The sequence below is a fragment of the Rousettus aegyptiacus genome, unplaced genomic scaffold, assembly GCF_014176215.1.
Source record: "Rousettus aegyptiacus isolate mRouAeg1 unplaced genomic scaffold, mRouAeg1.p scaffold_m13_p_10, whole genome shotgun sequence".
NCBI lineage: Eukaryota > Metazoa > Chordata > Mammalia > Chiroptera > Pteropodidae > Rousettus > Rousettus aegyptiacus.
The window spans coordinates 97202723-97345871 of NW_023416285.1; the positions used below are offsets into that span (position 1 = coordinate 97202723).

The 143149-nt window shown below is 46.3% G+C and overlaps 4 protein-coding genes, 1 long non-coding RNA gene and 1 pseudogene across 20 annotated transcripts in view; 2 read left to right on the forward strand and 4 right to left on the reverse strand.

Annotated features, from left to right (window-relative positions):
* The first annotated feature begins 1828 nt into the window (after window positions 1-1828).
* GDI2 (GDP dissociation inhibitor 2) lies at window positions 1829-26732 on the forward strand. Its single transcript, XM_036228217.1, has 11 exons — window positions 1829-2055; window positions 10531-10638; window positions 12382-12481; window positions 14646-14780; window positions 18230-18428; window positions 18684-18815; window positions 22340-22439; window positions 23730-23901; window positions 25362-25506; window positions 25667-25721; window positions 25811-26732. Exons 1-11 carry the CDS (start codon window positions 2011-2013, stop codon window positions 25955-25957), a joined length of 1338 nt encoding a protein of 445 aa, XP_036084110.1. The 5' UTR covers window positions 1829-2010; the 3' UTR covers window positions 25958-26732.
* Window positions 26733-27951: 1219 nt separating this feature from the next.
* TASOR2 (transcription activation suppressor family member 2) lies at window positions 27952-93274 on the reverse strand. Of its 16 annotated transcripts, none has more exons than XM_016127967.2 (25): window positions 93208-93274; window positions 77531-77664; window positions 73619-73764; window positions 73008-73103; window positions 71905-71977; window positions 65029-65120; window positions 63151-63288; window positions 62881-63005; window positions 62774-62793; window positions 62580-62679; window positions 60670-60770; window positions 59761-59864; window positions 56583-56655; window positions 56422-56484; window positions 53045-53761; window positions 49941-50183; window positions 46182-47055; window positions 44167-44596; window positions 37541-41329; window positions 33712-33837; window positions 32808-32961; window positions 31803-31908; window positions 29716-29897; window positions 28999-29113; window positions 27952-28678 (listed from the first exon to the last, which is right to left on the reverse strand). In XM_016127967.2, the coding sequence occupies exons 8-25, from the start codon at window positions 62904-62906 to the stop codon at window positions 28675-28677; spliced, it is 7227 nt and encodes a 2408-aa protein (XP_015983453.2). In that variant the 5' UTR covers window positions 62907-63005; window positions 63151-63288; window positions 65029-65120; window positions 71905-71977; window positions 73008-73103; window positions 73619-73764; window positions 77531-77664; window positions 93208-93274; the 3' UTR covers window positions 27952-28674. The 16 variants fall into 16 exon arrangements, with proteins under 16 accessions (XP_015983453.2, XP_015983451.2, XP_015983445.2 ...); XM_016127965.2 differs by lacking the exon at window positions 93208-93274 and adding an exon at window positions 92777-93139; XM_016127959.2 differs by lacking the exons at window positions 77531-77664; window positions 93208-93274 and adding an exon at window positions 92777-92938.
* On the reverse strand, window positions 58106-58225 carry LOC118609283 (annotated as a pseudogene).
* Window positions 93275-99639: 6365 nt separating the features above from the next.
* Window positions 99640-125378, forward strand: ASB13 (ankyrin repeat and SOCS box containing 13). The gene is given in 8 exon segments (XM_016127996.2): window positions 99640-99651; window positions 99885-99941; window positions 99943-100153; window positions 110167-110354; window positions 111385-111535; window positions 112677-112811; window positions 120889-121080; window positions 122363-125378. Coding segments are annotated over 8 exon segments (1074 nt in total). The 3' UTR covers window positions 122491-125378.
* A 6631-nt stretch (window positions 125379-132009) lies between these two features.
* Window positions 132010-133671, reverse strand: LOC118608335. Its single transcript, XR_004952991.1, has 2 exons — window positions 133231-133671; window positions 132010-132525 (listed from the first exon to the last, which is right to left on the reverse strand). It is a non-coding gene; the product is annotated as an uncharacterized LOC118608335 (long non-coding RNA).
* A 2026-nt stretch (window positions 133672-135697) lies between these two features.
* The window catches only part of LOC107501641, a 9267-nt gene continuing 1815 nt past the window's right edge, over window positions 135698-143149 (reverse strand). The window contains 2 exon segments of the mRNA XM_016128007.2: window positions 135698-136090; window positions 136170-138904. Of these exon segments, the coding sequence (XP_015983493.2) occupies window positions 138625-138904 (280 nt within the window). The 3' untranslated portion in view covers window positions 135698-136090; window positions 136170-138624.

Consider the following 143149-nt stretch of genomic DNA (forward strand, 5'->3'; position numbering starts at 1 on the left):
GTCATGGTTTTGTCTGTTCTGGTCCTCCTGCAAGGCCATAGGACTTGTACTGCCAACAAAACTAAACTTCAGTGTAAGGGATCAGATTGAGGAGTCTTACTAGCCTTAAATTCAGTTCACTTATCCAGTGCTTAAGCTGATATGCTTAAAAGCCTCTTCAGCTTTCAGATGCTGATGGCAATATGTGAAAAAGGCTGTTATTATTGCTAGTTTTTAAAAAATGGGTCAATATTTTATGTCGGTTCAAAATGTAGGTTAGTAAAGCAGCCCAGAGAGAGATCCTTTGCCCCTTGTGCCATGTGAGGACACAGTGAAAAAAGGCACAAACCAGGAAGAAAATCTGCACCAGACACGCCTTGATCTTGTACTTCCCAGCCTCCTGAACTGTAAGAGAAATTTCTTACTTATAAGCGCACTGACTCCTGATTACTTGGAGAGCAACAGCAGAACCTTCTTAAGCCATCATGTTTGCCAACTGAAAAGCTATTTACATCCACTGCTATATAATCTGTCTAGCAGTCTAGTAAACTCTGCACTTGATTTGTCTACTTACAAAAATTGATTTGGTCACTAACTTACACAGATCCAATTAAGGTTGTAAGTAAAGGTTAAATGCTTTCCCTCCCTGCCCTAAAAAGTTCCATTATCCAATATAACATACCTCCTTAAACTCCCTGAAGAAACATTGTAAAAAGTGGTTACATTCTTTCCTGAATCTGAACAATTTAAATAAGAAGGAAGTTCTGTCTACCAGGATTCGCTCTGAATAGCTTCAAGGAAATAACTCTTCTGAGAATGCAGGCTAATCAGTCTGAAAACACTAGTTTGTCAACGCCTTTAAGAAAATCCCATGTCTAGGCCTCTACAGATCTTTTCTCTTGGATTGAGAACACAAGCCTCTGCTTACACTAGTCTCACCCAAAGCTGGAGATTCCAATGAGAATTCTAAAAAAACGGGTGGTTACTGGGGGTGGGGTGGGGCAGGGTAGAGGAGGTGGAAGGCAAACCGATTCCTTTCTTCTACGCTCATGGCCTAAACCCATTCATATACCGGACAGCTATTTTCATAGCTGGTTTAAATAGGCACAAACCTAACTCCTGATCACTTCTGGCCTTCCTCCTTTTTATGCTAAGAGTTATTTTTTTAAAAGATTGTTAATTTCTTAAGGCTACACCTGAGGCAACGCACGAAGCATGAACGACATAGGCGAAAAACAAGATGAAATACGTGATTTCCGAACTCCTAAAAACATGTGTTAGGTCCTCTATCCTTTAGAAAAGAAAGGCAGGCTAGGACGAAAAACAAAGGCTGCAAACGGCAGGACGGGGGCCCCGCCGCGGGAGCCGGCCCGGCCGCAGGCCGCAGGGGGGTCAGGCCACATTACGTAACCCTCCGGGGCGGCCGCCTGCGTTCCCCGCGCCCGCTCCCGCCCAGGCCCTGCGCGGCGGGTTCCGGCCCACGTGGCCGGCGCGGGCTCGAAGTCCAAGAGCGCCTCGGGGCCTCGGGCACGCCTCGGCTGCCGCTCCGCGGCGGGCGCAGCGGGCCGGGGGGCCGCTCTCCGGCCGCCAGCTCGCTTCTCCCCCGCCCTCGAGGGCCCCGCCCCTCGCCGCGTCCGTCGCGGACCAGACAGGGACCCGGAACCGTGGAGAGGGGCGTGCCGCCCTCTTCTCGCGAGAACTGGGAAAGGCGAGAGGTTGGGCGGGCGATGGAGACGTGGCCAATGAGCGGGCGGGAGGGCGTGATGGACGGCCCCCGAGCGCCGCCGCAGCCCCGCCCCGGCTGCGGAGGCCCGGGTCGCCGCCCGCCGCCTCGCCCCCGCCCCGCTCTTCGCTTCCCGTCTGAGGTGGCGGCCGCCCTCCGAGCTCGCCAGCGCCGCGTCGCCGCTCCTCCCGACTTCCCCTTCGCCGCGGGCCCCGAGGCCGGCCCGAGCGCTCCCCGCGTCGGCAGGGCGGCCGCTAGCAGCCTGCGCCTTCTCCTTCCTCAGGGCCGCCGCGCTCGCCTGCCCCGCCATGAATGAGGAGTACGACGTGATCGTGCTGGGCACCGGCCTGACGGTGAGCGGTGAGCGGCGAGCGCCGGGGCCGGCCCGCGGCCCCCTCCCCGGGCCGTGTGCGCAGGGGCGTCGGACCGGCGCGAGGGCCGCTGGGCCGTGATTGCTCGGGCCGTCCCCGACCGGGCGCCGAGGCCGGGACGTGCAAAACCCGGTCCCGTGGGGGACGTGGTGAGCGGGGGCGGCGGAGCACAGCCGGCGGCGAGGAGCGTGTCGCTCTGCTGCAGAAAAGACCCAGAGCCCGGTGGCGGGTTGCTGCTGGCCTCCCGAGTGGAAACGGAAAAGCGCCGGCCAGAGTGGGGGAGGGGCGCCACTCCCGGTTGCATTTCCTACTCAGCCTTCAGCCACTACCACTAATTCTCCTCGGGGTGTGTGTGCGCGTGTGTGTGTGTGTGTGCGCGCGTGCGTGCCAAAGCTAGGCACAAGGTTTGTGACTGGTCTTTGGGTAATTGCTGTTTTGTAATTGCCTGAGTTACGTTAACTTAGATTTTTGGAGAACATTAGTTTTCTATCCCCTCCCCCACTCCGAGATGAGTGGCATTATCCACTCTTTTAACTACCCTCCCTCCTACTTATGAAACGTCTGGAGACTTGAAAATGAGTTTTCTCAAAACTTGTCTATCGAACGCTTTTTCGCCTGACCTTTGCCATCCTCTCCTTTTGTTTGGTCAGCTCCTAGCCTCCATTGTCTCCTCTCCAGGCTTTCCTCTAAGAAATGATGGGTGATGGGTCGCTAGAGGCCAAGTTCTCTACTGTTTTGCTCTCTTCGGGGAGCTAAAAGATGAATCAGTAACAACAAAGAATACGGTTTAATGCGAATGCCAGGTGTTACTGATACCGTGGTTAATTTGCTTTTCTGGGCGTCTGCTTAGAGACCTTTAGATAACTAAATAATGCAGGCAGGTTTGTTGTGTCTTGTACTTTGTGTTTTAAGAAAATGGAGACTTCATCTTGCAAAAGAATTCCATTTGAAGATTTTTTTCTGGAAATTTGAAATTCTTACTTTAGGCTACTTCGTCTTAAGATGAACACTGGTTTATATTTTGTGTATCGTATATGATCTGACCATAGTCCTAAATCATTTAATGTAAACCACCTTTTCAGATTTGTTGAAATCTGTTGTTAATTCTCAGGATCAAATTAGTATTTTTTCCAGGTAACACCCCAAATTAACTATTTTAGGTTTCTCCGCACAAGAGAAAACCTTCAAACTTTCATTTTGTTAAATTTTTAGGAAGAGTGTCAGGAGCCAGAGTGGTACTTTTCTGGCCAGGCATTTTTCTGTTTCTAGTGGTTTGTGGTGATTGTTGAATACTCATTTCTGAATGCTTCATTTTGTTTGACCAGCCCAGAAATAGACTTGTGACGGGGCTAGGAAATAGTACCAAATAGATGAGATTATTTAAAGTGCCTACTTGGGATTTTGAACTGAGTTTAGTAGTTTGTGCCGGACATTACTCATCAGCAGCACGTTGTAAGCCAGTTTGTCCACTGTTTTTTCTGTGGTTATCGCTGGTCTTTCAGAATTGCTCTTGATTAAGGTCATTTGAACGTTGAACAGATGGGTGCAGATTCACCTCTTGCAGGCTCAGAAGCAACACTTTGTATCAAAGATACACCGTTTTATTGTGTAACAACCCAGTTAAGTTATGTACTTATTTCATTTGGATTATTTATGACCCGTTTGATGAATGGTAGATACAAACTTAACTAGAAATCAGACCGATTTTTCCTGTCACTTTATAGCTGTGCTGACTAATCCCTATGATCCTCCCAGTCGTTTTATATGATCTTTGAGGATTAAATCAACTCAGCAGTCACACTACTGACATGGACAGGAGTAGTGATGACAGGGTGATTTTGATAATGATGAATCTTCTACCCTCATTTTTCCTGATGCAAAGACTCGATTAAAGTTAAATGAAGAGACCACCAGAGTTTAAAACCCTCAAATTACAAATAACTTTGAGTAGTTGAAGTGAACATAGATTTAATTTTCTTAATTTTTGGTTTATAAACATTTAGTGCCTGAGTTTTAAGAACCTAAAAACAGACATACCCTCTCAGTTATGGGTACCAAACATTACATGCCAGTGTGTCCAGTACTTTTAGTGCAATTAACTTGTTACTTTTAAAATAAAGTGTAAGGAAGTGTTGGAGTTTTTCTTTGTTGCCTAGTGTTGTTATTGTTTTATATTGTTACATCGAAAATAAGGTCACATTAATTCACAAACACTGGTATATTAATTCACAAGTACTTGTAGTAACTTCAGTAAAGAAGGTGTAAAATAATTTGGTATGATTTAGCAAAATTTTTATTCTCTGAGAGAAAGGGAACATTTTGGATAGGAATTGAGGGTTATCCCTTTAAAGAACCCCAACTTTTGGATCAAATCCTTTCCAAACAACGTGACAGTCTTTCACAAACTAAATTTACCTGTTAGCTAAGATTTCACACCATGAGGATTAATGTGTCGTGCTAGGACTGAGTGAAGCCACTGAGACCTAATGAGGAACTTGGCGCTCCTGACCCAGTCGTCTCAGACTGCTTGGCCTTGTGAATTCTTGTTTACTTTTCATTTTCCTTTTTGCTTACTTTGCTGGCAACTTTTATATTTCTTTCATCTCAGAGTGTATAGACAGCCTCTGACCACCTGACTTGCAAGTTTGATTGACTTTGTGCTTGGCAATAAATTCATGAACCGTCTTAGAAATAGTATATAAAGTAACAGCAATTAGCTCACAGCTTCCAAAAAGTATTCTACATGGTAATTCTAGTAAGGAGTTACAAATAGTAACATATACTTTAGTGATATTTAGCCAGAACATTCTCAGCATTGTATATTTAAAAAGTTGTTCAACATCTCATAGTTTTTCTTCTTTATAAAAATTTTGTGATCTCAAAGAATTTTTGAAGTTGATTTTAAAATCTCAAATGGTAATTTAAATTGGTTCTTAGATTTGCTCCTTGAGAATCCTTGCTGTTGTTATGTTAACCTTCTGTAGACAGAGGGCTTTCTGTCAGCTCAGAGGTGGTCTTGGGTCTCACTATTGGAAGATATAAATATCTTGCAGGGTGTCTGTATTTTTAATCAGCCTAAAGCATACTGGCCCAAAAGAACAGAAGTAAAACCTGACATTTTGGCATATTGAAGTAATGGTGAGGCAGTTGGTTTGAAAGACCACTTGGTAAATGTTTTGGCCACCATGCCTGATAATCAGCACTGCAGGCAGACCTTGGAGATGGTGCCGGTGGAGGGTCTTCTTGCCTTCAATTTGTAAAAAACGCAGCATCTGTGAAGCACAATAAAACAAGATATACCTGTGTCTCACCTCTCATTGTACCTAATTAAAGACTTTTAGTGGAGTAATGCTCCCCAGTTTCAGTTGAACTACTTGTGGTCAGTTGTGGGCAATAAAAGTAAACCCTGGTCTATAAGTAACTTCTCGTGTAGGGATAATAATAGTAAGAGTTGACGTGAGAAGGTACTAAGTGACATAGGAGAGAGACTCGTGTGGGAATTTAGATGGAAATCAGGAAAATTCCATAAAGAACAAGGTGTGTAAGCTGACCTTTAAAAATATCGGTAAGCTTTGAATGTGATGAATGATTTTCTAGGCAGAGAGAGCACTGTAAGTCAGTACCAAGCAGAGATAGATATATAGAAAATAGGAATATGGGAGGAGTTCGTTTCGCCTGAGGCAGGAGGCATCAAGAGATGAAGTAGGGTGGGAAAGAAGGCTTATCACCAAGAATGTTGGAAGTACTAGGCTACGAAGTTTGAATTTTATCTTCTAGTGGGAGAGGACTTTGAGCAGGAAACGTGTAATTAGAGCCATGTTGCAAAAAGTATCTTTTGACAGTTTTTAATGAGCTGCATTAGAGGAACAGAGACATTTTAAGAAACAGATATTGTCCTTGAAACTGATGGTTGTTTTCATGGTGTTAGTGCTGTAAGACATACACCATTGAGATGAACTGATTTAAAATTTTTCTTGTTCATACATGCTATTTCTAAATAGGGAACTTTCACAAAGCACTTTAATGTTAGTTATCAGACGCTTTGCAATAACATTTTTGCGTGTGTTTGCTTTTCTTTCGTGTTAACAATTTTAAAATGCAGTAGACTAGAGTTGTAATGGGTGTTTAGTTTGGCACCCGGAGGGCGTATCGGAATATCCGAGTGGGCTGGCTCTGTCCTCCACGCCCCGGGTGCTCTCCGGGTGGGAAGGGGGGGGGCTGCTAATTTCCAGGATGCGAGGGCGCAGTTTCCTCCCCTGGCCTTGGAAAGCCCCGTTCAGTTCAGGCAGCCACAGTCCGGTTGCCTGAGGCGCTGTCCACTCAGGCTGACTGTGGCATGCTAGTTATTGCTCTGCGCAGGACACAGCCGGCAGTGAACTTGAGTCCCTGATCGCGGCCTTCCCTGTGCCCGCCCCGAACTAGAACTAGGCTGCCGCTGAACTTTAAACAGTTTTACCTGGTTACGTTTTATGTCGAAAACTTGAAGTGTCAGATGGGGGCAGATGCCATTATCATAAAGGATGTGGACTCGGAAGATGGTTTTATAGTCTTAGTTACTTTGGATGTGAGTCTGTATTCTATTTTGCTTGGGTCATTTGTGTATGACTTTGAAATTAATGTGGAATACTCTCAACTGTTAGATTTAAAACTACTGTGTTGGTTAATATTTATTCAGATATAAATTTCCTGGTAAAAGTTATCAGTATTCTTGACATAATGAATATACCAGATTTTCTGGTGCAAAAAAGGAAATTAATTTAGGGTATTTTCTCTGATTTTAATATGCTTTGTTATTCTGCATTCACCAGCTAAGTAGTAGTAATAGATTTTAATTTTGAGTTAATTTTGGAAGGTGTTAAAATTTTGGGATAGTTACATACCCTGTGTTCAGATATGCTTGGTAAAGTTTAACAGCAAATACTTTTTATCAGTGAAACTTCATCTCATTCATGTTTGAAGCAGAATTTTAAGGTATTATGCTTATGCTACTAGTTAATTCTTTTGGCGATGTAAAAGCAGGCTTTTGCAGGGGGGTTAGAAGAATCGGTGGCAAGTGGATTTTCAGTTAGCTTTTGGCAAATGGCATTCGCTCCAAGCAGCCCCAAAGGGCAGTGCGTGTGGGCCCTGCGTCGGCCGCATCTTTAAAGCTCGGGCTCCTGCCGGGCCCGCCCTTCAGTGCTCGGGGCTCGGAGAGCCCAGTGCACAGACCGCACAGAAGCCACACAGCACTCGGAGCTGGTGATTTTGCTTCCAGAGCTGAATCCTGAAGTCAGCTTTCGTCAGCTGGGTGTGTGACCAGTCAGTCTTCCTCTTTATGTCACAGCCTATTTTTGAGACAGTGAATGTTATTCTACTTCATCTAATGTTGAACTGTGCGTGTTAGTGCTTCGCTAGATTTTTTTTTTTTTAATTGAATGAATCGCTTTTAATGGTGTCAGGGTTGGTTTTCGTAAAATACTTTCAGGTGTTTCTCAAGACATCGTTAAGGAAGTGGAAAGGCAAGTTGCAGCGTGGAAGGCGTGTGCAAGACAGAACCAGCAGAGGACTTCCATATGTCCAGACTATATTAAGAAAGTCTATATAGCTAAGTTCACTAAGAAAAAGACAGAAAGCCCGTTTCAAAAATGAGCAAATAATTTGAATAGGCACTTACCAGACCAGAAGAAGATATAGTAATTATCCTAGCTTTTATGTGAACAAGTGCTCCACCTCAGTAGTTGTCAGGAAATGCAGATTAAACCACGTCCTAATAACAATGGCTAAAATTAAAGGCACACCAACACAAGTGTTGGGCAAGGGTTTGAGACAACAGGAATGTTCACACCCCACTGACGAGTGTAGGGCGGCACAGCCATTTTGGAAAGCTGTTTGACAGTACGTCCTGAAGTCGAAGGCATTTGTGTCATTGATAGACACCCAACAAATGCATACATAAAAGATGTGGTAAGAATGTTTATAGAGCATTATTTGCAATAGTCAAAAACTGGGAACTATCCACATGGCCACCAGTAGTAGAACAGATAGATCATGGTTTGTCCGGATAGATGCATTTTATCCATGTGGTATAGTCCGCTCTGCAGAAACCTCTTCAGCTTTGTTGGGCTGCGTGGTCCATGGATCGACCTTGTGCAGCACCTGATAATAACAGACATGCGGGAGGTGAGGCCTCACCCAGGACACTGTAACTCGAAGTTTGCATTTTAACACGGCACCCAGATGACTTAGGTTTGAGCAGCAGTGCTCTGGGCCTGCAGTGCTTGGAGTTGGTCCTGGAGCGGCAGCATTAGCAACACTTTGGAGGTGGCGAGAAATGCAAATTCTCAGGCCCCATCCCCAGACCTGCTGTCTTGGCTGGGGCCACCTGTTTTAGCAGCTCTCCAGGTGATGTGGATGCAAACCGGGAAGTTTGAGAATCTGCTTAGTTTACATTTCTGACAAGTTCACAAGTGGCAGCCACCCTGAAGGCACACTGCCTGCAGGGTTAGGGAGACTTCTGCCAGGTCTGGTTAGGGGATGTTGTAGGTTTTGCTGTCCCTGGGGTCTCAACTAGTCAATCTACAGTTATGAGGCACACTGAAAACAGTGTGGACATTGTGTAAATTAACAGGAGTGGGTATTTACCACTAAACCTAAGTTACACAAAGACTCCGAAGTCTGGACTTGCCTCATCTGCTTTGGGCACCTCTGTTCTATAGCTATGGTTATAAGGAAATGTCAGCTACAGACAAAACATGGATGAACCTTGTAAACATAATGTTGAAAAAAGGTACATACAAGAAATATATACTGTATGAGTCCATGGATTTTGAATTTAAAAACAAGCAGAACAAATTTCATTCTCAGAAGTCGCGGGAGTGGCTGGGGTTTGGGTTATGGCTGGAGTAGGGCACAGAGGGCCTTTTGGGCTGCTCCTGTTTTCTTTCCTGACCTTATTAAGAAGTAGTGCACCCTCCTGGAGTAAAATTTGAACCTGATAGTAAGTAATTTAAAACATGTAAGAATACTAAAATGAATAGATACATTATAGAGGGAAATTTGAAATATGTGTGAAGTTTTAAAATAAAGTTTTCAAAGTCAGACTTCTAGGGTGGAAATGAGGTTGTTCTCTGCTGCCTGGGGTCTGTGGATAAGTTTGAGAGAAGCACTGAGGATTTATAAAGATACGTGGAATTCTCTCCCTCTTCACAGCTAGAGCTCAGATCGCAGAAAGCCCCTGGCCAGTGGTCTGAGTGAAGGGGCCGCCCGTCTCCGCCCCCCCCCTCCCCCCCGCTAATTGTGCTCTTTCTCGATTCCCCCTCCCCGTTTGATTGGGTGCATCTTGCTATACTCATGCTTTGCTCACCCTTCTCCTAAGCATGGGCCTTTGTAGCCCTTTATTTACAGCCCTTTGGTTGTCAGTTGATTAGTGGTCAGTCACCCCGGTGCTTCCTGCGGCCTCCCAAACTCCCCTCTCAGGCTGTTTACACTCTTAAATATTGAGGGCCCTGAATGTGGCCCTTTCCTTGTTTCGAAGATGCTTGCGTTTTATTTATGAGAGTTATGTCAATATTTACCATGTTAGAAAACACTGAGAATTTTTAAAAACTTATTAATTCACTTGAAGAGAACGGTAAACCCGTTAAATGTTAACATGTATAACATATTTTATGAAGTATAACTATTTCTCAAAACAAATTTATGACAAAGCATATCGTTTTACATTTTCTGCACATCTCTTTAATGTCTGGCTTAACGGATAGTTGGATTCTCCTGTCTGCCTCGGGGTTTAGTCTTCTGTGATGTTTGGTCTTAGCTGAAATGTACGAAGGAAATCAGGCCTCGTGCAGCTGTGTGTGTGGAAAAGGGAGGGGTATTTTAGTACCTCTCAGATTGGCGTGCAAATTCTTTGATTTACGCCAGAACAGTGGCAACTCAAGTCTCAGTAATCATGTTGGTCCGTTCTTTCAAGTCACAGCAGTGGTCCGGGGAAAGAGGAGCTGTTTCAGCTTGTCAATCAGTCTCACACAGAAGGTTTTCTTTGAGCCAGAGTGGCTCTGCGTGCACATTTAACAGACATAACGTTCTTGCTGCATCGGGGACATTTTAAATGCACTTACCTGGTGGTGCAGAGTATGATGACTAGTACACTTAGTACTCAGAGCTGCCACCTTAATTCATTTTTTCCTCCGTTGACCTTGCACCTTTAGTACTAACATCAGCACAGTGAGAAATAGTGAATCATGTCTTAGCATGATTATGAAATAGTTAAATTTGGGGCCCACGGGAGCCCACAGACGACTACGCTTTGAGCCCTGCTTTAGGACTTTGTCCTTAAAGGACATCGTCTGTTGCACACACATGGCCCTTGCAGAAAGAATGTTTCATGACAGGCTTTTAAAAAAAAATATATGAAAGTATCTGTTTGAAATGTGCTGTGGCCCTTTCCTTGTTTTGAAGATGCTTGCGCTTTCCCCGTAGGAATGCATCCTGTCGGGCATAATGTCGGTGAACGGGAAGAAAGTCCTGCACATGGACAGAAACCCGTATTACGGAGGGGAAAGTGCATCCATCACACCTCTGGAAGACGTGAGTATCACCGGGTCAGCACGCCTTTTCCTCGTGAGTCTCAGTTTTGCTCCTTGTGGGCGGCTTTGGTTTTCCTCAGCGCACGCGGGCTGTGGGGGTGGGGGTGCGCCCTTCGCTGCCATCGGGAGCCGTCACCCCGCACAGCGGGCGACGTGGTGGCTTCGGACGAAGACCTGAGGCGCGCAGGCGCGATGCCACTGCTTTCCACGTGGCCTTACTTATTCTCCCAGCCGCTCAGATTTTTCATCCCACGTTTCAGACGACACAGTCACGTCTGCGGGGTTAAAATCGCAGACGTGGGTTTCGCACCTCGGTCCTGTGACTCCCGAGCGTAGCTCCTTTGGCTGCGCTGCCCCGTGTCCTGCCCATCTGAGGCGCGGGCGCACGAAGCCTGTCCTCCCAGACGTGTCACCTCTGCGCGAGCGTCGTTCAGCAGCCACCTGTGTGAGTAGGAGCTGCTCTGCACTGCGTGGTTTGAGAGGAGACACAGATATCAGTTACTTAAGTAATGACGTAAAATAAACTTAATATTCATCTCAGAGTGTTTTTCTGTGGTCAGGCTTACAGAAAAGTTAAAAGAATACTACCGGCGGACCAGAAACCTTCCGCCTGGATTTAGCAGTTAGTATCTTGCTGTCTTTGCTTCACGTGCCTTTCTGTGGCGTTGCTTTGAACCATTGAAAACAGCAGACACGATGCTCGGCCCGAGTATTTCCGCATCCCTCTGCCGAGAGGAACGTCCTCATGTATGATTATCAGACCGTTTTCACATTTAAGAAAAGTCACAGTATTCAGACCATATTCGAATTTTTCAGCAATCCCAGGCATGCTGTTGCTACATAGTAGTGTTTTTTTTTTTAAACCAGTTTAAACGTCGCTTTTGCATTGTTTCTCCCTATTTTCTTAATGTACTAAAGTCTCTTCACTTTCCCTTTCCTGTCGAGGAGTCCAGGCTAGTTGACAAGTGGGTGCTGTCGGGCACTTCCGGCTGCATCACAGTGGCAGGCACATGCTGTCTGGGCGCCTCGCCTGTCACAGTGCCGCGTGGGGCCCTGGTCAGGGCGGTGGCCGCCGGCGCTCTGCCTCGCGCCCGTCCGGAGCGACGCGTTGGCGCTGTCCCTTCCACGCGCGGCGCGGCTGTCAGCTGCTCTTCAATAAGAGCGAGCTGCTGTGTTTTCCTTTCGTGTGTGGGTGTGACTGTACCCAAGGACGTAGGGATTTTTGCTTGCTGTGTCACCTCGGCTCCGTGCGACTGTGGCACCCTCAAGTCTTAAACTGCAAGCTTTTTCCTAGAACTCCTGTTCATCTCATATATTAGAAATTAACTGGAACTAATTTTAACTGCCTTTCTGATTTATAGAACCTAAAATTTATTCTTATTTTTAACTCCTTAACATACTTGCAGAAGCAACATTAAGCTCGATAGTTTTTTATTTAGGAGAGAATGAGTTTAAGTGATTTTTAGGTTTTCTGGTATAATAAGGAATAGATCTGCAGAACTAGTGTCTTTAACAAATTGTTTTATATTCTTTTCTGCTACTGAAAAAACACCTCTGCGGTACTCATTTTAGCACTGATTAGTAATATGTTTAATTTGCATATGTGATTAAACACGAAATGTCCTCATTGTACTTTACCTCATGTAGTGGTGTTTTACCAAAACCATGTCATCTAAAAAGGTCGCATAGCATGATGAAAACTAAATTTTGTTACATCGTGGGTATTTTTTTGCTTTGTTTGTAGTTATACAAAAGATTTAAAATACCTGGAGCACCGCCAGCGTCGATGGGGCGAGGAAGGGACTGGAATGTTGACCTAATCCCCAAGTTCCTCATGGCCAACGGTAAAGGGTTCTGACCTATGTTTATGGCAGGGCGTTGAATCTGGTTTAAAAGTAGGAACTAACTCCAGGCAGAAAGTAGTATAGTACTCCAGGTGTGTGGAAGCAGGTTTGGTTGAATGGCTGCGGTCTGGTGAGTAACGCAATCTGTTAGGGGTGTCTGGAGGCAGTCAGGATGGGGCGAATGGGGTGACTCGTGGAGAAACAGAACTGTGATGTACTACAACACATGCCACATCGTAAGTGTTCAGAACACACTTTCTTCTTGACGCTTTGACGACAATCTTAGCTTACTGGGCCTTGAGAAACAATGCTTGTCTAGTTTGTAGGCTTTTAAATTATTTTTTCTCCCTTTTAATTAGAAGAGCTAAGTATTTTTTTAAATCGCTATGCTATTAGTATCTTCCTCAGATCACATTGAAAAACTAAATTGTCGTGAATCTGTCCCCTGAAACAAAGTACGTACCACCCTGCTTCCCTCCCCCCACACCCCCCGCTTTTGAATTTATGTTCTATAGTTCGTTTTAATGGCAAGGTCTTAGTTAGAATTGTCTCTGAAGTTTAAAGTTAACTACATTTTTGGAGATAAATTGTTAACAAATTTGTTTAAAGTAATTAAAATTTGCAAACATAGCTAACCAGAAAGGAAATAAAATTTACATGACCAGAATTTACCATCTGGAATTATGGCTAACATTTTGGTATATGACCTGCCAAGCTATGTATGTACATATACATTTTTCAAATATTTCTCCCCCAGTTAACATGTCTCAACTGATAAGACTGTAGGTGCGAGAGGTAGCAAGTGTGTGCGCGTGCACACGACGGTCTCACTGTGTCCTCAGTGTTTTCTGGGGGTAAAGGCAGCGGCGTAAGGCCGGCCCGAACATCGCTCAGCGCCAGCAGACTGAGGCCGCCCTCTGCTGGTAGCTCTGCCAAGCCCGGGCAGTGTTTAATTTTTGCCGTTTTGTCGCACTAACAAGCAAAACATGAATTTTAAAAATATACCTATTTATTAGCAGATGAAATGAGAAAGAGCTCTTTATAAAGGCTGTTAAATACCTTTAAAATATGCTGGAAATACCTTTTCCAGCTTGTCATTGGCCTTATATGTTACTCTGTGTGTGTGTGTGTGTGTGTGTGTGTGTGTATACGTACACGTACAAAAGCTTTTAATTTTATACGATCATTTAGGCTGATCTTCCTTTTATTTTATCTGATTTGGAAGTCTGTGCTTAAAATTTTTGTCTACTTCATGGTTATAAAAATACTAATATTTACTCTTATGGTTTTATATAGTTTGTTTTTCCCTACAAATTTACCTGTTTTATCACATAAATTATTTTATTATCCCGTAAGATGTAGAAATGAAATTTATTTTTTTGAAATGACCGATCCGTGTCCCGCAACACCATTTTATCTTTTCCGCTTAGATTTGACCTTTTATAATACATTAAATTCTTACGTATGAGTCTGTTTTTCGCTATTTTGTAGATAAATACAGTTGTACAGTGTATTTTAACATCTAGTTGCATAAAGCACTTCTCATTATTCTAAAAAAAGAAGCCCTTTACATTTTGAACTATTTTAGTGTATTTGTCCTTTCAAATGAGATTTAAAATAATTTGGTTTTTCAAAGAAGTTTGCTATTTTTAGTATACTAAAATTTCTTTTAGTTTATAGATAGGTAATATTTTTAATTGTATGCCTGGCTCTTTTTTTAATCTAATCATGAAATTAGTGTCTGTTTTAATTAATATAAATTGACCTAGAAACCAAAAGGCTTAAATTCCTAAAAAATTTTGCCTGAGTTGCCGCTCTCAAAATATAATAGGAATTTGAAAGACACTCAAACCTATTTGTAATAGTACTGTAATTCTAAACCTCCTACTTGTAATAATTGCATAGCTTTTATGAAAGCATGTTGAAGTTACTAACCTTGAAACTATAACATTAAAAAAATATTTCTAAATACATTTAAGCAATAGGTGTGCATTCTGATCATCCCATTTAAAATACAGCTTTGGAGACCTTTTTGTAGGAGTTATTATACAATGTTAAGAAAACATTGGGCAGCCGTTGGTATTTGTAAATGTACTTTTATTTCTGCTCGTTTTTTGAGGGTAACAGGATAAAAGTGACAGTATGAATCATGTGACTTTCATAGGTCAGCTGGTTAAGATGCTGCTTTATACCGAGGTCACTCGTTACCTGGACTTCAAAGTGACTGAAGGGAGCTTCGTCTATAAGGGAGGGAAAATCTACAAGGTCCCTTCCACCGAGGCAGAGGCCCTGGCATCTAGTGAGTACTTTCATTTTTTCAGAATGTTAAGATTTTATAGTGCAAAATGAATCTTATATTGAATTTAATGTCCTTTTTGTCAGCTATCTATCCAGTCTGCAAATACCGAAAGTCTGTTTTGTGCCAGACACCATTCTGGGCAGTTGAGAACAGAATGTCCGAAAGCTTAAAGGGAGTGCCCGGGCCCGTCGCTGTGTTGCGAGTCTGGGCACTGGCGAGTCTGAGCCCACCGAGGTCTGGTCGTGCTCGGTCTGTAGTAGTCCCTTACAGCCATCTCTCTTTTGAGTGTTTGTGTGCTAGACTCTGTGCTACACACCCCACATTCATTTTCTTACTTGGCATTGAAAACACTTTCATGAGGTGAGGCTCGGGCCCGAAATCACACAGGTGGTAGCTAGCAGGGTTGGAGCTGGGACCCTGGCCGGATGGCTGCACCACCCGTGGGCTCTGTCACCGGGCTGAGCGACCCCTGGCTGCATCACTCAACCCATGCGCGGAGCAGGGAAGGGCGCCCCCGGAGGCCTGGCCTCCTGACGGGTGCCTCTTCCTCCTCCAAACCCAGCTTTGGGGATCCCAGTGGGTCTGTCGGAAACTGCTCCCTCTGCTGGCTCAGCCAAGGGTTGCTGGTTGGCACTTCCTGTTCCAAGCTCCAGGCTCTCTCTGGAACAGCAAACGCCCCCGGGAGAGCCCTCTGTCCCCAGGCGCCTGGGTTGTGCAGTGCTCTGCGGAGGACGGTCTGTGTGAGCCCCGTGGAGGCCGCGCGGGGTGGGGCAGGAACGGGGCCCCTGACTTGTCCAGTGGTTATTTCGGTATAGTGTGGAAATGTTTTCGCAACTATTTTGGCAGTTTCTCTAACTCTGTTTATTTAGTTCTTGCTATTGGGGGAGAAAATGTTGGGCATAAAATGTTGAAAGACACTAGAGCCGGATAATAAGAAATAGCACTAAGAATTGTGGCCAGGTTAGAATTGCCACCTGGGGAAGGAAAGGAGTGGCCCTCAGTTAGGTTGAGGGGAGTTAGTGATGTAATCGTGTTAGAAATTACTTTCAATCTTGTGACAGTAAGTGTAACCCAGATAGCGTTTACATAGAAAAAGAGTGCAAGGGCTTGAACAGAATCCCTTTAAGCAAAGTTTGTGCTTTTTTATTTTTTTTCTCTTTACCTCTCATTTATTTTTTAAATTTAGTTTAGTTGTAGTTGACGTTAGTTTCAGGGGTACAACATAGTGCTTAGACATTTATGTAACTTGCAAACGGTCCCCTGATGAGTCTCGTCCCCCCCTGGCACCACACAGTCATTGCTACGGTGTTGACCGTGTTCCCTGCGCCGTACCCCACACCCCCATGACTCACCACCGGCAGCCTGCACTCCATCCCGTCGCCTTTTTCTCCCATCCCCCACTTCCTCCTGTCCGGCAGCCATCGGTTTATTCTCTGTACCTGTGTGCATGTGTTTAGATTCCACATATAAGTGAAATAATAGTATCTGTCTCTCTGTGGTATATTTCACCCAGCGTAATACTCTCTAGGTCTATCCATGGTGTCACAAATGGTAAGATTTCCTTCTTTTTGTGGCCGATATTCATTGTGTAGATATATGTTGCATCTTATCTGTCCACCTAGGTTGTTCGCATATCTTGGCTATTGTAAATTGGACACAGGGGTGTATGTGTCTTTTTGAATTAGCATTTTCAGTATCTTTGGATAAATCCAGAAGTGAGATTGCTGGGTCGTATGGTAAAAATAGCTTTCTTATCTATATTAATAAATTCAGCTACCTTCATTTAACAAAAATTGAAGAATTTACCTTTTAGCAGTTTTATTTTTTCAATTTTGATTTAATTTTTTCAAATATATGAAACATTTACTTGATCTGAAAGCCAAAATTATATCAAAGGATATATTTAGAAGTCTAGTTCTTATTTTCCACTCCCATCTTTCCACCCCGATAAGTAATTATTTTTACCTGTTTCTAGTATATCCTTATGTTTCTTTTTGCAAAAATAAACAGGTTAATGCATTTATTTTTAAGGTTAGGTTTATTAAGGTATAATTTACAGTAGAATTTACCTGTCAGTATCTGGTTTCATGAATTTTACACTAATTAGCTGTTTTTATATTAGTGGATAGGATTTTGAAGTCACAGTGACAAGCAAGAAGATTTTAGGCAGAATAAATAAGCAAAAGTGTAGAGGTAGAGAATTTCAAGAGAAAGAAAAGAACAAATTGTTTCATAGTAGTAGCTCGGGCTGAGCATTATGCGGGCATGTGGTACCAGGCGCTCCGCGAGTACCATCTGCCTTGCTCTCCTACACCCGCGGGATGAGGGCGCCGCTGTCCATCCTGCAGGTGTGGAAGGGCAGCCCAGAGCAGCCTGGCCCCTGACGCGTGGAAGTGTTTGAAGCCAGATCTGGCAGACGGAACCCACACCCCTAATACTGCACCGTGTAGTGTGCAAGCACAGGTTGGGGGTGTTTTAACCATCGCATACCTCTAATTCTCTTCCTCATGCTAAACATTCCCAGTTCCTGGGGTCGTTGCTCATGTAGTGTGCTGTCTTGACCACTTTTCTTTAGACGTTCTCTGGTTTGCCAAGGCCATCCTGGATGTACGGCACTGCGGCCAGACCAGACACGGCGGTCCACGCGCTGTCTGCTCAGTCACGTCAGCGGGCTGCTGCTTTCTCAGGACAGTATTTCTGTCACCGTAGCCTGGTGACCATTGGCTTTTTTAGGAGCTGTATACACTGTTGGTTCTTGTGACAGTTCACAAGGTTCCATTAAACATTTGTTGTTTGGTCAAGCATTATTTTTGTCAAATCAGTGAGAAATGTGTGTGATCTCTAGATTCACGCCAAACATAGGTAATAGTGACTGGTAGGAAGAGCCGAGGGTGTAGGGAGCAGGTGGTGACTTGCAGCTGTCGCCTCGTCTGCTTTTTAGCATGAGAAGCGGTGAGCTGGTTCTCGAGGCCTGCAGTAAAGTGACTAGCAGCGTAACCGACATGAGGGCACTTTGCTCTTGGTAGCTGAGCTTCTACCCCGTTAAATGCCGGGATGCGTCTTAGAATACAGAAAAAGAAAAGGAAGAGCATCCAAGGTTTCAGGCCATTGGCCAAGTACAGGCCAGAGTTTTTCAAAGAACATTCAGACGGATGCCTTCTTGAATAATAGTTTTCAAAGTCCTGTTTACCTCATATCTAATAAGAGAGTAGACATTACATTTAGTTAAGTACTGGTTCTAATTACTTGTAATTGCACTGTAAAATTAAAGACCTAACTGAGCTGTTGTAATTGTCAGTTTATTTAAAATATTGTCAGACACCCGTATTTTCAAACGCACATCGCCTTAAAAGCCCCAGACGATAACGTGGCATCTTTCACTCTTCTCAGACTTTCTTTTCCTCACTGTCCTGTTGTAAGTGTGTGCTCTTTGGAAAATTCTTTTTTAGGCTTAATGGGGCTGTTTGAAAAACGTCGCTTCAGAAAATTCCTAGTGTATGTTGCCAACTTCGATGAGAAAGATTCTAGAACTTTTGAGGGCGTTGACCCTAAGAAGACTCCAATGCGTGAGGTGTATAAGAAATTTGACTTGGGCCAAGATGTTATAGATTTTACCGGTCACGCCCTGGCGCTTTACAGAACTGATGAGTAAGTTTTTTGGTTTTTAGATTCATATATGTTTTTGGAACACTAATTGAATTTCCCAGTTCTTCAATGTGGAAATTTCAAGAAAATGAGTATCTAGCTGTGTTATACAGTGAAAGAAGAGGTTCTAGCTGCGAATTAACGTGAGAACCTTTCAAGTAAAATACAAAGGTATTTAATTGAAATCACTTCAGGAAAAGAAATGGGACACGAGTGAAATCCGAAGCCCTTTTCTAATATTCACTTCCTCTCCTCCAGCTATTTAGACGAGCCGTGCTGTGAGACCATTAACAGGATTAAACTTTACAGCGAGTCTTTGGCGAGATACGGAAAAAGCCCATACCTGTATCCACTCTACGGCCTTGGGGAGCTGCCACAGGGCTTTGCCAGGTAAGAGCACACGCTTACCCTGCTCGCTGAGAAGCCCGCGGGCCGCAAACCTCACCGTCCCCGGAGCCTGAGACGTGGCTGTGAGCAGCGAGGTGCTTTTTGTTTTTATTGAAGTAAAACCACAGCTCTACAGTGAAAAGGTTGAGTTTGATAAATGTGTGAACCTGTGTGGCCAGTGATTGCTTTTGCCTGGTTTTGAAATTCCCATAGAGGGAATAATGCAGTACGTCCTCACTCGTGTCGGGCCTTTGCTTCACGTTTTCGAGGTGCATCCGTGTCGACGCGTGAGCCGGAGCCCGTTTCTTAAATGTTGAGGAGGGGTCCACCATGTGGGTCCTGTGCTGGTCACCCGGGTTTTCAGTTTCGTGGTGTCAGGAATAGCGCTGCTGGGAGCTTTTGTGTAAAAGGCTGCGTGGGCGTAGGCGTCATTGCTTTGGAGTAGATACCCGGGGGCGGAATTGCTGGCTGTCGGGACAGTGCACGCTCAACCTCACAAGACGCTGCCGGGCAGCTTTCCAGGGTGGTCGTGCTCTCAGCGGAGTGAGTTTCGGTTGCTCCGCACCCTCGGCAACATCGTGTCACCTCGGTCTTTTTCATTTGGACCACCCAAGTGGGTGAGATGTCTCGTCGTTGAGGACTGATACTGATCACCTTTTCATGAGCTCGTACAATTTTGTGGTGTGTGATGGCTCATTTCTTCTGTATGTTTTTAAAGATTGGGCTTTTTGTGATTTGTGAGAGATCTCGAAGTTTCCTGGTGGCAAGTCTTTTGCCAGATATCTGCATTACAAATGTTTTCTGCCAGGCTGTGGGAAATACATCAAATGTTTTTTTGATATGGTCGCAGTGCTTTTGGTCTCTTAGCTAAGAAAGCTTTGCCTGTCTCAAAAAGAGATTATCTTTTTGATAATCTCCCTTGCCTTTACTAGGAGCTTGATAGTTTTCACTTTGTTTAAATCTGTGATTCATCTTGAAATACGTTGGCGTGGGGGGCGAGGTAAGACTCCGAGATCCTATTTTCCACATCGCTATTTATGTCTGACACTTCATTGAAGAGGCGCCCGTCTCCGGTGGTCCGCGTGCCTCGCGTGGGCCCAGGCGGCCGCGCGCGCGTGTCTGTCGTACCCCAGGGAGCCTTTTGTTTCTCTTAACACATCACCACACCGTCCCGAACGCTAATAGAATTTTAGGGCAAGTCCTGAGGTCAGGTAATGTAAGCCCCCAACTCTCTCCTTTTCGAGAGTCGTTTCCGTTCTGGGCCGTTCCACTTACATTTCGGAGCAGGTCCTCCGTTTCCGGGAAGAGCGCTTGCTGGCGCTGTGGCCGGGGCGCACGGCAGTCACCGGCTCCCGGCCCGCGCGGGAGCTTGCAGACCGGCCCCCGGTTTTGCTCGCCTCGGCGGTGCGCGGTCCGTCGGCTTTCGCTGCAGAGACCTAGCACTTTTCTTGGTCACACGTATTTGGAAGCAGTGTTTATTTCGATGCCGCTGTTACTGAAAATTTTAGTTACTTGTTGGCTAATGCACAGGAACACAGTTAACTTCTGTATACTGACCTTCTGAGCTGTGAGCTGCTGCTTACTCTGCAGGTTCTGAGTTTCGTAGATTTCTTAGCGTCGTCGCGTTCGCGGCACGGTCTCGTCTGTGGAGAGGGGCTGGCTTCTATTCGAGCCTTAGTTTCCCCGCCTTGGCGGTGTGCGGGGCCGGGGCTTCCGGGAGGCGGAAGCGGTGCGTGCGAACGGGCCGCCTCGTTTTGTTTTCAGTCTGGAGGTGAACGTTTCCAATCTGTTGCTGAAGGTTTTCTGTGCGCTTTCTGTAGATGGTTTTGTCAGATATATTTTTTTTTTTTAAGGGAGGCAACCCTTGGTTGACCTCACGGTTTACAGTCCCTTATTTTTTATTTTTTACGCCTACAGCTCCTGGTCTTCCTAGGTGGTCTCCCATCCAAGTACTAACCAGGCCTGACTCTGCTTAGCTTAAATTCCTTTTTATTCATAGTTTGCCGAGAGGTTTTGTTTTGAAGACGTGTTGGCAAAGAGTTAATAATGCAGATTTTCTTTTTTTGCGTGTGTGTGTGTGTGTGTGTACATTTGTGTTAGCTGTCACTAGTTGTCCGTGTGTGATTCCCCTGCACCTCACCTCGTGGCTGCTTTGAAGGTTTTCTTCGAGTTTTGGTCTCATAGGATTTGCCTAGGACCGTGTGGTTTCACTTTGAATTCGTGAACCGCTTGGATGTGTGACTTGATTTTTCGCATGGGGATTTGTTAGTGACTGTCCTCTCTCCGCTTGTACGTCAGGTGCTCGGTATTACTCCGTTGGTCACTGAGGCCCTGCGCATTTCTCTCTCCGTCTTTTTTTCTCTCCCTGCTTCACATTGGATAATATCTGTTCATTTGCCAAGTTCACTGACTCTTGTTTATTTCCAGTAGGCTGTTATCCCATTCTGAGAGTTTTTTTAATATTGCGTTTTGTAGATCTAGAATTTGTTTTTAAATATAGTTTAAATTTTTCTCGAGCTTCTGTATCTCATTGTGACTCCCGAATATAACATTCTTGAAGCAGGATGCTTGTCCTTGACCGCGGTTACGGTAGCCGCCTTCGAGCCCTCTGCCTTTCTTAGCATTAGTAACATGAGCGTGTTTGTGCCGGTCGCTGAGCCTCTTTACTTCAGCTCACGTTTCGCTTCTGTACGTGTAATTTTTAGCTGTATGCTGGACATACTGACTGGTGCACTGTAGGGGTGCTAGATCCTTTCTCTGAAGAGTATTGGTTTCTGTTTGAGCAGGCAGGTAAATTATCGACCATTTGCTTTCAAGGTTTGGAGGCTTGGCTTTACCTTTTTTCAGGGTGGGGAGTCTGAATTCTTTGTTTTAGGATAATCGGATTTCGGTGGAAAGCTCAGGGTGTGGAGGCTCCACCCGGCCTCGTCCTCGTGGCCCACACGCACTGCGGCTTCCGCGCGCCTCTGCCGCGGCCAGCCACTGCTCGGCCTGGCGCTCGGCCTGGCTCTCGGCATCTCTCGTGCGGCACCACTCCCAGAGCTAGGTGCGGGTCTGACGCCATTTCACAGATTAGGCTCCCCCTTGTGTAAGACCCCCCCGCCACCCCATCCTCATCCCTTTCACAGCCCGATTCTGTCCTCCGACGCCATAAGGCGGTGAGCCCGTGGGCTCTGCCTCTGGTGGGGCGCTGAGGCCCGGGGGGTTCGTCCACATAAACCACGGAAACGCCTCGTCGCTCCCCAGGGCTCCTGGCAGCTTTTTCCTTGTTTGGTTGGTGTCCAGTTCATTTACATGCGGGAGGATCAGACCCATATAAACCATCCCCCCCATCGCTTCGCTGGTCACTGTTTGCGAGACATCGTGGTTTGAACTTCTTAATCAAGGCTTTAATGACTTGTAAACTAACACCTTTTAGAAGGAAACTGAGCAAAAACATGTTGCCTAAAACCCGTTAAGATTTAAGAAAAAACACTAGCAGTCGAGACCGTTATAAATTACCAGTTGTCACGCTGAACGTTTTCTAGGCTAAGCGCCATCTACGGAGGCACCTACATGCTGAACAAACCAATCGGGGAAATCATCGTGGAGAACGGAAGAGTGGTCGGCGTGAAGTCTGAGGGAGAGGTACGTCGCTCTGCATTTTCAAAAATACTGCTCTTGCGAAGGACACTTCATGTGTCATAAGGACTCACCTGGTGTGGAGTTGCTGCTGGTTCGGACCGACGGTCTCTGGGAAGCCCAGCGCCAGAGGCCGCGCCGTAGTTGAGACAACGGGCCGATGCTCTGGGGTCGTTCCGTGTGGGTGACTTCTAGATAAGTCTTGTGTATAGAGCGAGGGCTGGTGCCCGTCTCTCAAATTTTCATTTAAACTTAGCTTTATTTGTTATATATATAATTTATTGCTTGAAATTGGGCTTGGTCAGTACTGACCCATTTTATTAATTATTAGGTAGTAATAAATTGTTAAATATTGTTGTTAATTATTAGCATTTATTTTTTTTAACTTGGTGTTTAGCTGTGGAGCTGGCTAGGTGGAGTTTTGAGCAGTGTTTCTCAAATTCGAATATAAATCATTGGTACTCTTGTTAAAGCGGACGTCCTGCATTTTCTTGCGAGCTCTCAAACCAGATCACTCTTTCATGGAGTGGCGACCCTTACAGGTACTTAGCACTGCTCAGAAACTCAGCTGAACGTAGCTGTGGTGTCCCTGATGGTGTCCAACCGGCGGGTGGAGACCGCGTCCCTGGCTGGCCACCCGAGCCTTTGCCGTTGCTCTTCTGTGGCTGCCTCAGGCTCTCAGCGTAGCAGGTGTCTAGAGAATGTGGACAAGTGTTTTAACCTGCTCTCTCAGTCTTCTGCAGTTTCATTTCATTCTTTGCTTCACAGAGCTGCTTCCTCTTTCTTAGTTCAAGGCTTTGATGTAAAGGGGAAGAAAGCGATATGATTTATCTTGCAGTTTAAGTTTTACTTAGGAAACACAGCATTAAGGGAAGAATGATTCCGGTAGGTTTGTAAGGCCAGTAGCATTTACAGAAGGTTTGCTCTTGACTCTTTATGGTCACATATAATGACAGGCCATAAACACTGTTTCCTTTAATCCTGACAACCCTCCGAGATTGGGTAGAGCCAGGATTTGAACCCTGGTCTGCCCAGGTCTAAAACTTATGCTTCTGATGACTGTGCAACAGTTTTCCTAATATTTGCATAGGATTTAGAATTACTGGCTCTTTTCCAGGAGAATCTGTAGGGGTTGTTGGCCAGGCTAGTTTTAATAGCTATCTATACCTTTTAGTAATTATCTGCAGTTACTTTATGAAGATAACAGATTATATTCAAGAGTCAGTGGCATCATTATACTACCTGAATTCCTCCTGAACTCTGAATACCATAAAGCCTGTCACCATCTTGTTCCAGATTGCCCGCTGTAAGCAGCTCATCTGTGACCCCAGCTACGTGAAAGACCGGGTAGAAAAGGTGGGCCAGGTGATCCGGGTCATCTGCATCCTGAGCCACCCCATCAAGAACACCAGTGATGCCAGCTCCTGCCAGATCATCATCCCACAGAATCAGGTCAATCGCAAGTCGGGTGAGTTTCAAAGATCGGCTATTTGTAGAATTTTGTTGGATATAATTGGCTTTGTTTTACCCCAAATTTCAATTTTATCTGCTGTTATAGTGAGGAAGCTTTAGATTACACATGGAAAACAAAGCAAGATGGAGCCCTTTTAGCTCAGACCTAAGTGGCCACGCGGAAGGAACACCTTAGACCAGGGGAGTCCTGCCTTGGGCTCCACGCGCGGCCCCGGGCCCCTCCTCAGGCCGAGCGGCGGGAGCGTCCCGGCCTCTGCGTGCTGGCTCGTGGGCTTGTGCTCACTAGTGACCTGACTCCACTATTTGAGCTGCTGCTGCTGCTGCTCAGTCATCATTAGCTTAATACTTGTATTTGACTTTAGCAGTGTGCTAGAACACAGCTCACGTTCTCTGATACGATCACGCTTCAACTCTAAAATCGTGATTCCTCATCTTTGCTTTAGCCAGTTGTTTTCATCCACCGGCTTTTCTCGTCTTCCCTCCAGTAGGAAGCCCTAAATCTTTTATCAAAAATTCAGTTTAAGGGGGATTAAGGCTTTAAAGCGGACAGTTAGGAGCTGTCTGTATTTCTTTTTTCCATATAGGAAACAAAATCTATCTAGAAGATCGCTACTAGAACACAGAGACTTAGGCAGAGTAACTTTTCAGGGGTTCCCAGGCGGAGCCTTGGGTCTGCAAAGGTATGAGGAGAGGAGAAGGGAACCCAGTAATTCCTTCTGAACTGGACATGATGTAGTTGCTTAGTGGTATACACACCAACGGGGCCTATGGAATTATGAGTTCCTTACGGCAACTCAGCTTAGGCCAATTTATAACTATAATCAGTACAGAACGTCCCCCCACTTCATGATGGTTCGATTTAGGATTTTTTGACCTTAAGATGGTACAAAAGTGATAACCGCCATTCTGGTTTTCACTTTTAGCACATTACTGAATAAATGAAGACAATCACCATTTTATTGCAAAACAGGCTTTGTGTTAAATGATGTTGCCATTTTGTGTATTAAATACATCTCTACCTAAGATATTGTCCCCCTACGATAGCTTGACAGGATGTACCCGTCCTAAGCGGAGGAGCATCTGTGCCCAATAAACCATTTCTTAGCCACTTAGAACCGTTCTAACCACGGGGCTTAGCGAGGCAGACGCTCCCAAGGTTACTGCAGTTTGCCAGGTTCTCAGTTAACCTGTGACGCAGCTGGGAGGGAGAGTCTCATTTCCATGTCCGGCGGGTCACTGTCACTTACATTCTTGATCTCTGGTAGGCTAAAAGTCGCTAAATATTCGCATGTTCCGTGTGTGACCCTGCTTGCCTCCACATACATAGCACTTAGCTTAGAAGGTACTGTCTATTTTGAGCAATTTTAATTCGCTTCGATGAAACACGGGTGAGCCTGAGCACACGCAGGCCCGGGGTTCGCAGACCTCAGCAGTGAGATGGTGACTCATTTCCAGACATCTACGTCTGCATGATCTCCTCTGCACACAACGTGGCAGCACAGGGCAAGTACATCGCCATCGTCAGCACCACCGTGGAGACCAAGGAGCCCGAGAAGGAGATCAGACCCGCTCTGGAGCTCTTGGAGCCAATCGAGCAGAAGTGAGTGACGCGTTCGTGAGCACCAGCGGAAACGGCCGGGGTCTGTGGACGGGCCCCGCGAGGCCCGTGCCACGGCCCTCGTCTCTGCTCTCCCGGTCCCGGCAGAGCAGCGCGTGGGCGTGGGGTCAGCTCACCTGCTCACTTAATTCTTTTTATCCAGATTCGTTAGCATCAGCGACCTGCTCGTACCAAAGGATTTGGGAACAGAGAGCCAGGTGAGCATGGTGACCTGAAGAGGGTGTCCCCAAGCTCCCCGGGGAGACCCCCCTGAGGGGGCTCATGAATTTCTCATTTTTACTTCCAGATCTTCATTTCCCGTGCCTACGATGCTACCACTCACTTTGAGACGACCTGCGACGACATTAAGGACATCTATAAGAGGATGACGGGGTCAGAGTTCGACTTTGAGGAGATGAAGCGCAAGAAAAATGACATCTATGGGGAAGACTAACAGCGATACAGTTACCATCTAATTAGGACAAACTTAAAATTTGGCAAATGATTCGTAACGTCTGAGATCCATCTCGTGAGGCCCGCTTTTGTAACCACAGCAGAGGGCTGCCGAGGGCTGCACCAGTCAGTACGCCTCCCTTTTCCGATATCATGTATTAACTTGTTTTCCTGGAGTGGCTACTCAGAATTGGCAGGTGACCACACTCTGTACAGTTTAAGCAATGCTGGCTTTTTTTCTAGTGAAGAATAAATTTTAAAAAGTTGTGATACTAATAGAGGGAATTCAATACAGTATTGTATCTTAATCAGCGTAGGCTTTGCAGTTATGCGCTTCTGCTCGGGCCCTGGGTCAGTACCTGGTGGTGACAGTAAATTTGAAACCGAATGTCCCGTAACAGGACAGAACCCTGTGGTTTTCTGTGTAGCTCACATTTTATCTCCTGTCAAGTATTAAGACAGTGCCATTTAGCACAGCCTCAAGTCTGGTTTATGTGGCCTGAAAATTCTAACCCAGCTCCAGACTTTGAGTCATTTTGGAGGAAGCCCGTGTGCAGTGTTTTAACCGAATAACTGAGGAGAGCAAAGGGGGACGAAACCGATCATAAAGCAGGTCGATTTGTAGAAGCTGCTTTTGTTTCCCAAGTGCGGCTTCTCCGGCGGACCAAGCTGCTACGCAGTATCGACTTGACAGAGCCCCTCCTTCAATGACGCCTGTCTCAGAATGGCTCCACGTGATTTCTGTACTGCAAAATAAAGCCAAACTCTGGAAACCAGTTCCCTCTCGATTGGTCTGTCTGTGTCCTGAGGTAAGAGCCCCGCGCGTGGTGCCAGCAGTGACCCGGCTGTCTGTTTCCTTCAGTGCAGCTGACACTGGTGCTCGCAGAGGTGCCACAGGGAGGAGTGCGTGCGCCACACCTGTGACAGTGCGAACTTGGATGGATAGAGTCCCCATCAGCCGGCTTCACTGTGAGTAGACCCCAAGTTACACTCAACACACCGGAACCATGCGACTTGGTCTTAGTAGTGGCTGAGAACAAGTATTTTCCACACAGCTGCAGGGTAGTGCCTTTGATAATTTTTCTTACAGCAGTGTTTATAAGTGAGTTGTCAGGTGGAATAGGTATTTTAATGTTTTCATGTAACTTATTTATTTAAAAATCGTCTTTAGTCACCCTGATAATTTTGAGCCTCCCTGGATAGGAATCATTTACCTAAGGTGACAACTGTGTGTATTCTCTTAACGGTGAATGTTGGTTCTCACAGAAGGCAGACGACCTATTAAAAGAACTAGGGTAATGAAGTGTCTCCAGATACTAGAACGCCTCGCGGGGCACAGATCACCCCAGTTGAGAACCCACTGCTCTGCGTGATGAGGTTATCTAAAGTTCCAGCAGGCATTGCCCTCACAACGTAAACTACTCGTGCAGGCAGATGCACACGCTGGATTAGTAGTATTTGCATGTTCTTCACTCAGCTGCTGCTTACCGCCGGTCTGATGGGGTACAAAGATGGAGGAGATCAGTCTAGACCCATTGTTCTATGGCTTGGTTACATGTTAAAACAGTCATAGAAAAGGTAGTGGGAACTGAAAGGTGGCCCTGTGGGTTGGGTGGTGGCAGGCGTTTCAGCCAGGGGAGATGAACATTTGAGGTACAACCTAAAAGATGAGTGTGTCAGGTGGATAGCGTCTGGCAGGTAGCAACAGGTACTCATGAAATGGCTCAGTACCAAATATCGCTTATGATCTAATTAGATTCTTATCCCTAAGGTACATTATAACATGGGTTTCTAAGCAAAAGCGCGTGTCAATAACACTTAGTCCTGCGGATGTCCTTTCTGGAGCTTGCTGCTCAGTGCGCCTGCCTTGGGGAGGGGAGAGCACTGGGCAGGCTTCTGGGGACCAGAGTTGACAGCTCAGGGCCAAAGTGACATGCGTGGTAGGGCCCCCCCTGCTGAGACATCCCTACAACTCCACTTATTTTTATCCAGTCATTGCAGAAACAGTTTTTAGTTGTCTTTATTTTAAAAAAAAATGAAACAAATTAGTTTTAAAAACCTTTGTTCCAAATAGATACTATGTATCTTACAAATGTTTTTGCTTGGTTTCACACTTTAAAGATTGTAGAAATTATTTCTAATATAAATATTTCTGCCTCAGAAGAGCTGATTTTGTAGTGTACTGTATATATACAAAACTGAGTAAGTGAAAAATGACAGTTTATAAATTTGTACCACTTAGAAAAAAGTTGAATTTTATGTAGTGTTGCTTGAATAATAGCAAATAAAACAGTTAAGATTATAGTTTTTATAAAGGTGGTAAAACCTTTAAGAACAGACTCTAACATGCATTACATCTAGGCCTTTTTTTGACATTAACATGCATAAACAAAGCTATTGATTAAAACAGACTCTTTGCTACAATTGAGTAAACACGTTTATACAATTACTTTTAACACTGAGTTCAATTAATAGCTTTCAAGGCATTGTTTAAAGTGAAAATAATTTAAAACAAAGTAACACTGCAACCCAAAGCTAACGGACAACTAAGGTTGCCACTGTGAATGAAGTCAGACATTTTAAGCAGAATATCAAAAAACAAGCAGGAAAACTTTCTCCCAAGTCGTAAAAGCCTCATGTGTACCTCAAAGTTTTCAAAGAAAAGGAAACATTCAATTTGTAGTTGACATCTTAACATCTAGGCAAGCTGCAGCTGAATCACCTGGAGAGACACAAAATTGATAGTTCTCGGTTATTTTGTTTTAAAGATGGAATTACTATTTTATAAACTGGGTGTTACCTGCTGCAGAAAACTACACACCGTGAGGTCACATCATCTCGTCTTGGTGATCAGGACTGAGGTACAGTGAGAATGCATGTCATTTCCAGAAAATGGGTAATTCAGAGTAGGCTGCCTATTGCATATTTCAGAACATCCCTCCACCCCTAAACATTTTCAGTGTACAGCAGGATCTATAAGGTAAAGAACAGGTTTTGGGCAACCACTTCCTCACAGACAGGAGTTAGAAAAAGTGTTCTTACCAATAGCTACTCCTAAATGGAGCTGCTACTTTTTGTATATTTTCAATAAAGCTGTTTACATCTGTAACAAGGATGCCACTGTTTTCAAAGACTTCTGTGGAGGCAGTAGGCTTTTCTGTAAAAGAAAAATAACTTCTGGTGAAAAATTCATCAATGTACTTTTTAAAAACTATAGGTGACACAATGTTATGTTAGTTTCAGGAGTATAAACCAGTTATTCAACATTAATGTACACTTTTTAAAGTAGCAGGAACCCCTCGCCCCTTCGTTAAAAAATATCTTTTGATGACCCCATAATACTGTAAATACTGTATGGGTAAAAAGGAACCCGGTTCAAGCACAGGAAAAGGTTTCAAGTTTTGAGAGCAGCCACCTCTGGAGGGAAAGCAGGAGACGCTGAAAACCACTAAGAAATGACAGCTATAGTCATTCCTTAAATAATTGTTAAAAGCTTGCTTAAGAATCACATTAAAAAATTAAAGTATAAAATTAAGGACTTGTAGGAGATGATGAAACTTAATAGAAAGAAACTATATTCGAGGATGATAAACTAGACAACCTGTGGTCCCCCTCCCTCGCCCAGCAAGCAGCCGGTCCCTGGCCACGTGCACATGGCTCAGGGTGCCCAGTGGTTCCACCTGCAAGGACATGTCTAGAGTTGGCCTATTTTTGCATGTGACTGATGAGAATGAGGCAGGACTGAGACTGTGACTTTACCTGTCAGGAGGACAGCGAACCTGGCTTGGATGTTTTGGATCTGCAGGTTCAGTAGACATTTCAGATGTTCTGCTTTGGTTGACGATCGAGAGTCACACGGATGATAATGAAGCAATTCGATGATGTTTGCGCTCTGATACAATTTCAATATTAAGTTCTTCTTATATGCAGTGGAATCCATTCTGGAAAATCCGTACAAATGTTAAATTTAGGTTCAGTGTAAGTTTACAGACTTCTTTTATTGCATCTTAATTTTCTGTTGTTTTATTCTTAGATCTTTTCTTGCATTCGCTATACTCACACTCCTGAGATCCTTGTTCCCTTTGTTCTTTTCCACGACACACTTGCCTTCCTGTCACGTTCCCTCAAAGCATCACAAGCAAACTTCTTTTGCAAATACGGATTCTAACAAAGGCACAGTCCTCACTGCAAGCAGGAGGGCCACCTACCTGTTCACCCACCCAGACTTCTGATACCTGCTGGGCAAGCCTCTTGGGAAGTCAGGGGACCTCTCACTGCATCCTCTGTTACACAGCAGCGGTTCCAAATCTTTTCTCTTCAAAACCTCTCATTAAAATCATGTAACAGCTATATTTTCTTTAATTTCTCACCATCCTTTAAATCTTGTTACTACCCATCTTTTTCTCTTCCTCTGCTCTTCAGTCCATCTGTCCTGCACTCATGTTCCTCCCTGATGGAGGTCACACAGGTCCCCGCCACTCCAGTGACAGGCAGTACCCACGTCGTGTGAATTCCCTTCCAGGCTTTACCTTGTGTATATATTAGTTTATGACTGGCATCACTGTACAGCTTTCAGATACCATTTCTTCTATGTTACTAAACAGAAACTATACTTCCTGTGTCAAGTTCTGTGGCATTATTTTACATATCTATTTCTTATATTTGCCTAGAAATGGAGTTGAGGCTGGTTTTGTAGTTACTGATAACCACCCACGGCTATAAAAACCTTTGTAGAAATAGCGGTTTTTAAAAGCTAGGGTTCGTTTTAGTTTCAGATAAATTCCCCAAAGGTCAGAGGATGCGATGAGCTCCCGTCAGGCCAGACCAGCATGGCCTGAAGAACACACTGCAAGTGCCACCAGTGGTGGGAGGACTTCCGTGTACCCAGAGTTGTACGAATGCGAAGTTCACTCACTAATTATGGGTGTGCTGCGGCATCTTGGCGCTTTAATTAGCTTGTCATTATTGCTGAAGTGCCAGCTAGCGAGGTCGCGGTTACAGCCCCGACCCTGGCAGCTACTAGCTGTCCTGCCCCAGTGGCCCTCCTGAGCACAGTCGTCCCTGAACTCGTAAGCCAGCTTTCCCTTCAACTCCTCATGCACTTGGACTACGCACACTTCGGTCTGCTCTCCTTGGGAGACGGCAGCGTGGGGAAAGAAAGAAAATGTCTGTCGTCTGAGACGCACCCTGGGGCACAGGCCCAGCTTCCAGACGGATTGACTCCGTGTCCCACCCGAGTCAGGCCTGTTCTCTGGGCGCCAGTCCCACACGTTGAGTGGGGCGGGCCGTGGACCTCTCCTGCACAGTCAGAGCAAGATGAGCGACACTAAATAACCACCTCAAGTGCCCGAGGCAGGCCTTTAGCCCGCCTGCCCAGCTCTCTACAGTCGAGGAATCCATCAAGACTGTTCTTCTAAAAACACTGTTGATTTTATTCTGCACATTTAAGGTGGTTTGCCTACTGACACTCTAAGGGTAAAATTCAGTTAAGGATATATTCTCATGTCAGTGTTTCCTTCTGTTTATGATGCCTAAAAAAACATTAATGTGGCCAGGGGCCAGTTCGTTTTATTTTTTAAAGGTCATAGCAGTGGGGCCTGAACTTAACCCTGGGACATCCCGGGGCCCCTGCATTAGACTTCTCTGCTTCTGTTAGTCTAGACGCAGCTACTCAAAGCCTGGGCCTCAAACTCTCGCTGATGCTCACAACACACTGAAAGCTCTGCCACGGACCTGAAACCCCAACCAACAGATCCAAACACTGTGTGTGACGCAAACGGCTTCCATCCCGCGCGCCCCGGCGCTGACAGTCCGGGACACGGCCACCGTTTCCGGGCGAGGCTCACCTGACATCTTCTCTTAGCTTCTTATTTTCCCTGTAGTGAAGCAGCCACTTCCACCTGCCATTTCCATTTAGTTTCTCCAGGACTTTCACAATTTCCTTCAGTTGAACTACAGAATAAAAAGTGTATTTTAAAGTTTGTGGCTTGTCTAGTCAAAGCTCAGAAATTATTCCTTGTAAAGAACAAGAGCCACCCAGGTGAATGCACACCACCGCTGTCCCATGTGTGGCTGGCAGGGTCCCCCTGCACTCATGTGGCTCCACTCAGCCCTAATGACCAGCACGGATGCTCTCAACGTGGTAGAGACATCACACGGCCAAAGTCTAGGTTTCTTAATACATATCTACACTTCGTAGTCCAGTGTCTGTGCAGAATCTGCGCTGTTCAGAAGTGGCGTCCAGGGAATTTACAGTGGTCAGGGCCAGGGTGGGCTTGACATACAGGAAAGTGTCTGCCCTGGGCTCTGACACGCGAGGGAACTACACAGGGCCCTCTGTACCGCCCGTCCCGGTGTAACGGAAGCAGCTCCCCCCCACACACACACACACAGGTCCCCAGCTTCCGGCTGACTGTGAACAACACCGCTGTGAACTGCTCAGGTCAAGTGAGCGCCAGAGTTCACACCCATGCTGTTCAAGCAGATAAATGTTTAGCAGCCGTTTTTGTAGATTTCCCTGCTATGGACACGAAGGTAGGTCTGATGGCAACAAATGGAGATGAGCTGATTCTAAACAAAAAACTAACACACAGTTGATTTGGCAAGTGAAGGGATCAAATACAAGTCTCAAATCTGTATGACCAGGAGTTGACAGGGAAGCATGGGCCCGGGGTGGTGGCGAAGACCACCTGTGAAATGAGGCGACAGCTTGGTGGGAGGTGCCTGGCCCAGCTGTCAAGAGGTGGGGGCCGATAATGGGTCAATAGCTTCTCTCTGGAAATACTATCTGGGCCACTGGGTGAGACAATGATCGGACTAGATTCCAAAGAAAACGAAGTTTAAAGACCAACCTAATGTTAAAGTTTCCAATACGCCGTCGTCTGACACCACAAAGCCGCCTGTCTGAAACAGCTCCTGGTAGGTGTGACTGAGGACGTCTTCAGGGCTGTCTACTCCAGCGAAGGTGACACTGGGGAAATGCTTCAGCTTCAGCAAAGAAGGAATCTGTTAACAATAAAAGGATCCCCCACTGAAGACAGGTTCACTGCGTCGTTTCTGTCGATTTTATCTGAGAGTTGCAAGATTCAGGAACAGCCAAAAATACCTTTAACCTTGATGACTGATGGGTAATTCTGCCACATGTAAGGAATATAACTCAGTTCATCAGTGCTGCCAACTCATTAGAAGTAGTTAGTTACAGAGGGGTCTCTACAACTCCAGTGGTTGGACACAGCGAGAGGAACAGCACGCCTCAGGCTTGGGGCCCCCAGAATCAGACAGCTGGCACACTCGCCCCACCGTGCCGTCCCAGCTTCCGCTGGTGCCGGAGCAAGAGGGCTGGGTTAGGGTGCGGCCTCCCGCCGCAGGGCTGTGCACCCGGCCTGCGCCCGCGAGGCAGGCAGATCTTGGGAGAAGCAACTACTTTTATTCAATATGTGAACAGTCACAACAACTTTTAAGGATTACTGTTAGATGAAAATTTACCAATATCTCCTCTTTTTTATAGCCTCCCTCAATTCCTATGAAAATTTTCTTAACTCTCTGAAACACATTTTGCCCTATCCATACCTTGGCTGTGACTATTACCGTCCTCCATCGCACACCTCAACCCCATTACCTTCCCAGTTAGTGTCAGTGGTGCTGGGTTTTAACTTCTTCCCGAAATAAAAGAGGCAGTGACAAGTCTGATAATTACTGAATAACATGACATGCCTGTTACACATGTCTCTGTAAGAAAGACATTTCCAAACCTACCTGATGCAGATGTGACGCGAGATCTTCGTTTCTGATGATGACCACTAGGGTGTCGTGCTCTCTGTGAAAAGCCTGACAGAAACGCAGAGGCTCCATTTCTGTGTGGCCTCCTTTCCTCAGGAGCGTCTGAAAGATTTACAAGGAGCCGTCACTGAGAAGGTGCCGGCACGGCGACCCTCATGGTTCACTGAGGACGTCGAGAAGCACGCCGTGTGTCTGACTGCTGGGTTCTCACCCGTGGAACACACGACTCCTCAATGTCAGACACCGCTGGGTGTCCAAGTTTATTTCAAAGGCAAAAAATCACTTTATAATAAATCTTTTACACCCATGAAGTGTCAAAGGCTGATTCTTTTTAAACATCAAACTAACAGGAGTCTCACCCTCTTCAAGGGAATTCCCTTGGGGATGCAGGGATGCACTCTAAAAATGCCACCTCCAGTTAAGATGTTTCTAGGACTCTTCAAATGTACCTGAACAGTTAAGCATTACTTCGCGTGTCATTGGGGGGGGGGGGGCAGGTTCGGGGAGCGCCACCAGTCGAGCGTGGTGTGCAGGGCTGCAGGCCCTGCTGTTTCGGGGAGGGGAAGCTCACACAGTTAAAGGCACTCCTGAACCTGGTCCTCCCTCTGTCTGAAGGATTCTGGAGGTTTCCACTGCACACTGTGAAGTTCCTACTAAAGCCAGTATCTCCTTTATAAATATAGTGTTACTTCGGTTAATCTCCCCTGGATTTCAAAACAACTCAAATTCTGACGTCCAGTTCGGCACTTGAAATGTGTGGCAGTGCATTTTCAAAGGCATTCCTACAGGCAAAACTTGAACAGAGCCCACTAAAGTAACAAAAACCGTTAGCCCTCACTTATTTTGCTAATAAGCTGCTTCAATGAATACATTTTGTAACGTGCAGTATTTTCATCCAGTGCTGCGGTGGTCTGGGCACTGTCAAGCGCTCCGCATTCTGACAGTAACAAAGGACCCCGCAGACCTTCATCTCGCCAGCACGCAGGGCCTGGCATCCTGCCGCCAGCGAGCGCATCAGGGATCTCCGGGATGGGAGTTACAGGGGCAGCTCTGAGCTTTAAAAATGTTTTGCCTGACAGCACTTTATTCCCATTTTAAGATGTGTCCACTTTCTCACTTGCAGATTAGTTTTACCTTCGCACAAAAGTTCTTTTCGGTTGTAAATAGTGGCCACGTGATGAAATATCATGAAACAATGCATTCACCATGGAAACAAACAGGATATCTACAATTACTGCTATTGTAGCAAACACAACAGCTATGCCCTCCTACGTGAAAACCAGGATCATCTCTGTGAAGGGTGTGAGAACAGAGATGCTGCACTGTTGCTTTTGAGAAGGTGGACGCAAATGAAATCACGTATTCTGTGGCAAAGGGGCGTGGCTGTGACGCTCGCCCGGTCTACCCTGCCTCACTGTAGCACACGTTGGGGTGCAGGATATATCTCTCTATCCTTAGCAAAAAAAAAAAAAAAGAACTTTAATTCAAGGTAAAAAGGAAACTCATTTCCATGTTACTTTGGGAGGCTGAAGACCATTTAATGCATTTCAACTGCACCGCTTACCAAATGGTGTGGAAACGAACAAAAACGGGCAGGGGGTGACAGGGACACATCTGGAGCCACTTACAAAGAACCTCAGAGAACCAGAGAGTCCTTGACAGGGAAAAATTGTTACACAAAAATCAGACTCCAAAAATTTGGAGAACTTTGAATATTTTAAAATGACATTTGAATAATGTAAAATGGGAGCCATCGCCATCTTAGCGTGCTGGGCAGCGACGAGGCAAAGCCTGTTACCCGTCATCCTTCCCGCCCACATCCCACACTAGCTTGCACCGAAATGCACACCTGCGATTCACCTTTTAGAAATTACTTTTCAGAACCTCACCAAGGAGCTCAGGACAGTGAACGCCTTAGCGCGACCTCTATAAGGCCCTCCCTCCCAGCTGCAGGGCCCTTCCCAAGGGCGCACGCAGCCCTCCTCACTGGGTCTGGGGTCCCCCTCTGACCATGCGGGAACCCCTCGGGCCCCTCGGGCTGGATCTGCACCTGTGCCGCGTCCAGCGCACCCTCCACGCCTAGACCCTCATGTTCCTCCTCCTCCAAGGTGCGCTCTGTGACAACTGTCACCCTCATCAGCAGCAGAGACGCGACGTGGAGGTGGGCTTCCTAGGGAGGCCAGGGCGAACGTGCCGGGGCACTCCGGGCCGGGGAGGGGGCCACACTCCCAAACACAAACACACAAACAGGTTTTGTATGTTTACCGCATGCACGTGTTGACTAGTTTTGTTTGCTGGGAGGACAAACACAGTGACACCTGGTGACACCGAGTTCACCCACAGCCCGGTCTAAATTCCAAGTGCTACTCTTCACTAAAAATAATCACAGCTCCTTGACTTCACGGCCGGGGCAGGGAACATGCAAGATAAGCCTGTACCATCACAGTGCGCCAGAGAAGAGGAACATGCCCAAAGAATTATGGGGACGTGTCAAAAGGACACAGAAGCCAGCTTGAAGGAACTCGCACGAGCTGGGTCTGAGCTTTAACATGAATAACGAAGGACCAGATGGTAATTTCAAGTAAATCGATACGGATCATGGGTCCACACTGATATAAAACATGCGAATGAACAAATGGAAGAGAAGGGAACATTCGACCCTACAGCAGAATGCCAACGAATAAACGTACAAGGAATGACGGAATCAGACCGCCGCCCCGTGGCAGCCATGACGGCAGCAAGTGGTTCAGCCTGGTGGGCGAGTCTCACAGGAAGTGGACGTCTACAAGTCCCACTGTGCCTCCACCTGCTAGTGACCACGCCGCGCTTTCTGACCGGACACTGGAGGGCCTGGCAGAAACCATGTGAGCCAAGTGAGAAATGCTCACAGACCGGGAACGTGACAGACAAGCAAAGTCAACGTGTGATGCTGGACCGATGGGGGTCTGTGCACCGGGCAGGCACAGGGCCCTGACGCTCACGTCCCGATTTTCAGGGCTGCGCTGTGACCCCATGTGAGGGTCCCTGCACACGGTGCCCCTCAACGCAGGGGGGCAGTGCCTCATCTCACCCAAAGGCGACGGGCAACTGGGTGTGATGGGTGAAGGGGCGTTGTGTCCACAACATATTTTAAAATGGTTCAGAAAAGTGAACCATCTGGGTAAAGGGTATCACTTCTGCAATCTTTAAACCTAAATTTTAACTTATAATTTAAATTTTATGTATGTGAAATTATATTTTAAAAATTAAGACAAAGGAGAGAATGCTTGTTCAAAAGTAGAAGAGAAAATCCCGAAAGGATAAAATGAGGAAGCTAATGCTGAATCAAGACAGATCTGGCTCCTACGGAGTTAGAATTTTACCGCAGTTACATCATTTCAAAGTAAGGACCATGTTCTCAGCAGAACATCAGTCATCCTAATAGTCAGTAATAAAAATACACATCCAAAACCAAAAGAGGTCCCTCTCAACTATCCACACTAATGAAGGAACACAGGTAATGATTTTTAAAAATCAGTTTTACCTTTGGAATGTTTGTATTTACATTTGACGTTGAGTACGTCTATACTGGTAACTTTTTGTGAGAATCAGTCACTGTGTTAATTCTGGATCGTGCAGATCTTCAAGGAGAAGGCCGATGGCAGACCCCTGTGAGCCTCATTTAGTGCGCAAAGACTGGGCTGGGAAACCCAAACACTGCTTCGTAGAGCCTTTCTTTCTGAAGCCAAGAATCCTCAATTCATTTTAAAATAAAAGTAGACAGCCATCAAAATAATAAAACTCTCAAGAAAATCTGGCAGCTTACCTTTGTTCTCATGAAGAAGGACTTGTCCTCCGTCTCAACGAGGTAGAACAGGAAGGGGCTTCTGCAAGCGTCTGTCACGACACTTTTCAGTTTGACGTGCAGGCTGGTACACAAGTCCGTGATCATGTCTTCGTAGGAGGCTGACCTCCTTGGGGAAGATGCGGCTTCTCCAGAAGCAGCATTCTCTTTATCTTGGAAGACGACTGGGCTGCGATTCATCATCACCTTGTTGAATTCTGCATACTCGCTGAGGATGAGCGCGATGTCACTCCGGGACTCTTTCAAAGTGCTGTTGTACTTCAGTTTGTTGAGGTGGCATGGAACAGCCTGACTTCTTTCAGAATCTGTCAGGTGATTTCTACCATGGCCGCCTCTCTCCTTCCAAAAGGAAGACGCGTCCGAGCTGCTGGGCATGTGGCCTCTCAGGTGCTGACTCTGCTGTCTGGCATCCAAGTGCACGACTGTTATCACAAGGGGACTTCTGCTCCGGGATGCAGGATACAGAACTGGGGCCTCAGATGCACGTGTCAAAGGGAAGGCTCCAGCAGCCATGTGCAGAGGTGACTCCTTCGGAAAGCCGCTGCTGGAGGAGGCGGAACGCTGAGAATCCCCATTCTTCACAATCTGTTTTAGTTTATGTTCAAAACGCAGATATTCCAGATCCAAAGTGTTCTGGGTAAGGTCATCTGCCACCCGCCAAGTGTCTGCCCGAGAGCTGAGCAAGCCGCCGTGTGCGGCGAGGCTGGGGTGCCACTGCGGGGCATGTAGCGTCGTCCTGGTCTCTCTGCGCTCCTTACTGACAGTGAAGTTCGCGTAAGTCCTGGGGATGCCGTGGCAATCTCTGATTTGGACGTAACGTGGCACACACTTACCTTCGTTCTTCAATCCGATGGACCGCTTTCTGGGAGGTGCGCTGGCCTCCAGCCCTGGGCCTCGGTTAGGGTAGCCCCAGCCTTCGTTACCACTGCTGTTTCGGTTCAGGAAAGAGTCACACCCATCTTCTGAAGCCCCCTTCTTCTTGGTGTGAGTACATCGCACAGTGCAGGAATCTTCCACGTCTACCTGGAGATTTCTGCACTCGTCGAGAGTGTCTTGATCGGAGTCTCCAGAAAGTGGTTCATAACGAATATGAGAATTTGCACTGACACCCACGTCCCCACCCGGCGCTGCAGGGTCCTCGGCCCTGAGCCCCTCACCAACGGTCTTGTCTTCCGCCTGCTCTTCCGACACGCCACAAACAAGAGGGGCACAAGGTCTGGACCCAAAAGTAGCAGGATGCTCTTCGTTGGCATTTTCACAGTTGACGACTGTATTTTGGAAAGGACCGACATGGAAACACATGGGGAAACGCCCGCCATTTGACACATCTTTTGCTCTGCACGTCGACACATCCTGCACGTGCACGGCCTCCTGCTTGCCTTCTGGAGAGGTGTTTGACTGAGAGCCGACGCCTCCGACATCCATGGCTTTTCCACGCAGCTCAGCTTCAGGCTCACTATTAAGCAAACTGGCCATTCTGACTGACAGTTCCTGTGTCTGAAACCCCGTCCCTGTGTTACTGGGTCTTGCACAATGGGTTACGGCAGCGCCCCCTGAGGAAGAGGCCAGTGTGGGGGTCTCTGAGTGCGCGGACGCCTGCGAAACACCAGCTCCCACGACCGCAGCACAGCTCAGGGGCTGAGCCTGCAGGCCGCTGTCTTCGTCCGTTGTCGCAGCACTGCTAAAGGGGCTTTTCTTAATGGTTTTAGGGCTCGTCTGCTGTTTTAGTGGCACATGCACTATACTCCTGGGAGTGGCTGTAGAAACAAACGTGTCGGCCAAAGACTTATTTTCCATAATCTTTCTAGAACTAAATGGAGGCTCACTGCTGTCCAAGGCGAGATGCTTTAAGTCTGAATGTCTGCTCTCTATACTAATTGGCTGCAATGGATTTCCTGATGTTACCAGTTTTTCTAATGAAGTCTTTAAGTCAGTTCCGAAACTGGCCACTGAGGTAGGCTGGGTTAACTCTGTACCACAGCGTGGCGCCTGTTCTGAGAAAGAGAAAGCCTCGTCACGCTCACTGGGGACAATTTCCTCCTCAGTTACTCTACCCAGGAGAGTCAAAGGTCTCGCTCTTCTTCCTGGGCGATCATTTAACACGTGAGGCATTTCGGCAGAAAGCTGCACTTGTTGAACCCAAGCTGAGTTATCTTGTCCCACTGGGTGGGCGGGACCACCAAAAGAATGTTCCTTGGCAATGAGGGCCAAATCCCCGGACTCGGCCTGGGGGAACGGGCCGCTCCTCTCACATTGCGGGTCGGGGCGCGTCAAACTGCGTGGAGACACAACCCGACACGGCAGTGCTGCTTCGACCGGCACCTGGGGGTCGGGACTAGACGCTGGTGACACTTCTTCAATTAGAGACCCAAAGGGAAAGTCCAAGGTGACGTTAACCTCCTCTGCAACCTCAACGGCACAAGCCCCTTTAGGGAGCACTAAGGTCAGCGCCCGTACGCGGTCGCCTTCTCTGTCCTCGCTCTCTGCCACTGTGGGAGGCAGTGGCGCGCAGTCAGCAGAATCCACCGCCCCCTCTGACTCGGTGACGTCTTCGACCACACCCTGGAGGCGTAGCTTCGGTAAGAAGGCCTCCTGGTGCTGCTCTACTTCGCCAGCTGGCATTTCTCCTCTGGGGCTTGTAGGTGGTGACATCGTGAGAGTTAGGTCGATGTCAGAATCGTCCTCTAACTCTAGGCTGACTTCCTCACCACTCACGGATAGGTTGGTTGGTTTGGTAAACACAGAATTAAATGATTCAAAATTCCCATTTTCACTGTTTAGACCACCCTTGTCACTCTTTACTTCTAAAGAGCCATCTGATGTATTACTTCTTGATGAAATGCAGTTAAAGGAGTAATTTTTTTCTAAGGCGACAGAGGCTGCTGATGAGGCTGCTTCAACCTGTGATGGCCCCATAATCCCTCCTGAAGATACGCTAAAAAGACGCTCAGGCTGCGGGAAAAGTTCCTGAGAGAGTCTTACTTCTTCTCTGGGCAATGAATGATGAGAACTCTTGACCAGTGGCAAGGCCTCCTCCACCACCACACCTGCGGACGGCAGGGGGGAGCCTGGAACAGGGACCTCTCCGCGTGACGAGCTCGCTTCCTCCACGAGCGTCGCTCCGCCCCCTGCGGAGGCACGGTGGCACTGAGCACCTTTCTGCCCCGAGGCTGCTAGAGAAGAAATGGACGCAAGACCTCGTGACTGTGCCCTTTCAAATGTGGGTCCGGGACGTTTAAGACTTGTAGCAGGCACCACTTGTCTCGTCGACTCCACGTTAAAGGATGCAGGTTTACCAGTTCTATTCACGACTTCTGTCTGTACTGGGGAAGAGGCATTCTTTTCAAAAGTGACAGTAACCGGTTCCAGATTAAGCACTACGTAACCCCCCATGTCGTCCTTCCTTTCCAGCGAAGGTTGACAGTCTGTGTTTATGGGGCCGCTGTGCTGGGTAAGGCCCTGTAAACCACTTGTTTTTGCTTGCACTGCTGCATGAAAAATGTCAGCTTTGCTTCCAAGGGTGCTATATGCAGACTTCTGACAAGTCATTGACTGACTGCTGATCCCATCACAAGTCTTGGTGGATGTGGTTTGCGTGACAGTATCATCATAAGAAGTCACTCCTGTGCTATCGAGTGGCTCAAACGTTTTACCTTCGCCAGGAATAGAAGGTCCGTTAGTTCGGATATTTCCAATAGTAGAAAGCATTAGTTTATCTGATGATTCTTGCTCAGCTTTTTCCTCAATTATCTGAAGTGACAAAAGTAAAAAAATAATAAAAATCAAGAGTCAAACATTATTTGTTTTAACATCTACATATATGAAGAACGGAACAGACGAGGATTCATTTTAGTCTGTTCTTCTGAATCGTCTCTTTTTAAACAGCCTTAAAATAACCCCCAAATAGGTATTTGTTTTCTTTAAATGTACGACACACAGATGAGAGCTTTAAAACTTTCTAACTGCACAGCCTATGGTTTTTGATGTACTTTTGGGAAGAAAAGTGGCTAGACCACTGACAATTTAAAGACTCGAAAATGCAGCCTGTTTGCTAAGTACCATCGCTTAATTCAGAAATGCAGCTCTAGAGAAAAAGTACTCAATTAATTTTGTTTTTAGTAAAAGGCAATTTTTAAAGCCAATAACAACATTTTAAATACCAGCTTTCAACTAAACTAAATATAATGCACTGTCATCTGGAATGTTCTCATAAGGAAACAGATTAATCACTATCTCCTGTACTCAGAATACAATGATTAGCAGTTTTCCCATGGTATCGATCTCCATTCTGGTAAATAAAAGTCCCTTATCTCTTAGATATATTATTTGCTTATCAACTGGAGATCATTTCTCTCACTGTGATGCGCGTGAGAGATGATCTCCAGTTGATAAGCAAATACTATATCAAATGATATTCGTGCAGTGTAGTTTGCACGAATAAACTAAACCAAGTGAACTGATGGGGAATGTGGATTTAGGTTAGAAACTAACAAATATCTCTGGATAGTTTTGATAACCTCATAAACAGGTTTTTGTATTGTTTTAAAAAAAGTCTGAAGCATGGTCTTGTCCAGAATGTGGTAAAATGGGTTGTTCATACAACTGGCTACGCACATCTTTAATTTTTGGAACATCACGGTCACAGATTTCCTTCCACATCTTGAGACAATCATGTTGGAAGTCAGGACCTATGTTTCAAATCTCATTAAAAACTCTATTGTCTTAACTGAAGACAGACAGGCAGCTGAGTAACAGGGTGGAGCTGAGACTCAGTGTTTTAAGAGGGCATGGCTGGCCAGGCACCAGGCACAGAAAGTCTTGAGGCTGAATCTTTCTGAGCGCTTTTGTGTGACCACCCCCTGCCCCCGTCACTCCATGGCTGTTAATGTTTGACCACAGTCCTGAATCTCACACCTATGGGCTTAATGAAATGCAAATTATGATAATCTTCATATGTTTAGACTGATATATATTTTTTTACTACAGGTGAAGTGTGATGTTTCTAAAATAATGCTAAATTCAACACTTAAAAGAATGCTAAATTAAACACATGCCTAAAAGGAACATGCTATTGGTTTCTAATACCTATTGTGCTGGAATTCTCTTCACATCTGGTTTGCCAGCTTGTGGAACGAGGGTGTGGCATAGCACGTGTGTGCAGCTTTGAAGTACAGGCACAGTAGCCAAGAAGGTGGGAAAAATTTTAAGTATATGCTATAGAAATTTTCAGGAATCATTTATTACTCTACCTCCCTACTTAATACTCTATTTTCACATGGTTCTTGAACAAGATCACTCCTAAAATTAATACTGATAATTATATATTACCACAACCAAAGACACTTTCTAAGAAACCAGTATATATGTAAGGAATAATCAAAATCGGCCTGACTATATTTTATTATTTTAAAGTAGTGATCCTTAACTGGATTTTATGTATCTCAAGAATCAGATGAAATTTATGAACCCCATGAGAAAAACCACATATATTCATGCATACGATATATGTATACACACATAAACACACATATGTATATATACGCCTACATGCACACAGAATATGACACTGGGAAACATCTGCATTTGAATCCTGGCTCAAGGATTACTAACTACGTGACTTCAGGCAATTTCCGTACTTCTCCATGCCTGTTTCCCTGTGAGAGGGGGAGGGATGGCCTCACTGCCCTGGGCCACGTGAGGATAGGCTGGGGTGAGTGGAGGGTTCATGCTGCTCCCTGGCCATGGCACCCCAACCGTCTTCATTACGATGAGACAGACACAGAGCCTGTGAGGCTCACCCTTGAACGGGCGAATCCCCAAGTGACCTGGGCGTGGCAAGTCTATACCCAATGTGAAGACAGGAACTAAAGGCGCCCAAACCCGTGCAAAATTATTCTGGGATAAATCTGAGCCAAAAGCTTAAAAAGGCAGCTATTTTGTCGATCCATTTACTTAAAATCTTGATACAACTTTTTTATTTGCTCCAGTTAAAATCTGACTGTCTGGCCTGGCTGAACATCATCCGAAAACAACAGAATGAAATAAAATGTATTTTCTGTAATTATAAATAGTTATCTATAGACCTGTGAGAGGTCCGGCATTTCATTTACTGTTCCAGTATTTGTTTAAAAAACAATTTTAATGTATTCTAGTTTACACTTTATCAAAGCGTAATAAATATTTTTCTAATATTTATTACCACATCCGATTCTTAAACACTATTCTAGGTGAGACATAATGAGTATTAACTGCCTCTTTTATAAGAAAAATAGACTCAGTGAGAACAGATAATTTGCCTCTTATTGTATAACAAATAAATGACACCAGCATGGCTGGCCCCCAGATCATCTGACCGCCATGATTTTTTCTTGCTTCTGTTTCTTCAGTCAGGACGGCAGATAAGCTCCACCTTCAGACAACCTGGAGGGACACTTATGAAAACTAAGTGTTTGGCATTATAAATATTTATAAAGCTACAGAATCCACTTTCCTAGAAGAAATCGATGTCTTGTTCTGAATGTGATTTTACAAAGAAAAAAGTTCTTCAAAAACAAATGTCACGACTTACAATATTCAGCTTTACTTACCTCATTATTATAAGAACAGATGAAATTCTGGCTTTCTGGTGTATCTGGACAACCCTCTCTTGCAAAAATTTCTTTCTGTTCATTCTGTCCCCAGAGTTCCAAGCCTTCTGCAGGCTGCGGTTTAATGAGAGGAAGCAAGGAGTCGGTGTCAGGGAAGGACACGTCGGCACTATGGCCTCTGGAGGCCCCCTTCGTCTCCGGCAGAGGGCCTACTGAACACCTGTCCACACCGGGGGGCTCTTCGATTTCACTAAATTCGAAAGAGTCTATTGTGCTATTTATAGACACAAATTTGGCAGGGTTACTGTGTTCTACCACTTTTCGGGATGATCGTATGACTTTGTTTTGATTGCTGTAAAACAGAGCTACCCACATATGAAGTAAAAGCTTCACTTCTTCCACATTATCAGGTATATCAGTGTTCCAGGGCCTGAGAACACACAAAAATCATTGAAATGGTTATTTCAGTTCATTCTCTTATCATAAGCAAGTGTCTTCAATATTAACCTTAGTTTTTATGTTCATCATCTTAAAAATTACACACACACGAAACAATGAGTAAGATGAAGCTGTTTTAACAAATAATTACAATGAATCCGACCTACTTATTTTACCGAGACAGGAACTGAAAAGCAAAGCTTTAAGCAACTACTTTCAAATCACAAAACCCGGTAAGTGACAGAACCATGAACGGAACACAGCTCTCACAAGGCCCAGTCAGGGATTTTTCTATAACGAGCAAACTCTCCTGAACACAACGCATGGATGAGGCGGCTAACGGTTTCAGCAACTGCCCCAACCCCCGTCTCCTTGCTTCTGCGAAGGCTGGCCCATTTCTACTCTCGTGTCTCTCTTTTAGCAGCTGGGAAAGTCTGAAGATTAAACATCTCTGTGGGCAATTCAGCAGAACTCTGTTCCTTTCAGAGCACAGTTCCTGAGAACTTCCTGAAGCCAAAAGGGGACGTAGAAAACATGTGTGGCCACCTGCGGGGAGCTGGAGCGGGATGCTGGGCTGCAGGTAAACAGGGTTGTGGCTAAGGGAATGACTCTCAGAGTCGATGGGGACCCAGTATGAGCTCTTATGAGTGTGAGCTCATAACTGGAGCGAGGAAAGAAGGCTGACACAATTTAGTCACTCGCAAGTGAAATACTCTTAGCAATAGGTAGCTCAGTGGCATTTCGCAGTTAATGCTTCCTGCTGATAGGAATGGTTACCAGTCATTAGTGTGTGCCAGTCACTGTGCAAAACCCTTATGTACAAAACCAACTCACACTGTAGCTACTACTAAACCCACACTTAAGTTTAATGCTCCCTGGCATCACCTGGAAATCTGTTAGCAGTGTAGACTCTCAGGCCCCACCCAAACAGACTGCATCAGAATCAGGTGAGTGAGATCCTCAGATGAGCTGTGCACACAGTCAAGACCAAGTGGCGCTGTCCTACAGCGCGGGAACCGCTGGGTCGCAGATGCTCGTGGTGGGAAAACCCAGATCAAAACCCGGGTTCGTACACACTTCAGAGCCCACGCTTTCTGTCGCTCTGCTGTTGCTGCTGTGACCCCTTATTAAGGAAGATTTATAGAACCGCCTCATGTAAAACCACCCACTCACAGCTATCCGATCAACTTCATAAGCCAGAAGGAACTCTTCAGATGTTTCTTTTGGAATTCGGTCCATGATGCAATCTTTCTATATCTCATTACTTTACATTAAGATCTCACTTAAAGATTATAATTCTGAGACTGCAAAAGCTTATGAAGGAGCACATCAAAATGGAAAGCTGTTCACGAGGCTAAAGTTATCTGGCCAAGTTCTGCACGTGGTCAGTAGTGAAAAAACCAGCCCCATATTCTCAACTGCCAGTAAGCACAGCGGCTGATGTTAACATCGAGTCATTGGGCTGACACTACACTGCCTTCTCCTTCCCCAAGCGTCACACAAGCCCCCCTGTGCTCACTGCGCGTACCTCGGCAGGAAGCCCGCCTCCACTTTCATCGAGTGTCCCTCCTACTCACCCATGCAATGCTCTCAGCACCGTTTTCTCCAGTGGGTTGTTGGTATATTTGCTGTCTAAGCTGAATACGTAGTTTGCTTCGCATTTGAAAGTGACCTTAAAGGAGCCATCGCAGCTGGACACGGTGTGAGAGCAGGAAAAGTCTCTCAGGCTGGGGGGCAGCAGTCTGCCCTTGCGCCTGAGCAGCAGGTCCGCGGGAGACTTCTGCAGAGGGGAGGTGCTCTGCTGGTGCCTAAAGGGCATGACCTTCCCCACCGGGGTTCCGGCATCAGGGCCCTTTGTGCCATTCTTGGCAAAGGAAGGGCCTGGGGCCCCTCTCTGCTGCAGCAGCAGCTTTGAATGCTCTGCGAGGAGCAGGGCGTAGGAATGTTCCACGGCAACGAAAGAGCTCCGGCTTGCATCAGAAGCTTCTGGTGTTTCTTCAGGAAGCGCTGCCTGGGCGTCGACAGGGCTCTGCCTGCCCGGGTCCACGCATGCTCCCTCCTGGCCAACGGTGGAGCCTGACGCTGGGTCGCTCTTCTCAGACGAGGGCTGAGGCAAGAGCCCATCACTCTGACTTTTAACTCCTCTGTGATACTCATGGTCAGACGCACTACTCAGACAAGGTTCTTTGGGAAGCACACCGTTCTGTGGCAATTCAGAGGAGGGGGGGAGGCCGCTGGGCTCAGATGCTGGTGTGGCAGAGGTGGCAGCGCTCAGTGCTAGGTCCGCCAGCAGGTTTAGGGCCTGGGAATCACAGCTGACCACGGAGTTCTCAGCTGGACCTTTCTGAGCCACTGTGATACTATCTTGTTGAGCTATATTTATGCTCTTAGCATCTCCTTGCCCATCTGATGACATTTCTGATTGAAGCTGTGAAGCAGTTTCTCCTTGAGCTTCAGTATAAAAGAAAAAAAGACATAGCATTGGATTTCTATGTAATTAATCCTCTGCCGTGTTACTGTGACTTAGTGAAAATCAATGGTTAATACATTTAAGAAAAACCTCTTGCTATGCTGCACAGACTGTCTATTAAAACTCTGTCAGACTGAGGTCCCCCGACTCTCAGAGCTACTGCATGGTATTTACCAGAACAACCAGTCCTAAGTGGTACTCATGTTAATTTAACAGGAAATCACCCTTCAAAAGTGCACATGCTAAACCACACACAAGGCATCCTGCTCAGCTAAAGACACGGAAGACACAAAGAGCAGAAAACAAAAACAGAAATTAAAAGACAAACAAGAATCCTGCCCTCAGAGAGCTTACAGTCTAGGGTGGATATAAAAATTCCTGAGTTTGAACTATATATTATAGAATCTTAACATAGTTTTCTAGAAATCATTTCCCTTAACAAGTGTTTTATTAGAGAAATCATCTAAGTTCAAAAAAGATGTTTTAAACCATATTGTTTAATTATAATGTAATAAATAAAAAATTGGAAAAGTCATACAAGTATTCAGAATTGCTGACTTCATCACCTTTTAAACTATAATTTCTGCACTGAAAACATTTCCTCTCTACTTTTCCTGCAAAATAGGAAATCTCCTTGTCTACTGATAATTCTCCTCTCCACAGATAATCTAGTCTACTCACTTGCCTCACATCCACAATACGGGGCAACACTCCATGGAGCAAGTGGGCAGATGGGCAAAAGTCAACTGTGCTCCCTTCCTAATTAACAGCAGCAGGTCTGAAGGAACCATGGACCTGTCTGCAAAGGCCAGTGACTGATATGCTCAAAGAGAAGGAAACATCAGACAGAACGAAAAACGTTGTGTGAATTCAGCAGGGAGTGTAAAATTAATCACTGTCCAGTTTTTGTCTAAAATAGCAAAATGCAAAGGGCGAGGTGGAAGAAAGTGACCCAAAGCAGAGGATCATCTGTTAGTGCCATGGCTGTGCTGGAAACATGAAATGCCTTTTGTGACCTGATGTATTTACTGATGCCACTTGCATTCTGTCTTTGTTAGTATTACGGCCCGCACACGGATCACCTACGAATAAAGTTGATACAAAGAAGACTATACTGAAGTTAAGAAAAAAGGTTCAGTGTAATAAATATGTGTAGTCTCAGGCGAATCATTTAACTACCACCTTGTTAGAGGTTCTCAATAAAAATACAACACTGATAACCCACGTCTTTTAGGAAATAGAGGTAAGATAATACCAAATGAATTATACAAAAAATACAGAGCTATGTAAATAAAAACTATACTAAAAACTTTAGAAAGGACAAAATCATTAGTTTCAATAACAAAATGATTGAGCCTTCTTAAAATCTGATATTTCAAGTATAAGAAACAAAACAGATTAGTATAGATGATTAAAAAATAAAAGAAAAATTAAGAGATTGTCTAAAAGGTGGTAATCTAAAATTTTAACCTGGAATGTAGCTGCACTGCATTGACAGACATTTGTAATACAAATCAGCCTATTTTTGAATATGCACTTTGAATAAACTTTTCATTTTCTGGACTCACTTTTCTGTCAATACGCAATTGCATACCTCCTTCCCATTAATCAATTAGTCTACAACTATCTAAGAGCCAACTCAGTACAAATAATTCAAATGACATGGCTAAGAATACAGGCATTACATATGTATGCATCCATGCTCATGTTTATAAACGAATTGGAAAGACAGGGCCAAGATACATCGAATGGCTGGAAAACCCCAAAAAGAAACGAGAGGAGAGAGATCAGTGACGATCAGAACAGGAGGAAGGGGACTGGCAGAGGCAAGCGGAGTGGAGAGAGGCGTGGCACAGGCGGGGAGGCACCGGGCTGGCGGGGAGGGGACGCACTAGGAAAGAGCAGGCGAGAACTCGGACCGCAGGGTAAGCCCGCACTGCCAGCTGCCTTGAGAGACAAGCAGGAGAGCTTCCACTGGGCGTGGGGGCCGAAGCTGCCACGCTTGGGTTTTAGAACTTGATGAAAAATTTTTTTTTTTAATCTAAAAATATATGAGGAAGAAAGGCAATCAGGGAGATTAGACAGAAACTGATAGAAATATAAAGGTATGAAGAAATGAAGCCTCTGTTAAAACAAAAAACATATATACAACACATTAGGACTCAATACCAAAGGTCGAGTAAAATGTGTGGATTTTTCAAACTGGAAAAAGTGCACTAAGCACACAGAAAGAGGGAGGTTAAGCCTGGACGTGGGCCTGGGGGGAAAGCTGGGGTGTGCTCCGCTTCAGAGGGCAAGCCTGCGGGGACAGTGAAACTGTCACTGTAGAGTGGAGAGGACCTCTCTAGCAGCTGGAGATTCAGAACTCAAGTAGTCAGTTGTTGTTCACATAACGTCATTATCCGCTTAAGCAAAATTGGAAAAGAAAAACTTTTTTAAATTAATACCTTTTAAAACCAAATGTAAGATTCTGGATTATTACCATCAACAATCTCTTTACAATTCCCTCTGGACAAATAAATGAACGGCTTACTTTTTGTAACCAATTATGTTCCAGAAAAATCCTGTCAGGTACTACTTACTTGTGCATTCAGTCATAAAAAAGGCCATTTATAACTTTTGTAGGTGGTTCATGTTCGGGCTTTATACAAACTAAAAAGCAGGTCTATTTTGTGATATTTGATTCTGTACCTTCCTTATTTATAATAGGAAACCAAGTTACTTAGTCCTGTCAGTGTCTGAACTACAGAATATAGCAAGGCTGCGGACAGACTTTAACCGTCCTTGTATTATTTCAATACACTGTTGTGCCGTCTTGATTGTTCCGTACTGTGGTGCTTAGATTTACAGGAAGAGTATTTCTTACCAGGTTGTGGCTGCTTTCTGATTCTGGGGTTCTGATTGCCTTTCACTACATTTACCCTCTGTTTTTGTGGAGATTTCTTCACGGGTAGCTTAGCCCTTGGAACAGTTTTGACTGGAGATTTCTCTTGTCTCCTTGCTCTTTTAGTATTCGTTGCAACTGGAACATCTTTAGAAACAGGAGCGTCTTGGGTTTTCCTATCCAATTTAGTTGTCTGTACAAACTGTGCAGTCAGCACTTCAGCACCTTATGTAGAAAAGACACCGTTTTTTAAGGGGTAAGGGGCTCAGATATTTATCAATATAGTTCTTTTTTTTTCTTTTTTAGGGACTAACTTTAGTAATAAGGAATAAAATATAAAATTTTGGGTATTTCATTAAAAGATTTTTTTTTTTTAACAAGACAAGAGCTGAAGTTCCCATATAAATACAAAAATATAAACTAGCTAAGTCTTGGTCTATATCTCTACCAGGTAGAGATGACAATAACTTTGTGAAAACGAGGCATGACTTAATTTTTTAAAAACACTCGCCATAAACTTTCCTGACTGACAAGGTGGGTGAAGGCGAACATGCTGCTGCGCAGCACTGGACGCAACGCACGCGGAAGCGGCACGGCCCCATCGGTCGGTGTGGTTAAACCGCCGTCCCCCCCAGGGGAGACGCTGGGTCTTCATAAAGTGCTGCCTTACACATCTCACCTCGCCACCCCGAAATATCAGTCTCAACACCACCCACGAAATCATCTTTTATGATAAGACTGAAAAAGGTTCACTGGACAAAGTCTCACCTGATTTAATTTCCTACAAATCTATAATAATTGCTTGTCTCTCTTACAAATGCTTAGCTTTGCTTCTCACACGGAAGGAAAGAAATAGCTAAATGATGGAGGTATATGATGAAAACGAAACTACTGACCATGTGCTTGCGGAACACGACCAAAGTGTTTCACTTTTCAGAGTTAAAAATATTAAGTGCTCCTTTTGAAACCTTGGACTTTATATAATTTCAGCTATTCCCGCCCAAAAATTTAGCCCCAAAGATGATATATAATCACCCATATGAATGCTGGCAAATACTGTTAAATTACATTATACAGAAAACGCTTTCCAAATGAGAACAGAAACATGATACAGAACAGTCTAAGAAACTGTAATGACTGTTAGTGAGATGCAGAACCAAGACCAATGTCATTTCGTTCTGTGGCGGTTACGGAAAGGAGTGGCTTTAGAAAAGTGTGAAGACTCTCAATGCTGTGTGTTTCCCTGGCACTAGCTGTTGTCCTTCCTACTGAGATATCACAGGCAATAAAGCGGCACATTGGTTTAAGAAATAAGACTTCTCATTCCAGTCAAGTTACATTTCCTAAAATTTGTAGCATAAAGAAAGGAAAATAAACAAATCAAGCAGAACACCAGTTAAAACTGAATTAAGAAGAGCAAGACAGTAAGATGACACGGCTGAGACCCGGGGAGTGCTGAGCGTCTGCGGAGGCGGGAAGGGGCGCTCTCCCGCAGCCCGGTCCTGGGAGAGCAGGCGTGAACACGGCACGTGCCCGCGGGCACCTTTCTGCCTAGCTCTGCCACTCAGCGCCATGTTTCCCAAACTGCATACAATAATACACTGGTGGACTGCAACATGAACTTACAGGCTCCCACCAGAAGTCTTTCTTAAATGAAACAGAACAGAATAGAGAATATCAGATTGTATTACACACAGGGTAAATGGTTTTTGAAATTTTTGTTTCAGTCAAATATGAATTTGTGTGTACTGCACAACAACATAAAACATTTCTGATAGCGGATGAAATCTGAAACGTTTGCGAAACAGTGACGACATATATGTTGGACTATATATAATTTATTCAGTACCATGAAACAAACTGGTTCATAGAGAGCAGAAACTCAGTATGGCTGGCCTGGAATTTATTTGTAAGTAACTGTATAGCCTGATTCACTGTTTTCTATTGCCATACTTTCCACCATGCTCCTAAACACACACACACACACACACACACACACACACACACACACACACACCCCATTTCTCAATCTACAGCAGGCCAGGAAACTATCTGTTGAACCACAGAGTAAGACCTTAATTATCTAGAATCCTGAAGCTCTGCATATCCCTGACATGTCTTCTTTAGGCACTAAAGTTTCTATAGTGAAATGTAAAAAAGAGACCAATTTCAAGGATTGGCAAACCTTATTTGTGAAAGACCAGGCAGTACATATACTCAGCTCCAAAGAAAGGCCATGCATGCATTCCCAGTCACAACCACTCACCTCTGCCAGCGGAGTGTGAAGTGGCCAGAGACAGAGCTTGGTGCTTCAGCGACCCTTTGGGGGCCACGGCTTGCTGACTCTGTCTCTAAGGAGTCATATAGCATATATAGTTCCCTACTTTCAACAAAATACACTACTCATACACTGAGATGACTCGAAGGCAAAATCGTGTTATTTGCTGTACTGTTTGCTAAATGCATCTGACTACATGCTAAGTGTCTCTGGACTGATTCTCAATTTTCGGGAGGCAACACCGCCACTCGCAGAAGTGTTTCGCTACATATGTCCCCAGGCAACTGGACGTTGTTTCAATAGGTCTACAGCAGGATCCAGGTGACCATCTGTAAACTCTGACACACATAAAGGACCAGAAATTCTGTCCCAGACCGTTGTGGTTTGGGGGCTGCAGCCATCTCCCCCCCCCCCCCTTTACACATGCTCCAGCTATCGGTGTTCACTTTTCGCTGCTACTGGTACGCCTGTTTGGGAAGATCCTCTTCCCACACTTTTTTTTGTCCGAGGATAGCTCAGACACTAGATAAACTCTCTTTCTAGAATGGTACATACTAAAAATTTGAGCAGTTTTAAAGTGCTTTAAGACAGCTTCCAGCTTTCCCTTTTTCTTGATTTTAATCTGGTATTTACATCAGTACTTCTCAAACTCAAGCACGCGGACTAATCACCTGGAGAGAAGGGCTGGCGTTTCGAATGCTTCTCACTGATACTGCCAAGCTGCCGTCCACAGGCACCGGACAGGAGCAGTGTTAGAATACAACGGTCCTAATGCCTCATTTTAACGGTTCACATAAATCAGACTTACCTCTTTTTCTTTTCTGAGGAAACTGTCCCTTGACTAATTTGAGAGTTGCAGGAGAGGCGGCACCCTTGTGTGTTCCAGCGGGAGTTCTCCTGGGGAAGGGACGGCACAAGGTCACCCTTTTACTCTGCACCACAGGTGGCATGCTCGCCTTTCTCTTCGGCTGGACTCTCAGATTTGATGCTGGGTTTAACGGAGCCACAGTTCTCTTCCTTGCTTTAAACATTTTGTCAGAATTTTTTTCAGTTTCAGTTTCTTTTCTGACTTCTGCCTCTGAGTCAAGAAATTCAGGATCTGGAGTCATAACTAAAGAAAATCCAGCATCACAAATTCCATCTAAAATACTAGGAGACTGTGGACGCTCTGCCAATAAATCTAACGCAGTAGATACTTCCAAAATGTACCCACTAGGGTCTGAAAAATAGGACTTCAACTGAGTTAAAGACTGTAAAGGGCACTTTTCAGCTGGAGGAACCAAGTCAAAACCATTGGACAGCTTGCCAAGGAACGCGGTCTCTTTCGCTTCATCCTGAGGAGCAGTCAATGAAAGACTTCTCTCCGTCTTGTATGATTCTTGGAAGTTATGCTTTACTAACGTGTTTGGACACAGCCCTTCTTCAGTGAATGATTTCTTTGCTTCTAGCAGGGCACAATTAAGGGCAGGTAAAATAGGTATCACCTTCAGTGAAATGTCATCTTCAACTTTCAAGTCTTTCGGCCCTAAAATACACATAAATATATTAAAAACCTGAATTTGTTTGGTCTTGTTTTATTTTACAAAAATATGCAGAAAAAAATACTTTAGATTCTAAAATCATAGGATGGTTAAATATGATACAATGTTCTCAATGGGAAATTAATAAAAGGCTATTCGAATCTCTGTGTATATGCAATCACACACACCTGCAAAAGAATCATTCAAACGTACTCACTAGGCAGAATGAAAAGGGCGGCCCTGCCTCCAGCTCCGGCTCATGTGTTCAGGAGCCCAGCGAGAGCTCAGTGCGCCTGCAGAGCAACAGCACTGGCTCTCAGGGGCGGCGCACTTGCTTTCCTACTCTTTAATTACCACTTTCTGCTTTTAAAATATGTCTTATTTTATCTTTACCTTGTATAACTTACTTCAAATTCTTTTGAAGGTTAGAATGCAAACCAACTGAAATAAAAAAAGTAAAACCAAATTCCATGGGAACTATTGGTGTTAATGTCATTACCTATATCAAATAAAATTTTTTAAAAAATTGTTTTAAGTGACTAGTCTGTTTCACTTCCTCTCTCTAGCTCACTCTTTGACTGAAATGCTAATTTTTCTGTAAGTCAGTAACTTATCAAAGAAAACAGTAAGAGGGGAATAAATAGAAAAGGTCATATCACTGATATGTGGGCAATAAAATTCTAGAAAATTTAAGTTATCAATAATAAAAACTCAAAGATAACAAAGACCTCTGGTGCCTACTAAGCTGAAGTACAAATCACACTATTCTTTTTAAAGAAAAAGGAACTGCAAAATTAAAAGTCAGTCCTAGCTAAATACATCTGCACTTGAGCAGGTATTAGGAAAAGGAATAGAACGACAAATAAGAATAAACAGGAAAATGTGGCTATACCTTAAAAATTCCTTTGCAATTTATCACTTAAAAAGCAATAAGTGAAGGAAAATAAAGTACAAAATGTTCACACTAGAGTAATATTTTTCCACACGACTTCATCATGTCAAGAATTTGGAAAAGCAGAACCCAGGACCCAGAACGATTTGCAAAAGACTATTATAAGATCTACGAAGAGCTTTTTAAGTTTGCTAAGCAAAGTATCATTCAATTTAAAACAAATAACCATAGCTCTGAACCTATGAGCGACCATAAACAGAAAACGTCTTGCTGAGCCAGAGGAAGGTGTCAACATGGCAACGTGACTCCAATGCTTACTCGATGAGAAATTCTGTGCTGTTCAATACCAAATGGTATAAACACCCACGTTTCTTATTCGAGTGGTAGTTTACATCTGAAAATAAGAATGAAGTCAGAGCTCTCACAGAAGAGGGAGGCAGTATGGGGCAGCAGTGGGAGGCCAGCGTGAGAGTCAGCTGTTTGACTTTGGGCAAGTTTAAGTCTCAATTTTCTCATCTTTGAAAGTTGTAAGAATGCCTATTTTAAGGGTTGCTATATACCTAGCACAACACCCGACATAGCAAATGCCTGAAAATGCCAGCAGCTATTGCCATTATGTTGTTACAATTAGTAATGTTTTGCTTAGTCCAAAGAAGTGATGCCAAAGAAAGTGCAGTTCTCTGCCTTTAGTAACTAAACACAATTTTAAGTCAATTTTAAAAACATTTTTGTATTGGTTGTAGCTTTATAAATGCTATGTATATTAAACACAAAGAGCATGATTATAAAACAAGAAAAATTTCCTCAAATGACAAAAAGAAATGATTTGTTTAGCAAACGTTTATTATTTTTTATGTACCTGGCATTGCTAGGTAGTAGGGATACAGCAGAATACAAGAAAGGCGGGCATTAAACAGCATACAAATAAATGTTTAAATTCTACTGATGATAAGCCTAGAGGTCCTCACTGAGGTCGGAGTGGTGATGGGAATCAATAAAGTGAAATGTGACCTGACACCGGACAGATATGAGTAACGGCCTGGACTAGGTCGGCGCCACTCCTCTGATTTCATTCCTTACTCCCTCCACCCTAAGAGCCTTTTCAGACTTTGCTTCCTAACTGCCCCCTCAAATTTTAATACCACAGATACACTGTGGATCTATTTATTTACCGTGTAAGATTTTTCTGCCACCAAGAGCCAATTCTTGGTCTGATGGAGGCAAACACCACCTGATAAAGGAGAATGAGACAAGGCCCAGGCGAAGGCCTGCCTCCTCAAAGGCCCTGAATCTTAGTTACCTGGCAAATTGATACAAGTATCTCCTAGCTATCGTGGGGGTTTTGAGGTAAATTTTTACATTTATTTTTAATTTTAGTTGATGTACACGCGGTTATATTAGTTTCAGGTATACGACGTGATTCAACATTTATACACCTTACAACGCGATCACCATCTGTTACCGTACGTGCTCATTACGGTATTATTCTCCTAGCTGTTGTTGTTCAGGAACAACAACAACAACAACAAAAAATCAGTTTTGGACGTGCTGCATTTGAGGAACACCTGAAACAACTTAAATAAAAAAGTCCACAGACAGGTGGATATGTGGGCGTGAAGCTCAGAGGAAAGGACGAGCCTGCAAAGGGACCGAGGAGGATCGACTAGGGAGGTTAAGGGAGGAGTTATTTAAAAGAAAATAATTAGCAGGGTTGAGTAAGATGAGGACGAACAAATGCGACAGTTAATGAACCAGAAGCCACTGTGCTCTTACCTGCCGCCCGGGACGAATGGAACACATGTAACCCATGCAGTCCTATCTGCTCATCGCCAAAACCTACAGAACGAGAACCAGAGAGAAGTCAGGGTGTTCATCTTACAAAACAAAAGTAAATGTACTAAAAAGTAGTTTTTTCCAAAAAAAGTTGTCCTTACTTGTTTCTGATATTAGGGCTGATGATGTAAGCAAAATGAAAACGCCCCGATCTTCTAAGCATTTGATGAGTGCCTTGAACATAACAGAAAGAAGATTCAATTCTCCTCTCCCTCTCCCACACTACTATACTACTATTCAGTGAATTCTGAGCTAATGAAAAGCAAAATAAATTTTAAAAAATCTTGAAATGTTAGTGTTTCTGGGAATCAGGAGAATTTTGCCCCCAGCAGCAGAAGTTGCAAGTTCCTTGCACTCCAATAACCTTGGCCCTGTTAGGGCCACATATAACTAGAACACTAAGGGTTAGTATTAGGACAGTGTTCAAACATAACAAATCCATCAGAAAAGACTTATTTCCTTTTTCACTGAGATGTCTGACATTTCACACTGCTGCCTCAGTAGCTAATCTGGTACCCGTTAGCCACTATGGATTCAAGATGATTAGACTTATGATTAGCGTCTTAAGCTCATGTTTACACACAACATGTCACAGAATCTTGGAACTAGAAAGACTGGAAGATTGTATCCAATAAAAGAATCCTTTCTATACCATCCTAATAGAAAATAATAGAAAATAACAAAATTAGGTCCTGTGGCAATAAGAAATGCCAATGAAAATAAATTCTTTCTTTTTTTCCCTCCTACCAGTCTGAGTGGAATCTTGAGCTCAAGAAGAAAATCTTTCAGTATTTACAGTAAATTGGGAAATTTTGTCCCCAGATCAGGAGAAGTTATTTAAAAGCTATCATTCTAAATCATAAACATAACAGTTCTTCCCCATTATTCACTATTTCTAAAGCCTATATACAAAATAGGATACAACCCAATGCTCATACGGTAATTTTTCACTTATAAAAAGTAAGCAAATATACCATTTTATAATGTGATAAAACATTCTATTTCAAAAAATTGATAGGTCACAAGCCTAAAAATACGGTAAATAAATTCAAGTACGAAAAAGACTTCTTTTCTAAGTATTATATTAGAACTGAATTATGAGACTAATGCGTAAGTCACTAGAACAATCACTACTGTGAGTCTCCATAAGCCTCTGCCGAAACCTCTATGCATTTACGTTTTTGTCTCACCACGACCTTAGAAGTCCCTTAATGGCTGGCATTATTTTCTACTTTTGCTTCTGGGACACAGTAAGCACTCAAGAAAGAATTACTGAATAAACAAAATAATAGTTACATACACCCATAGCTTTGGTATCTATTAAATTGCAAAGAGGTATAATTCTTGTTTCATTTTCTATTGATGTAAAATGCAAAAGTGAAAATAAGTAACCTCTACATTGTTTTGCAAGTTAGTTTTGTAAAATAGATTAAAAATAATATCCCTTTATCTACATAAAATCATATATTTCTGCCTTCCAAAAGATGTGCAAACAAAACAAATATATAGTATAAAACATGTACTGAAAAGGGCTGCATAAAGTTCCCCTTTTAACCTTTGTGAGGAGAAATCACAGACTCTCTTAAATACCTACTTCTCACTATTTATACACAGAAAATATCCAGTTATACAGCACCTGGTCTTCCTAGGTGGTCTCCTATCCAAGTACTAACCAGGCCTGACCCTGCTTAGCTTCCGAGATCAGACGAGGCTAGGCGTGTTCAGGGTGGCAATGGCCATAGACCGTCGCACCCTTTTAAAAAGAGACCTTGCTCTGTACTGTTCTTGCAGTCAGTGTTCTAGGTACAGGTCCGCATACACTGTACCCTGGGGACATTTATTGCTCATCCACTATCCACCTGGCACTAGGGTGTCGAATGCTTAGGACACGATACCTTCCCTCCAGGAACTCAGTATCACCAGCTGGGGAGACTGACAGGTAAAAATTGTGCATAATGAAGCAAAAAAAGCATGGTGCACTGAGGAGAAAGAACCTTACATGACACATAATTCCTATAAGTAATTATTATGAATGAACAAGTTTCAAAGACAAGTTCTGCATGCACCAAGTCTCTGCTATTTTTAATACTACAAAGCAATCACAAAGTAGCCCCTTCACTAATGCATTTTCTGAAAACATCTTAGGACTTTCTTCCTTTTAACTTCCAAATATAAAATAGACTACTGTTTAAGCCAGTTTGCATTTCTGTTACTTCAAAAAAAGACCAGCCTATGATCCTACAGTAGATATTCAATAGTCATCCACTTGGCATCCAATGTGGCCCATTCTGCCTCCTTCCCGCAGGGCGCTCCCAGCTGCGGACTGGGCAGGGCTGATCTCAAGCCAGGTTCTGGGAGGTGGGCACCGAATGGCCTGAGCTAATTAGTGTAGCTCACTCCCTCTGCAGTTCCTGGCGGAGGGATGTGCAGGCGACATAGACTTTATTAATGAAACGAAAGAGATGGTTTGGAGGAGGGGTTCTCTCTCTGTATGCAGACAGGAAATAGTACTTGAACCCGCCTCAGCACCTATACTGAAAAGTAAACCTGTTAAATCCCTTTACTGTTTAAGCCAGTTTGCATTTTTGTTACATGCAACTTAAAGTATGTTAACAGACACTATCTCTGGCACGGCTTACTCACAGCTTATATAAAGTTTCTATTTACTCTACTGATTTCTCATTGTCTACCAGAGGGACAGTCTATCATGTCACTAAAAGACTCACACTTGTTCGGTGACTGTCCCACACTCATACATCTCCTCTGGGATGTCTCCGAAGCACTCACTGTAGAGTCAGCATCTACCTCTACCCTCACACTGAGGAACCCAGTGAACAGAGCAAAGAGAAGTCTTTGGACTGTTATCTACTTCTCAGTGGAGTCTCACTTTCTACACTATAGAAACAGCAGGAGCAGCAACTCTGTATTCCTTATAACCCTATGGACTGACACCAGTCACTTCAAAAGAAGTATCTCACAAGTGCAAAAGACTAGCAATCTACCCAATTCTTCTGTCAGAAAACAAAATAAAAAAGGATTTGAGAAAAACTGTCGTCTTATTCCTAAAATCAGGAGTATAAACTGATTAGTGAAACACAAAAGTACTCTAAAATACAAAGGGGATGAAATGTTAGTCCATAACTATTATATCAATAATATGTCAAAAGATGTTAAATGAAAATCTTTTCGGCAAACCAAGCTAATTCAATCTAGAACAGCAATAATTAGCAAATTTTCATTAAGGAAAAAACTATTACATTTTAAATTGATGATTCTTACCAGTTGCTTATTTTTAATGACTTCTGTTAGTTTATCTATTTTTTCCCCTTGTTTGTTTGACAGTTCCACCTCATACATATTGAAGCACAGATCTTGGTAAGAGACTGTGGAGAAAATCAGAAAAGCAGAACATTTTTTAATTAAAATGCTATTATTTTTTTTTCTAATAACCAATTTATTCATTTTATGTTAAGGTGAAAAAGTGGGAATACTATTCAAAAAATTATTTGTTTGTGGTTATAAAACACCTTAATAAAAAGTTACTGTGTAAAGTATTTAAAAACAATATTTTCATTTATATTGACACTACTATAGAATTAACAAGACAAGTGAATACTACATAAATAATATAAATATCAATGTTCCATGAATTAAATAACCAAGGAATTTCCTTCTCATGTTTTCTTCTTTTTTTCTTTATTTAAAAGTACATAACTAAACTTTGGGTGATGAGCACACAATGCAATCAATATACAAGTGATATATTACAGTACTGTACACCTAAAACTTATATAATCTCATTAACCAATATCACCCCATGAAATTTAATAATAAGTAGTAGCAGTACAGTATATAAATAAGTGAAAACAATCATAAAAACTTTTCGAAATGGTTATGAGTCTTCAACTATTTGTAATCATGCCCATTTGCTTAAATCCCTTAGTATTCAATATTAATACTAGTCTTTGCCATCTTAGATGAAACTACCTTTCACAGTTTCTAGTTAGCCTCCAAGGAAATGAAACACAGGAACTCTACAATTATCACAAAAGATCCTTTTAAGGATCACTTAAGGCAAAACCCAAGTAAAAATGTGAGTGTGAGTGTGTGTGCATGTGTGTGTAAGCGAGGAGAAAATTGGAACAAAGCCTAGGATATACAGTGTATTATTATTACATGCGAACAGACCTTTTTGTTCCAAGTAATTCTGTTTGCTAAAGGCAACTTCTGGTAGTCTTTTTTTCAAAGACGACACTTTCATTACATACTTGAAATCTAATTCATGTGGTCTAAAAAAGAAAACAATATCATGAGATGTAATAAACATGAAACTACCTACAGCTTCATAACATTTGGTTTTCTAATATAAATGCAAACAAAAATATTGCAACCACAAAAAGCCCTTAAATTGATAAACTCCAGAATGAATAGTATGTATATTTAAAAATATTACAAATTTTCAAACGATCCCATAAACCATGGTCTCAAATATGTTCACATTTTCTGAATGTATATATTTTTGGTATAACCAAAATGCTCAGATGTGTGGAATAATTCTTCATACTGTAATGACAATTTTCTAAAAATTATGCTATATAAGAGGTGAACACTCACTGCACTGGCTACCATGTATGTCACAGAATGAACCACATCTAGGCTTACATCATTTCATATGAGCACTTTTTCCTTGTTTAAAACTCATTCTGAAATACTTGTAGACAGATACTCTCCTCTCCCCTAAATACTTCTGTGTGTCCTTGTACAAGCACAAAACAATTAGCAAAATCAAGAAATTAACAGTGGTACGGTACAATTATTTAACCTACAGAGCTTATTCAAATTTTGCCAACCTTCTCTCACTAAGGGCCTTTATAACAAAAGAACATTTTTTTTTAGTCCAAGATTCTATCATAGACATATCATTTAGTTATATCTGTTTAGTCTCCTTCAATCTGGAACAGTCTCTTAGTCTTTTTCTTTAACGACCTTGATATTTCTGAATAATATAGACCATTTATTTCGCAGAAAGTCCTTCAATCTGGGTATGTCTAGTTCCTCCTGATCAGAGCGGCAGGATTACATACCACAGACGTGATGTTACTCACGTGCTTGCTGATATGATGATGCACAAAGATGTTTACTCCATTCTTGATGACCTTAACCACCTAGCAGTATTTTTCCTTTATAAAGCCTGTATTTTCTCCTTTGTGATTAATACGTAAGTTGTGAGGAAATATTGTGAGATAAGTAAGTATCATCAACTACTTTACCCATCCACTAATTACTATGGTGTTGCCAACAGTACTTTTTGAATCCCATTATTCTGTCTATAGTGAGGAAGCATTTTCCATTCTCATTTATTTATTCACAGAATTCTTACTTTATTCTGTAGGCTATAATATCTCTCCTTCTTAAAAAAAAAAAAAAAAAAAAAAAGGCCAACAGAAAGAAAATGAATTCTGACAGCACACCAGTTTTCACCTTATATTTCAATTAAACTCTACCTTCCAATGGTTTGGGATACAAACTAAGAACAGACTGAAAAAAAGATTAAAAAAAAAACAAGATTTCATAAGATGCCCTTTACTGTTCCCAAGAAAATACTGTCATTCATTATAATGTAAATATGTGTAGCAGCTACTCTATTTAATACTAGTCTAGGAAAATCATGTGAAAACCAGAAAATTAAATACTACAAATCTTAATAAAGATTCAGTAATATAATTAAGTGGCTATAATGTATATTATCAACTATCTAGGCAAATCCAATTTGCTTCTTAGGAAAGTCAAACTTCTAGTATCAAATCAATTTAATTTAACCTGAGAGGTCATTTTCTCATGAATAGATAAAGATACTAAAATTTAAAATATGAGTTATCAAAGATTATAAAACTCATTTTAAGGTCAAGGTCAGAATTGAGATGTGACTTTAGGTCTCCTGTGTCATGGTCCTATGCTCTATATATCTGCCCAAAAGTACTCTAATCTAAAACCAAGTACAATGGCTATATTTTATGCCAGGGGCAACAAACGAGAACTCAAAATAATAATTTAAAAAATTACACAAGCATAGTAAAGGACACAAATTCAATACTTACAGTTGTGCTGAAACCAGTGTGCCGTAAGAAGACCAAAGAGTTATATCACACAGCAGACAGCCTTGAATAATTAATTTCCCTTTCCACGGGGAGATGAGAACTTTAAGAAACGAGGGTAAGAAACTAGTTGATTTATGAACAAAACATTTACTTAAAAAAAAAAAAAACTTAAAGGAACTAATTAAATAACTTACCATTTTCACTGAGTTCAAGTCTAGGGGAAAGAAAAAAACAAAGCAGCAGTTTTATAAGAGCAAAGGAAACAAATCCAGGAAAACAAAGTATGCACGTAATTACTCACATGCTTTTAGGGGCTGGCGCTGCCATCTTTTTAGGCTCCCTGTACTGAAATGCTACGATCACATACGGGTGGATCTGCCTGGGTCGCTCAACCGCAGTGCCGCCTGAAAGCTCATAGAGGTAATACTGAAAGAAGAGAAGGAAGCATCATCAGGACAGGACTACCGAATTCCGCACGCGCCAAGCTGATCTCAACCAACCTGGTCCTGAAAAGTTAAACATGGGACACAGACATGTATCTTGGAAATCATTTACTCCCAGGTGACTATACCTGACTCAGTTCAAAGGCTCGAAAATGACTCGTCCTGTGAGAAACCTTATTAGTATTTGCAGCCACGTGGCAATCATAGCCAGAAGATGGGCTAGTATAGTTAGTTGTATAATTCTCAGGCACAAACTTGACTCTTCCCTAGAATGAAAATATTGAGACTAATCAGATGTCTATTTGAAGAATAGCAATAATCTTACTCTAGGACTCATTTACAAGTAACCTAATAAGGAAGTGGATGTGTTTCAACTAACAGTTAACTGTGTTAAGAATTAGAGGTATGGTTCTTAGAAAATTATCTTTAAGGTCAATAGTAGTTTTAGTTATCCACAAATTCCTTAAAATTGTAGTTCAAACTCTGGTATGTTTCGGCATCTTTCTGAGGCAAATGTCTTTTCTTTTATCATAGTATCAATGGAATACAAGAAATCAACCCAAATGTAGGAGAACCACTTCTTTAAAATAAAAATTGTACAGCTTATCAAATAGACTGGATGTTCAATGATTATAACATGAAAGATGACTACTGAAATAGAAACTTTCAAAAGATGAGCTTCCAGAGTGAACCTTAGGTTAGCAACGGTAAATTACAGGCCAAGGTAGAGTCAGTCTGCCAGGACCCAGCACATCAGCAAGGAGCAAACAGGAAGTGAAGTGTTGAGCAGACCACAGGCCCTAGGACGGAACGGTCAGTGCTGCCCATTACAGAGGTCTCTTCCTCACGGGTTACATGTTGTCCAGAAAAGGAAGAAAAGCAGTCACATTTATCATAATGAAATATAATAATATAGGAAAAATAAAAATATACAACACGTATAACAAGATGAGGAAGAGACTACAGGCAACCTTTATTTTTTATCTTTACAAGAAAAATTTAATTGCTTTTATTAAAAAATTGTTTTTTTGCTGTTAAGGTTCTGCCTCTCCATTTATAGGACCACCAAAGGCAATTCTTTCGCCTAAAAAGACAAAGAATACAAATAATCCCTCTCAGTGAGCGACCGGTTTTCCTGATTAAACATGTCAGGATGCTGGGTGTGGTCGGCCCGAGCAGTACAGTAAGGGGAATTGACAGCTTACAGGCAAAATCTTAACAGCAACACCCAGCAAACAGGGCAGGACACAGGGACAAGAAACCAAGGGCAAGGCGATCTGATGTAAATAAAAGAGCAAATGTTTGTCGTCAGAGCTGACACGCACTCTCTGCAGAACCATAGCACTCATCACAGAGCAGGAGAGGGAGGACTGAGGGGGAAAGGGCAGTAACTGTCCACCAGTGCAACGCTGCTGTCCCTCCAGTTCTTGGGGACAAATTTTGGAATATGAAGAATTCACATTCTTAAAAAAAAAAAAGCAGTGTTGTTAGATTTATAACCAAAAACCTTAGAAATCTGAAACAAAAGGAAAAACAACAAGACCACAGATTACATCCTCAAAAAGCCCACCGATCTCTAAAATTAGAGCTTTTTCTACAATTTGAGTGAACATTCTAATTGAATGATTCACTTCTATTGTACTATTTAAGGGCTTTTAACAGTTTCCGAGATCATCGGTGATAGGTCCCAAATGAAGCCGTAAACAGGTCTGGATGTTTTAGGAATAGAGAAAATAAACATTTTTTATTTTGACAATTTAAAACAGACGAGTGTTGTTTTCAAAATTCATCTCTGATTAACCGTAATCATATTGTTTTACAAGTAGCTACTTGTTTTCTGTTACTCATGTCTAAAAAGTGGCACTGTGGGACAGGAGTGAGAGGAAGACTTCACTGAATACCTTTTGTATTACAATAAAGTTTTTTTTTTTTCAACATATCCTTACATAGACTGATAAACCTAGTTTTTAAAAGAAATATTACATAGAAGCACGTCTGGGCTTTACCTTAATTAGATTAAAAATTATAACATAACCAGACTTCCCATGATACCATGGTCTTGCATGAAGATAGTCTGAATATTTGGAAACATATACACCTAAAAAGTATAAAATATAGATTAATTTACAATTTTAAAAGATTGTTTCATATATACAATTCCCATGTAAAGCTACTTTTAGCTAAACAAGACAACACAAAAAATAAAAGTCAATATTAAAAACAGTTGACACTGCTTAATTTTTAAAAAACTACTCAAGTTACTCTAAAGGTATGGTAACATTAGAGCTAAGACAAGACAGACTATATCTGACTGATAACCAATTTTCTACTTGGGTACAAGAACCAAAAATGGGATAAATGTATAACATTCTTGGAAAATTCTAAGTTTTTTTTTCTCCTCCATGCAATCATTCAATGCAAAGATTTATGATAATGTGATTCTGAAGTTATTTTTTGCAAAAATTCTCAGCGAGTGTAGTAGTCACACCTTATCCACAGGGAATGTGTTCCAAGACCCCCAGTGGATGCCTGAAACCGTGGATAGTGAACCCTATGCATGCGTGTGTACTGTTTTCTTACACATGCATACCTATGATAGCTTAATTTATAAATCGGGCACAGAGATTAACAGTAATAGAATAATTATAACCATATAACATGATAAGTTACATGAATGTGGTCTCTCTCAAAACATCTGATTGTACAGGCATGCCTCACTTTATTGCTCTTCGCTTTATTGCAATTCATAGACAATTGTGTTTTTTACAAATTCAAGGTTTGTGGCAATCCTGCATTAAGTGAAATTTACGAAACCATTTTCTCCAAAACATTCATGTCTGTGTCACATTTTGGTAATTCTCACAATATTTCAAACTTTTTCATGATTATATTTGTTTATCGGTGATCAGTGATCTCTGATGTCACCATTATAATTTTTCAGGATGCCACAAACCACACCCACATAAGACTTAATTGATGTTGTGTGTGCTCTGACTGCTCCACCAACTGGCCATCCCCTGTCTTCTCTCAGTCTCCTTGGGCCTCCCACTTCCTTGAGACACAACAATAGTGAAATTAGGCCAATGAATAACCCTCCAGTGGCCTCTAAGTCTCAAGCAAAAGAAAGAGCTGCACGTCTCCCACTTTAAATCAAAAGCCAGAGCTGACTAAGGTTCATGAGGAAGGCATGTCAAAGGCCGAGACCGGGTGAAAGGTAGGCCTCTTGTGCCAACAGTTAGCCAAGTTGTGGAGCACATGGAGACTTCCTGGAGAAAATTAAAAATGCTACTCCAGAGAACACACCAAAGAAAGCGAAACAGGCTTCTTGCTGACATGGAGGAGGTTTTAGTGGCCTGGGAAGATCAAACCAGTGACCACATTTTCGTAAGCCAAAGCCTAACCCGGAGCGAGGCCCTAGCTCTCTTCGATTCTACAAAGGCTGAGAGCTGAGGAGGCTGCAGAAGTGAAGCCCGAAACTGGCAGAGGTGCTTCATGAGGTTTAAGGGGAAAAGCCATCTCTACCACATAAAAGTGCAAGGTGGAGCAGCAAGTGCTGCTGTAGAAGCTGCAGCCAGTTATCCAGAAGATCCAGCCACGCTAAAGAACAGATTTTCAAAACAGACTGAAGAGCCTTGTATTAGAAGATGCCGCCAACTTGGACTTTCATAGCTAGAGAGGAGAAGTCAATGTCTGGCTTCAAAGCATCCAGGGACAGGCTGACTCCTTTGTTAGGGCTAATGAAGCTGGTGACCTTAAGTCGAAGCCAGCGCTCACTCACCATTCTGAAAATCCTAGGGCTCTTAAGAATTATACTCAGTCTACTCTGCCTGTGCTCTATAAGTGGATGTTTCTGTTTACAGCATGGTTTACTTAATAGTTCAAGCCTACTACTGAGGCCTACTGCTCAGAAAAGAAGAGATTCCTTTCAAAATATTGCTGCTCATTGACAATGCACCTAGTCACCCAAGAGCTCTGGTGGAGATGGACAATGAGAATATGGTTTTCATGCCTGCTAACAAGCATCCATGCCGCAGCCCATAGATCAAGGAGTAATTTCGACTTTCAAATCTTCTTATTTAAGAAGTACATTTCGTAAGGCTGTAGCTGTGATTGACAGTGATTCCTCTGATGGATCTGTGCAAAGTAAACTGAAACCTGGAAAGGATTCTCCATTCTACATGCCATTGAGAGAACATTTGTGATTTATGGGAAGAGGTCAAACTATCAACATTAACGGGAAGTTGGAAGAAGTTTATTCCAACACTCATGGATGGCTTTGAGGAGTTCAAGACCTCAGTGGAGGAAATAACTGGAGATGTGGTGGAAACAGCAAGAGGACGAGGATTAGAAGTGGAGCCCGAAGATGTGACTGAACTGCTGCCATCTCATGATAAAACTTTAACAGATGAGGAGTTGCTAACGTGATTTCTTGAGATGGAATCCACTCCTAGTGAAGATGCTATCAAGACTGCGGAAATGACAACAAAGGATTCAAATTATTACATAAACTTAGCTGGTAAAGCAGCGGCAGGGTTTGAGTGTACTGACTACAATTTTGAAGGAAGTCCTTCTGTGGGTAAAATGCTATCAAACAGCATCACGTACTATAGAGAAATAATTCATGAAAAGAAGAGTCAATCAATGCGGCAAATGTGTTGTCTTATTTAGAATGACCACCCTGATCGGTTAGCAGCCATCAACAGAGGCAAAACCCTCCACCAGCAAAAAGATTACGACTCGCTGAAGGCTTAGATGATGGTTAGTGTTTTTCAGCAATAAAGTATTTTTAATTAAGGTATGTACATTGTTGTTTTTTTTTAAAGACATAATGCTACTGCACATTTAATAAACTACAACATAGTGTAAACATAACGCATGTGCTGGAAAGCAAAATATCTGTGACTTGCTTTATTAAGGTATTCACTCGACCGCGGCGGTCGGGACCCGACCTCGCAACATCTCCCCGCTGTGCCTGTACCGTCCTCGCCCTTCCCCTCGCGACGTCTTGGTGGAGCCATTCCACCGTACACGAGTGGCCTTCTGACTGTGCTGCCAGAACACGGGAGCTCGTCGTCGTTTCTGCTCCTGGAAGCGTGCGGGCTCTTGGCTCTGTACGCCGGGCTGCTTTATCACGTGCCCTGCAGCGCTGCCGCATACACCAGGCTCCGTCCAGCCTCCCGGGCTCCGCAGACGCCCTGGCACGTCCTTTGCATTTTTAGGTTCTTTTGGGCATCTTCTTCCAGAAGAGCCCAGTTTCATCACAACTGAAGACTTGATTTGGTTGGTGTCACTTTTCTTTAATCAACTTCTCCAACTCTGCCGGCTTCTTCACAGGCAGGTGTAGCCTCTCCAGTAATATTTTACTTTTCAGTTCAAACCTATTCCTGAACCTGTGTAGCACCCCTTGCTTGAAGTAAATGGCTCGGTGTCACTCATTTCAGGGGGCCCCTTGCTGAAGTCTTCATATACCTCACTGCTTTCTGACGCAACGCGATGTCATCAATTCAAACACGTTTTCTGCTCATGTCTTCCACCACAAGTTTAATGTCTTTCCACTGTAACTAAGCATTTACCTGGTGCTGTGGCTGTAAATTTTGCAGTTTTAGATGCGACAGCAAATCTAGCATAAATTTCTTTTTCTTCTTATTTCACAGATAGAAGATCTGTTCTTATCACAGATCTGAGCAACCTCAGCACATGGTTTTCCTTCCTCAGTGAGAACTTCCAAACTTTTCACTTAAAGGACGTACTTTATGGGCTTCTCTTTGGCACATCTAAACTGCCATCATCACTACTCTTGCACTTTGGGGTCACTACTAAGTCACGTAAGGGTGACTTGAACACAAGCACTGCCATACTGTGACAGTCAATCTGATAACTAAGAGAGCTACGAAGTGACAATGGGCAGGAAGCAGGTACGGTGTGGAGACGCTGGACAAAGACTCACATCCGTCGTGGGACAGCTCCAGATCTCATCACGCTGCTCAGAACACATGCAATCTAGAACTCATGAACTGCTTGTTTCTGGAATTTTCCATTTACTATGTTTGGACTTTGGCTGACTACAATAACTGAAACTGAAGACAGTGAAACCACAAGATAAAGGAGGCCGCTGTATTTAATGACATGTGAAGTTCACTACATGATAAAGGTCTCTGCTAGGCAGCTGTGACACAAAGGTAAATAAAAGGAAGAAAATTCTACGTAGGGAACAGAGTGAACAAAAGTATGGAAGCATAAGAGATCTTAAATTATTTAGAGCAGTAGGCCCGTGCTGGAAGCAGGGGAGAACGTGGTAAAGCTATAGCTGGAGAGAAAGCTTGGCGCTTAACAGTGAGATCGTTGCAGAACTAGCTAATCAGCTTAGACTTTACTCTGCAGGTGGTAGAGACTCATCAAATCTGAGTTTAAAGAGGGGAGAGACTAGTAGCAAGACCGACAAGAAAGCCGCTGCAGGAGCTGAGACAGGAGAAGAGGATCCCACAGGGCGGCAGAGGGGAGCATGAGGAGGAAAGGACAGACTTCAGAGACAGTCCTGAACGGAGGCGTCTCTTCTCAATCATAAAAGATAATGGTGAGAACACTCTGATCTACTGGAAGAGCAAAGAACTGACGGTCAGAAGCTTGGGTGCCAGTTCCAAGATTTACACTTACTAATAATGACCATGCGACTGAGGACTGTGTCACTTAAGCAGGCAGGGTGGGCCTGGGTCACAGATACATAAACTACTAGGTTCTCTGAAGATTCAGAAAGAGCCAAAAACTTTTAAAGCTATAAAACATGACATCAATTGAAATATTGCTATCATACACAGAGCCAGCCGTTCCTGTCTGAGCCCAGAACGGTGACTGTGCGTGCGCGCACAGGCAGTGGGGCCGTTTAATTGTTGCCCCCGTGTGCATGCGCTGGTCAGGGACAGTGCAGCTTCCGCTCCCCCATCACGGAGGCCAGCCTCTCACACGGCAACAATAAAATCAGGGGATTGTAGGAAAACGGCCTATTGTTTAGAGATGTAAGCTGAGGTGTTTACTTGGGATTTATTTTCAAATTCTTCAGCAAAAATTTTTTTCAACAAATGAAGGAATGATGCAAAACATCTGTTAAACCTAGGATTTATTATACTACGGGTCTATTATACTATGCTCTCGCTCTCTTTTTCTACGGTAGCATCATTTTTCATAATGAAAAGAAGGGGAATTTAGAAAGAATAGGCAAGAAGATAAAGAGCTTTTATGCAAACTGTTATTGGGTTATGAATTGATCCCCTTCCATGTCTTCCAGAAGAGCTGAATGCAGTTTTAAAAGTTTTGTTTTATATGGTTACCCAGCAATTCCACTTCTAGGTACATGTACAAGAGAAATGAAAACACACATCTATACAAAACCTGTACATGAATACATACAGGAGCATTTTCCATAATAACCAAAACGTGGAAACCACCAAATGTCCATCGACTGATGAATGTATAAAGAAAACATGCTATAACATGGAATATTCTTCAGCCAAAAAGTGAATGAAGTACTGCTACATGCTACAACATGAACCTCATAAACACTACGCTAAGTAAAAGAACTTAGTCACAAAGATCATATAGGACTTCATTTACATGCACTGTGTTGAATAGGCAAATCCACTGAGGCAAAAGTAGCTGAGTGGATGCCTAGGCTGGAGGTGGTGGGGGGTGCAGAGTCAGTGCTGAAAGGGACGGGATTTCTTTTCAGGGTAATGAAAACGGTCTAAATTTGCTTGTGCCAATGGCTGCAAAACTCTGTGACTATACTAAAAATCACTAAATTGTACACTTTAAATGGGTGAATTGTCTGGTAGGTAAATTTTATCTCGATAAATCTTTTTTTTTTTTAAGTCGGCAGGAATCTAGCCATGAAGCTCAATTATCTTTCTCAGTCTTGATCTCCAAATGCCATAGCATCTGACATAGATAAACATCCCTCCTTAGAACCTTCTGCTGTCTGTGAAACTTTACTTCCCGGATCCTTCAGCCATCTGACCGCTCTTAGCTCCTCCCCCTAACCCCCATATCCTGGTTCCACAGCAACCCTAAAGCTCCGCTCTTTGCCGTCTTTTCCTTCTATATACTGTTCCATTAACAGTATCTTTGGCTTCAACTACCACCACTCAACCTCCACTCCTAATCTCTTCCCCAACTATTTTTACTACCAGCAGGATCTCTTCCAGAAACGTTTATGAAAATCTCGTTATTTCTCAATTTAATTCATGAAAAGTATTAGTGTCACTGAGAGTTTACTAGGTGGGACTCAGCACTCTTAGTCTCAGGTGCCCTCGCAAAAAATCTAGAAGACAGTTTTACCTATTTTACAGATAAGGAAACTGAAGCTTAAAGAAATTTCGTGTTAATCTATGTTCTTAACCATAAGATTACCTTTCTCTTTTAACGTATCAGCTTTCCTACCAACCTCCTCTCCTTCTGTGTCTCCCTTCGCAAAATCACTGTAGTGTATGTTTAAACCCTTATCGTTGATTATGTCCTTTCTCTTACTCGTCACATTCCACAGTTGCCGAGTTTGGTCAGTTCTATCTACTCTCCATTCCTACTGCCATTATGATAGTGAAGAAGAGATCTTCACTAGCCCTGGATACTTGTAATAACCTCCTGGCACTGAAAGATACCTTTAGCGTCTTTTCTAGTCCAACCGACCTTTAAAAGAAAGAGTTCTGATTATGTAACTCCTTTTGGAAAACCTTTAGTCTTAGACTCAGAGCTCATTTATATGATAAAGTTCTGATTCTAAAGATTATTGTTTATCATTAATGAAACTGGTGCTTAAAATGGGTATCCTTTGAAATAAATTAAACCCTATTTTGTTTGGAAAATCGATTTTTTTTTTCCTACAGACTTACCTTTTGCTGGGTCACCCAAAGTGCTGATAGCACTGCTGCCAATACAGAGTCCACGCTGACATACCAACTTTGCCTTTAACAAAAAATAGTACTTTGCTTATATCAGTCTTGAGAAAGGTAATGAAATAATGCTATAATCTATAAGCTTTCAAATAAATAGACTCTGTACACTGTGTGTATTCATGACACAAAGTAAGCTTATCTAAGGCAACTGTGTTCTGGTTAATAGTTCAAGGTTTCTCATGAAATTCTGTCATCTGTTAACAAACATGTTACCACCAAAACCAAATTAAACACGATCATAGATAAGTCTTCCCTTAAAGATTTTTCAATTATAGCTTTGGAATCACTAAATTTGAAAGCATTTTACCCCGAAATGTTTTTTTGTAGAATGAATCCATAGTATCTTATTTAGAAATAGATGATTTATAAATTCTTCTGGTATTACTGTAAAAATATCTTTATGTAAGACACTAATATTAATCATTCTTTAAGCAAATCCAACCTTGATCTTTAAAAATCATTAGCCCAACCAAAACATTATATTTGAATTACGTTAAAACTGTCCAAATGCCAAATACATATTTGGAGACATAACCTGCACATAGTTCCTCCTCCTACAAGTTAGGTACAAGCAATGGTATGGATGTTCGACCTTCAAAGACAGGCGTGAAATGATCCCAATTAACTAGAATGCTGGAAGTGTTCCTCTTATCTCGTAACCATGTATTTAAACTTGAAAAACCTCCATGAGAAACAAAGTATCTATGTAAACAGTAATACAGAATGGAGAAATATCCATTCACTCCATTAAAAGGCATTACTGATACTTAAGAAATTGTTTTAATTCAAATCTCACCATGAGATTATAAATGTATTTAAGATAAAACTAAAAAGGACCTATAAAAAGTTGTATAAATCGAATCTCTCATAACTGGCTTTCACTGTCATTTACACTGCCACCAAACTAAATAACAAAAAAGACTGATGAACTGGTAATCTTACAATTCTTACATAACTGAAATACCAATATTTAAGTTTAATACCGCTAATATTGTACATTAATATCACTAAATTAATTTTCTACAACCTAATTCCCTTACCTGATTTTCAGTTTCAAACAGAAGAAACCCGTAAGTTTCTTGAAGTTCTTCCTGAGTATAGTTACTTGCTTTTTTTTCTTGGTAAAAAGTTTTGTACTGTATAAAAAGAGAATAACCAAATGCTATCAACATGTTATTTTGCCTTGCAAATTAATTTTTAAAATGCATCATCTGCATTTGAAGTGCAAAATGGGATGAAGAAGCACTAATCATTAGCTACTAGAATAGTCACAGGGAGCGCAGTCAATACCAATGTAACTGGCGGTGTGTAGAGCCAGATGGGTGCTAGAGTAACTGGGGGGATCATTGCTATAAATCACATAAATGTCTAACCAATGTACTATATACCTGAAACTAACATAAAACAAAATGAAAATAACAACTGCATCATCTGAATTCCTCCTGCTAAAAGACTAATAAAATGTATTATTTTCCTATCCCTTAGAATACATTACTATTACCTTCCAAGTAACCATTTCCAAGGATCTGGTATCTACTCTGAAAAGTGACAGCTTAAAAGAACTAGGCTTATATACCCTAAATGATGGGTCTATTTCTTTAAAACTAAAATAAAACTAACACACAGATACAGTGTGTACCAAGCACCTCACCTCGTTTAAGAAAATGTCATTTTTCACCAAAGTCACTTGACTGTACTGAAAACCATGCTCAGATGCAGAGTCCAAGTAAGAAGTATGGAGAATTGAAACTGCCTTCTGGAAGACAGAGTCTGAACTCAAGGACACTGTCTCAAAAACTGTAAAACACAAACAAAAATAATCAACTGTTTAAGATAACCAAAAAATGGGGTTTTTTGCCACACTAGAGATCACTGAATACTTCATCTATTTCCTTCCAATATAACTAAAACGTTTACAATGTATTTTGGCTATCATATCTATAATGTCTTAACTTAAAAGATCACTCATGTGAAGAAAATAATCTAAATGGATTGCAACTGAGGGTGAATCACTTTCAAAACAAGAGTAAAACATATCCTGTCAGACTCCTTACGCCTTGTGGTTTAAGCTGTTGCTGTAACTGCAGCTAACTGTATTGTCAAGCTTGTGGTCAGCAGTCACTAGATTCATGTTTCTCACCTTAACAATTTTTTAAACCTACGTCATATTTTGACAAACTTACCCTGCCCTCTTTCTCATCAAATCTCCGAGTCTACCAGGCTCCTTTAGAGGGGCCTACTACTGCGCGCTCCGCAAATGCACTAGAAATCAGCTTAGATGTGTCTATTGAACCTTACTTCTTATGGGTTGTATTATAAAATCATTTTTTTCATTTTACAAAAATAAAACTTCATTTTTTTTTTGAAAGTGGTTTTTTTTGTGTGTTTTTAAACCATACCTATATGCTATCCCACAGATTCTGACATGCCCTTCCCAGGAGGGGCATGTTTCCTAATTAAGAACTGCTGACACATCCAATAATTCTCTTGATTGAACCTGAGCCTTTCAACTATACAAGTCTTCGCTTTAGCAAGAACTGCGCCTAATGAATTCTTATAACATTTATCCATTTGATCTGTTCACTGGCCTCTCTACTTTCATATACAAGATGGGGGGGGTACAAACTGATAATTTATAAATAATAAAGAGGACAGAATAATTCTATAGCACTGGAAGTTTTATATAGTATAAGTAAGTACATTAATATGGCTTCCTAATCTTACCAGAACTCTGCAAATTAAAGTTCAAAAGTTAAAGGGAAAAAAAAAGCATTTTCGTTAAAATTGACTTATGAATAACACAAGTTAAAGGCTGTCATAGAAATGAAACAAACACTCCAGTAAAATTAATTTGGACTAAACTGTCCTAACACTTCAATTATAAAGGTAGTTTAAAAATGTTTTAATAAGCAAAACTTTCTAGTAGCTATGAAAGATTATAAATAGCAAGGAAAGAAAAAAAAGAGCATGAAACATTTAATATTCTGAAGTTGGTACATCTGATCCATATAAATTGTTGTACTTTTTCTCAGTTTCATTTTCTCCTTCAATATCAGTACAATGTTCAATCACAAGGACATTCTAAAGAGATTAAAACAGCAAAACACCGTGACAATAATATTATGGTTTTCTTTAGATGCATTAACTCAAACTGGGAAGCTTATGCATTTGCAAATTCATCTTACAAATTATCTGTACTGCTAGCTCTAATACAAATGAGGAGTCCTTTAAAAATTATAATTTTGTACTCTGAGACTCAATATTTGAGCAATACATTGCTTACAGTGAAATAAAAGTTGTTACAGCTTTAGAAATGAACTCCCTGTGATTATCAGCTCCTCTAAATTCCACAAGATGTTAACAGGTAGGAACAGATTCTAAGTTTTGTAAGTACTGAATACTATATATATCCCTATTTTTGAGTGTCAATGAACAATAAACTGAAAACTGTTAAAAAAAATAGTGCAATTAAAAAAAAACTGATCTCACACAGTGCTTCACAAATATATATGATCAGAGAACACTTTATGCCATTGTGTGGAATACTGTTCCCAGTAGCACTAATAAAGACAACGATTTAAATAAGAACAAGTAGAAAATGAATTACTTTGTGCTTCCATATTTTTATTTCTAAAACTATTTATTTATGGTTTAAAATGCTCCCCCTTTAGGTCAGCATTCTCCAAATAGCAGTGTATTTATAAAAGTAATCATTTTACAGTTAAAAGGAAAAGCATGTCAAAAGCCAAGTTGTTAGAAAACCACACTAAATCTTGAATCTTTCATGAAGTAATTTCTTAAAAAATTACTTCAATTATACTCTCAAGAAAGCACAGGTTTTCTGCTCTGCAAATAAGCAGATAAGAATTTGAGAATTTGATGCTCTTAAAAAATGTACTTTCATTTAAGAATCTAACTAGTGTACAAAACAATATAAGCACAAAATAAATGAATGACCATTTTTGTTGAGCAATACACAAACTTTTCTATGTACTCAAGACTACGGGGAGAATGACGTGGGGACTATTCTACAAAAAACCCTAAAACACCTAGGAGGGCAGTTTGGAAGCACCTGCCTGTAAAGTGGAAAGAGTGTCCTTAGGACTTAAGTGACCGTTAAAGAGCACATGGAGAAAATTTACGTTCAACCACAATAACTCTGGAAATTAAGTTAATATGCTTTCCTATAGCACCTGGATTTGGGCACATTTCTCTATCTGCAAATTCAATCTGAAAAGTTAAGTCAAGTTTTACACAAGCTGGATTCTGCTCAGAGTATCCACATTAATCTTTCTTTCTCAAAATCCATTATAGAGACAGTGAGTATCTGGTTCTGGACACCTCTTTCTAATTTCTAATAAAAGGAATAAAAAAATGATAAACCAAATGCTGATGCTATGCCAGAGTTCTCTCTTCTTCATTCTACAAACTGGTCTGAAAGCAAATAATGAGTTGAACTAATGTCAACAACTTAGATGTCACAAAATTCTGACAAAAACCAGCCACTTCTATATCTCCCCAGAAATTTCATGACCACATCTCCTGTTTGTGCATTAAGCGACAGCACTCAACAAAGAACCCCTCAGAACCCAACAATATCTGCCATTAAAGGCTCTTATTAGCATTCCCTATAGACAGATTACAACCTACATCTGTTATACCATCTATGACTGTATATTTATCTAGTCTAAGTAGGCCATTTGATAGCTGTCAAAGGAATAGCCCATCCCTTAATCATTTAATCCTAAAATGTATTACCTTTAAGATATTAAAGAACTGCTGGTTTAAGATAAATACAACTTTTTTAGAGCACAATTTGGTAGGACCTCCAAAAACTTAAATGTGCATACCAAATAACTATTCCATTTCTGGGAATCTATACCTCAGAAATAGTAGTGTAAGTGCACAGGATATATGTACAAGAACGTTCCATGCACTAGAATCTGTAACAGCAAAAACACGGGAGATAACCCAAATCGCCATCAACAGGGAAATGCACTGCAACTATTACATAAAGTAAACTTGTATATGTAGTGACATATAAAGGTATCTATTATGTACTGTGGGGTAAATAACATCCATTATATAATACCATTTTGGTAAAATAAATAAATAAAAAATTACGTGTTTGAAAGTATCTAGAAATATGGGAAACCAAATTGTCAACAGTGTTTAAATCAAAGGTTATTGAGATTGGGAAGTGGATGAAAGGGGAATTTATACTCATTATATATTACTTCAATTTAGGTTTTTCCTATATAAGCATGTATTGCTTCTATCTAAAATACCTCAATTCAGAATCAAGTAAAATGAATCATAATTTGAAAGAAATACAAATAGAGAAATATAACAATTTTTCTTGAACAAATATCTTTACTGATGCAATCTGAAACCCTAATCACCTATCGATTCTGGACTAATGATCGTAAAAAATTTGTAGCTACTGGTAAGTATTTTCTTAAAGTCCTTTCATTTCATATGATCAAAATTAAATTTGTAAAAATCACATTGGTCTACTTTGGATCTATTAGTAATAACTTAAAGCATTTAGTTTGATACCTACTCTTTTCTGATATGAACCCTGTCTCGGTCTTCTCTAAGAGAGAATGTAGCTGGGAGGGTGTTCTTAATTCATTTTCACCAAGTATACACCCAGAATTCTTGACATAGTCCTGTTCTCTGTTAATGTCATAAATGCTAAAATGAAAAAGAAAAAATTAAATCATAAAGTGCATAGTTCTATTAATGGCACATTGACTACAGAAGCAATGTTCACTGAGCATCTAATCTGCATTAGGCACGATTCTGTAACGTTCACCTCCCTTGACAACTATGCAGAGCTAGGGGCTCAATCTGCTCTATAAGCAGTAACACACTCAAAATGATATGCTTTTCTTCCAACATTCTTTAAGTTCTGAAGAAAATTCTGTTCACAGAAATAAATTATTCTAATAGGAAACACTTTTGCCTCACTGAAAAAAAATCTTTCCAAGTTAAGAGTAGAGATTACAGAACCACATTCATGTTCTTGTTGGAAATAACGAAATCAAATAGAACACGAAATCCCTCCCCACACCCAAATTAGTCATATGATTCATCCATTCATGAAAACAAAACTATTAGTAGCAATTATTATATATCCAATGCTAGGCTATATCCTGAGTTTATCAGACAAATGAGAAAGTGTCTCTATAATGGAAGCTTGCGAAGAACCAGTGCCAGTACCGTGAGCGTGTAGGACACTCCAGACACAACAGAGTGAGTGCACAATGGTTACACTCCCAACTTCATGAGACGGGGGTATGTCAAGAAAAGTTCCATAGAGCCAATGATGCTTGAAATGTGAGTAGCATTCAAACGACAAGCCTTTCAAAAAGGGGCACTAGTGTGTATGTCTTCTAAGGAATGGGAGCAGTAGGAGCAGTAGGAGCAAATGTAGAGGTAGAAACAAGATGCACCTAAGGAATGCAGAGTTATTATGTGAGGGATTCAATAGGCTCTATAAAAAAAAGCTACACATGTAGTTTTATAATAGTATACCTTTTTCCCCAAAGGATTTGAGGTGAATTGTGTGACTATAGTCAAATTCTTTAGGAAAATTAGCAATATTGATGATATTCATTAAGCAAATAGGTTATTTATGTGATGAAGGGAGAATTACACTGGGAACCAGGAGACCAGGATTCTAGTGCAGGGCTGGCTATCACTAACTTGTTTTGAGACCTTAGTGTGATGATAATCATGCCCCTTTTTCTTTTCTTCCCCAACACGATTTTGTTTAGGTATTGGTTGATACCATAATTCGGGGGCAGGGTGTGTGTTTGAATCTTAACCACTCTAACCTCATGATGGTAATTTCACTCTCTTTAGTTAGTGATTATTTTAGGAATAAATGTGACTGTTCTGCAATGAGATGTGAATGGACTCTACACAGAGAATTCCAGGAAAGGTTTCTCACAAAAGAACGGGAGGGAAAGTTACACTCTCCCTGCCTCCACCTTCCTCTGGCCTTAGGGCCTGGTCTGAAGATGAGTTTGTTGCCTGGGACTCCCTGCACCCAAGATGGACTGATCAGCCAACACACCGAGGACGGAAACAAACTTGAAACTTAAAATATAAGGTATTTAAAGCCTCTGACTGCTTGACTTCCACCTACTCACTAAATCACATCTCCCTCCCTAGCACAAGGGCAAAATATCCTGACTCGGATCACTCTTCACGTAACGTCCCTCATCAGTTATATACAGTTTGATTTTCATACCACTCCCCTGCTTCGTGTCTAAGTTTTCTTCATATTTAAAGCCTAGTCCAAGATCTAGCTTCTCTGATGTCTTAAGATTTCTCCAGCTCACATTAATCATTCGTCATAAGCATTCTACAGATATTTACCATAGTCCTGTAATTATGCATAGCTCTGACTGGAGCTGGAAATTACAGGGGGAAAATGAAGACCCACTGCCCACCTAAAGGGTAGTCTTTAACATTTAGGCCATCATTTTAGAGTTACGTGTCAAAACAATTGTGTTCAGGACAATATCCTCTTCGGACTGAAGGGAAGGAGAAGAACAACCTTTGTGGCACCAGGGACCAGTGCTCCTATGAGAATCTAATGCCTGAGGATCTAAGGTGGAGCTGAGGCTGGGGTGCTGAGGATCCCTGATTAAAAGCATGATTTTGGAATCAAAAGGATTTAGCAAAACAAGATTTGGAACCTACATCTTTCTAGCTTTGTAACTTTGAGAAAGCTACTTAATCTTTCTTCCCCTTCTTTTAAAAATAAATGCCGACAAATCACGTACACTAAATAAAAAGCCAAATACCACCAGGCTTATCAGTCGCTGCCCCCCCCTTTCCAGGTGGCCCTATTTCCACTCCCCTTAGGTGACCACCCTCAACTTTAGCTGCATCTTCTGGTATAACTCCAGGTTTCTATATAAAAATACCTATCCACTTCAGATATTCCTTTAATGGAAAAATGCCCTCACCAAACATTAAAAACACACTTCTCCTTCCCGTCCTCATAATCATATCACTACTTTTGTTATCTCGGGATTCAATGTTTCACTAAATAGTACGTATTAATCATGGCTGTGCCACAAGGAGCCAATTTTCTTTCTTACACGATGTTTTGTTTGTCTGAATTTCATAATGCCTCTGCTTCACTTTCAGTTACCAATCATTATTTCAGCCTAAAAGTTTACTAGAGAACTAAAAACATCCTCTGAACAGATGGGTACATCAGGTATTTTTGGAGACCCCCTTGACAAAGCACTATGTCGTCCAGCTTTGGTCTGGGCCGTGCTCCCCACTACTACTGCCTGGTTTGGGAACTTGCTGGGGAACGCTGAGACACAACAATGATCTACAGATGTGCAACACACCCCCAGTGTGCAGAAACTGATGCCTTGGTTCTAAAACTTACATGGGAATTCAAAGGATTTAGAACAGCTCAAAAATTCTGGAAAGGAAGAATGAAGTTAAAGGACTCACTCACCACCTGATTTTAAAGAATTATTACATAGTTAACATGATCAAGACTATGGTGTTGATGTAAAAATAATTGGATCAGTGCTACAGCACGGAGTTCAGACACTGATTTTCAGCAATGCTCCCAATATAATTCAAGAGGGAAAAACACATCTTTACAACAAATTGTGCTATAGCAACCAAAATAGAAAAATCCATAAACCTCAACCCCTACACCTCAAACCATAACATTCAACTGAAAATGAATCATACACCTAACCATAAAAGCTAAGACTATAAAGTTTCTAGAAAAAGATCACAGGTAAAAAAATCTTGATTGCGGCGCATGTAAAGATTTTTAGGGCACAATAATCAGTTACCATAAAAGAGAAACTGATACATTAAACATCACAAAAGTTAAAACCTTCTGATGTCCAAAAGACATCATTAACAAGTTGAAAATACCTGAGAAGGGCTTGTATTCAAAATATATAAAGAGCTCTTAGACACACTTCGCAGAAGACACACTACTGGTAAGTAAGTACATGGGAAAATGGTCAACATTATTAATTATCAGGGAAGCGCCAATTAAAACCACAGTAAAATACTACTCACCCACGAGAATGGCTAAAATTTAAAAGAAAGAAAATACTAAGTGTTGACATGGATTAGGAATAACTGGAACTCTCATTCATTCTTGGTAAAAATATAAAGCTATAGAGTAAATTGGAAAAACAGTTCTGCAGTGTCTTACAAAGTTAAACATATACTTACATGACCAGCAATTCTATTCCTAGATAGTACCCAAGAGAAATGAAGAATATGTCCTCACGAAGATCTGTACATGAATGTTCAAGGCGGCATTATTCATAGTAGGCTAAAACTGAAAATGACCTAAATGTTTACAACAGGTGAATGGATAAACACACTATGGTATATTCATACAACATACTAGTGCTCAGCAATAAAGAAGAACTGCTGACACATGCATGAACCTTAAAAACATTAAACTAAGTAAAAAGTCAGACATAAAAGAGTGCACACTCTAGGATTCCATTTACATGAGGTTCTAGAACTGGCAAAACTTATCTGTGGTGATAAAAATCGTAAGTGATGCCTGTGGTGGAGGGCTGGGACAGGGAAACTGACAGCAAGTGAAGTTAGGTTAGCACAAGGAAACTTTCTGGGGTGACAGAAATATGCTGTGTTTTTATGGGTATGATGGCGACACGATGCATACATTTACCAAAATTCACTGAACTATATTATTGAAAATGTGTTCAGTATTAAATGTTGATACTGTACAGAACACAATTTCTGACCAAAATCCAGTAAAATTACAATGCAATCAGAGTTCACTCAAAAGCCCATGATTGGAAATTTAAAAAAATTTTAAAAACCCTACTTATAATTCATGTTAAAAATAGATTGTAATGATATGTAAAAGGGTTTGAAATGAATGACAATGAAAACACCATCTATCTAAACTCGGATGCATCTAAAATACCTATAAGGAAACTGTTAGTTTTAAATGTACATAATAGAGAAGAATAACATTTGAAAACAAAGGAACTAAAGAAATCACTTCAAGAACTTAGAAAATAGAGACACAATAAATTCCAGGAAAGTAAGGTGAGGAAGTAAATAATAAAACCAGAAATAGAAGAAAAAAGAAGCGCAGAGCAGGAAAAAAATAAAGATTAGTTCTTTGAAAAAAAATGAGACCGTGCCAGTCAAATTAATTTAAAAGGCACATAACATTAGGAATAAAAATGCATGTGATTTACGTATATTATGAAAATGAAGAAATAACAGAAACAAATTTATGACATAATTCTTGTGGCTGTTCTATTTTGGGGGAGAGTTCTTCAGCTTTATCATTTCCAATCCTTGCAGTAAAAATTTTTTTAAAATTTTTGCTGTCACAGAGTTCCTGTTTTCTGAACAATTTCTCCCCCTTTTAAAAATAGAACTTCTTTCATGGATGTTACATCATTTCTTTTCTCTCTAAAGATACTATAGTTTTATTTTGTTGGAGGTTTTTCTGTTATCTGCAGTGAATCTATGTCTACCGAGCTCCTTTATTTCCTACCTGTTTACTCCTGTTTGGTCTCTGCTGTTAGAGATTTCACCAAATGGCTGGTGATCCTCGGCTGTCCATTTCTGTTTAACTGGAGGCACTTAAAGCTGACTGAAAGTTTCATGCATAAACAGTACTTCTTGACCAGCAGCCCTCACTCTCTCAGACGATCTGATGGTGATGCAGCTGTTGAATCAAGTGAACTCCAAAAGTCCTTATCTGTTAAACATTTTGCCATGGGTTGATAAGTTTCCCCAGAAAAGAATGAGTATCTTGTTTAGGGTGGAGCATAAGCCTGACTATTAGTTCTGAGAGCCACACAGAAAAGGACAGCTCTGGTTTCAGTGCTCAAATGGCTTTAACTTACGCTCATTTTCTTGTAGGTGCTTCGCCCCTACCTCAGCTGTCTAGACCCTGCCTGGTTAATGTCTCCTGGGTGTAAACCTTCAGTCTTCTGTCAGGGCAGAGGAGAGGTAGTGGTCTGGGTGAGCAGAGTGGCGGAAAGCAGGGCCTTGATACTATAAAAATCAATCAGCCCTTCTACTTCCACTCCCACTTGTATTGCTGCCTTGAGAAGTACTTGCTACCTCCAAATCCTGAGCCTTTCTGACACGCTGTGGTGCTTACTTCTTGTGGGCTCACCCCTCTTCAGCCTTCAGCATTCTCTAATTCCCTAAGTCATTTACATTTTGACCATCTTCTTTCTAGTTTCCCAAATATTGATTTCACCTATCTTCTCCTCTCTCGTTCTCTTGATCTTTGGGAATCTATATCTTTATTCTTTCACTATAATCTTAGCAGAATTTCCAGAGGATATGTACAATTGGACATAATAAACTAGAAGTGTCTACTTAATCTGTCTTAATTTCTTCAAAAAATGTGGAATATACCACCTACTACGGCAGCTACTATAACCATTATTTTTTAACTTTCAAAGACCTTATTTCATTTACTTGTATATTTACCACAGACCTAACTACACATCAAGTTTTCAGTAAATATCTGATTAGTTTAAAAAGAACTGGCTTTCAGTGCACGTGTACTCAGTAACCATTTATTCAAATACATAAAATGTATAACCTAAAGTAGATTTTCAATCATATTCTCTCAAAGGACCGTGTTTTCTTTCAAAGTACTTATTATTTATATTCTCATAGGCACAATGACTTCATTAATGTCTACTTCCCTAATAAAGCAAGCCCAATGAGGGTAGAAAACATGTCTGTTCTGTTCACCTCAAATTAGCCAGCATCCAACCCAATGCCAGCACACACGGGGTGTTCAGTAAGTATGTGGTAAATGAATGAAGGAATAATACTTATGCTACTTAATCTGTTCCAAAACTCAGAAAAAGGTATATAGATTCCCAATTCTTTTTCACAAAGTAGTGAAATGCTAATACTAAAACCTGACAAAGGATATAAAAAAGGGAACTATAGACCTATTTCTTAGGAATATTGACACTAAAATTCTAAAATATAATTATTGGCAAAGAGAATCCATCAGGATATTAAAATAATACCATTCTAGAAATGTAAGAACTGGTTCAATAAATTAAAAAAACATACCACATTAATAGATCAAGGTAAAAAAATCACAGAGGGGCTGCTAGAGTGTGGGGTAAGGTAAAGACAGTCCCATATCAGACTGTCGAGAGAAAGTTACTATATAATTCTCTCATAAAAGATGCCTTATAATATCCTTATGTAAGGATAATAGGTGCTTATGTAAATTTTTATTGCTGCAGAGTATTTTATCTATGCATTATTTCTGCCCTAATCTAGAAAACAAATTAAGATGCTCTTAAATAAATGAAAGCTGTTCATTAGATAACACAGGCAAATGTCCTACCATAAATTATTTAGGAGGAAGAAAAGCAGATTACAAATGAGAAGCAGGCATGTGTGTGTGTATATAGTCCTGAAGGACATATATCACAATTTCAACAACAGTCATCTTGGACATAACGCTTATTATTTTTCTTGTGTATTCGATTACCTGCCCACCACGAGACCACCAGCTTCGTGAACACAGGAACTGTCCCTTTCCATGCCATAACCTGTGCCCAGAACAGTGCCTAGTATACAGCGAAATTTCAATAAACGTTTATGTAATGAATGTGTTTTCCAGATCACTTCATTTCTCTACCTAAACTCTTCAGTGGACTCCCGCTGCCCTCAGAACGCAATGCATAACCTGCCATGGCCCTGTAAAATCTAGCCTGGCCGATTTCCTACACCTCGCCTGACTCACCTTCCCCTGACCCAATGCTAGGTGTTCTAATGACACTGATCTTTCCCAAGCGAGCTCTCTCCTCTCTTCAGGACTTTGCGCTGCTTGTTATTTCTGACTGGAATCTTCCTTCTCTGTTCTGCCCATGGCTTAGGTCCCTCTCTTCCTTTAGTAAAATCTATAAGCTAAGCCTCAGATAAACCACTGATCATCCCACCTAAAGTGTTTTCTTTAAATGACTCACTATAGCATGCAATTACTTTATCGAATTACTGCCTGGGGGTCTATCTACCACACTAAGGTCCAGAGGGAGACACTCTTTTCACCAAAGTGCCCTGGGCCCAGCAGCAGAGCTCCAAGCACCCCAGTAGATGCTCAATACTCTATACCAAATTGTTTATGGGTAAGTCAAATACAGGTCATTTTTATATCATTTTTTACAGCTTTATGTATTATCTGAAGTGTTACAGAAGCATAAATATAAACTGGGGAAAGTAAAGCTATTTTCATTCTGGAAAAAAAATCTCCTGTGTTCCTCAGCAGCAGCAGCAGCAAGTTAGTTTTTTTAAATGAAGACTTTCCAAAGTAGAGAAAACAAATGGAAATAGCATTTCCCATAAGCCAAAACAGTAATAGAGACCAATAAAATAAGTATCCCTATTAAAAAACAGAAAATACTATAGAATGAGAAATGATTTTCATAAAAATTTAAAAAATTATGTTTGCCATATTCAAAAGCTTAAAAGTTTTCTAATGTCCAGACAATCGTGCACAGAAAGAATAAAACCCAAGGTACCCCTTGCTGTTATCTGAAGTACAAAGTCCATTGGGAATCGCTGTTTTAAATTTCAAAAAGATCATCTAAAATGCTGTAAGGCTACACACACGGAAAGCTGTAAGAAGTGATGCCATCTCTAGCAATTCCGCAAGGGTCTGCCGACTCCCATGCTCACAGAATCCAATGCGGGGTCAGGACTAAGGCACTCCAAACCTTTAAGCACCACACGACTGTGTGTGGGTGTGCCGCCACCTGTTTCGGCGGCCCCAAAAAGTCTCTCCCTAAAGTCCGCAGCAGGTACCGCATCTACTCTGTCCCTTCGCGTCTCCTCTGCACCAGCGCTCCGGCAAGCAGCTCTGACACACAGTTCGACGGCCGTCAGGTGGGTGGCCCCAGGCAAGGGAGGACCCTGGCAGCCGGGAGCAAAGGGGAGCAGGAGTTGCGGGTGGGGGCCCACCTCTCCTCCTCACCTCATGGTGCGTGGGGAGGGGCTGTGACAATGCCCCGCCGGCCCGGACCCCGGGCCCCCTCCGGCCAGCGAAGGCCAGTGGGGTGGCCCAGGCGGCGCGGGGCGGCGCCTTTTAAAAGTCAACGAGGGCGGCGGACCGCGTGCCGGGCGCAAAACCGCAGACGCGGCTAGGGGGATCGCGGCTAGGGGGACCGTGGGAGCCGCATTCTGGTCCGAGGGCTGGAATATCAAGTTGAGTGCCTTCGGTCTTGTTTCTGACGTTCCTAGGTGGACGGTTTTATTGTTATTTTACAATGATCGCTCCAAGCCTCACTTTCCCGGAAGGTCTTGTCCGCAGGCTATCAATAAGGACAGAAGGCAAATCCCACACATAATTCGAAGTCCTTATCTTTTCACTACTGTGACTCCAAATTATTCTAACTCATTGTCCCTACCGTTTTCTTATTATCTCTACTTAAACCTACCGGCTACATCATGGGCTTTGTCATAACATTTACAATTTAAAAAAGGCCTATTGAATATGGTTTTGAATATTTCATAGATTCCCCAAGAGATGCTGGTACCACCAGCACCTGGGGTCGGGATAGGGGTGCTCCTCCCTCTCACGGAGCTACACGGCCCTAACAAAGCTCACCACAAAGAAAACTGAACAGGGGAAGAATGAGGTATTTGGCTTAAGGATATCCTTACTTTTCATTCATGCCTTAACAAGTAACCTATATCACCTGCTTGCATTTCCTGGACCGCATCTACACTTGCCAGAGGAAAATCTAATCAGGAGATGCTAGAGAATCGCTACCAGTATTGCATTGTCCGTACAGGAAAATCAGGAAAATCTGAACTCAAAAAGCAAATTACTAAAATACATAAAGAATCACGTAAATTAATTATGTACTATTTAAGGTAACAAATTTGCTCTGGGTATTTGCCTTTAAAAAAAAAAAAAACATTTTCAGGGGATTATATCCATCGTGTAAAATAAATTATACATACATAATACGACTCTTTCATTTAATTGTGGCTTACTTCCTTTTGGATTTAATGTTCAACTTTGAGGATTGTTTTAACATTTTCAAAATTCAATCCAATTACACAAAGTATTTTTGCATATCAAGCAGGTGCTCATAATCCTGTATGGGTCAAGTTTCGTTTCCTTCTTGCTATGCTGTATAAAAGGTCAACATGTTCTTAGGTCTCGAGACATATATGTTTTCCATATTCAAAATTACGCACCTTTTATTAGAATCATTTCAAAGTTATTAGGGTGACATTTTTAGACACCTTTATAAAGTAACTGACCTTTGTTCTGGTTCCTCAGTTCACTAATTTGTGCTTTAGCATTAAACTACCAGTCTGCAAGGAAAAGGCTGCATTAAACTCATTACTGCATTTAGTACAAAAATACTGTTAGGTAGTTTTGTCTCATAAGAAAATCTTAAAAGTAAAATTTTCTCAAGGACAATAACATTTGACAATCTGGTTTGGATTTTTTTGATTGTTACATGTGACAAAAGAGAAAGTGACACCAAATCCATGCCATGACAAAGCTTTGCAACCACTCCCAGATATAACCTATCACGCGAATGGGCCATGGGCAAAAAACAGGCCTGATCGCTTAAGATGGCTCACAGAGAAATAGGGGATAACCACGGGGTGAAGCAGGTGCTGGAACTGGTCAAGCCAGGCTCTTGAATATTCTTTCTCCTAACAGGGGAGCAGGTGTACCCAAAGGTCCTAAACAGGGTCTATTTCGACATGCCAAGACGGGTAGTGAATCTTTACACAGAATATTAGCAGGGGATTTAGTTCTCTAATTAAGTGTTATTAAAATATTATTAAGAGAAAAAACAAATTATGCCCCAGACACATTTCTTATAATAAAAATAGTAATTTTAAAAAGAGAAGCCAAATTAAAAAAAAAAAAAAAAAGGCCAAAGAAGTTAATCAATAAAAGCAAAAGATGGTTCTTTGGGAATAAATAGATCTTTTAGCAAATATAATCAATATAAAAAGAAATTAAGTATCAAGAATATAAAAGATGTAACTACAGATATAAGGAAAAGATTTCTGCAATTATAAATTATCATATACAATTTATACCAGTAAACTTGAAAACCATAAGAATATAATTTATCAACAGTGGTCTAAATGGAAGAAATATCTGAATAAACCAATTGTGGTGAAAAAACTGAAAGAGCAGTCAGAATCCTATCCCTTCTCTCAAAGGCAAGTGGCAGAGTTTTATTATCAAGTTTCACTTTCCATTTAACAGATTATAAAAAATCCACAAGTTTGGCAACGTATTCTGTTGGGGAAGCTGTGGGAATAAAACAAAAAGAAAAGCAAAGACCAGGAGAAAATACATATGTAGTTTATCTAAGATTTACTTACCTTAAGATAGATTGGTAGAACATAAAAATGGAAATTTGGTTTGGAAATTATGACTAGTCGATAAACACACTTCAAAACGCCTCCAATCACAGATTTAAGAAACTAAATAATTCCAAGCAAGATAAAGATACATTACAATGAAAGAGGCGAAAGCAAAAGAGGAAAATGTCAAAGCAGCCAGACAAGTATTGAGAGACTGACATCTAACTTCTCAATAGCAATAATGGAAACCAAAAAACAAAGGAATGAGATCTTCAATGTACTAAAAACAACTGCCAAACTAAACTGCTATATTATGCAAAAATATCTTTCATAAATGAGTGAAACAAAGACATTTTCAGGTAAACAAAAATTGAGAGAGTTCCTCAAAAGACCTTGAATAAAAGCCATTCCAAAGGATATACTTTAAATAGAAGGAAATGGCCCCAGGTGGATGGTCTAAAAGATAATAGAAGTAATGAATAAAGAGAAAGCAGTAAAAATGTGGAAAATGTACATAAGCACTGACTGTAACACATAACAATGATTCTAAGCAGGTGTCCTTTCTGTCTGATAATAATATTCTTAAAAATTTAAACATATGATAACAGCATAAAAGTTATGAAGGAGTTAAATGAAGTTAAACTTCTGAGGTCTAACAGGAAGGTGAAACTAGTTATTCTTGATTTTTGAAAACTCAAGGATGCATGATATTTCTAGGATAATTATACAGAGAAAAAACAGTATGAAACAGTATGAAAAAACTAGTATGTGGGGGGAAATGGAATAATATATTAAATCAATTATTTTAAAAATAACAAAAAAGGACAGAAAAGAAATATAGGACAGCCAGGAAAAACAGCACAAAATAAGAGCAACTGTAAATAGAAAAACATAAAAAGAAAAAATGTAAATAGGCTATATGTCTCAGCTAAAAATGTTCTAAAATTTATTTTAAAATTCCAACAAGTGCACTTTAAGAGACACATCGAAAACATATACATGCATATGAATCTATAGCTATCTCCAAATATTTTTTAATTTATTAAACTAACACAAAAAGAAATATGATAGGGATAACCACAAAGCCAACAACAAAAAATTCACTGAAAAGACAAGTCTAACTGATAAACTACACGCAAGATGAATTAAGAGAAAAGAGGTTGGGAACATAAATATTCAATATCAGAAATAAAAAAAGAGACATAATTACACATGCTTTGGACATTAATGACAGTAAGAGGGCATTTTTAACCTGTACCAATAAATATTGAAAATTTAGGCAAAATGGACAGAGTCCTAGAAAAATTTAACATACCACAACTGACAAAAATTTTAAAAATATCTGCGTAATCCTGTAACCACTAAGAAATGTCATTAGTGAAAAATCTGCCACTAGCAAAACTTCAGACCTAAGTGGATTCAACAGTAAATTCTACCACAACTGGTTATCCACGTGAGAATAAAGTTAAATAATATCTATACTCCAAACTACACACAAATAACAATTCCAAGTATACAGACATGAAATGAAAACCTTTAAAATTAAGAACTATTGCTCATCAAAAACAAACAAAAAAACTACAGAGAGAAAAGATTTTGCAACCCATTTCTAAATATCAGCTGAGACCAGATTTTCCTCAGATACTTTAACCAACACAATATATGGCAACAGACTGAATGCAGAAGCAGACGTGAGATGCTAGTCATTAAAGATATTTGCAAAAATCTGTAAAACAAAGCCACTCTTGTCATTCGGTTTTTTTTTTAAATCTGGAAAATATTTTTCGTTAAAAATTTTATTTATGTTAAAGTGTAATATAGGTTTATTATTGTTACTACTACTACTACTACAGGCATCCAATAAAATATACCAATAGATGTTACATCTATTATATTAAAATTGGCCAGTTTTAATATCTAATATGATATAATAATCCATATAAACAAAAGACCTTTGGGGTCTTCAATAGTTTTTTAAAAAGCAAAGGAGTCCCGACACCAAAAAGTTTCTGAACTGCTGAACTACAGGAAAGTACATGCTTCAACACAGATGAATCTCAGGAACATAATGTTTAACAAAAGCAATTCACAGGACATACAGTATGATTCCATTTAAATGAAGTTCAAAAACAGATGAAAGTAAACAAATGTTGGTTAAGGATACATACATAGGTGATAAAACTGTAAAGAAAGGCAAGGGAATAATTAACACAAAATTCAGGGGGAGGGAGGGATACTTCGCTTCAGGGGAGAGGCACTCAATAAAGGCGTCTAAAGTACTTGTGATGTTCTATTAGGCTTGGTACATGGATATGTGTGTGTGTGTGCTTTTTTTAGAGTACATATAAATGGTATCTTTCACAACAAAAATTTTAATAGAAAACGTACCTATTCCCTATAAGGAAAAACTCAAAAGAATGTCTCTTCTCAAATTAATCTAGAAATTCAATGCAATTACAAATATCCCAACAAGATTTTCTACATAACTTGAAAAGGTGGTTCTAAATTTCATCTAGAAGAAAAATTAAAAAAAAAAGAGAGAGAGAGAGAGAGAGAGCCCAACGCTTTTTTTTCAAAAGAAAGTACCAAAATATATTATAATCCAAAAACTATTAAAACAGCGTGGTCAAAAAAGAGTTCAGAACCCCCAAAAACAAACGAGCAAAGGATATGACCTGGCCAAAAATGTTTATCTTTCTTATTACCCATGGAAGATAAAAATTAAAATGCCATTTTCAATTATTAGAAAATTAGTAAGATATTAAAGAAATATTAGCATCTAGTGCTGGCTAGAAAGAAGATAAAAACACCTTTTGAAAGAGTGACTATAAAAGGGTACAATCACTTGAGAGCAATTTAACAGCCTAATTATATCCAGCATTCTCATAGGAATCGATTCTACGGAAATACTATGATAAGCACATAAAAGCATTGCTTATAACAGTGAAAATGATAACCACCGGAGCATCCTTAGTTACTACACTTGATCTTAGTGAAAAGGCGAGAAGCGATGTAGCATCCTTAGTTATAGGGGAAACTTGAAAATCTCTTAAACATCCATTCATGGAGGGATAAAAGATTCATTTGATAAATAGATGCCATCTCTCTATTTAATTATACTCAATAGATACCATTCTGCATTTACTTAATAAAACGACTATGTCTGAGGCAAGTTTTTAGGCACTGCGGATTTTAATTCATTTATGCAAACTATGTTTGGATTGCAGGAGATGCTGACGACACAGCTTTTAAAGAAAACCAGTAACATTGGGGCAAATGTCCTGAGAACCCAAAATTTCAAACACTGTCTTCCTTAAAACAGTGTGTACGAACATTTTGTCACTTTATTTTTCTCTAGTCTAGGTTAGTTATTTACTGATGTACAGAACACACTAGATAACGCTGTTTGGTTCTAGAAGGCAGTTTTTCAACAAGAGCACTCTTACACTATTCAGGAATATCTGTTTTGTTATAACTTCCTGAGCAGGTTTCCACCAATCTCAAGTCCTATAATATCAAATATTATACACACACCCCTTTCCCTTCTAATGTTTTTCAGGGAGACACTGTGAACCCTCAGATCACGTGTACCCCACTTAAGTTAGAATATATTTTCATAAGCCTAATCATTCTAATTTTCCTTGACAGGGAGAATGAAGGTTAAATTTGGAGATTTCAAATAGACAAATGGTGATCAGAGGAAGCTTGAGATTTTTCAGAGTATCTTCGTCAAATTTCGAGGTTAACCTGCCACGTTCTCTCACAAAATGAGGCCCGGTGCCACCCTCCGGCACACTGCTGGGTTGTCGTGGACCAACCTATTACGCCATTCCTTAAGTGCCACTCGGGTGTTTTCGCTCCGTGATCCTTCCCACGGAAGGGCCGCCGCCTTTTACACCCACTTTTAAAAAGGGGCGCGCGCTGCCACGACGTCTACGGAAAGCAGCCCGAGGAGCGGGGTTCGCGAGGAAAGAACCACCGAGAACATCACGGAACGGCCGGGTCGCTCCAAAGGGACGACGCTGCAGCCAGGTGTTTATGGTAACGCCCGACGGGACGAAGCTGTCCTCTGACGAGCGGCTCCGAGGAAAGGGATTCCGCCTCAAAACGCGGGCGGGGGGCGTGCCCGCCGCCCTATGCCCACCTGCAAGGCGCCGACTTTCTAGAAATGAAGAGCAGCTGCGGGCACGGCCACAGGTGGTGCGGGCGGAGCGGGGCAAAGAGGGAAGGACGCGCCAGTCGGCACCGGCTAGGAAAGCAGGCAGAGCCGGCCGTACTGAGAGCAAAGCAAGCCGAAGCCCCGCGGCGAGGCCGCCGCAGCGACCGCGAACGCCGCGCTCGGCCCGGGGCGCTGCCCGGCGTCCGCCCCCCCGCAGGCCCGCGCGAGGCGCCCGCGCCGCGCAGGCTTTACCTGTGCTCCGCGCGGCCGCCGCCCCCGGGCGTCTGGGGTTGCGCTCCGAGGTCCTCCCCATGCTCTCCGCGCGGTGTCCGCTTCGCGCCGGCCGCTCCCCGGCGGCCGGACACGCCGGAGGCGGCCGCGGAGCTCGGCGGCGCGCCGCCCCTCCTCGGGCTCCGCTCCTCGCGCGTGTGCGACGGGCGCGCCCGGCCGCCGGCTCGCACGGGCTCGTCAGCGGCGCGCGGGACCCTCCACGTCGCGGCCCGTCCTTCCACCCCGCCCTTGTGCCGCGAGCGTGAGGAGGGCGGCTCGGGCCTGGCGGGGCGGCCCGGAGGCGCAGGCGGGAGCGACGCGAGCCCGGCGTCCAGGCCCGGAGCCCGCAGCCCCCGCGGCGCTCGTCAGCCCTGCGTCGTCCCTCCCCCAGGGAATCATGGAAGGGAACCCACCCCGAGACGCCCGGCGGCCTGAGGGAACATGTCGACTTTCCCAGCGACGGCGCGAGCGGCCGGAAGTAAAACCCCACGGCCTCAGGAAGGGGGGGGGAAGAGAAAGTGAAAACTGAACTGTGGCGTTCCCGCCCCCGCCCCCGGCACAAGCCAATCACCGAGGCGAGGCCCACGCGCAGGCGCGAGCCGCGGCCGGCGTCCACGCGGCGCTCGCGTCTCCCCTCTGCGCAGGCGCGAGGCGCCGCGCGCAGCGGCCCGGGGGGGCGGGGCCGCGCGTCTCGCGGGGCCTGCGCGTTGTCGGCGGCGCGCGCGGGGAGGCGCGGAGTCGCCACGGGCACGCCACAGCGACGGGTCCGCGCGTGCTTTGGGGGCTCCCTTGCTCTGTGGCCGGCAGTCTTTGCGTCTGCCGCCCAAGCCGCCGCGAGGATGCTTTTGCCTTGCCCAAAAGGGACATTTACGAAACCTCGTCCTCGTATTTTATCAAAAGTCAAATCTGTGTAGCATTTGTTTACTTGCTAATTCCGCAGGAAGAATACCGCTAGAAGTTTATAATCTATGCAGAAACAAATAGGGACCACACTAGTGTCAATTCTACCAATGAGAGATGTCAAGTAAAATGAGCCAGCTACTGTGCCGCATGATGGGAATAGGAAGATTTATTCATTCGATATCACCTCTTACTGTGGCCAGATGCTGAGTTAGGCACTAGGATTACAGCCGTGAACAAACTAGAAAAGGTGGATGACAAGCAGTTACAAGTAAGTTGTCACCAACACAACTAACAATAGAATTTCGTGAAATGCTATGAAAACAAGCTGCAAATGCTGGAGGATGGAGTTGGAGGATGGAGGGCAGAGCTACAAGTCTCACTGAAAAAATGACATTGCGGGGCAAACCTCAATAATAACAGACTAAACCAGTCCTTGGAAGATGTGGAGGAAGTTTTTCCAGCAAAAGAAGTGAGATTAAGTGTTCAAAACTGAAGATGGTTGACTGTAGAAGCAGAGAACAAAATAGAACATATATTTGAAATACAAAACCAGAACGTGCAATTCTCTGAATTAGCACAAAGCAAGTATTTTTGAAACGACCACCCTGGCCAAGAAGCAGAGCATTGCCAAAACCCCAGAAACTCCCTCTTGTGCCCCCTCCCAACCAATTCCTACCCCCTTTCCCTATCCTTAAACCTCACCAATAATCTAACTTCCATAGTAATCTCTTCCTTACCTTTCTTAATAGGTTTGCTGCCTAAACATACATCCCTAAACTTGTAGGAGGGAGAATTAAACTTGAAAGTAAATTAATAGAGATTATGTAAATGAAGAGCCTTGTATTAATGTGGGACAACACAGTACACTAACCTGTGTAATGAAAGTGCCAGGAGAGGCAAGAAAGAAGAAAAAAAATTCAAAGAAATAATGGCTGAAAATGCCCCAAACTTATTGTAAAACAATGATATAGACATCCAGGGAGCTCAATAAACTCCAAGTAGGATAAATTCAAAGAGATTTACAAACAGGCACATCACAGTAAAATGCTGAAAGTCAAAGACAAGGAGTAGCAACAGAAAAATGACATCACTTATAAGAGAATCCCAATAAGATTAGCAGAATGAATTTAAAACAATCCAACCATAAGCTGTCTGCAGGAGACATACTTTAGATTCAAAGATAAAAATATATTGAAAGTAAATGGATGAAAAAAGATATAATGCAAACGATCCATAAGAAAGTCAAAATAGCTATACTAATATAAGACAAAATCAACTTTAAAACAAAAAAGCGTTACTAGAGCTAAAGAGAGAAATTTTATAATGATAAAAAGGTCAATTCATAAGGTGTAACAATTATTAATAGAAATAACAACTCCAAAATGCTGAAGGAAAAACTGCAGAAATGAAGGGAGAAATAGATAATTAATAATAGTTGGAGACTTTACTAATCCACTTTCAATAATGAATGTAATAACTAAATAGGAGATCACAAGTAAATAGAAATCTTGAGCAACACTATGACAGACCTAACAGCTCTATAGAACACTCCACTCGACAACAGAATGTACGTTCTCAAGTGCACATAAAACATTCTACAGGCTACATACTAGATCGTAAAACAAACCTCAATAGATTTAATGTGTTTCTTTGAGCACAAGGGAATGAAGTTAGCAATTTATAGAAAAAAATTAGGAAACTTGCACATGTGTGTAAATTAACACACTCCTAAGTAGCCAATGGGTCCAAGAATAAATCATAAGGGGGTTAAAAAACATCGTGTTAAGTGAAAATTAAGACACCACATACCAAAACCTATGGGATATAGCTAAAGAAATGTTTAGAGGAAATTTATACCTGTAAATGCCTATATCAAGAAATTAAAACAACTCGAATCAATAATTTAACCCCCCCACCTTAAGAAACATAAAAGAAGAGCGAACTAAACCTAAAACAAGCAGTAAGATAGACATATAAACATTAGCATAGAAACTAAGGAAATGGAGAATAGGATAACAATAGAGAAAAATCAATAGTCAAATTTCGTTCTTTGAAAATATTGACGAAATTGACAAACCTTTAGTGAGATTGACTAAGAAAGAAAAAAAGAGAAGACTCAAATAACTAGAATCAGAAATGAAAGGGAACATTAGTACGAACCTTACAGAAATGAAAAAGGGTTATATACAACTATATGCCAACAAATTAGATGAATTGGATGAGATAGATGAATATCTAGAAGTACTAAAAAGCTACCGAAAACTGACTTTAGAAGAAATAACAAACTGAATGGAACTCTAACAAGTGAAGAGATTGAATTAGTAACGAAAAAAAAAATTACAAAGAAAGCCCAAAGAAGTCTTCACCATTGAATCCTACCAAACATTTTAAGAATTATTATAAATTATTCACAAACTTCTTCAAAAAATAAGAGGGGCAAACATTTACCAATTTATTTTATAAGACTAGTATTATCCTGATCAAAAAAAAAAAAAGACAAAAATATCGCAACGAAGGAAAACTACAGACCTGTATCTCTTATGACTATAAATGCAAAAGTTCTCAATGAAATATTAGCAAACTGAATGCAGTAACACATAAAAAGAATTATACACCATGAACAGTAGAAATTATCCCAGAAATACAAGGTTGATTTAGTATCAAAAAAATCAAGTAATGTAATAAATTATATCAATAGAACAAAAAACAGAAGTCATGTGGTTTTCTCAATAAACACGGCAAAAGCATTTGACAAAATTCGGTACCCTATCCCGATTAAAAAACACACACAACCACATACTCAGCAAACTAGGAGTAAAAGGGATCTTCTTCAACTTGATAAAGACATCTATGAAAAACCCCTTCTAAGATCATATTTAAGGTGAAAGACTTAAAAAACGACTAGACAGAGGTTATTCAGTCTAGTAAGCAATTTAAGAACTGTCAGTTTGATAGCTCATGTCAGTGGAATGTGCCAAAATTGGTTCTAGTAGAATCTTTTTATTTCATAAAGTATTTTTGATGTAAAATATACCAAGGACAAAGTGAAAACTTTCATCAGTGCAGCCTAATTAGTCATTTGTACAACTTAGCCACATTAGACATTGTAAAGAACAAAAAAAGATGTGTATAGTTTTGAAAGTTGCCCCATTTCAAGTGTAAAGACCTTAATACTGTGTGTTTTGTTTTGTTTTCCTTAAAAAAAAAAAAAAGGATAACTAAGATTACTGAAGATTGCTGGATGGTTCCCCTCCCCCCGCTCTGAGATGGGGAACAAGACAAGGTGTCTAGTCTCATTATTTCTATTTAACAAGTTACTGGGAGTTCTAGCCAAGCCAATTAAGAAAGAAAAAGTAATACAAGGCATCTAGATTAGAAAGAAAGAATACAATCTCTATTTTCAGATGACATAATCTTATCTATAGAAAATCCTGAGGAATCCAGTAAAAAACTATTAGATGTAATAAGTAAGTTCAACAAGATTGCAGGAATAAGATAAAAATGTAAAAATCAATTGTATTTGTATACATTAGCATGAACAATTTGGAAATAAAACCAAGAAAACAATTCTGCTTGTGATAGCATCCAAAAGAATAGAATACTTAGGAGTAATGTAACAGCTACAAAATTCATACTCTGAAAACTACAAAGCATTGTTAAAATCTAAATAAATGGGAAAGAATCCTATCTTCACAGATCAGAAGACTTGGTATTGTCAAAATGGCAATACTCCCCAAATTGATCTATATACAGTCTCTATCATATTCCCAGAGGACGTGTAGAAATTGACAAACTGATTCTAAAATTCCAGAATAGCCAGTCAACAATCCTGAAAATGAACAAAGCGGGGGGACTCGTACTTCTTGATTTAAAGGCTTACTGAAAAGCAATGATAATAAAGACACTGGAGAAAAAGGAACCCTGGTGTACTGTTGCGGGAATGTAAATTGGTGCAGCCATTATGGAAAACAGTATGGAGCGTCCTCAAAAAAATCAAAAGTAGAGCTACCATATGATTCAGGAATTCCACTTAAGGATATTTATCTGAAGGAAATGAAAACACTTAAACTTGGTAAGATATATGCACTCCATGTTCCTTGCAGGATTATTTACAATAGTTAATACATGGAAGCAACCCAAGTGCCCATCAATGGATGAATGGATAAACAAAATGCATTACACATATACAAAGAAATACTATTCAGACATGAAAAGGAAATCTTGCCATTTTTGTGAAAACATGGACATTATACTAAGTGAAATAAGACAAAAAGAAATACTGTGTGATCTCACTTATATGTGGAATCTAAATAAAAAAGCCAAAAAACAAAACAAAGCAAAACAACAATGAGAAAAATAGAGCTATTGATACAGAGAACCAATTGATAATAACCAGAGGTGGGGGTGGATGGCTGGGAGAAGTGGATGAAGGTGGTCAAACGCTACAAACTCCTAGTTATACTACAAGTAAGTCATGGGGATGTAAAGTAAAGCATGGTGGAATATGGTTAAAAATACAGTACCGAATATTTGAAAGTTGCTAAGAAAGTAGATCATAAAAGTTCATAAGGAAAGTTATAAGAAAAAAATTGTAGCCATGTGATGGATATTAACTAGACTGACAGTGGTGATCATTTGCTAATATACACAAATATTGAATCATTATGTTGTATATCTGAAACTAATATGTTATATGTCAATTATATCTTGATAAAAAAGAAAAAGATAATTGGGATCTAATATGCAATAAAAGAAGATCAACACAAAAGTAAATTAATCAATATTTAATAAGTATTTTGGGAACAATTCTGTTTCAGTTTAGAAAAAAAAATAACTTAGATCCTATATATTGCAATAAATTCCAGATGGATTAAAGACTTAATAACGAGAAAACAGAATAATATACATATTCTGAATCTCGATGAGAAAATACATCATGAATATTGAAGAAAATACACAGCATATATTTCTGAATATATATAAACTTTAAAAAGCTTTTCTGCAATTAACTATAGAAATCAAGCAACAGAATGGAGAAGAAATTACAATATAATAAGCTAATTATAAGGAATATTTGCTTTGCAGGTTTAGCAAATACTTGCGTACGTCCATATATACACATAATTACTTACATATATACATAAATATATATAAATAAATATGTATGGTTTATATATATGTAGATACATAGTTAAATACATATACATCTACATTCATATCTAGACGACACTTGGTCAAAGAGGGAGTATCAAAGAAAATACAAACATACAAGCACATGGTATTGTCATGGGAAAACATATTATCCCATGGCAAATACATTAACTCAAAAATGTACTACCTTTAGTAAAGAATGCAAGGCACTCGCAAAAAAATTCAAGAGCTTAATCTTGGTAGACAAGTGGCAAAAAGGGTATGCACACACATTGCTTGACAATAGGCTCAAAATGTCATTCTGAGGCCTGAAGTTCTCAATCCCCAGCATCTTTGGATTCTGACAGGTAGGGCTCAGTCCCTCCTCAATGTGATGCCTACTGTCCATACGGCAGGTAAAGATTCACCACCTCCTAGGGAAACCTCCCCAGGGTGGCAGATCAGGCCTTCTGCTCTCTGCTAGCCCTTATGTATTTCCGGATCAGCCAATTCCTGATTGTTTGACTTTCCAGCCCAAACTAATTTCTATGTTTAGGCTCAGTTCAAGGCAGGGTGGGTGAGCAAGGTTCTGTGGGGGCTGCAGCGAAATTTGGCAACATCGAACTTTCTCAACTTTGTTAGGGGCTTTACCAAAAACAAAACAAAACAACCTCTCTTAATTGTCAACTTGGAGTCACTCAGAAACAGGGTCTTCATTTCTGCCAGGAGACCTGGGAGTGTTTTTGTTCTTGAATGAATGTAAACAATTTGGAATTCATGATTTCCCTTGGAAGAAGAAAGAAACAGGGACTATGCCAGCTCCAGTAGGAATTTCCTCTTTAAAATGAAAGCGTGGAGGAACTCCGGAGCTTGGCCAAGGGGCGTCCATGCAAAAGACGGCAGCGAGTTTTAGCAGCTGGACACGCTTTGCACATACACAATACAGACGCGCGTTTTGCACACGGCACACGTTTTGCGCTTGGACACAGGGACGCGCTCTGCACATGGGCACAGGCGCGTTTTGCACGCGGACATGTGTGCGCCGCGGCAGTGACAGCCGAGTCGGACGCGGGTTACCGCGACGTGGCGCTGGCCACGGGTCCCGGGAAGCGCATCCCGCAGCGCCGGGGAACTACAACTCCCAGCGCTCACGGCCGCCTCCGCCGGACGCGCGGCCCCGACTCGGATCGGCCCGCCCAGCGGCCCGCGCGGTCCCCCCGCCCTTGTCCCCGGCGCCGAGAGTCGCAGGGACTCGGAGCCGGAGGCGCGTGGCGGCGAGCGGCATGGAGCCCGGGACAGCCGACGGCCGCTTCCTGGGCGACGTGGGTACGTGCGGGGCGCCCTGCGGGGCGCAGGCTCGGGGTCTGGGTACAGGGAACACGGGTCTGACAAAGAGGACCTCCCTTGCCGGCTCCTGGAGACCGAAGAGGTGCATCTGCTGACATTGCCTTTGACACCCATGACGTCCCTCCTCTAAGAGCGTCGTCAGGGGCTGTTCGGTGGCCCCAGGTTGAAGGGCCATGTCTTTGAAGGAGAGGAGGGTCCGGCGATGCGATGCATTCGGACGTGGTTTTCTGTGTCCCGGCCCTTTGCCCTGGCCAGCGCATGTAGCGCTGGTCATCATTGTGACGCGACAGTAGTGGGACTTCAGAACTGCAGACCCACCAGAGCGTTAAGCACCTTGGGGAAGATGCGGGGCCGCGAGGGTGGGGGTGGAGTGCGTGGTCATTGCCAAGTTCGAGAAGAAGCCAGAAGAGGCCCATGCGAGACCCTTCCCTGGGCAGCCCTGGCACTGTCGTTAGCATCCTACACACCCTGGTGTGACGGAAGGAATCAGCTCCAGAAGGAGGATGTGCCCTTGTGATATTATATCACACTGTGTAAACAATGCGATCTCGGTTCTTCGCGGAATTTTCTTATCATTTGGGCTGGCCAAGAATGAAATGAATTCATTCTTTTGGGGAAGCAAAGTTTCCTGCCTGTGAAGTAATATTATGGTGAATAAAATGAGCTTCGAAAGCCTGGAAAGAAAACAAAATTTGAAGTATATTTACGTTGGTAAAAACAGTAACAGGAATCAAAGTGAGAAGTCTCTTGAGTGTAAATCTAGCTTAGGAGGAAAAGGCAAAGTCATTTAATTTATTTCGCAAAAGAGCTACCTTCAACCTGATCCTTTAAAGGCATTTAATAACACTGTTTTTACTTGGCATTCCACCCCAGGCAGACACAAGACTTTGACCCTGCCAGTGTGATCTATCTTTGATTGGCTCAATTAAATAAGCAATGACTAGCTAACCATGGAAGCCTATTTAAACACATATTTAAATATTTTTATTCCTGTAGAATACTCAATAGCACAGCGTAACTTCTGAGCATTTTTTTTTTTTTTTTGCATAGTTTAGGAATGTGTCTTTAGAAGAAAGCACATTCTTAACTAATGGATGGATGCACAGCTTCTGGGGGTCATGGATATTTTTTGACTTTGTTTTAATATATTTCTCCAAGGTATGTGCTGACATTTTCATTCTCAATGCTAATGAATCAGCTGAATGTGTTGAAGCCCAAAAAATAACACTGCTATCCCAACAGAAGTACATCACGGGCTATTTAAACATTCTGACCTCAAATTCTGTAGATGTGAGGTACTCCAACCAAAGCATGTAGATTTTCCATTTTTTTTTTTCTTTTAATGTAACACCTCACAGAGGTAAAGATTGCATGGTCTTGCAGTATGGCCTTATCCATAAGTACAAAGAATTTAGGACAAGTCACATCCTAAAGTGCATGTGATATTTATTTACCATTTAGCAAATGTAATCCAGCGTCTTATTGACTAAAGGTGTCTATTTACGAAACTGAAAAAAGGACCCTAAATTCAGCATCTGTCCTCAAGGGCTTCGGACTTGGAAGTGCAAGGCTGGCAGAAGGTGAATGAGTGCCTTAGGGGCTTTGGTCTCTAAGCAAGGTGATCGGCTGCTAGCCTGCAGTTAGTTACCCTTAGGCGAGAACTCTAAACACAGTTCCCGGCCACCTACAGTGTTCGGGTGGGACGGTGGGTGGGACGGAGAGAGAAAAAGGAGAGGCTACTCCTGGGACTGTGACAGGAGCCACTGAGCTACTAGGGCACCAGCTGCAAGCCCTGGGACAGCTGCTAGACAGTCATCACTTTTGATAACTTAAGGTGAAACTGAGTTCACGCAGCTGGAAAAAAGCAAAGCTGAGGCTTAAACCCAGATGGGGTTTTTAGCCTTTTCAGTTGCTTCTTGTTTTATACTAAAAGGTTCCCACCCTTCCTGTCAGGCGGGTTTGTCTCCAATCGGTGTGTAGGATTACCTGCAGTGCTGGCCCAGTTTGGGGATGTCAGTCTGCAGTCACGAGCACCCAGTGCCTGGGAACCTATATCCAAGTTCACCCTTCCGTTGCGTCTGCAGAGTTATGGATTTTTAAAACATACAATTGTGTTGAAAGCACCTTGAGAGAGCTAGGTGATCAGTGCCCTGGCTGAGAAATAGACTGCCCCAAAGTCGCGTTTGTTTCTGCCTTAAAGCTGCATTCTAGAACTCTCCAGAAACGCCACTTAGTGGGGAAACCTCAGACAGCGTCTTAAACTGCATCTCCTGCTTTCCTGATTTAAACCCCTCCTTTCAATGGGACTCACCTTCCAGGAACATCCCCAGAAAGAATGACGAGGGGGCGAGTTGAGATCTTGCTAGTTGTCCCCAGACGTCCTGGTCCTATCCCCACACGCCGTTGGCAGCCTGGCTGGGTTTGGAATTCTGGGCTGGAAATGCGTTTCCTACGGAATTTTGAGAACGTCGCTTCTGTCCTTAAGTTTCTAGAACGGCCTGAAGAGATCAGATGCCATTCTAATTTAATTCTTGGTTCTTTGAACGTGACTTTTTTTTTTCTCCTCTTCTCTAGAAACTTTTAGGGATTTTCCTGATCCTTGCTGTATGACAGTGTGGCTTGGTGTGGGCCCTTTTTATACTCACTCTGACTACACACGGGACCCTGCTCAGCTAGACTCCCATCTCCTTTAATTCAGGGACTTTTCAGTGTAACGTCTTTGGGAATTCTGTTCCCTTTCTGGCACCCCTGCTAATTGGGTTTCAGACTTCCTGGATGGAACCTTTATTTTTCTTACCTCTTTTTTTTTTTTTTTTTTTTTTGGTATACTTTCCATCTCCTTGTCTTTCTGTTCTATCTCCAGATTTCCTGAACTTTATTTTCCAATTCTTTAATTAGATTTGTTTTTAATTTTCGTTACGTTTTTTCACTGCCAAAAAGCCCTTCTTCTTCCCTGAATTTTCAGTTAGTAAGGTCCCCGCTATTTCAATATTTTCTGTCCTCTCTTCTGAAGTATCAAGAAAAGTTCTTTAAAAGTTTTTCACTGCATTGGCCAGGTGTCTTCAGAATTCCTTATTTTCTTTCTGCTTTGATCTCTTTCCCTTTCCATATAAACCTCGGCCGTGCATCTGTGTTTGAGAGAGGCACTGTGGAGAGGGTTGGGAGGCAGGCTCGTGGCTTTGATTTCGTGCAGAGAGTCTGGGTGTGGACCTGGCTTTCTCTGAATCAGGAGCCCCGTGAACTCGGGTGTCAGCATCTGTAGGTCTCCCCGCACCCCCGCCCAGGGCCTTTTCTCAGAGGTAGAGAGATAATTAGAGCAGGAAAGCTTAGCCTAAAATCGCACTTCAAAGAGGATTTGTAAACAAACTTTAAAAAAAAAGCCTATGTAGGGCACTCAGAGAAATCACACGCGGTGAGTGACAGACTCTTACTGAGCACTTTTCTGGGGAGACCACACTGGTCGCCGTCCATCCTCTTCTCTCCACAGGCCACCCCCAAGAAACATGACCTCCCAGGGTGAGAACCCCGTGGCTCAGATGACTTCCAGCGGAGGACTCCCCCAGGTCCCCGGCCCCAGGGCCCAGAGGGGGGGGATGGAGGACGCCTGCTCGGTGGTTAGGTGCGCTGCCCCCTCCCCCCCACACACACACACCTGCGTTCTGACGTTAGGGGAGGAAGAACTGGAGCGGGCGCTGGCTGAGCGCGGAGGGGGCGCGGGCGGGCGGGGCGCGCGGGGCGCTCGGAAGCCGCCCCTTCCCCCCCCCCCACGACGTCTTTCCCTTTCCTGGCTCTTCACCCCTTAGGAGTCTCCATTCGCTGCTTTTCCTCTTTTGCTTTCACTTACCCTCTTTCACTTTCTGTTTTTTTTCCTCTCTTGCCAAGTTTTGACTGTCTTGCCCCTATAGGAAGGTGACCTTTTTTTTTTTTTTTAATATTTTTAATTTTTACCTCATTTAACTCTTAAAACCCCACTTGACATCACGGTTACTGACAAACGTATTCTTTGCATATGCGTCATTAAAACGTTGAATAAGACCTGGCTGGAAAATCTCTTAAAAAGCAACCGGACAGTCAGCCCCAACTCCTAAGTTTCTACAAACAAAATTAATAATAAATAAAGATTTTTGTTTTCCCTTGAGGATGCAGGTGACTGCTACCTTGCAGTGCACTGAAACTCTAGACTGCGCTGTTCACAATTGCTGGTCGTGACAGAGATCATTTGTTGAGCCGAAGCCCCGGGGTCTTTCACACACAGTGTGCCCTTGACCCTTAGGGCACCCCGCAGAGGTGCCGTTATCTTCAGTGCTGGCCTCTTTGTCCTTACGGGTTTGTGACCCCCTTTTCTTTTCATTTTGCTCCTTTATGATCAGAGAACTGGGTATACGAGCTTTTCTGGAAGGGCCGACTGTAAACGATTTCCAAGGTCCTTTCAGCTCTTAGCTTCATTGTTTAGCTTTTGTACAAACAGCCTTGTGCTCCTGGGCCCTCGGGGGCGGGCCGTGTGTCACAGGCACGGGCCCTCTGGGGCAATGGGAGGGATCTCGAGTGGGGAGAATGCACAGGAGGCCGGGACTCCGTGCTGGAGGCCTGTGGACCCGGGGAAGGGGCGGGGGCATGGAGTCCGCCCTGAAGAAAGGGGCAACCGAGGTGTCCTGAGCAGCCTCCATGAGACCCACCTAGGGTCCAGCTGCACTCGGGAGGGGGCCCGGGAAGGGCAGGGAGGGATGGGATGACTGGAGGGGGTGTGGCGGGAGGGGGGCAGTGGGAAGAGGGGTGCTAGGAAACCAAGTCACTGGCAAGGCTAGGATTTAGGGGAGTGCTCATCCTACAGGGAACTTGCTAGAACAACGGGAGGGTCTCAGGTTTCCAGGTGGCCCCTCTCCCAGGGGACAAGGGTGTCACGTAACAGTGGGGGTCCAGCACGGGGCTGGAACGCAGCCTGAGGTCATGTACGGTGTGTTTCCATGCTGTGTTTTTTTGCTTTAAGGCTAATAACGCCCCACCTCTTCAGCGAGGGAAGGCCGAGCCCCCAGGGAGGGCCGGGGTGGTCACGCAGCTCCTGGGCACCACGCAGCCCCCACGGCCTTTACGTAGGGGTGCTCCTCCCCTCCCCTTGCTTCTCAGCCCTTCCTGGAGTCACCAGAGGCCACCCCCTGCTCCCCGCCCCCACTGTGACTGTCCCTGTGGATGACAGCTTGTCCTTGGTACCAGCTGCAGGTGATAACCCCCTCACCCCCAGGGTCTCCTCCACCATTTTGTTACTTTTTAAAAAGTAATTTTTAAAGTTTTAATTGTAAAATAAAAAAACAAAACATAGAAATGGTTAAGATAGATGATAAATTTTAAGCGTACAGGCCAGTAGAACTAGCTATATGCACATTGCTGTGCATTAGATATTCAGAACTTTTTCTTCTTCAACACTGAAAACTCTGCAGCTCTTAGACGCCCATCTCTCCCCTCCGCCCAGCGCCCCACAGCCACGGTTCTGCTTTGTGCCATTATGAATTCGATGACTCAGACAAGTGGAATCATATAAGCATTTGCCTTTTTGTGACCACCGGCTTATTTCACATAGCATAATGTACTCGTTTCATTCACGTAGCGTGTGACGGACTTTCCCTCCTTTTTAAGGGTGAATAAAATTCCATGCTACGGATACACCACATTTCTTCATTCATTCGTCCGTCCGCGGACACTGGGGGGTGGGGGGGTGCTTCCCCCCTTGGCTATTGTGAGTAAGGCGGCAGCGAACACGGGAGTGCAGATACCTCTTCAATATCTTGCTTTCGATTCTTGGATCGTATGATAATTCTCTTTGAATTTTTCGAGGAACCAGAATACTGTTTTCCGTCGTAGCTGTACCTCTTACATTTCTACCAACAGTGCACATGGTCCCATTTTCTCCATGTCCTCACCGTTTATTTATTTATTTGTTTGTTTATTTATTTAGGACAGTAGCTGTCCTGATGGGTGTGAGTGGTAGCTCACTGCGGTTTTGTTTTTGTTTTGATGATTAGTGATGCTGAACATCTTTTCATGTGTGTGTAGGCCATTTGTATATCTTTCTTGGAGAAATATCTATTTCGGTCCTTTGCCAGTTTTTAAATGGGATTGTTCGTTCATGTCGTTGAGTCGTAGGAGTTCTTCCTGTATTCTGGATACGAACCCCTTCGGGTGTACGATTTGAAGCTATTCCGTCCCGTGGCCTTCCGGTCTGTTGACCGTGCCCTTGGATGTACACGGGCTTCTTTTCTCTGTTTTCACACCTGCTGCTTCTCATCTTGGCCTCCCATGGCTGCTGCTGGTTACCAGTAATTTGCATTTCCTCTACAGACTGGTCGTCAAGAAAGAAAATTAGATTTTCTTTAAGAATTCTTATGTCCAGACTTTATCATTTCTTTTAGTAATTCCCTCCATTCGTTCGCTTATTCATTCAACAAGTGGGCGGATGTGTGCATCTTCGCTGAGCCATACTCTGTGCCAGGTGCTGGCAATACTCAGCCAAACGAGTCAGGCCAGTCGTGGACTCCCTGCAGCCCGCCTCCTCCGAGGTGCCTTCCCGACTGGCCCTGGACACTCGGGCGGCCTTGCTTCTAAGTTCCCACCACGTAAACACCCCTCCAGTATCGCAGGCGCCCTGTCGTTCTAGATTATCTGCACACCCCCGGGACCGTGAGTGCTCACCATCCCGTTGCCTTCGTCTCTGCATGCTGCGGTGGAAGATGCCACGTCTCTCTAGGTAGCCGCCGATGGGAGACCTGCGGGGGCCGTGCCAGGCTGCCTGCCACAGGCCCGGGGGCCCAGCCTTCCTGAGCCGCACGCTTCCTTCCGCGGCAAGCCCTAGGGCGTCGCCCTGCTCTCTCCCTCCTCTTTTTAGGGTCGCAGCTGCTCCTTCTGCCCTTGGGGTGTTGCTCCCCCTAGACTGACTTTAAGGTGACCTGTAGCCACTTTTCACTCCACCCCAAGACAGGCCCACGGATGACTGTGCATTACCACTGGGAAACACACTTAGGGCCCCTTCTTGAGACGTTAAGTAGAACGTCCCACGAGCGTGGCTTACGCGTTTCGTGGGAATCAGATCCTGCCGTGTGTTTCAGGGCTCCCTTCGTCTCCCCCGCCCCACGATCTCGTCCCCATTTCATGGGGTCACGCCGGCTCCCTGGCTCCTGGGCAAGACAGATAGGTACGACTGGGGGGTAAAATACTGCAGACGGACGCCATTCATTGAGGGGCTTCAGAGGAGGGGCTGCCTTCCCAGCACGGATGGGAGCTGAGAGGGGCAAGGCGTCTGGGAAAAAATAAGCTTTGGATTTCAGTCAGGAGAGGTGCAAGCAGAAGCTGTCCAGGATGAGCGGGGAGAGGGAGGTCAGTGGCGGGGGGGTGGGGGAGCGAGGAGGGGGTTGGAGGGGAGTTGGAGGAGTGAGGGAATGGGCCAGAGCTGCAGAGAACAGGCTTTATTCGGACAGAGGAGCGTTGTCTAAAGCGATGGATGGTTCTCCACGCGGTCCCCAGGCCAGCTGCATCTAGGCCACCTGGGAGCTTGTTAGAAATTCAGATTCTCAGGTCTCACCTGCGACCTACTGCCCCAAACTCTAGGGGTGGGACTCAGCCCTCCAGGGGATGCTGGTGCTCACGTGTGAGAACCGTGATTAAAGGAGTTGAGAGGTCGGGGGCCGAGTTTTGTGCACCCCATTCTCTAGAGGCGAAGGTGATGAGATGAGAAGAGACAGGATTCCACTCCATTTTGGGGTAGGATGGTGCCTTTATTTATTAACAGGTTTGTTGAACATGTACTTGATGAGGTTGGAATGCAAAAATGAATAATTATAGTTTGAGATGCATGGACACGAAGACTCAAGACACCAAATTTTATGAGATGCAGCTCAAGCAGTACTTAGAGGAAATGTATAGCAGTAAACACCTGTATTAAAAAAGACGAAAGACCTCGAATCAATGACCTAACCTTCCATCTTAAGATGCTAGAAGAAGAAGAATCTAAATTGGAAGAAAGTACAAGGAAAGAAATAAAAATTAGAGAGGAAATTAATGAAACAGAGGCCAGAAAACAATCTAGAAAAACCAACAGAGCCTAAAATTGGTTCTTTGAAAAGATAAAATTAACAAACCTTTAGCTGAACTGGCCAAGGGAAAAAAAAAAAGGTGACTCAAGTTACCAGATCAGGAATGAAAAGGAGGACATTACTATGGACCTTGCAGAAATGAAAAGGACCATGAGGGACAACCGTGAACCACTGTGCAGCTCTCAGCCAGGGCCACCACAGCAAAGCACCGCAGACTGGCGGCTGAGATGACAGACATCCTTTCTCACGGTCTGGAGGCCGGAAGTCCAAAGCCAAGATGCTGGCAGGCTCGCTTCCTGCTGCGGCCTCTCCTGCTGGCCTGCAGACCCTGGTTTTGCTTCATTTATGCACATCCTAGTAACCCTCCGTGCGCCCTAATCTCTTCTTATAGAGACTCCGGTCTGATCGGATTAGGGCCCACCCTATCGGCCTTTAATTTAATCACCCTGTAAAGGCCCCCTCCCCCTAAAAACGATCTCTTTCTGAGGTACTAGGAGTTAGGGCTTCGACGTATGGATTTTGGGGGGCCACACAATTCAGTCCATGACAGATTGTATGCTAACAAACTAGAAAACATGGATGAAGTGGACGGATTCCTAAAGAGCCGCAACCTACAGAGTGACTCGGAAAATAGAAAATCTAAATAGACCTATAACAAACGAAGAGATCAAGTTAATCATTTAAAAGTTTAACATAGGAAAACCTAGGCCCAGATATCTTCATAGGTGAATTCGACCCAACATTGACAGATTTAATAGCAATTCTTCAAAAACCCTTTCAAAAATCAGGAGACTACTTCCCAACTCATTCTGTGAGGCCAGTATTACCTTGATACCAAGACAAATACATCAATCACAAGAAAAACACTTGTGAATATAGACACAAAAATCTTCAAAGAATACAAGTAAACCAAATCTAGCATCATATATAAAAAAATGTTGTACCCCAGGACCAAGTAAGATTCATTCCAGGAATGCATGGTTTAACATCTACAAATCAATAAACCTAATACAATATTTCGATAGACTTAAGGGGGGAAAAAAAGCTGGCATGATCATTGCAATAGATGCAGAAAGAGTATTTGACAAATTCCAACCCCCTCTATTGATAAAAACACTCAACAAACCAGGGATAGACAGGAACTTCTTCAGCCTGATAAAGGGTATCTGCAAAACCCCACACTAACACCGTCCTTCACGGTGAGAGACAAGCTTTAGCTCCAAGACCAGCGACAAGGGACAGATGTTTGCTGTCACCACTTCTGTTTAATACTGCTCGAAGTTCAAGCCAGGGCAAGCAGGCGCGAAAAAGAAAGAAAAGCATCCGGATTTCCAAGGGAGAAGCAAAACCGTATCTGCAGATGACATGATTTTGTGCATAGAAAACCCTGAAGAATCTGCTAAATGGAGTATTAAAACCCGGTCCCCTCCTTTCAGGGCGCTCCCGGGCAAGGAGGGGGGCAGTGGGGCCGAGTGCGTACGTGCGGGCATTGTGCGGAAGGGTTTCTCAGAGCAAGAGATATTTCGACTGGGTCCACGTGGAGTACGGCGGCATCTGAGCGGGAGACTGCAGGGTGGACGCTTGGGGTGGGGGCAATGGTGGCATTTCAGGCCGAGAAGACATGCAAGGAGACGCAGGTATGACGCGGCAGAGGCGATAGTGAGCTGTGAGTGTGACTGAGAAGTGGGGTTCGTGGGGTGGTGGGGAGATGGGCTAAGGAGGTGAGTCACAAAGGCCCTCGTATGCCACCAGAGACGGACCTGCGGCCTTCAGGATGGAGAGGGGTGCGTGGGCGAAGCACGCGGCCGCGCCTGGCGTCAGTGCCGTAAGGGCCCCTGTGCGTGGGCTCCGCCCCTCTGACCCGCTCGGGCACAGCACCCTGGGCTCAGCACCCGGTCCTCTCCCCGCCAGGCTTCTGGGTGGAGCGCACGGCCGTGCACGAGGCCGCCCAGCAGGGCGAGGCGCTGCGGCTGCAGCAGCTGATCGAGAGCGGCGCCTGCGTCAACCAGGTCACGGTGGACTCCATCACCCCCCTGCACGCCGCCAGCCTGCAGGGCCAGGCGCAGTGCGTGCAGCTGCTGCTGGCCGCGGGCGCCCAGGTGAGCCGCCTGCGCTCGCGACGCCCGGCGGGCCGCTGTGGATGTCAACGCGGGCAGGGCCCGCCCTAGGGACGGCAGAGGGAGGAAAAGAAGGGACTGGGAGCCGCGGGCGGGAGCGGCAGTCTGTGTCAAGTGCACGCTGTGACCAGTAAGTGCGCTCGTGGGGTCACCGGGTGGGCAAAGAGAAGGCATGGCTGGGGGGCGGGGGCCTGGCAGACACGGGCTCCCCGGGGAGCCGGCGGGGCCTTGGCTCAGGCAGCCAGGGTGATTAAGTGGGGTGCTGGCACACTGCTCCCTGGAAGAAAGGTAAACAGGAGCAGGAAGGAGGTTCTGCTCTGCTCTGCTGCTTCCCGCGGTGTGAGCACTCACCCCACGCGGCCTCAGCCGCCGTTGCTTCCTGGCGGGCCGAATTGCTGGACATTTGACAGTGGGCTGGGCGGGCTCACGGGACACCGCCTGGCCGGGTGGTATCGGGGGGAATGCAGGCTCCAGGGTCGGGGTTCGGGGTGCGGGACAAGTGACAACGGCGAACTGCGTACTCCTTCCCAAAGCTGGGCCGCGAGGGCGCTTCGAGAGGAAGGGAACACGATCTGGACAGATTCTACCCGGAATCTGCCGGCCCGGGGAGCTGCCCCCCCACTCTGATTTCCCAGCCGGAGGGGGCACGTTTAGCAGCTCCAGACACGCCCAGCCGAAGCTGGCGGCGGAGCCGTCTTTATGCCCTGCCTGCCCCGCTGCAACCTGGAGCTCCCCGCACCCGCGCTGTGCGGATTGGGTGCTGCTGGGGTGGAGGCCAGAGGCGATCCTGGAAGGAAAAGAACCCCAGACAGGACGATGCGTGTCCTTAGGGGGCTGGTAGGTGGCCCCAGCCCAGGTCCCTTTCTGTCGAGAGCTCCCTGCCCGCGTGGCTCCTCAGCACATGCTGGAAAACCTAAGAACTTAGAAAGTCTGGGGAGCGTCTTACGGGCATCAGGATGAGAAAGCGCATTTCCCCTCTGCCCCGTGACACCTGTCTCTTCCTGCCCACGAGGTGGACGCTCGGAACATCGACGGCAGCACCCCGCTCTGTGACGCCTGCGCCTCCGGCAGCATCGAGTGTGTGAAGCTCTTGCTCTCCCACGGGGCCAAGGTCAACCCCCCGCTGTACACGGCCTCCCCGCTGCACGAGGCCTGCATGAGCGGTGAGTCCGGCGGAAGGGAGCTGTGTGGGCGGGACGTGGGAGCTGTCGGCTGCTCGGGGCTGCTCCCGGTCCACACCGGCGGGATCATGGTCGCTAGCCCCAGGGGTCCCCAGCTCTCCCCCTGGACACTCCTCGCCCAGGACTGGACGGGATTCTATGCTCAGCAGACACTCGGTGCCTTTCAGATGCTAACACCGGAGACCGGTCCACGCTGCGGCCTCTCTCAGTGTTCACTGTCGTTTGGCCCTGTGGGCCCCTGCTCTAGCTGGGGGACGAGACTCAGACACATCCCTGAGGACAGGGGCCCTCAAAGTAGGGGAAGCTGGTCCTGCAGGGTCGGGGAGCAGGTGGGGTTCCAGCTGCCCTCCTAGGATGGGTGGACTGGCGATGGTGGGAGGGGAGGAGGAAGGCCCGGCTCGGGGGAAATGGTGACCGATCTCACTGCGTCAAAAGCTCCCAGGAGGTAAGACTAGAAGTTTCAGATGCGCCCAGCTGGCGGACACTTTCTAAATGACAGACCAGGGCTTTCAGATTGTACTCTTTTGGGCAAAGGCGGCGAGCCCGTGGCCTGTATTTCGATTGGCCGGCGTGGCGTTTGTCTTTGTTGCGCTTTGCTGGGGTGTGCGGTGTGGCCTCGTCTGTGCTTTCGCTCGGGGCCCCTGTTGGCAGCTGCCTCACACCCCGGTCCCCCCGGTTACGTCATCTGTCACCACCCACAGGCCCTGGGGATTGCTACGGGCAGCTCTTGAAGGTTTACGAACAGATGTTGAATGACAAGAAAACAATATTTTTAGGGGTTAGTTTAGTGGCCATCTGTGTATAGTATAGGGGTGGAAAAGTTTGCCTCCCTTAGGGTCACTGGTGGGCCCACCCGTTAGGCTGACACGGACTGATTAACAAGAAGAAACAGAAGTTTCTTAACGAGGGCAGGGCATCGCACACACGCACATGAGGACTCGGCGATGTGCCTGTCACTCACTCCGAGGGGTGGTTAGAACATGGGCTTACGTAGAAATGACGAGACGAAGGAAAAAGCTTCCAGGATGACAAGTCTGTGGGGGAACTTATGGTGGACGGGGCTGGTTTTGGCAGCTGCTGGCGCGTGACTTCTGTGCTTTCATTCTTCCTCATTTCTTTGAAGGAAATTCTGAATGCGTGAGGCTCCTCATTGATGTTGGGGCCAATCTGGAAGCACACGATTGCCATTTCGGGACCCCTCTGCACGTCGCCTGTGCCCGGGAGCACCTGGACTGTGTCAAAGTGCTGCTCAAAGCAGGTGCGTTGTGTTTCCCTGCGCCGTGTGCTGGTGGAGCACTGGGCGGTACGGTCGGACGGCCCGGATGTGAAGCTGGCTCTCCCGCTTGCCGGCTGAGATGTGGGCCTCAGTTTCTAGACCCATAAAATTGGAAGAATAATACCTATTTTGCAGGTTTCTTGGGAGGATTTGTGATAATGTTTCTGCAGGACCTGGTACATAGTAGTACTCGACAAATGCTGATAATTATTTTTAGTGGCCACAGGGGACCATCCACACTACCTGCCTAGTAAGGTTTCTGTCTAAATCAGGAAGAGACGGGGGTCCAAGGGAAAATGGAGTTGGCGGCATTCGCAGTCCAGGGTGTTGTCCAGTGCTCTAAGAACGCCCAGTACTTCCAGTCGAGATGACGGAGTAGGTACACTCTGTGCTCACCTCTTCCCATGACCACATCGAAATCACAACAAATTAGAGAACCACCGCTAGTGAGACTCGCTGAACGGAAGCCCTATAACTAAGGACACACAGAAGCAGCCACGTCGAGACTGGCGGGAGGGGCGGGGACGCAGAGAGGGCAGGTCCCACGTCACACCGTGTGCAGTGATTAAGAATCGGGAGGGACGTTATGGCTGAGGAGGGCCCCCAGAGTGAGGGGTCCCAGCCCCACATCAGGCCCCCCACTCAGGGCTCAGGGCCAGGAAGAGGAGTCCCCACACCACCTGGCTGTGAAACCGGCGGGGACTCTGTCCTGGTGAGCTGGAGGGCTGGGGGCCCGGGGTGTCCCCTCGAGGGGCCGTGCACAGCCTCACTCTCCCACAGATGCGCTGGCTCTGGGCTCTATGTGGGGCACCAGCCCAACGAGCACCAGGGACAGACGAGGAGGAGCCGGACTGTCTGGCTCCAGGCGAGGGCTGGAGGGGCAGGGCCGGCAGCTCTCTCGGGGACGGACGTGTGCTGGCTGGCGCCACTGCTCCTTCGTGGAGTCTTCCCCCCACCCAGCTGGCGGGCGGGCGCCTAACCTGCGCCTCTCCTGACCTGACTGCCACCATCCGCCCCACTCTGGTGATGCCCTGAGGCCTTGTCCCTCCCAACTCACGTGCCCGGCCCAAGCTGCTTCCAGGGGCTTTTCCACAGAAACAGCCGGCCTCGGCGCATGCTTTAGACTTACCAAGAGCTCTCAAAGGTCCACAAGCTCCTGACGAGGAGTGTCTGGCTTTGTCCCGTACCTCTCGCTAAGTGGCCCCGAGCCCAGTGCAAGTGGCAACCGGTCTCAGCTCGCATTGTGACTCCCATCAGGTGGCCCCCATCCTGGCATAAGCTGTGGCCAGTGTTGGCCTGGAATGTAGCTTCAACAAAGTGGCCACAAACCTGGCACGAGAGGTGGTGATGGGGCTCGCACCGTGGTGCCCGCCAAGGTCCCCACCCGGCGTGAGTGACAGCGGCCTCGGCTCCCAGGGTGGCTTCTCCCAAGCACCTCCGAGGCCAGCACAAGTGGCAGCCAACCACAGATAACTTTGCAGCCCCCACCAGGTGGCCCTGAGCTGGGCACGAATGGCGGCTGACCTTGGCCTGCCCTGGAGCCCATCCCGAGAGACTCTAGAACCAACACACCCGGGGGCTGGCTTCAGACCTCAGCAGAGCACCGCCCAACCAGCTCCACAAGTGACACACTTGAATGGCATACTCGGTTGGCACTAGAGCCCTCTAAAGTGACTCCCACTCCATGGGGTCAGCCCCCACGCAACAGCTGGTCTGTTGTAGTCACGACCAGTCCTCATAACCAGTCAGTCTTAGTATCAGCCCCACCCATCGATGTGCCAACAGCAATCAAGGCTTAACTACAACAGGAGGCGACCCACAAACCATACGAGGGACACACCTGGAACACCTGGCTCAGGTGAACAGGGAGAATGCACCACCAGGTCTCACAGGACACCTACTACATAAGGCCACCCTGCCAAGACTGGGAGACATAGCTGCCCTACCTAATATATAGAAACAAACACGGGGAGGCAGCCCGAATTGGGGGAGAAAGAAACATGTCCCCAACGAAAGAACAGGACACAACTCCAGAAAAAGAACTCAACGAAATGGAGGCAAGCAGTCTACCGGATACTGAATTCAATGTACTGGTAATCAGGATGCTCAATGAACGTAAGGGAAGAGTAGATGAACTCAGCAAGAACCTCAACAGAGAGAGAAAACAAAGAAGAACCAGTCAGAAATGAAGAATATGATAACCGAAATGACGAATACACGAGAGGGAATCGACAGCAGATTAAGATGAAGCGGAAGATCACATCAGTGACCTCGAAAACAAGGTAGCAGAAAACACCCGTTGGAACGGCAAAAAGATAAAGAGGATCGTTTAAGGGGCCTCTGGGACAACGGCAAGCATACCAACATTCGCATCACCGGGGCCCCAGAAAGAGAAGAGAGTGAGCGAGGGGTTGAAAGCCCGTCGGAAGAAATAACGACTGAAAACTTCCCTACGCTGGCAAAGAAAATAAGATATACAAGCCCAGGAAGCACGGAGTCCCAAAAAGATGAACCGAAAGAGGTCCACACCGAGACACCTCAGAGAAAGACGAATACCATATGATGTTACATATGGACGCTAAAAACAAAATAATGAACAAATGAAACAGAAACACTCATAGATGCAGAGATCAAATTACCAGTCGCCAGATGGGAGGGGGTTTAGGGGGAGGGGTGAGAAAGATAAAGGGATTAAGAGGTACAAATTGTTACTAGACTTGCTGGGGCGATCACTTCATAGTTATATAAATGCGTAATCACTATGTCGTATACCTGAAACTAATATAATACTATGTGGTAACTGTAATTAAAAAATTTTTTTAATAAAAAAATAAAAAATGTTCAGGATAGAGACGTTCTCAAGGTGGAAAGGGCAAGCAAGGTAAAGAACAACCCAGCCAACCGAAGATGGATTCAGGACCTGTCCACTGCAGGAGTTTTACAGTGCAGCCCAAGCGGGTATTGGCAAGGCGTTTTCACTATGAACCCAACTTAAACATTTTGTTGAGAAAAAAAATTTAGCTCAGCTATTCGGGATAAAGCTTAGGACAACAAAACAAAACTGTTCAGAAAGATTATGTCTCTTGGGACGATGGTCGCTTGAGCTTGTTACATGTAGGTTCCTAGGAGTGAGTCTTATTCACTTTAAGGTGTCACTTTTAAGTCTTTTCAGGGGAAAAGACTCATTTTGTGTCTGCTTGGTCATAGGAGCAGTTCTTATTTTTTATGCAATGACAAAATGTCTAGATTAGAAACCGTCGTAAGTCTTCCAGCCAAGTCGCTCATCAGAGGATTGGTCCCATGCCTCGGCCCAGGTAGGGTGTCTACCTATCGTTACCGTAGAGTTTTTAAAATGTGGGTTTCACAGCGCACCAACCCTCTGCTGGGCGCCGGGTCTGGACGCGCTCAGTACTCCCTCGGTCCGTGGTTTTAGCTCCTTTCCTTGTGTCCATAGGGGAAAGGATCAAATGAATGGTGTTAACCCCAACATCCTCTCTGCATTAAGTCTTTAGAGGTGATTTCTCCTTTGTGATGGGAGGCCAGCTCCACCTGGCGGAGGCGTTTAATTCTCGGTTCGGGCAACTGAACGGATCAGAACGAGAGCAAGTTTCAGGGTCAGTTTGCCCCAAGGGTTCAACGGGGTCATCAAGAACGCGCGTCCTTTGAAGTTTGCAGTTCCTCTTTCCTGAGTGTTCACCTGACCACACGCGTGGCGTCCCGGGCGGGGTAAAGCGGCCGCCGCAGAGGGGGGCTGAAGTCAGAGGCGTCACCTCGCGAGGCCCCTGGTAGCCTTTTCTCCCTCACGCCTCCCATTATGTCCCATTGGCCTTACCTGGGCCCCGTGTCTAAACCTCATCCTGTCCCTTTGGCCAGACTCTGCCAAATTCCGATTGGCTCGGGCCTGAGTGGGAGCAGGGATGAACCCAGTCAGGGCCCACACTGGACGCTGGAAGTTAGGCCATCCCGCCCACCCTCACCCTGAGACCACGCCCACCTGGGAACCACGCCCCACTCGCGACCACGCCCACCCCTGACCACGCCTGCGCCGCCGCGTGGGTTGGAAAGGCGTGAGAAGGTGGCCGCATGTCCATCTAAGCCTGAAACAGGGGACCTGGTAGTTTTCCAAGTGCGTTTCCACAGACCTGGGAGGCTGAATGAGGGGTGCAGAGACCCTCCTGGGGACGCATCCCCGAAGCGTCAGTGCCGACTCGTGATGCTGGCCGCCACTGCGCCGTGGGCTGGAGGCTCCACTCCTGGTCGCTACTCTGACCTCCGGCGGTCTCTGACAGTCCTTCTTAGAGGACATGCAGCCTTTTTCTTTTTAAGAAAACTGTTTTTTATTTTATTTTGTAATTCTTTCATTCCAGAAAACTCTTATTATTATTTTTTTTCTTTTTAACTATAGGAAAAGTAGAGAGAAAAGGGTAGCATATGGATTCTTTTTAAAGCAGTGGTTCTCAGCTTTGCGCAGGGCTGGTCACGGACCCCTTGGCAAATCGAATGAAAGCCACTGACCACGTCTCCAGAAAAATATGCACGTGGTTTCAGAGAGGGCGGGGCCTCGCTCTTGCAGCGAGCTGTGGGGGGTCACGGGTGACTGCCGGGGGCTGATACCGAGGCTGTCCAGGCTGTCGGTCTTCTGTGGCAATGAGGCCAAGTGCCCGAGCTGCATACGGTTTTTGCAGAGGAGGACGTCTGGGGAAGGGGGCAGTCCCATCATGTCGGTGGGGGTAATGTTTAATCCGATCGCTGGCAGTAAATATTTGACTCTGCCGCAAGTGCTCAGAGCAGCTGACGGAACGGTGAGTGTTTGCTCACCCCGTCCCAGCCCAGGGCTTGAAGTCACACGTGTCTCAGTTACTGTGTCAGCCACACGGAACCGGCCTGCTCTGCCCCGGAACTGGGGGCGGGGGGGGGGGGGAGGGGGGGTCTCGGTGCGCTGAGCTGGCGACAGCCCTTCCTTGTCTTCGCCGGCTAAGGTTTCACCCTGAGTCCACTGCAATCCTATTTTGCTTTGAAATTAGGATTTTGATAGTGAGCAGACTTTGACCCCTTTTCTCTGAACCACGAGGCAGAGGATGCTTAGTTCCCAGATGGCGTTGGCTGTTTTGCTGACTCTTAGGCTCTCTCTCTCCGCACTCAGTTCAAGGTACATCACCATCCTTAGTCCACACAAAGCCAGCCCCTCCCCTTCCCCCCCCCCACATCCCACCATCTAACGTGTGTCTGTATGTGTTTTTGTAAGGTGCACATTGTCGCTCGTGGCATGTGTTTGTAATGGACATAAATGGTACTGTGTTACAGATCTTACCCTATTTCCTGTTTTTATTTTTATTTTTCCCAGTAGCCCTGTGTTTTCAAAACCCACCCATGCTGCCCCGTGTACCTCTGGCCCGTTGTTCCCAACTGCTGCAGAGCAAGCCAGCTTCCCTCTTAGTCACCAGTCCTTTCTTTACGCCCAATCCAATGATGCCAAGAACACGTTTTTAAAAGATCCCGTTTTGTACCCTCTGGAAAGAGTCACCCCTTGGAGGCCTTGCACACAGAGAAAGCACACTGAACGGGAAGGAAGGGAGGTGTCTTCTGTAGGGCTGTTTTCAGCCATAGTTTTCTCCTTGACCAGGAGAGTAGCTTTACTTGGCTTGTGCCCCCTTCTCTGTCACTAACATAGGGACAGTCTCTTTCGTTCCCTATTGGCAAGAATATTGTGAGGATAAATGACTGGAGAGAGAAGTACTTAGACTTTAGATTCTGTAGACGTTACCACTTTTCATTACGAGTTTGCATTTAGCATTCAAATTCTTATTTGCATGATGACTGCAACCCCACACACTTTATTATCCACGCATGGAAAGTACTGGAAGAAACCCCGTGATGTGGAACGGTGGTTAGATCGCAGGGAAAATGCTTCTTTTACTCACTATGTCGCTTTTAAATATTATTCTTATCATGCACTTCTGCCAAATTAAAACATTAGGCAATTCAGCCTTCTTCCTCACGGGGGGATTGTTTCCTGGCCGGACTTTCTGAGTTTGGCTGTGGGAAGCGGAGAGAACATCCCTGCACCTGTTTCACCGTGGTGGGGTGCTTGCTGTGTTCCGGGGATCACGCGGTCCACTGTCACGAGCGCGGCTTTCATGTTCCACTAGGGGACCGAAACTAATTTCAGTCAGACGTCAGAGTGCAGGATTTTTTCAAATATTTTTGAGCAGTGGGACTAGGAAGTCTAATAGCCTTATGCCCTCCGCATATAGCATTACCAGGTGACATGCTGGTGACTTGATTTTTGTAGAACCCCACTTTAATAATATTTTATGACCGCGATTTGATCTGTTATTTGCGGGATGACTTCACCGATGCTGGCTATTTGCTGGAGTTCTTTAAAATAGTTTTCTCCAGGGGAACCCACGTGTACGGTTGGTGAGATCGTAAATTGGTGCAGCCACTATGGAAACCAGTGGAGATTGCTCAAAAATTAAAAAAAAAAAATAGAATTATCACATGACCTGGCAATTTTACTTCTGGGTATTTATCCGAAGATATAGAAAACACTAATTTGAAAAGACATATATGCACCCCTATGGTCATTGCAGCTTCATTTACAATAGCTGAGATACAGAAGCAACCTAAGTGTCCTTGGATAGACAAATGGATAAGGAAGAGGCGATATGTAGATACGATGGAATATTACTCAGCCACAAAAAAAGAATGAAATCTTGCAACAGCACGGATGGACCTAGAGGGTAACATGCTAAGCGAGATGAGTCAGACAGAGAAAGACAAATGCCATATGCATTCACTCATATGTGGAATCTAAAAAACAAACCAGGAAACAAAACGGAAACAGATTCATAGGGACAGAGAACAAACTGATGGCTGCCATATGCGAGGGGCATTGGGGGCTGGGCGGAAGAGGGGAAGGCACGAAGAACCATAAACTGGCAGCTACGAAATAGTCACGGGGAATTAAAGTAGAGCGCTGGGAATACAGTCGATAATATTGTGATAACCATGTACGGTGCCGGACGGGGACTAGACGTATCGGGGAGATCGCGTCACAGATTATATAAATGTCTAACCACCATGCCGTGCACCCGAAACCAATATAACACTGGGTGTCGACTGTAATTGAAAAAAAAAAAAAAAGTAGTATTTCGGGATTTAGAAGGTCTTGCCCAGTGAAAGCAGAAAACAAAAACAGACAAAAAAATCTTTTCTCTCTCCTTTCTCTATATCCACTTAGGAGCAGGCTTTGAGGAAGTAGTATTTTTCTTTAAAAAAAAATTTCGAGGCTCCAAGAAATCCCACTGTATAGAATTGTGATGGCTGCGCCCTAAGGATGACATTTTATGCAAACGTTTTAATCACGTCCGTGTTTTTAAATGTATTTAAAAGTGCCGCATTTACCTGTTGCATCTGTCTGAACGTCTACTGTTCTCACAGGCAAGAGGCGGGCGGCAGGGCTGAGTTCACAGCTACCAGACCTCCTCTCTTACCCGAACTCCGGGGTGTGTGGGAGACAATCACCTGTCTTCCCTTTGGGCTTCCCTGTCATAAAAAAATATATATTTACATTTAAGGACTATTCCCTCATTTACGCAACACATTTTTAGAGCCTCTGTCCTGTGCCTCGGTGTGTGTGTGTGTGTGCGTGGTGTGCACACGTGTGAGCTATGCGTGACGTGTGCATGTGTGCCCGGACAGGCAGGAGGGGTCGAGTCGCTCAGTCTGAGCCTCTAGTCTCAGGGGCTGTGGCCATTAGGGACCACCTGTTAACTCACAGGAAAGTCATTTCACTTTTCTTCCTTTTGTTTTTCTATTTCCAGTTACGTCTCCTTAATGTCGCTACCGGTCCTTAGCTCTCTCGTTATAAGAAAAAAAAAAAAGTAATTACTATTTTTGGATTTCGAAAAGGCTGCAGCAGAGTCTGTCTTGATTTTGTTTCCTGGACCAGGACTGCTGCTTTTACATATGTGCCAGACGAAAAGATCCAAGCCCACGTTTCTCTCGGCCCCAGATTCTCTCGTTGCTGATGGTTCTTTCTGCTCTGGACCCGCAGGGGCCAACGTGAATGCGGCCAAGCTGCACGAGACGGCCCTGCACCACGCGGCCAAGGTGAAGAACGTGGACCTCATCGAGATGCTCATCGAGTTTGGCGGCAACATCTACGCGCGGGACAACCGGGGGAAGAAGCCCTCTGACTACACGTGGAGCAGCAGCCCCCCCGCCAAGTGCTTCGAGCACTACGAAAGTGAGGCCCGCTCTGCTCTCCCCGCCCTGCGGATGACGCGGGGCCTTTAGCATTGCCCGGGGCCTTTAGCCTTGCCCGGGAGGCCTTTATGCACGACGCATAGCAGATCGTTTAGGAGTAAACACACCATCTCAGACTAAGTCCACCTGAGGCTGAGAATGTAGGTGCGACCTTCACCTGTCCTTCAGGTCACAGAGTACAAACGATCTGGCTAAGGACAAGATTTCTTCTTTGGGCACGAATTTTTAAATGACTTAGCATAGAATGACAGTCACAAGAAGCTTTCAAACACCTGTCGGTTTTCAAAAGAACCACTTAATTCAAAATTTTGCCAGCCCGACCTGACCAAAATCCAGTATGAACTTGTGGCAAACTCCATATCTCTCAGCTAAACATTTCCTGAAAGATGATGGTTGTTTTCCCCCCAAATAATTTGAGGAACAAAGTAACGTGGGAAAATGAATTTCATCAGTCATTTTAATTTTTTTCTTGCAAAGAATTTTATTTCGAAAACTTTCAAAACTAGAGAATACTCTCCGTCCAGTTAATTTATATTTTTGTCAAACACAGATCATTCTAAGAGGCAGGCCCTCCGGGCCAGGCTGTGTTCCGCGGATGTCCCCGGGCCACCATCAGTGACCAGGGACCTCCAGGCAGCTTCTGCCCTTGGCCCTGGCTTGCTTGCATTTCTGAGCCACAGCTTCAGGCTTCCGGTTGGTCCTGACGTCCTGACCTCTGCCATTGGGACCAGCATCCTCTTTCCGAGCTGTTCTGTGTGGTGCACCTCACTTCCCCTGGGGTCCCCTTGCGCCCGCCCTGTGGCACTCAGTAGTGAGAGCAGAGCCTGTGACCCGGAGCGGCAGGAGCTGGCAGCCAGCGTGTGCCTGGCGCCGACCCTCGCCCTGTCCCTCATTTGTCTGGAAGTTTGATAAACAAGCCTACTAGCTGTAGATTACAGCTTCGCTGGCAAATCCTCGTGCTAGGTTATGGCATAGTGGGAGGAAAATAAAAATCGCAAAAAAACAAACAAAAAAACCCCACAAAATCCCCCACAAAATGAAACGCCCGTGGATGTCGGCGCGATTCCGTCGCCCGCCCTCGCCCCCTCAGGCCCTGGCCGTCCTTCCGGAGAAGGCGTGCGGGGCCCTGGCCGACCGCCAGGAAAAGGGAGGCGGAGACGTTCCCAGTTCCACCTCGGCACTTTTTAAGCTGAAGGATAGTTAGTTGTCGATGTTCAAGGCTGTTAAGCTAACCTCATGTGCTTCCTGTCCCTTTCTCCCAGAGACGCCCCTGACACTGTCCCAGCTGTGCAGGGTGAGCTTGAGAAAGGCCACCGGCGTCCGCGGGCTGGACAAGATCGCCAGGCTGGACATCCCATCCAGGCTCATCGATTACCTCTCCTACAACTGAGCCGCGGCCACAGGAGGCGGGCGCAGGCCGGGGGCTGCTGGCCTGGCCGGTCCCCGCGTTGTCTGTCTGGAGCCCTCGATTGCCACAGATAGGACGACGCTCCCCGAGTCCCCGCGGGCCGTCCCGTTTCGTCTTCGCTGCAGACTCCAGGGGATTATTTCCAGGGCCTCGAGAAGGCCCCGCCTCGGCTTCCGTTGGGGACATGGCCCTGTGCTGGCTCTCCTGGACTCTGCTCTAGCTCTGGTGTCCCCGGCCGTCCAGCTGTCCTCTTTCTGCCGACCTTCCTCAGAGGGGCTCTCGGGAAAGACGCCTCCGGGAGCACAGGGGGAGGCCGGGCGGGGCTGGGGGTCCAGGGCACTGCGGCCGATTTCCACACGCCCGCACCTCGTTAATTCAGCACCGGGGTGGCCCTGGGGGTTCGGAGGGTGGAGCCTGTGCCCCAGAGGGCGCTGAGGCCCGTGGGAGCCGAGGTCCCGCCGCCACGTGGCCCAGGACGGCTGCGTTGGCGACATCCGCCACCTGCATGCTGTCTGCTGGAGCCGTGGTGGGCACCTGCCCCGGCCCACCTGCCCAGGTGTGCCCAGCACTCAGGGCCGTGTACAGTCGTGTGGGGGAAGACTCGAGCTCTTCGGTCTCCACAAACAGCACAGTGTTTCGCGGGAAGTTTTTCCTTCGGTTTTAGGTCTCTTAAAAAGTTTATGTCGGGGATGAAGAAAACCTTGAGAAGACATGGCGGCTGTAACAGGTTTTGCTAACGAGCCCTTGAAACAGAAGGTAATGTGAGGACATGTTAGCACGTATTTCCACGAATGTGAATGACTTTCACGTGTCTATGGTTGCCAAATGAATTGCTCCCACCCCTAAACTTTGCTGACTCCTTGAAGTTCTGGAATTGGCGGAGGGGGCGGCCAGCACCGATCGCCGAGTCGTGCATTGCGCAGATACACGCGGGACACTGTCTGCGCTTAAGGCATGGTCGCGGCGCGTTGGACCCCATCGGAAGCAGCCTCGTTACCCAGCGCAGGGAAGGAAAGCTTTGCCGTCGGGTCCTATGGCAATAGAAGTAAGAAGTTCTGCATGATAAGCCATGAGGCGAAGCCTGTTCAGACTGCATTTGTCTGCGCAAGATTCTGTATTGTAATGACAAGCAAACAAACAAAAAGACAGGGAGTTAAACTAGGGGGCTTGGCAGAGTTAGTTCAGGTATATTTGGTTTCTGGGGAAACAGGGAAGGCACCCCTCGTGAGCGCTGTCAGGGGTCAAGTTCAAAGCCAGTGCCCCAGAAATGCGGACATCGCCACATCCTCCGAGGTCTGCCTCGGCCACCTCCTCCCAGAGAGCGAGCCTGAGTGGTCCGAGGTCGTGCCGAGTGTCTGCACGGCGACGTGGCGGGGCCCCCGGCGCGGTGGACGGCGCCCTGCTGGCCGCGCAGGGCCTCCCGCCTCCCCGCCGCGGCCGTGGCGAAGTCACCGCGTGCCGGGAAGGCGCGCCCTGCCCATTCGGGTTCAGTCTCGGGCGGAGCCGTGTTTCCGCGTGTTTCTGCGTGTTGTCTCTGTGTGCGCTGATAGCGGTGAGGGGAGCAGCGCTGGCTCTGACTTCCGTCTGCGTGGCAGGCCTCCCGTGGCCACGAGCCGGCGACGTTGCCACGAGTGGGCGCTCGGGGCGAAGGGTCTGGGCCCTACCCTCCCTGGTGGCTCAGGAAAGAGTCCGTCCAGGGTCCGCATGGCCCTTCCCTCGTTGGAGCAGAGACGTGGACGGGCTCCATCCTGGGCGAGTCCAGGGGGGCCGCCGTCATCCTCCCCACGTTTCGGAAGGTGACACGATGGTGCCGAGCCTGACTCAGCCGCCCGTCTTCCTGCCTCTCCTCCTCTCCTCACGCTGAGCTCGGTGCCACCCTCGTGCGGAGAGACACTGCCCAGGGGGGCCAGATGACAGACTTTAGGGCCTCCTGACCCTCCCCCGCCCCCGGCTTGATGGAACCGCAATCAACAAACAACCGGCCTGTGCCCTTAAGTAGGGCCGTGACCCTGGACAACCTTTTCCCGGCTGCAGAAGGAAGATTAAAGTCCAGACGTCGACCATTAAAGGATGTCGATGATCAACGAGTGAATGTTACAGAGGAGAAGTGGGCCCCCCGCTAGCCTCATAGGTATTTTGAGGCTGAAATTCGGTGATTAAAAGACGCCTCTAAAAGTGCTTCCCATCTAATGTCAACATTACGTGGTTATGACTGGACTGCAGTTTCGCTGGTGTTTGTAGACCTTACAGCTGCGTGAACAACTCCCTTCTGACCTGGGGTACTATTTCTTTTATAAATCCTGAAAAAGATTAACAACCCCATAGGGGGGGAAAAAAACAGGCAAAGACTATGGAGAGGAAAAGTACAAAAGAGGAAACCTCAGATGTCCCCTGGCAGAAGGGGATGGCCAGGCATGATCAGGGAAATACAAATTAGTGAATATTTAAGTAAACAAAACTGTATCGCCACAGCCTATCGGCTTGACGGACATTAAAAGGTCTGACGGATTCTTCATGCTGACGGGCAAAATGGGCAAATGGGAACTCGTGGACTGCCGAGCGGGTGTTAATTGATTTGTGTACTTTGTCGAGCCGTTAGACGCTGTCTAGGACCATTAAAAGTGCATAATACATGTGCCCAGTACTCCTGTTTTTCCAAAGATACCTTAAAGCAACTCAGACGTTTCATAAGGAGAGTGGGGGGAAGTCTGGGGCAGCAGCTGCAGAATGGTAAAGGAGCCCATCGGCAGGGGAGAAGCCGGAGGGGGTATTTGTACAACGCCTGCGCTCTACGGAAGTTGAGGTGAATTAGAGTTATGTGTTTTAGCGCTCACAGATCTAAAAATTAAAACGACAGACGAAAAAAAAAAGTTGCCAGCCTCTTTATAGACGGTATGAATCTATTTGACTACATCGAACAAGCAGATGCATACAATCACGGGCCCCACACGCCGGGTCACGCCGCGCTCGCCGCTGGGCGAGGAGGGGACGCGGGCTGTGGGGACAGGAACGAAGGGAACGTCGGTGCTCCGTGACATTCCGTGTCCCAGAAGCAGGGGCGGCACACCTGCGGAATGCCGCTGTCTGTCCCCGCTGGGCGGCGAAAACGGGGCATGCGTGGGCGTCGTGCTCCAGGTGTTTTGGCGTTTATTTATTTTTTTATTTACATGACAAAAATCTAAAGCGCGGTCGAGAGACGAAGGGCAGAAACGCCTTTTTTTAAAAAAAGAGGGCGCGATCTGTGTGAGAGCTGCGAGCCGAGTTCTGTTTGAGAACGCCTTCTGGCTTCCCGTCGGCCGCAGAGTCGGATTCTGGGACACAGGATCTTGGATTCCGCAACAGGTCATGACGCTTTTTTTTTTTTTTTTTTTTTTTGGACCGGCCTCATCTTTGGACGAGGAGACAGGTCGCAGCCCCTTCCTTGCGTAGACGGGACCCTACGGGCTCGAGCGTGCTGTGTGGCTCGCGGGGCCTGCCCGCGCCTGTTTGAAGGGGGATGTCGCCTGACGCCCCCTTTCCCGGCCTCCCTCCTGGGCACTGCCTGCCCTCTGCAGGTGGGGTGAGGGAGGTGCAGGGAAGAAGGGGGGCCCCCGGGGAAGGAAGGAGAGTCTTCTCCCCCGCTCCTTCCCAGGCCGACGCTGACGCTGGCACAGGAACGCCACCGGTGATCGCCCACCGATGCTCACCTGGCTGAGTCTGCGCAGAGCTTCGAAGTCGTTTGACGTGGAAAGAATGTCTTGCGTGTCCATGTCCTCCCCGGGGCTGCTCGTTAGAACTGCCCTTCGCGCTTTCTTTCTAGGGGGCAAAACTCTTTACTCTTAGGCGGTTGAGTTCCTTGATTCACGAAACGACCCTAGGACTGGCTCCCCCGCCCCTCGCTCATGTCACGAGCAGCCGAGCCGTCTCACAGTCGTAAGCCAGCCGGGACGGACCACGAGGGTGTAGCTTTCCCGCCCTCTGGGCAGGACTGTGGCATTTACTGTTCCCCTTGTAATGGCCTGGAAAATACTTCTGGACCCCGGAGTCTTTCTCGGTGTCGGTACCGCATGGCATTGACAGCGAGGCCCTAGTTCTGTTGGCGTGAGTCTTGTGATCTTTGAATGGCAATTTGAATGAAAATGTGTCTTAAGTGGGTCCCATTTAAACAGGGTGCCTCCTAAAAGCCGAAGGTCCCAAAACCATAAAGATTCATGGCAGCGCTCTCTCCCCTGCCCCCCTCACACACACACACGCGCGCGCACACACACACACACACGCACACACACGCATTCCCGCAGCTGGTCTCCAGGTGTGCGGTTCTCAAGAACCACAGACTTCAGAGTGGAAAGAGAATTTGCATCTGAACTCTGAGCCAGGACGTACAGTTAGTTTAGTTCTCTGCTTTCTGTGTGATCAACAAGGAAACTCCCATTGACTCTCGGTGTTACCCTGAATCCTGAGGCCCACTCTGCTGTGTTAGAGACAGAGCTTAAGATCAGGCAAGAGGCAAGAACGTTCACTCATTGCTTGGTCCGCTTTATCCATCCATCCACCTGTTCGTCCATCCATCCATTTGTCTGTCCGTCCATCCTATTTTCCTTTCTTCTTTGTTATCCTTTTTCAAATTAGTTACTCTATTTTATGCTCTTTGCTGGGTACTAAGGATACAAACAAACAGACAAACCAACCAACCAAACAAAAAACCCATAAACAAACCTTGGCCCTGAAGGCGCTCGCTGTTCGCAGGGAGCAGACATAGGAGCAAACGGGAAGGAAGCACTAACCCTGCTCTTGGGGGAGGTGAGCCGAGACGACCCTGACCCTGCTTCTCAAGTCTGGGGCTAACAAACGCAACTGCATAACACAAAAACCTTGTGTTTATATTCATGGCGTGATGTTGTTTACAGAGCTTGGTAAGGACTTGGATTATTGGTACAGGGGAGAATGATGTTTAAGCCCGTGTTGCACGGTGAAGAGTTGACCGTAACCCTTTCTTATGCTTATTTTTCCCAAAGAGCCAGAAGTGGCCATTCAAGGCGCCCAGAGATTCTGCCATGGGATCCCTTGGGAATCCACACCTCGCAGAACAGGTGATTCTAAAAAATTGAGATGAACGAGCCATAGGAAAAAATCTGTCATAAGCCACATTCAAAGGGTCAATCGTTAGTTTTTCCTTTTGGGGAGTCAGAGGGTCCTTTGTTTCTCATAAAAAAGCAAAGAGTGTAAAATTTCATTCAAGAAATACAGCAAGACTATGACTGCATTCCATACACTAGCCAGTTGGAAACGGGACCAGAAGGGCGGCCAGGGGGAAGGATGGAGGCGCTGAGTGGGGGGAAGAGGCTGCTGGCGGGCGGGGGGAGGGTGCCGGGCCATGCCGGGGTCGCCTAGTCTGTGGTCTGCCCCTGCCCTTTGTGACATCACCAGAGGGCGTCGCAGCCAGAGCTCTGCAGGGACGAGAACTTCCCATTCAGAACAGGCTGCTGCTAGGGCCCAGTGTGGGGTGAAGGTGGTGCTGATCGAAGCGATGTTATCTGAAAGGCCGGATGACACCAAACCCGAAGCCCCACACCTGCACTTGCCGGGCCCCGGGGGGGCACACCTGAGAGGCACACCTGGGGGGCACACCTGAGAGGCGACTGAGGTGTCTGCTGATTGCCTGACCTAGCCCACGGACCGACCCCGTGGGGCCCTGAAACAGGACTCGATAAAGGTAGGTGACGTTTCTGGGAACGAGGAGACCGTGACCCAAGCCCCAACACATTTCTTTATGGAAATGAATGTTCCAAGCTCCGAGGCCAGCCTGCAACAACATGTCCCTTTGCATTCTGGGAATGCTCGACCGGCTGCCTGTGACGGTTGGGGCCACTCTGCTCGGGTCTGCCCGGGTCACGAAGAGACGAAACCTGGGGGAAGGCGGGCAGCTGACCAAGGCGATGCCCAGGTAGCTGACACCTTACCACTGGGGGGTCCTGAGGGCGGCTCTGCAGGAGATTAGCATTTGCATCGGTGGTGAACCGAGTGAGCAGCATCTGATCTGTCAAATCTGTCAAGGGCGGGGAGAGAGCAGAGGCAGAGGAGGGGCGTCTGGCTGCCAAGCCGGGACATTCATCCTCTCCTGCCCTCGGCTGGGACTTGGGCCATTGGCTCCCCCGGTTCTCAGGCCTTCAGGTGTGGACTGGACCTCACACTGGCTTCTTCATTCTCCAGCTTGCCCATGGCAGGCCATGGGACTTCTCAGCCTCTGTCACTGGGAGCCACTCGTGATAAATCCTGCTGTCCCGACCCCCTCCGTGTGTGCGTGTGTGTGTGTGTGTGTGCGCGTGTGTGCGTGTGTGTGCGTGTGCGCGTGTGCGTGTGTGTGCGCGCGCGCGTGTGCGTGTGTGTGCGTGTGTGTGTGTGCGCGCGTGTGTGTGCATGTCCCCGTCCCCTGGTTCTGTTTCCCTGGGAACCCTAACACCAGGATTCATAATTCACGTTTTCTGGGCAAACACGAACCGAGGACCCGTCGTTTGCCAAGCACGGTCATGTAAAACGTCGCATTTGTTAAACCGGGTAGCACAGCCTGCCGCCTACCACGCGGTGTGTTCTGTTGGGGGGCGAGGGGATGGAGGAGAGTGGGGGGGGTGGCGGGGCTCCCCGGGTCCCAGGCTCAGACGGGCCTGAAACGCGGACTCCTCGCCCCGAGTCACCCGGGAAGGAGACGCGGGTGGCCACGCAGCGCTCCCAGGCTCCGTTTCAGGGCTCCCCAAACCTTCGGGGTGTTTCAGTCCGCTGGGGGGCTCCTCGAAACACAGGTTCCCGGGCCCCACTCCCAGTTTCTGGTTCGGGGCCTGAGAACCTGCATTCCTAGCCACTTCTGGGGACCCCTGGGCCGTGGGGGAGCCGCACTTGGAGGCCGGCCGGCGGCGGCCGCGGGGCAGGTGAGAATCACCGTTTTCCGCAGCGTGTTCTGACCGCCGAGGGAATTGGCGGATGAACGGGAGCGATTCGGGGACAGCAGAGAGACCTCTACCTCGGCGCCGCTGACCGCTGCCAAGCTGAGACGTGGAGGTCACTTCCCTGTGACCCAAAGAATGACGCCGAGAGAGTCCTCGCAAGCTTTGCTCTGGGGAGTCAGCCCCCCAAGAGCAGCCCCGCGATTTCCGTGTTTCTGTGGGTGCTGGGGTGGGGCCCGGGGTGGGGGACCTCTGAGTCTTGCACTCTGGCCTTCCTGTGGTCATCTTGTGGTGCCCATGCTGCCCGTGACGGTCTAAAGGTCACTGTTCCCTGGGGACCATCGCTGACCTCTGGGCTTGGAGGTGGAGACCCTGCCGCCTGGTCATCTTTGCTTCCAAGAACGGGACAGTTCTCCGCCGCTGACGCCTTGCAGCCCAGGGCGCAGCGGGCTGAACCTTCCGCCGGAGCCCGCTGCAAGGCTGGGCGTAAGGGGGCGGCAGAGGCCGGCCCGTCTCCCTCCCAGGCTGCCTCCTGCGAGCGGGTGGCGGGCCACCCCCGGACGCCGTCCTGGTGTCCCCGCTTCTCAGCCTTTCCCCGGACGAGGCTCGACTCAAGAGAGAAGAGGAACCGTTTGTTCCCTTCGAAGGCCCGCGTCCCGCCCCGAACAGGTGTCCCCAGGTCCTCCCGGGACAGTGAGTGAGTCTGGACGCCGACTTCGGGGCAATCGCCTGACCCCCGCAAGGAAAGCACGACGGGGTGGCCGGGAGCACCGCCTCCCGTGGGGACCGCTGGGGCCCGAGCAGCGCCACGGCAGGTCGTCCGCGGCCCGCCCCGAGGTGGGCGTGTGCAGCCGAGCCCCGGCCCTGACTCTGTCCTGTGAAAGCCCTGGTGTCCGCCGCTGTCACCCTGTGAGCAGTGAAACCCACGGTGGAAGGACCGGGACCCTCGTCCCTGACAGGCTGAGAGCTCGTTCGGACCCTCTCTGACGCTTCATTCTTGAGTCTTGGTATCAGTCGGGAGAGGCCAGCTGCTGCGATGAGCAACCCCAAACCCCACGGGCTCCAATGAGACTTGATTTTCCCTCCAAGGCACAGGGAACGTGGGGCCAAGGGGACCCTGCTCCTCGCCACCCTCGGGGACCTCTGCGTTCTCCGCTGAAGCTTGTGGCCACAGACGAGGCAGCAAAACCACGGGGAGGAGACATGCCCCTCCGTCCTGCCTCCTCCGCCTGCAGGGACACACGTCCCTGCCACTTGCAGCCTGTCGGGGACAGCGGGGCCCGCCTCGAAGGACGCCGGGGGAACCGGGCGGCCGTGCGGCGGAGGCGGCACGGAGCGGGGCCAGCTAGCGAGTCTGCCACTGCGCCCAGGTCCGACAGAAGGTGTGTGCCGACCCGTGCCAAACGCGGCCTCTTTTGAGAACGTCTCCCCGTCCTGCTGGCCTGACGTCCGCCCTGTGGGAGGTCTGGGCACGCGAGGCGAAAGAAAGGATACGGCTCTCTCCGCCGCGAGGACCGAGCAGCCTTCGCGCCCTTCCCGGAGGCGGATTTCACGTTCCGGCCCTCGTCTTCCCTTTGCGGCAAAGCGCAGAGGCCGCTCCCTGGCCCAGCGCTGAGTCCCGGCCCCACGGGCCACCGGGCACCGCAGGGTCCGCGTTTCCCCTGACGGGGCCGAACCCCGGCACCAGGCGGAGGGAGGCGAGGCAGCAGAAACACCCCCCGCGCGAGCTCGACCGAGGCTCAGGGGACGCTCTTTCCCCAAATACCGGCATCTCAGGAGATCAAGCGTTGGACGGAAGACGGACACTTGAGCCCGGCACAAGGACAGCGGCAGCGGCCAAAACGCCCCGAGGATGCCCGGCCGCGCGCTTTCCCTCTCCGGGGCGAAGCGGGCTGTTTGCGGGAAGAAGCGAGCGTGTGGAGCCGCAGCGCCCACGGCGATGCCGGCCTCCGAGTCCAGCCGAGGGAAACCCACGCTCGGGGAGCGAGCCGGCCGCCCGCGTGGGGACAGCTCTCCGAGCTAAGCCCTTCGCTATCCCTGTGGCGTGTCCTCACGCCGCCTCAGGCAGCCCCGGCGGCCGTGACCAGACGGCACGGACCCGGCAGCTTAGATGACAGACGTCCGTGCACTCGCAGTCCTGGAGGCCGCGGGTCCGAGGCCCGGGCGTCGCGGGGTCGGCCTCTCCCGGGGCCTCGCTCCTCGGCGCGCCCTCACGCGGTCATCCTCGGCATGCGCATCCCCCGTGCCACCCCCTCCTCTGGGGAGGACACCGGCCCTGTCACGTCAGGGCCCGCTCCCCAGTGGTGTGAACTCTAAGTGCGCGGAGTGTAAACATTACTACACCAACGAGACTGTGAGTAACAGAAGCCTGACTTCGTGTGTCAAACACGGGATCCCTTATTTTCACGGAAGTCTCCGCGCAGGCAGTCACTGCCCGGGGTTTAGTGTGGAGGTTGACAAACTTTTTCTGTCAAGGACCGGATAGTAAATATTTTTGTTTTTTTTTGAGGGGGGCACATGGTTTCTGTCCCAATTACCGTTATTATAGGACAAACTCGGCCACAGACAAATGAATGAGCATGGCTACATTTCAATAAAACTTTATTTACAAGAGCAGGTGGTGGGCCAGTTTTGGTTCATGGGTCATGGGTTGCCAGTTCTTGGCGCAGAAGCTCAAGCAAGCCAGGGCCACAGGTTTTGCAACGTTCTTGCCTTTCCTCACGTTCCCAAAGTGGCTGCTGCAGCTCCAGTCATCGCCGGGTTCCGGGCAGGAAGACAAAGGAGAGTCCGCCGGCCACATAGGCTGTGTTGCCTGGCGGCCCCGCCCAGTAGCGCCTTTCCATCTCACTGGCCTCCCGTATAGGCAAAGAAGATGGGGAAATACGATGCTTTGTTTTTTTTTTTCTTTTTGGTTCTGTTTGTTATTTAGTTCGGGCATACTGCCATCCCAAACAACGTGAGTTTTCTCTCATGATGGAAGAACAGAGAGTAAGTAGCACCCAGTAGCTCCACTGCTCTCTTTTTGAAAAAATATCTCCAACTAATCGGTCGGTAAGGGCTCTTCGGTTTACTCATTTCTGGCCACCTTTAACGTCTCTCCCTTATGGAAAAGAGAAGAGTTAGACCTTCACAGTCTAACTCTGCAGAAAGGCTACTCGACTTCTCCGATCCTCGCTCCAACACGCAGAGACACACACACACACACACACACACACACGCACCCTAATAACTCCTTTCGTGCTGCCTCGATTTCCAGGTGGGGAACAAGGGAGAAGAGGGCCAGGACGTCGCACGGCAGTGGCTGTCGGCGGCTTGAGGAGGGGAGGGATGGGGGGGCTTCTGGGCGTGGCCGGCGGTGGGCGACGGGGACCAGGGAGAGCCCGTCCCGCTTCCCAAGGGTCTGGGGAAGCAGAGCCCCGATCATCGTTTGAATGCCCCCTCACAAAAGCAGTCTATGACATGGCAGGAGCTCCCCCCGAGCCTCGGGTTTTGCTGTTTTCCCTGAGTCCCCCCAAACAACAGAGTCGAGGCCCCGCAGACACTGTGGGCCTGAGGGCTGTCCATGCTGGGTCTGGGGGTAAGCCGGCTCCACGGGTCTTAGTGGGGATTTAGTGCTGGGGTGGGGGCTGAGGGGCTGCCCTGGGCGGAGGGGCCTGGGCCTCTGTCCCTGCCGAAGGCAGAACCCAGGGGGGATTCTCGAGGTTGGCTTTTTAACGTCACCCTAAGCTTTTCAACGTCACCACTAAGCTTTAAGCTTGGGGTCCTCTGCACGTCCTCAGCTTTCATGAATGAGCTAAAGATTTACCCCCAGATAATGGTCAGCCAGTGGCAGGCACACAGTCACGGCCTGAGTCTCCATTCATGCAGACCTCCTCAGCTCAGCAGCTCACTGACCCGTGTGGGTGAAAGGTTAGGGCCAAACTCAGGTGAAGCGGCCCCTCCAGCTTTGGTCCCCAGCCTGGCGTTTCAGCGTGTGGCCACACGGGGGCACCAACGCCCAGGCCTGGTCCTGCCCGCCTGAGTCTCTGAGCCCGTCAGTGTGGCGGCCAGGTCCGGCAGGGTTTGCCCTCTGTCTGAGGCCTGGGCCAAAGCAGAGCATTGATCTAGAGGGCCCGCCTCTCCCTGGCACCCCCAGGAACGCCCCCCACCCCCCCGAAACTCCCGGGACACTAAAAGCATCACAGTTCCAGGAAAACGACGATCCGGGAGGCGGGGCCGGGCTGCCACCTGACTTGTCACCACGGCGCTGCGTGGCCCCGGGAAGGACAGGCACCTTGCTGGGCCCCATATTCCTTGTCTGAAACGCTGGGGCGGACTCTCAAGCTCTCCCAGGCCCCTCTGCTCCCAACTGCTAGTTCTGGGGGAAAAAAGTACCCAGGGCCCGCCGGGCCCAGACAGCCGGGTCCCATTTCCGCCCGGCATTGCCTGGGGGCGGGGGGGGGGTGACCTTGGGCAAGTCGCTCCCCCTCTCTGGTTCTCATCTGCTCTGTGAGAAAGGCCGTTGCACGGGCCACCAGCCTGTTACATGTCCCTGGGGCCCATGTGACCTTTGCCTTCCCCCACTGCTCTCCCAGACCCTGGCAGAGAGAGGGGTGGCGGGGCCCGGCTGGAGGCAAGGGGCTGTCTGGACGCAGGTCTCCAGGCACCCCGCACCTGGAAACTAGAACCTCCCACCTTCCCGTTGCTGCGTTCTGGGGGTGCAGGCAAGCGGGGGGTGGGGGCCGAGCCGCGGGCACGTTCCTCTCCCATCCGACAGCAGATCTTCCGAGAGCTCCCGCTTAGCTCTGCGGCTGGCTGCTGGTTCTCTGCAGGGCCTTCGCGGCGCTGCAGAGTCTCTTGCCCTTAGATGTCTGGGCGTCTCCAGCGCCCCCGTAAGCGTGGTGCAGAAGCCAGCTGGGGTGCTGGCTGAAACACAGAGTTCCAGGCCTGACGCCGATTTCGCCGGTCTGGGCGAGGGCCCAGGAATCGGCCTTCTTTTAACCCGCTGTCCAGGTGAAATAATGCCGCAGAAATGTTGTTGAAAGCACGAATAATGTCCACGGGCGGGTGCGGCGATTCTTTTCTAGCCTTTCTTTGTTGTTTTTGTTTTAAATGGAATCTTAGTACCTTGGAACTCTGGGAGCCGGGGATGAAAAAATAGTCCGTTTTTCAGAGCAGCCTTTCCCCGGAGCATGTTTGGGGGGGGGCAGCCTTGACAGCCTCGCCCGGGGTTTCGGTCACTGTGGAATGTGTGTGGCAAGGTGCACCCCAGCACCCCACTCTCCCTGGCGCTCAGCCCCCGGTGCGAAGGGCTGGGAGCTGGGCCACGACCAGGCATGCGCCCCCCACCCCTGGCCGAGGGCACACACGGTGCTTCTTGGGGCCTGGGGGGCCTGGGTGGCCGGAACCCAAATCCTAGCCCCTGGATTTTTGCGGGCGCCTGAGCAGCATTTCGGGGAGTGTGGGTAACACCTGAGCTTGGAGCCCACCGAAAGCACAACGCGGGAGGCCCCTCCACGGGCGTCCGCAGGTCCGTTTCTCCCTTCTTCCCATTCGCTGGATGGACCTCTTAGACCCCAAACCACTGCCCAGGTGGCCACGCTGCTGCCCTTCGGGGTGGAGCCGCATCCGGCCAGGGGCACGGGCTGGCAGGCAGCCCTGGAAGGCTGGCCCGCCCTCCGCCCACGCTGGGCAGGGGTGCCCGGCCCCCCTCAGCCCGCTCTCCGCGTCTCCGCACCCGCCACCCCCCCATCTTCCCATCCCCCTATCCCCCATCCCCCGTGCATCCTCCCGTGCTCCACAAGCCAGGCCCCAAAACCAGTCATAACAGCTCACGAAAGAGGAAAAGTTAAAAAAATGCGTCTCGCCTCAAAACCCAGAGCGGATTCCCTTCCAAACCACTTAAAAGAGCACTGTGCTAAGTCCGCGACTTTGGGGCCAAGGGCTCTGCTTCGGGGGGTCCCTCTGCACCGGGGGAAGGGCTCTGCTGGGTGGGGGGTGGTCGTGGGAATGGGGCGTGGGGAGGGCACAGCCCCCGCGAGGCAGGGCTGAAGGTGGCCTCTTCGCACGCACTTGGGGACTCAGAGGAGGTGTCCGGGTAAGGGTCACTCCCCGTCCCCTGCCCCCCTCTTCCTCGGCCCTGCAGCCTCCCAGCCCCCCAGCCTCTCCGGGGCGAGCTTGGGGGGCCAGAAGGAGCGGCCCACCGAGGTCAGCACGTGCCTGTGCTGCGCACCACTGCGGGGCTCAGGGGTGGGGGCGGCGGGGGGGGGGGGCTCGCCGACCCCGTAGGCCGCGGTCCAGGTGGGGGCGTTGCTCACTGCCTGTCGGCCCCCTGTCTCTGTTCCAGGCCCTTTCTTAGAGTGACAGGCGGCCGTTCCGGACAGGACAGTGGGCAGGAGAGACTCGGGGGGACGCTCCGAGCCACAGCTCAGCCAGGCCACGAAGCCACAGGAGCTGCGGCCGGGACCCTGCTGGGACCGACTACCTTGCCTTGTGGGGAGCCGGGGGTCTGGGGTCCTTCCACCTCAGACAGGGACATTGAGATGCTGCTCGCAGCTTTGGACCAGCACAGGCCCGTGTGGCATGATGGATCCAGCCAGGGTTCTGCCCTCCACGCCGCGGCCTCCGATCCTGCCCACCCGCGCCCTCCACGGACTCGGCCCTCCAGGACCTGTTCCTGTCCCCTCCTGAACACCGGACGCTCTGTGAGGCTCAGGCCAGCAAGCCCCTCCCGCCGCCGTGTCCCTCAGTGGGGCAGCCCCCTACCTGGGCACGGCCCCGCGTGCGGCCTCGCGGTTCTGCCGGGAGCTTCGCCTCCGAAGCCCAGTGCCGTCATCGGGAACGTGGGGCGGGGTTCGCAGACGGCTCGCCGTCGTTCGGCTTCCCAAAGACGGCCTCGAAGCCCGATGCGGGAGAAACAGATCGTCACGGCGGCTTGGTGTTTGGTCCACGCTTTTCACACGGGCCGTCTCCCTAGATCCTCACGTCGTCTGCAGGGGACGCATGTTACCGCCGTCCCGAGTTTGAGGTTCAGGGTCCCGCACACGGTCACGCTCCCGTTGGGGGCAGAGCCGGGACTCCAGCCACAGTGGGCCTCGGGGGGCCGCCCCGTGTCTCCTAGCTTTGCTGAGGTGGGACGGGCGGACAGGAACACGTCCCGCAGCCGGCGTCCCGGTGAAGCGAGCTGCAGCCCCTTTGCCGGCGGAGGGTCTCGCCTTCCACCTGTGAACGCACACGGCGAGACGAGGCGTACCCGTCCGCGTAACTGTGTGAGTTTAAGGGGCGCGGGCTGGGAGCCTGGTTCTGTGGCGTCCTGGGCGACAGGGCCACCTGCCCACTCCCTCCCTGGTTCCCCAAGAAGGAACCCACAGAAGGGGTCTCACCACACACAGCCGAGGGCTGGCAGAGGGCCCCCAAACGTGCCCCGAACCCGTTTACTGCAGCCATCTGAAGGCTTAACCAACTGGTGGAGACCGTGTAATTAAAAGCTCCACGTCCGTCCGGTGCTCAGACACGCACCTGGCCCCGAGGGCGGAGACCCAAAGCAGGACCAGAGGGCGAGGTGCTGGGAGCCTGGCAGGAGAAGCCGCAGCCCCTTGTCCAGAGAGGCAAAGGCGAGGCGTGAGCAGACCCGGCTGGAGGGCGCAGCCTTTCCAAGGAATTACAGAGGGACCTCTCCCTCCGGAGGGCTGGGGCCTCTGCAGACAGGACCGCACCACCCCCGCCCGGGGCCTGGGGCCGGGGAGGGGTGGTTGGCGGCCCAGGGTCTCTGCCCAGGCCCAAGACCAAAGACTCAAACCTCGACTCTCCAGGACCCGACGTTTGCAGACCCGGAAGGGCCAGAAAGTCCCATCGGTGGGGTGCTACCTGTGTGATCCCCGGCGACACCTCGAATACAGCGAGCCCGGGCCGCTTCGCAGGGCCGCGCGGAGGGCGTGGTGCTCCAGGGGCCGACGAGAGGCCGCTCGATACTAGAACGAGTGGCCAGAGGCTTTACGGAGCTCACTTTGTCTAAAGATTTTAAACCATAACGGAGACGGTAGGGCTCAAGATTTAAAAAAAAAAAAAAGAGAGAAAGCAAATAGCTAAGCACCGCGAGGCCCCTGGGGGCTCCCGAGGGCCGTGGCTGTTGGACGTGGGCGTGCGAGGCTTCGTCAGCACGTGAGTCGGGTGCTGACGGTGGAGAGTGAGCAGCCCCATCCACCACACGTGGTCCCGACTGCGCCCGTGACCCGGAGCAGCGGAGAGGGGACAGAGCTGAATGAGCCGTCATTCCGAAGACAAGGCCTGGGACGACTCCCCGATTGCAGAGGCAAAGGGGGGGTTCAGAGGGATCGATGGCCTCATGTCCCCACGGTCTTTCTTGTGGCCTTCCCTTTACCAGCTCGCTCGCTCTCTCTCTCTCTCTCTCTCTCTCTCTCTCCTGATCCTTTTGGGGTTTGGAAGTTCATACTGTTCCCCTAGGCTCACCCGCCATCTTGGGGGGGGTCCTCCCTCAGGCCCACCAGGGTCAGGACCCTGTAGAAGCCGAGACTGTGCTCTTTTCCGGGACGTCACCGAAAGACCCGGGGAGGAGGCGAGACTCTTCCGCCCCAGGCCCCTTGTCTTTCCCTCTCCCTGCCCCCGCTTCTCTCGGTCCCCAGGCCACGAGATGACAAGATTTTTAAAAAATGGAAACCGAGAACTATAATAAGACATGTGCAAGCAACGATTCTGCCGCGGGTGATGGAAAAATAAACCCCGTCCACATTCCTATTTTTCCCAGGGTCTGAGGAACGACCTTGGCTGTTCGGGCAGTTGGCTATTCCTGGGTACGATTCAGAAATAGCTCGTGTTTACTGACCATCGGGTATTTATAACCGCATTTCAGAGCAGGTTGCCGATAACCCCACAGAGGAGTGGGGAACGATGTCATCGCTGCTGGTCATGACAGCCCACTGCCCCCCAGCATTGCTGCTCACGGAGGCCACTGCGTGGGGCGGGCCGGGCCGGACTGACGGACAAGGCTCCGAGCTCCGTTTCTGGGCTAAGTCCAGAGCAGATTGCTGCTGGCATTTGATGGGCCGTGCACACACATGCACACACGCTTGCACACACACTCACACACACACACGCATGCACACGTGTATGCACGCACATGCACACACACACACTCCAGGTGTGGGGAGAGGTTCCAGGTGACATTTCTGGAGGAGCAGGGGGATGGCGGGTTCCTGCGCGGTCACCCACAGACCTGAGCCGCCCCGAGTCGCTCCTGGCTCCGGGGTGCTGACATCATCCCCCTTCTGGCTCTGGGAGGAGCCCTCTGACCCCCAGGTCTTTGGGCCATTATTTTTAGCCAGCAAACCCATACTGAGCATTCCCATGGCACCCGAAAGGGGCCAGAATTCCGGGAGGGCCCCACTGACCTCACCGAGTGCCCACGTCCGCCTCGGCCGGAGATCTTGTTCAGCGTGAGACCTCGGAGCCTCCGGTGCAGGGTCTTCGTGTGGTACCTGAGCCTGAGGGGTGGAGCGGCTTGGTCAAGGTCAGACGGCCGGGCGGCCGCAGGTCTGCCTTCCCGTGCCTCCCACCCGACCCCCCTCCGGCTCTTTGTTCCAGCTCTTCCCAAACCCATAAACTTAAAGCCGAGAAGTTTTAAAAACATGCCTTATTAGTTCATTAAAAATACGTAAACTCATCGAATGTTGCTATCAAATATTTTATGATGTTTTCCAAAACAAACGAACAAAAATTAGGGAAACGACTGGCATCATTTTGTATCTTGCAAATGGCCCAAATGTCCGGCCGCACAGGTGACGGCGGGGTCGTCGTGCCGGCTCCGCGTTCAGTCGGACGCGCCGCGCCAGGTCGTGGTCGCCTCGGGGGACCTCCACGGTGAGAGGGTGAGCGGCGGAAGCAGCGGAACGCCTCTGGGCTGTTGGGACAGGACCGCGACGCCCAGGGGTCCCCGCAGGACGCCGCCCAACAGCGCGCCCGCCTTCGCAGCACCTGTGACCGCTTCGCTCCGGCCCCTCCGGCCACGCCGCAGACAGTTAGTTACTGCCGCGCGGCTGGGGAGTGAGCTGGACACGGAGATGGATTCGGGCTCCGTGGCTCTCACGCCGAGACGCCGGCTCCCAAAGGAACAGCACTGACTCGACTTTGCTGCGACAGCGTGGGTGACCCTGGCTCCACCCCCGTCTCCTGCCTCCCTCCTTCCCGGGCCCCCTCACCCAGAGCTGGGGGCACGTTCTGGGGGTCTCGAATGGCGCGAATGCTTTGGGGTCATGTCCGCGCTCAGTGCACACGGCAGCAGCTGAGATGCCCACTGTCCGGTCTGGTCACCACCCCGGCCCTGGGCTTCCACGTCGGCTCGAGGTGGGGGGCGCATGATCACATGTCCACCTCCTCTGTCCCTCAGGGGAGCAAGAACGTGGGCGCGGGTCGCCACCCCTCGCCTGCCCCAGGAACCACGGTCCCCCCTCTCGTTCCTTCTTCCTGTCCCTTGGTTCCCTCCTCGGGGGCCAGGTGAGTCCTTCGGCAGGGGAAAATTCTTCTGCCTGCAAGTTTCTTCAAGGCACACTCTCCCTCGAATTCTCTCGACAAAGCTTGGGAAAAAACGTGCGGGCTATTTCTGCTTTCCGCCCTGCCCCGTGCCTCCCTTGGGATTAGACGAGTTAATAATAAATGTGCCCGGCACACGCTCAGTACCCAGTAAATGTGGCTATTGATAGTCTTGCTCCTTTTACGCGGGGACGTCGAGGCATGGTTTGGACAGGGAAAGGGTAGAATTCGGGAAGAGAAACCCTCCGGAGCTCGCACTTCCCAGGTGTCAGGACGCTGCTGCCTGGTCCCCGCTTCCCGGGCTGCCTCAGTCGTAGCCTCTCGAGGACGAGGTGGGGGTCTGAGAAGTGTCCCTCAGGCCGCCTCGTCTCCTCAGCCAGTCTCCTCTCTCGGATCACACTCTCGGTTCTCCTGCTCCTGGGTCACCCTTCGGAGCCCAGGAGGTGGGGTCACCCTCATGGGACGTGGGACTCGGTGAGTTCCCAGCCAGCCTGTGCTCAGGCCGATCCTGGGGTGGGCAAATCTGCAGGGACAGCCTGGCTTTCTCCAGCACCTCAGGCCCCCTTCGGGGGACCATCTGCGGCCACTGGAGTTTCCGGTGGCATTGGCTGTGAGCTCAGTGCCTCCAGCAGGCACCCTGTGCGGTCTGAGGGTGCTGTCGGCCGGGCCCAGGCCAGCCCCGGGCGCTGTGGCGTGGGCAGACTGTGATGCCCGGGACGGCAGGTGTGGCTGGGCGGAGGCAGCCATCTGTGTGCAGCCAGGGAGAGTCTGGACGCAGGTGGCCTTGCCACTTCCGCTGCCGCCGGGGCTGGAGCCAGGCTGGGGGCAGGTGGGTCTTCACCGAGACTCATTCTGCTCATGGCTTCCGGTGCCCACCCCTCTGGGGCCGCAAAGGCGTGGTCAGCGCTTGCCGCACACGCGCGTGTGTGAGACCGGCTGCTCCCGCGTGTCCGCGGGCACACGGCGGGGAAGGGCTGTCAGCTGCGGTTCCCTCCGGCCAGCCTCGGGGGGCACCCCGGAAGACATGCGGTCAGTGGACAAGGAGGACTTTTTGAAAGTGGAATGTACCCCCTGCGCTTTCTCAGGTGTGACATTCACGGCCGAGCAAGTGTCCAGTCTCGTGAGAGCCTTTGTCGCGCTTCCTCGTGAGGCCAGGCTGGCGATGGGCAAGGCGCCCGTGTCTCCCGGGAGCTCGGGACGAGTGGGGTCTGCTCCTGACGGGACTCCGTGGCTGGACGCCCCGCTCCCGTGACTCTGGGTGGCCTTGTCCTTCTGGTCCGTGGAGCAGAAACAGGCCCCCGTCGAGCTGAGAGCCCAGAGCGGGGTCAGGACTCAGCCCCACAGCCCTGGCCCCGGGCTTCCTGCAGGAGCCGCGTGACCTGTGGGGCTCAGCCCAGAACCAGGAGACGCCGCTCAGGGAAAGACCCCTCGCTGCGTGGTTCGGAGCAGGCTCATGCGAGGTGAAGCCGAGGTGAGTCAGATGCCTTCGGAGGAGGAAATGACTCATCGGGCTGACCTTCCCTGCCGAGGCCTCCGCCCGTCACTTGCAGAAAACTGCAGAAAATTGCAGAAAACGAAAGGGAGCCAGAGAGAAGACCGTTTGCAGAGGCCTGGTGGCAAACCTCCTTTTTTTCCAGGATCTGATGGACCTGTCATGGCCGGTGAGCGTCCTCGGGGGAGCTAGGCGCTGTCTTTTAGCCAAGTCAGGCCCTTTTCTGCGAGGTTAAGCGTTCTCTGAAGACGAAAGGCCATCCTCCGTATACTTTCCGGGGTCCCCTCTCCCGCAGCGCCGAGGGACGGGGTGACCTCGAAGGCAGAACCCGAAGGCCGAGGGACCGGAGACCCTGTTGCCGCGAAGTGGCCACGGCATCACGGGCCTTCGCGGGGCCGAGCTCAGAGGGCGAGCGGCCCGGCCCCGTCCTGTGCCGCCCTCAGCCCCGGCCTGGGCCCGGGGCGCTCGTCACGCAGAGACGGAGTCCCGCGTCACTCACCGCAGCGGGACGGCGGCTTCTCAAGTCGTGCGTGACGTTGTCCGCTGCGGCTTTACCTCGGAGAGGCAGCGGGGAGGGACATTCGGGTCCTGTAAACCTGTAACCCGGCAGAAGAGGGAACTGAGGCGCGACCTCTGTGACCGGCCCAAGGGCACGGAGCGAATTCATGGAGAAGCCAGGACGGGTCGCCATTCTCGTCCCCGGCTGGTCCCCTGTGTGTTTCGTAGTCTCCACGAGGCTAGTTAATAGCAACTAAATTTTTCATGTGCTGTTAAGAATGGTAATAATGATGATGGTGTATCGTCTCTGTAACTCTGGAGATCTCCCAAGTGTGGGTTTTAGGTCTCCGCTGCCCGACACTCTTAAAGTCAGGCTTAACGCAGCCTAACCTTCCTGGCGCCCGACCCCCGGATGGGGAGTAGGCGCCGGGAATTGGGGTTTTTCGGGTCTCCGTCGCCTGGAGTCTAGATTCCCGCTCCGTTCTCACGGTGAGGCGGGTCCCGGCTCCGTGCAGCCTGGGAACCGCTCCGCCGCAGAGCGAGAGAGTCATTGCTTTGCTTCACACCCCCGTCGACGACCCAGAGGGCCGTAACCGACGTGGTTCAGAGACGGGAGTCCAGGCGGGGAGGATGACTCCCGCGTGACGGTCTGCGCCGGGGCCCGCGAGCCGGCGCCTGGCCTTAGCGCACGCGGGAAACCGCTGGCAGATGCCGGCTCCATCCCGGGCCCGAGTCTCCGGCCTTCCCCCCCGCACTGCGGCTGACGGCAGCCCCGCCCCGGCCCCGCATGTCCCCGCAGACGCCGGCTGCTTCCAGGACGTGGGATGCCCCCAGCGGGGCGCGTGTGTGCCGGCCGAGGTCACGGCTGTTCCTCTGCGGCCGTGAAGACGCTGGGTGTTGAGAGCCGCACGCCTCCGCCGGGACTGGCTTTCAGAGGAGGAAAACGGCCCCGAGTTCCCCTGTCCCAACTCCGGGGCGACCGGCGCTTACACCAGCGGCCCCCCCACTTCACCCTTCGGGGTGGAGGGCGGCCCCAGAGCCTCCGGCCGGCTCCGGGCGCCCTGGCCCTTTGGGGGAAGGTGGCGCGAGTCACAGCGACTTGCCAGGAACTCACTAAGGTGAGCCCGATGCGCGGGCGCCAGACCGGACGGCACGAGGACTGAGGGGCACCGATTACGATTTAGCAAAACCACGCTCGTACGGAGAGAAG

Bases quoted from the DNA above. Each gene is read 5' to 3' on its own strand.
- GDI2 (XM_036228217.1), top strand. From the start codon at position 2,011: ATGAATGAGGAGTACGACGTGATCGTGCTGGGCACCGGCCTGACG. The intron at 25,507-25,666 runs GTGAGTGACGCG...CTTTTTATCCAG, and splicing joins TTGGAGCCAATCGAGCAGAA to ATTCGTTAGCATCAGCGACC. The intron at 25,722-25,810 runs GTGAGCATGGTG...TTTTACTTCCAG, and splicing joins ATTTGGGAACAGAGAGCCAG to ATCTTCATTTCCCGTGCCTA.
- TASOR2 (XM_016127959.2), bottom strand. From the start codon at position 92,837: ATGGGGAGGACCTCGGAGCGCAACCCCAGACGCCCGGGGGCGGCGGCC. The intron at 31,909-32,807 runs GTTGGTCTTTAA...TTTATTCTGTAG, and splicing joins ATTGGAAACTTTAACATTAG to TTCAACTGAAGGAAATTGTG. The intron at 29,114-29,715 runs GTAAAGTCACAG...TTTCTTTTACAG, and splicing joins GTTCGCTGTCCTCCTGACAG to AAAAGCCTACTGCCTCCACA.